The sequence below is a fragment of the Jatropha curcas genome, chromosome 3, assembly GCF_041381405.1.
Source record: "Jatropha curcas cultivar XTBG-Jc1 chromosome 3, XTBG_Jcur_1.0, whole genome shotgun sequence".
Classification (NCBI taxonomy): domain Eukaryota; kingdom Viridiplantae; phylum Streptophyta; class Magnoliopsida; order Malpighiales; family Euphorbiaceae; genus Jatropha; species Jatropha curcas.
This window is the reverse complement of record NC_143153.1, coordinates 27,652,886-27,764,901: the sequence shown is the minus strand read 5'-3', so window position 1 is coordinate 27,764,901 and position 112,016 is coordinate 27,652,886. Positions and strand designations below refer to the sequence as shown.

General features: G+C 29.0%; 11 protein-coding genes and 1 pseudogene across 12 annotated transcripts; 4 read left to right on the top strand and 8 right to left on the bottom strand.

Moving 5' to 3' along the window:
* Window positions 1-5,254: 5,254 nt before the first annotated feature.
* On the bottom strand, window positions 5,255-7,953 carry LOC105641730 (linamarin synthase 2-like). Its single transcript, XM_089719695.1, has 2 exons — window positions 7,299-7,953; window positions 5,255-6,280 (listed from the first exon to the last, which is right to left on the bottom strand). The coding sequence occupies exons 1-2, from the start codon at window positions 7,807-7,809 to the stop codon at window positions 5,346-5,348; spliced, it is 1,446 nt and encodes a 481-aa protein (XP_089575821.1). The 5' UTR covers window positions 7,810-7,953; the 3' UTR covers window positions 5,255-5,345.
* A 6,925-nt stretch (window positions 7,954-14,878) lies between these two features.
* Window positions 14,879-17,768, top strand: LOC105641627 (linamarin synthase 2). The gene is made up of 2 exons (XM_012226212.4): window positions 14,879-15,559; window positions 16,509-17,768. The coding sequence occupies exons 1-2, from the start codon at window positions 15,031-15,033 to the stop codon at window positions 17,444-17,446; spliced, it is 1,467 nt and encodes a 488-aa protein (XP_012081602.3). The 5' UTR covers window positions 14,879-15,030; the 3' UTR covers window positions 17,447-17,768.
* Window positions 17,769-18,365: 597 nt separating this feature from the next.
* CYN (cyanase) lies at window positions 18,366-20,720 on the bottom strand. Its single transcript, XM_012226211.4, has 4 exons — window positions 20,385-20,720; window positions 19,951-20,022; window positions 19,363-19,471; window positions 18,366-18,640 (listed from the first exon to the last, which is right to left on the bottom strand). The coding sequence occupies exons 1-4, from the start codon at window positions 20,651-20,653 to the stop codon at window positions 18,596-18,598; spliced, it is 495 nt and encodes a 164-aa protein (XP_012081601.1). The 5' UTR covers window positions 20,654-20,720; the 3' UTR covers window positions 18,366-18,595.
* A 1,030-nt stretch (window positions 20,721-21,750) lies between these two features.
* LOC105641624 (plastid developmental protein DAG) lies at window positions 21,751-24,397 on the top strand. The gene is made up of 4 exons (XM_012226210.4): window positions 21,751-22,203; window positions 22,294-22,391; window positions 22,499-22,564; window positions 24,081-24,397. The coding sequence occupies exons 1-4, from the start codon at window positions 21,785-21,787 to the stop codon at window positions 24,221-24,223; spliced, it is 726 nt and encodes a 241-aa protein (XP_012081600.1). The 5' UTR covers window positions 21,751-21,784; the 3' UTR covers window positions 24,224-24,397.
* Window positions 24,398-26,207: 1,810 nt separating this feature from the next.
* LOC105641728 (linamarin synthase 2 pseudogene) lies at window positions 26,208-27,910 on the bottom strand (annotated as a pseudogene).
* A 9,799-nt stretch (window positions 27,911-37,709) lies between these two features.
* Window positions 37,710-45,677, bottom strand: LOC105641727 (linamarin synthase 2). Its single transcript, XM_089718762.1, has 2 exons — window positions 45,107-45,677; window positions 37,710-38,850 (listed from the first exon to the last, which is right to left on the bottom strand). Exons 1-2 carry the CDS (start codon window positions 45,615-45,617, stop codon window positions 37,916-37,918), a joined length of 1,446 nt encoding a protein of 481 aa, XP_089574888.1. The 5' UTR covers window positions 45,618-45,677; the 3' UTR covers window positions 37,710-37,915.
* Window positions 45,678-50,238: 4,561 nt separating this feature from the next.
* On the top strand, window positions 50,239-52,330 carry LOC105641623 (uncharacterized). The gene is made up of 2 exons (XM_012226209.4): window positions 50,239-51,245; window positions 52,092-52,330. The coding sequence occupies exons 1-2, from the start codon at window positions 50,384-50,386 to the stop codon at window positions 52,142-52,144; spliced, it is 915 nt and encodes a 304-aa protein (XP_012081599.1). The 5' UTR covers window positions 50,239-50,383; the 3' UTR covers window positions 52,145-52,330.
* A 766-nt stretch (window positions 52,331-53,096) lies between these two features.
* On the bottom strand, window positions 53,097-55,321 carry LOC105641622 (alpha/beta-Hydrolases superfamily protein). Its single transcript, XM_012226208.4, has 4 exons — window positions 54,632-55,321; window positions 54,062-54,154; window positions 53,902-53,969; window positions 53,097-53,645 (listed from the first exon to the last, which is right to left on the bottom strand). The coding sequence occupies exons 1-4, from the start codon at window positions 55,256-55,258 to the stop codon at window positions 53,483-53,485; spliced, it is 951 nt and encodes a 316-aa protein (XP_012081598.1). The 5' UTR covers window positions 55,259-55,321; the 3' UTR covers window positions 53,097-53,482.
* Window positions 55,322-72,863: 17,542 nt separating this feature from the next.
* LOC105641726 (uncharacterized) lies at window positions 72,864-74,097 on the bottom strand. Its single transcript, XM_012226326.3, has one exon. The coding sequence runs from the start codon at window positions 74,070-74,072 to the stop codon at window positions 72,960-72,962; it is 1,113 nt and encodes a 370-aa protein (XP_012081716.1). The 5' UTR covers window positions 74,073-74,097; the 3' UTR covers window positions 72,864-72,959.
* A 10,601-nt stretch (window positions 74,098-84,698) lies between these two features.
* On the top strand, window positions 84,699-94,332 carry LOC105641621 (leucine-rich repeat transmembrane protein kinase family protein). Of its 2 annotated transcripts, none has more exons than XM_089719506.1 (12): window positions 84,699-85,085; window positions 86,467-86,607; window positions 89,087-89,219; window positions 89,362-89,433; window positions 89,793-89,936; window positions 90,033-90,104; window positions 90,326-90,391; window positions 90,558-90,628; window positions 90,715-90,858; window positions 91,410-91,751; window positions 93,274-93,668; window positions 93,756-93,951. In XM_089719506.1, the coding sequence occupies exons 2-12, from the start codon at window positions 86,508-86,510 to the stop codon at window positions 93,771-93,773; spliced, it is 1,557 nt and encodes a 518-aa protein (XP_089575632.1). In that variant the 5' UTR covers window positions 84,699-85,085; window positions 86,467-86,507; the 3' UTR covers window positions 93,774-93,951. The 2 variants fall into 2 exon arrangements, with proteins under 2 accessions (XP_089575632.1, XP_089575631.1); XM_089719505.1 differs by having other exon boundaries at window positions 84,702-85,085; window positions 93,776-94,332.
* A 3,009-nt stretch (window positions 94,333-97,341) lies between these two features.
* On the bottom strand, window positions 97,342-99,210 carry LOC149497830 (valine N-monooxygenase 1-like). Its single transcript, XM_089719510.1, has 2 exons — window positions 98,212-99,210; window positions 97,342-97,971 (listed from the first exon to the last, which is right to left on the bottom strand). Exons 1-2 carry the CDS (start codon window positions 99,208-99,210, stop codon window positions 97,342-97,344), a joined length of 1,629 nt encoding a protein of 542 aa, XP_089575636.1.
* A 5,370-nt stretch (window positions 99,211-104,580) lies between these two features.
* LOC149497829 (valine N-monooxygenase 1-like) lies at window positions 104,581-106,450 on the bottom strand. The gene is made up of 2 exons (XM_089719508.1): window positions 105,452-106,450; window positions 104,581-105,210 (listed from the first exon to the last, which is right to left on the bottom strand). The coding sequence occupies exons 1-2, from the start codon at window positions 106,448-106,450 to the stop codon at window positions 104,581-104,583; spliced, it is 1,629 nt and encodes a 542-aa protein (XP_089575634.1).
* Window positions 106,451-112,016: the final 5,566 nt, after the last annotated feature.

Genomic DNA, 112,016 nt, shown 5'->3' with positions numbered 1-112,016 from the left:
TCTTTTTTCACATAAAAAAACTTTACAAAAGAGTGATAACATCTTGATAATTTTGTAAAAATTACAAAAAAAAATGTATTTTTTATCAATATCCTATGAAAATTGTCATTACTATTTTGAAAAAAGTGATTAATACCCCATTAACGGGAAAAAGGCTTGTGTATGTCGATCATGATTTTATTTTCGTCTCACAATGATTGTTTTCAACGGGGACGAAGAAACAATTACCATTAATTGAAAGGTGCATGGCTAAATGGTAAATAGCATACGAGGGATTAAAGGATTCATTACATCCTCAGTTCGAACACTTTCAATATAAAATTCTCATGAGTCATCTTCCATGCCCCTCAAAGCAAACAAACTAATCAAATTAAATAAAGAGTTAAACGGACATAGTCCTAAATACCTCATGTTTAAAAAAAAATCATCCATATCATGATCTTATACCTAACTATAAATATGATCCTTTAGAAAAAAAAAAAAAAAAACTATAAATATGATCAATCACTTACATTGATGTGTTTTTCCATAGCAATGGAACATACATATAATTAAAAGGTGTAATTCCACTCATAGAATATAAAAAGTTTTTAGCTTTCTCAATAAAATATATTTCTTAAAAATTAAACCTGTATTTGCACGCTTGAGATTACTTTCGACCCCAAACTTCCAACATATTGATAGTTGGGATTCTTTAGCAACACGTGAAAAGGAATTAAAAGCAACTAAGTAGCTCTATTTGTGTCTGTGTATCATTTGAGGGAGAACTTGAAACCTATACTTCTTATTACTATGATATATTGTGATTTTATGAACAAGAAGTCAATTATTTTAAAGAATATGTAATGTGGAGGTGTAAATAATAAGGCATATAATGGTCTTGTATATGTAGGGCCTGTTCGGCAATATTAACTGTTTTAGTACCTGTTAGCTGTTTTGATAATTGTTAGCAGTTAAATATTAACTGGTAGCTCTTAACTGTTTATGCAATTATTTAAAGCAGGAGTGTCCAATAAAAATAGCTTTTTGATTAGACGTTGAATTTAAAATGATAAAAAAATACATTTGAATATTGCATTAGAATTTTAATTTATGACTATAGGGAACTCATTATATATAAAAAAGAGATGATTTATATAGTTATTATTTTTTTGTCAATCTATAGTGTGTAGTTTGACTGTATAAATTGAAATCACTATCAATTTCTAAAATGATAATAGGATTTCTTCACATGTCGCTCTATTAAGTTGTTATTAAATTAATTTGTTTTTTTTTTTTTTTTTGTGTAATATAACGTAACTTTTTAACATCATGCAAACTTGCAGTACCATAACAACAATTGGAAAGAAAGATTTTAAACTCGTGTTAAATTGTTAATATAAGTTAATTAAGGGTAAGACTGTAAAAAAATTTTCAATCAAAGAATAGAAACGCTAAAAATTAGTTGGCTTAACGTTTTAATAAAAGTTATCTTATCTATTAAAAACTATTTTTTATACTACCTCACCCAATGACATAATATATAAAAAGAGTATTTTGACGCAGTCAAAACTCTAAACACTTTCTTAAAAGCTCTGGCCACAGAGTCATAATACTATTAGACAAAACATATCGATTATAGTTTCTCACAACCTATGGGTTGTGGCTCAGTTGGCAACGCATGCTGGGCATGTGGCGGTTCGATTCTCATTAAACGCACCTGTAGGAAGGGGTGAAGAGTCTTAACTGTGATTAAGTTCCGAACTAAATTAGACAATTCCTGATAATAGAATTCGAATACCGGGTATTTCTCACAATAGTAGTGGCATAACCTCATAATTGCTGAGAACATCAATGTATGCATATTCATTATATGTAATGTTATTATTTATTTTATTTGATAAATGTGGAATTTGTCAAACAAATTTGGGCATCATAGAAATGGACATGTTTTACCCATTTTCCCCACTCTCTCTCTTAATGGGCAGTTTGGCATTTTGCATTATACACATTGGTGTTTGTATGTGCACGTTTCAAATCTATAAGGAGCTGTTGCTTAATTAGTGGAATCTCAAAAATATTATTATATAACAGGTTAGGCCACTCGCAGTGATGTGAATAGCATATGCATATTATCAGTTACAGAAGCATTATAATGTGGTAGTTGGGGGTTCTTTAGCAGCACGTGAAAAAGGGAAAGCAATTTGGTAGAAACTATTCATATACACGCCGCACGTGTATATTATGTAATTTTGCATTTTTTTCATCATCTTAGACGCAAAATTTTTCAAAAACTCCGGTTAAAAATGACAAACTTTAAAAACATATAAAACACAAAAATTATGAAATATATTGGAGCAATAAAATATTCATAATATTGATATTTTAAATTAATTTCAGAAAAAATAATATCAAGAATCACGGTTAGTGAATAAATTAATATCCAAATATAAGTTAAATTTATAAAGGAAATGAAAAATGTGCACAAATGGTCGAACATCATTTGAAATGGTCAATACTCATGTGTTATAAGTTAAATATTAAAACACATCTAGAGTCCTTTTCGAACAAATGAATTCCATAAAATTTTATGAAATTCATTTGAAAATCTAAAATATTGTGTTTGGAATGAAAAAAAATACAGATTTCCATAAATTGAATTCTATAGAATTGGGTATGCCTAACTTAAATTCTACTAAAATTGATGGAATTATAAATAAATTTCACAAAATTGACCATGTTTAAATGTTTATTGACAAAATTACCATCCACTATAAACTCAACTATTTTTGTTTTTTTCATTTTTATTTATTTTCTTTGAAAAATTCCAAACTATATCAACGTTATTTTTTTTAATCCAATAATGATGTTAGTTTTTTTTTTGTTTTTGAAAATTTCAAACTAGTAATAATGTTTTTTTTTTTTCTTTTTGAACTCTAGTAATAACGTTAGTTATTATTACTGTGAAACTATAAAAATTGAGTATCAACAATTATTTTCAAATACAATTAAAAACAATAATAACATTCTTAATATTATTTTTAGTTTTCAAATTAATTACTTAAATCAACAAAAAATTTTACATCAGCTAAAAATAATTACTATGATGAATGTCACTGCTTACATAATTAATTAATTAGTGTGGAATATTAATGTACTTATTTATATGAAATTTATTATTTATATTTTAATAAAAAATGACAAGTTATTATATTCTACATAATAGATATAATTGGTATTTGTTATTTATTTTTATTAAATTATTATGTCAAAGGTGTTATAAGAAATAAAAATAAATAAATTTTCATTTAAGAATTGATTCCAAACATAATTTTATAGCATTCAATTGAATTCCTTATTTTAAATTGTAGTATACTAAACATGACAAATTCATTTGTAAATAAAATTCTACTAGGCATTCATTTATTTATTAAATGCAAAACATATTAATCAACATACTAATCAATAAAATTCTAATAAAATAATTTGTAAATAAAATTCATTTATTTCAAACGGGCTGCTAATAAAGATTTAATAAAAGTATTGGCAAAACGATGAAGCAAGAAAGTGAAAATAAGACATTCTTTTCTGGGTTTGTTCTTTTTATTTGGAGTGAACAACATCAAATACCCATTTTGACTATAATCTTTCTTGAAAGAATTTGTGTATAAATATAAATTTATATCAATCTTCATCATTGAAATCTATTGTATTTTAATTTTAAAGTTTAGTATCTTCATCATTGAAATCTTCATCATTTAAATATATATATTTAAATGGTGGTAGAAAAATATTATTATATATGTTGCTAATTCTCTTTCTTATTTTTCCTTTTGAATTGTTCATAAATCTTCTAACTTCCCGTATTAATGCTTAATTTGGCTAGAGATCTCATCATTTGGCCCGTTGTTGAGGAATTATTTGCTAGAATTATGATTACGTATTTATATTCAGAATATGCATAAAAGTTTTTTTTGAATGGAAATGTTTTATCCATATCTCTCTATATCTTTATATATATTTTATAGATAAATATAGATAATTAGGTATATTTTAAATAAAAATTTAAAATAATTAGTATATATGCATAAATAATTATTTTAAAAAATTATATATTTTTTAATAAAAGTTTATATATCTATATATATCATTATCAAGTCATACATATATAGAAATTTTATATATATATATTGATTAGATCACTTTTGATAGTTTTCAAAATATAATGTTGGTCTCAAATAATTATTAAGAGAATGCATAAGAATTTTTTTATGATTTTTAAAATATCAAATTAAAAATAAATCTTTGTTTAAATAATAATATCAGTGGATCAATTAGATTAAAAATTAGAAAAAAAATTAAATAAATATCTCAAAATAATGTAAAACTTCAAATAATTGTTTTAAATATTAAAAATTACATATAGACAAATATTAATATACAATAGTACAGTAATTATAAATGTTTATTGCTGTTTGTATTTTTTGTATCATATTTAAAATACATTTATAAATTATAAACTATAAATACATCAACTGGGCAACCCACACAATGCGCGGGTGTAAACCTAATTTATTAAAATTTAAAAAACAACCAATGTTACTTTCTTTCATTTCTTAGAATGCCAAATTTACTTTCGATTCATGAAAATTTATATAATTCTAAAATTTCAATTAACTTTGTAAATCTATCTTTAAATATGCATATTTCTTTTTCTATTTTATTTAATCTATATGTTTTACAAAGTCTCAAGCCTCTACGATATTTACATCGAATTTTTTTAATCATCATCCTTTAAAAGTGAAATTGATTATACATATTTTCATATGAGATTATATAATTACAGAATATTTAAGGATCTTATTTTTAATATTTATACAAACCGCAATGGTATTTAGTATATACATCTTTCGTCTTATTTTGTTTGCATAGTTTGACAAAACTTAAGAATGTAGTCAACCAAAATCATTTTACTTTATTTTTTATCTTAATATTTTAAAATATTGATAAAAGTCATTCATTTAATAAATAATCATAAAGGTTATCATGAAAAGAACAATTGTTTACATATATAAATTTAAAAAACTTGTAAAATTTTTGGGACATCAAAAAACGGAATAACAAGCAAACAAAATGAGACAGAGAGAGTATAATTTATTTTTTCCAATGAAGGATAAATTTAGCGTTGTATGTGTGCTTTCAAAGATAAATAAAAGTTACTTTAAAAAAAATGTAAAAGAAAAAATTAATCTAATAAAAGACTATTTAACAGGTAACTAGTTTTATAGCAAATTGAAATATTGAGGTGTCACTTCTTCATGATTCTTGCTAGAATGAGGTGATAATACCACACAATTTCAGACTGATCACTTGCCGTAGCATAGAACATCTTCCATAAACTTATTAAAATTTCCATAAGAAGAACCTCCAATTTTAGTAGTTTCTTCTGCCATTTGCTTCCATTCCATAGCCTTTCCTTTCATTTTCTTCCCATTCTCATTTTCCATCATTTGTTTCACAAGAAAACTAATTTCCTCGCGCTTCACATCAGGATTCATTTCCAAACCAATCTTCCAAACATTACATGCAAATAAACAATTCGTCGGCTGCTCGGCCAAATAATAACAACAAATCATAGGCATACCACTACAAATACCTTCGATAATAGAATTCCATCCGCAATGTGTTAAAAAAACCCTAGTCGACGGATGAGACAATACTTTTTCTTGTTCGCACCAACTTGCTAACACTGCCCTTTCCTTAATCTCCTCAAAAAATTGTTCCTCAAGTAATTCAGACATATTCTTAACAATATCAGGCCTAATTATCCACAAAAATGGATGTTTACTATTTGCAAGTCCCCATGCAAACTCTTTAAGGTGCTTGTTTGAAATTTTTGCTATACTACCACAATTAACATATATAACTGAATTAGGGTTTCTTTTATCAAGCCACTCTAGGCATTTACTGTCATCCTCCCATAAGTTTGTTCTAAATGACGCTATTGGACTTAATTTAGGCACTTGATTTTCTAGGAGGGATAAAGGGCCAATTGTGTAAATATGAGAATATATGGGATTGAATTTTTCTACGATGTCACGTTCAAGCTTGTCGAATGTATTTAAGATGATTGCAGGAGCTTGTAAATTGGCAGGTACTAGATATTGCAAACAATTCAAAAATGGGGAGTTTGGATCAGTGGTTCTGGTGGCAAATGGCATGTACCTGCGCGTAGCATTTTCAATACCTGGTATACAATCTACTGGTGTTTCAAGACTGCCATCAGTATCAAAGTTTTCACCTGAAACACATCAAATTAGAAATTAATTGCTTGATCTCTAGATAAGGGTAAAACAAAAAAGGAAAAAAAATTGCAATAGTTCCATTTGTATTTGAGATGATTATATGGATCAACTTTTAGCTCTCAGAACAATAACATCACTTCCGGAAGCATCAAGCACTATTATCCATTAGCCAATAAATTAAATTTATTAAACACAAAAGCTCAAGCTTAATGGTTTGTGGGACCAAACACTACCTGAAACTTCTATGGCCAGCAACAGTTATAAAGTAGTATTCAATGTTTTCACTAAATTTCTATTATTTATACTATTTAGTAGCATAGCGTCTATATGAGTGTTCAGAGAGAGATTGTAAGAGTAGATTATAAAACTTTACCCTCCTTAATATTTAATAACTAGGAGCTAGTAAGTGATAACCATTATAAGATCTCACAACTAGTATAATAACTAATGAATATATGATAGATTTAATTATCTAGGCCAGTCTGCGGCCCAACCTATGGACCAAATCAATTAAAATAATAATTTTATTGAAACGAAGTATTTTTTTACCGTACACTAGGCAAAAATGATTAAATAAAAATAATTTTTAAAAAAATTTTTATTTTCATTATTTTAGGTCCATAGATGGATCATAAACCTGATCTAGATAAATATTTTCCAATTAATATTGCTGAACAAAGCTTATATCTTAGTTGTTTTTTAAGCACATTATTGTTTGAATGTTCATCAATAACTCAGAGTTAATCCACATGGCAACTAATTAATATATATATATATATATATATATACTTCTAAAAAAAATACAGAGTTCATGAACAATATGACAAATTATTTTCTTTTTCTAACCTAAAGTGTATCTCCTATGAGATTTTTATATATAAAATTCAAAAAGAAGTTCTAGCGTCCATTAAACTTTAGCAATGTATTTGTTAACTATTCAAATGAAACCAAGTAAAAAACAACATAAACATTAAACACACATATATGAAAGGAGATAAACGAGAAAATATATACTTTTATACGGAACGAGGCCTCTCTTGACAAGCTCCCCAAGATGCAAATAAGCCATGAAGCCACAAGCAGAATTAGTCCAAAATGGGACTCCAGGAACCCCTAATTCTTCGGCTGCTAAAAGAGCAAACGACATGATTGCATCAGAAATAATGCAAGTTACCTTAGGCACTTGATCAGACGACAAGGAATTGATTTTAGCCAGTAGTTCTCTGAACGGACCCAACATGTAGTTCCGGGCTGAGTCACAAAGAGAAGGGATGTCTTGCGTGGCATCAGGGTTAGACGGAGGCAGCCCGTCAGGAATAGCATCAAATCTGAAATCTGCAGGTAAGCCCTGCATCAACTCTGGCCCTTTTGACCTTAGCAATCGTTTCTGGTTAAACTCATTGTTTACAAAGGTTATATGATAGCCTCTTGAATGCAAAAGCTTAGCAAGTTGCATAAATGGATTTATGTGACCTTGTGCTGGAAATGGGATCAACACTGCATGAGGTTTGCTAAGGGAACCCATATTCTCTTTTCCTAATGCCTATGAAAATGCAATGAAAAATTGATATATTTACACACAGGGCGGAGCTAGACTCCAAAATTAAAAGGGGGCTAAAGAAAAATTTTCCAATATTGGAGACCCAAAATCAAAGAAAAATTTTGGTTTTTTTTTTTTTTGGGGGGGGGGGGGGGTGTTCCAGGATTCTTCAGTCGTCCTTTTATATATATAACTTCATATCTTAATATCTTATTGCTAATTACTTCATAAGGTTAGATGTTGTTAAATTATTCAATCCTTCATCTAAAAAGTGGTATTTTTACCATTAAATAAGGACTAAATTGTAATTTAAATATCTTAATAGGACTAATCAACATATTAATAAAATAAGAGCAATGAAATCGTGATTATAACTAAATATTAAGGTCTAAACAATTATTTACGTGTATACAATTTGTCTTTTTTGTGTACATTGGAAAATTTTCAGATTATGTTTAAAATTCTGACATGGACTAATTAGTAACAATAATAATAACAACAATGACTGATAAGTTTTGTTGAATAATAATTAATTACTGATTAAATGTATAAAAAATAAATTAAAATGAGTTGGAGTAATTGATATATAAACATGCTCGTCCGTTGTCTTGGATTACATTGGAAATTTTTAAATGGAGTGATTTTGTCATTTACTGTAAAACATATATATATATATATATATATATATAAGATTCGAATTAAACTAGCGAATATTTCGGTACTGATTTTGTTGGAGTTATTTGGTATCGGGTAGTGTATTAATATGGATGTAAAAAATTAAATTAGTTGGGAATTGGTCTAATTTAGGTCATTACGATATTTTAATTTAAAAAAAAAAAAACACCTTTCCACCTTAAATATAAATATTTTATTATTTTAAAATTATTAAATGTAAGTTTAATTTTTCATGTGTTTCCTTCAAAACAATTTTGGTTTGAATTTATAAACCTAACTCAGAATACTCCGAACTTTGTGGCCTTTTATAATTTAATCCTGTTTTAACATTTCTATCGATTTTACTCTAATTTCGACTTTTTACAGCAATATTATTCTCAATGGCAATTAAAGATAAAATTGTAAATAAAAAAAATTTTCCTTTAGTTTAAAAAAAACTAATGATAAAGTAAATTCTAAACGTATTTTGAATATCAAATTATATTCACATCCAGTGGGTGACACATTTATAAATTTAGAAATATGATATTTGAGACATATGCAATTATTTTATTGGGAAGTTATTTATTTACTTTTTTAAATGAATAATAATTTTGTTTACCACAATTAAGATTTTTTTAATCCTTAAAAATATAGACAATATAAAAGGGTAATTAAAATTATATTTATTAATTTTATTTTATTGCAATGCTTGGGATTTTTTAGTCTGTAACAAAAATTTTATGTTACTAAATTATTAATTAGCATATTTATCTCAAAACTAAAACTTAGCGTGGAATTTTTTTTTTCAAATTTTTATTCTTTAACATAATGATTTAAAAAATAATGAAAATATTTTTTATTTGCAATTTTACCTTTAATTACAATTAAGGGGTGATATTGCTTTAAAAGATCGAAATTATGATAAAATTGACAAAAAATTTAAGATATTCTAACATATTAAACCGAATTTATATGTGAAATAAATTATTTTATGAAATAGTAGCAATTTTATATTTTCAAGATTTGACTGAAATTTTTCCGTGTATGGCTAATTTTATATTCCGTGATATATAAGAGCTTAATATGGGCAATTAAACCTTTAACATATATATATATATATATGTATAAAAAATGAACTCAAACATAATAGGCAGGGTCGGAATTAGAAAAGAAATTCAAGAGAGTGAAACAAAATTTTTAAAATTTGCAGGAGTAAAGTATATATATTTTTTTATTTGAAATTTTTTTACTCATACCACGTAAGGCAAATAAAACATGTCACTGGACTTTCTTGATTTTGATACTCATACATATATAATCTACTCCTACCAGGCTACCAAACTGGCTCCTTCAAGTAAAAGATTGTCCTATCAACTTAAGGGAGGAGAAGAAACTCCCAGAGAAGCAGGCCATTTCGTCCTTTATAACAGTCGGTCTCTTGCTTGTTTGAGAAAATAAGTTTTCGATGTTTAGTAGCTACTGAAATTCTATAATTCTTAAATACGTAGATTCATCTATACTTTGATTTGTTTGTATATTTGGAGATTTTTCGTCTTTTCTTTCATGGGATTTCGATTCATTCTTTTGCAAGGATTTGTTATTAATCTTAGGTGTGAAATTTGATATTATTTGATTAGAGAATTTAGATCTTACTCGTATATGTGAATCTTTGATTAATAGAGTTTGAAAATATAACATGCTCATCCATTAATCTTATTGACATATGGTGGCGGAACTCATTTATGATGTCATATGCAACAAAGTATTAGAAAAATAATTAAGATATAAAAGATTTAGAGAAATTATTTCGTTGTCTAGATTAATCAAAGGATATGTTACTACTACGAAGATTTACATTTTTTATCAAAATCATTTCAACTAGAAAGATGTAATATCATATCTTTTAATTTTAATTTTATATTTAAAAGAATATAAATAATTCTTTTAATTTATTAAAAGATCAACAAACTCTAGCTAGTAGCTACAATAATAAAGTTTTCTTCCATAAGGAATTTAGAACACGATGAAAACATCCAGATGATATATTTTACAAATTCAGGTGGTTGAGGTTTCACGATGAGAGTAGTCTTCCCTTTGTATATTGAATGGCTCGCGAAAATCTTAGACGGAAATTCATCTCTCTATATCTTTTGCTTGTTTATTTTTATTGCTTTATCATAAATAAAGCGAAGAGCTTGTTGTCGTTTTAGTTTTTATTATTGAAATTATTTTATGAAACATCAATTTTGTAATTTCAAGATTTGACTAAAATTTCATTACGACTAATTCTATATTCGGTGGACAAAACGTCTAATCTTCTTTAACAAACTCAATTAAGTAACCCTAATTTTTCCATCTGTTTTTTCTAAAGTGAAAACGACTGAATATTGTCATAAACTTAGCATCTAGCAGAGAACATAACAAAACGACAATCGTTAAATCCATTGAAGGATCTTTCCGTATACTTATTAAAATGGTTGGATCTTTTCATTGTCTTTCACACATCATTGAGACTAAGAAGCCAATTTAGCACGCAACCGAGATAGCTCTTGGCACATAAAAATAAAAAACCTCTGCTATATTTAGACAAGTCAAATTATTTTTTTTTTATCAACAAAGTAGATTATTATTCAATTGTAATATTCAGAAAAAATTTAATTTATTCAAATACTAACCCAAATCAATAGATTTTTTATTTACATCCAACCTAATCTGGACAAATTAAGTATTAAAAATCAATCAAGACATTGTAAACACCAAACTAAAAGACATTGCAGTATCCAAAAAAAAAAAAATCAAAAAATCCAATTAACTAAGTCGAACGACAAAGCCCAAATGAAGATAGGCCCGCAAAATCATCAACATTTCTTGAGAAAAGAAATGGTAATGATTTAAAGCCACTGCAACAAACACGAACACGCAGACCTTAACAGGCATAAAGAACAAGCTGCAGCAAACTTAAAAACATAAGGAGTGGACAGCAAAAAAACTCATTTAGAACCAAGCCAAATGAGGATTCTCAGCATCAACAACTTTCTTAGCCATGATACAGAACAAGCTGCAACAAATTTAACACTGTAAAGACTAGACTATTGCCACTTGCTCTACATACTTCCAAGGAAGACAAGTACTAATCATTGATATTTAGCTTTTAACGGCTAAAACATCTAGCCGTTAACCATTTCGATAACTTCTTATGGATTCCTTGTGTCTGTCATTAAAAGCATTTTTGTTTCTAGCTAATGACAAGGACCACATCGTCACAAACAATAAAGACTTCCAGATTGCAGGAAAACCTTTGGATTCTTTGTGTCATTATTAAAAAGCATTTTTGTTTCTTGCTAACCACAAGGACCTCATTGTTACAAACAATAAAGACTTTCAGATTGCAGGAAAACCTTTTATCTTAATAATGCTTTGCCATTGCCGACTGAGATCAAGGCTCTCCAAGTCAAAAAAGGAGACTTATAGCCGGCGGTAAAGGTGATCAAATTTGTTTAAAATTGAAAGAGACACTTGTCTCATCCATCCCATTTTCCTCTAATAAAGATAATAAGCTTTTTACCCAAAAATTGTGTTATTTGCTGAAAGATCTAACAATTCTATCTTCAACTCTGGAAGAACATATATCTCCTCCAATCTCAATAGCTTGACTTTTCATTATATGACATTTTCCTTTTATATATATTAACAAATTAGCTCAAATATAATGAGTTAGATAATATCATATAAGAAGATACTTTATTTATTCCATAGTAATAGGGAGAGGCAAAATTAGAAAACATCAATATACATTTTGGTAGCGCAAAATGAAATTTATGAATTCTTAGGAGTCAAATATAATCTTTTTATTAGATTTTTTGTCTTTGAATTTTGGAAGGCTAACCACCCACTGGATTTGATAATACATCTATCGTTTTCATACTTATTAAGAAAATATAATTAATATGATTTTTTTAAAAAAATTTAATAATTCATTAATAATGAATATAAGTCGAGTACATCATAATATTGCTCTAGAAATAAAAAATATAAATATAGAAAACTGAAACCTTTCGTCTGGAGATGTTCTTGATCTGAACAGAAGAGAATAATCTTTTGGATAAAAACTGGTCTATTTTCAAATAAGACGACAAAAGAAACCTTCCACAATATTACTCTAAATATTGTTTTTTCCGGAAATTTATTACAATTGACATTTACAGAAAAGTTTAATATAACAAACTTTAATGGATGAATAAGTCGCACTATCAAGCTCCATTGATAAAAGAAACTTATCTAAACTTGAAGTAATGAAGTCTTCAACCACCCACTGGATTTGATAATACATCTATCGTTTTCATACTTATTAAGAAAATATAATTAATATGATTTTTTTAAAAAAATTTAATAATTCATTAATAATGAATATAAGTTGAGTACATCATAATATTGCTCTAGAAATAAAAAATATAAATATAGAAAACTGAAACCTTTCGTCCGGAGATGTTCTTGATATGAACAGAAGAGATTAATCTTTTGGATAAAAACTGGTCTATTTTCAAATAAGACGACAAAAAAAACCTTCCACAATATTACTCTAAATATTATTTTTTCCGGAAATTTATTACAATTGACATTTACAGAAAAGTTTAATATAACAAGCTTTAATGGATGAATAAGTCGCACTATCAAGCTCCATTGATAAAAGAAACTTATCTAAACTTGAAGTAATGAAGTCTTCAACCACAAGCAACTAACAATCCATCTCGTATTTCGAATTACTAAAGAAATAAAATATCTAAATAAAAACTCTTCAATGACGAGGAACAACTCCATGAACTAAGAGAAATTAATAATACAATAAGAAAATGTCAAAAACACTCGATCTAAGACTAAATCTAAATTTTATTCAAAATGATAATATATTTAAAATTTATTAGAAAGAAAACTAAATATAATTAATATGATTAAATCATATTCTTTAGTTAATTTTTTTTTTCCTAATAAAACACCGTACTTAAAATGATCCGTGTTATGTCATTAAGGTTCCCCATGGCTTTCCTCCAAAATATTGTTTCTTAGAGGAGAATAAAAACCATATCTCATTTAAATCTTTATTCCCATTTTAACCATCTCAATTTAATAATCAAATTAATAATAATCTCGCTTTGTTTAGAATTTTAAATATAGAATTAGTAATAATAATCTATGATTAGATGAGACAAAAAGAAAAAAAAAATTTCTGTCAAATCAAAACTGATCATATTTAAAGATTATTTTATTTATGGATTCTATCTATATGATTCTTATTGGACCGATATTTGTTGTACTGACATTGCTGCTGAGCCGCAGCAAGTGGAGCATTTATTGATTCATAACTAAAAGGAGTAACTACTCCTAGGCTCTTGAATGTCGTGCACTCCAGTTAAGATACGGCTCCACACTGCACGGTTCAGCAACAAAATAGTTTATTATTTATAGTATTCATTTATTCTAATATTTAGTGATTAAAAAAAATAAATTATAAATTTATTCTCTTTAAAATTTAATAAACACTAGGGAGAGGTAATGCTTGTTGGATATTTTGATTTGACACTGTTTCACATCCAAAAAGAAGGAAGCTACATATAAGTTAAACTTGTCGCCGGAAGTCTTCTTTCTCGATGGTGAAGTAAGACCAAGCTCATGATAGGATCCCCTTTTTACGTCTCTATATCCCTCCCACGTGGTGACATGGGGGCGAAAAAAAGAAAGAGAGGGATGAGGTTTCTCTCATACTAAATATGACTTTAAAATAAAAATATATTTAATTAATCTCAATTAATTTTTTATTAGGCCATTTTAAATCACACGCTTTTGACTATTATATTTGATCTGAATATTTTATAAAAAATAATTATTTTATCCTTATATTTTATCAAAATGCAAGGATTTTGCTCATGCATTATTAGAAATATATAATTTTGTTCCTATCTTTTTCCGCCGTTGTACTTTTATATCCTTCTATTATTTTTATACATTTTCCATATTATTAGAAATATATAATTTTGTTCCTATCTTTTTCCGCCGTTGTACTTTTATATCCTTCTATTATTTTTATACATTTTCCATTAAATCGAGGAAGAGATTAGTTAATTAAGAAAAATATAAGGATAAGATAGTTAATAAATACATTAATTAATTTTTAAAATAAAATAATAATTTATTGATAAAAAATTATAAAAGAATTGGCAAAAGGTTGAGACAAAATTATATATTTCTAAAAAAATGCAGAGGCAATATTACGTGTTCTGACAAATTGCAGAGGTAAAATCATAATTTTATTTTTATAAAACCAAATAAAATACAATCAATAGATCCGATAAAACTAAAGTTTCGGACATATTACTCTATAAATACGTTAAAATTGTTGGGAAGAAAATATGAAACTCACACTACACCCAACACAAAAACCTGAGTGCTTTCAACTGCGACACCACTTCATCAGTTCAGGCAAAGATCTTGCCTGAACTAGGAAAGCTTTTCCAATCCATTACAAAAGAAGAAACAAAAAGGAAAAATTAAGAAATGGGTACAGTTAAAGTTATCAAAAAACCTCACATTGTATGTGTCCCATATCCATCACAAGGCCATGTAACCCCAATGATGCAACTGGCCAAGCTTTTACACTCAAATGGCGTTTACATAACTTTTGTTAACACAGAGTTCAACCACAGACGTCTAATCCGGTCTAGAGGACCGGATTCCGTTAAGGGTTTGCCGGATTTTCGATTTGAGACTATACCGGACGGTCTGCCGGTGCCACCAGATGATTATGATGCCACACAAGATGTTCCTTCCTTGTGCGATGCAACTAGAAAGAATTGTTTAGCTCCATTTAAAGAGTTAATCAACAAGTTAAATTTATTATCTCATAATAGTGATGATGTGCCTCATGTTAGTTGTATAATTTCAGATGGTGTTATGAGTTTTGGAATCAAAGCTGGAGAGGAGTTAAATATACCTCAGGTTCAGTTTTGGACTGCCTCAGCTTGCAGTTTCATGGGTTATTTACACTATAGTGAACTAAAAAGAAGAGGCCTCGTCCCACATCAAGGTATATCTTTCTCGGCTTCTGTATATTGAGTCAGCTATTTTAAAATTGGAATATAGAAAAATTTGATAGCTGAATATTTAATAAGATGAAAAATGTCAGGTCAAATTTAAACTTTGAAATTGTTCAGTTTAAAATTATCGAAAATTCATATTTATAACGTTTTGAGTTAATTTAGCCACTGAATTTATTTAAAATGTTTAAAAATATCATATTTAACATTTTGAGTCAATTTAGTCGTTGATTCTTCACAGTATTTACATGGATTTAAGACTATCATTGGGATCAAATTGTACAATTTGTTTAAAGTAATTAATTAAATATGAAATAGATGAAAACGATATATGGAATGTATTATATTCCTCTTTATGTTGACTAATAGTATTTTTATCTTGACTAATAATTTTGAGTCCATAAGTATGTATTAATTTGAATATTTTAGAATTAACATTTATCACTAGGTTATTACATATGAAATCCATTAATTTCTCATGTTAAACAAATTAAAGTTACATTACATGTGTTAAATTAAATCAATTTATTAATTTATAAAACTTTAAAACAAATTCAAGGGCTAAATTGGTCTAAAAAGTCAAAACTGACATTTTTAATCATTTTCAACAAGTTCAAAGATTAAATTGATCTGAAAGAGCAAATATGACCTTTTTTTATCCTACTATATAAGTTCAGCTACATAAATAAAAAGAAAATTAACCTCTAAGGAGTGAGATGGGATAATAGGGATTCCTTCTCTCTTAACTAAAGGTCTCAAGTTTGAGCCTGGATATGGAGTTTACCCTCTTTGTGGGCTGTTCGATGCGAATCCGAATTAGTCGGGCCAATGGGATTCATACACCGGATGGTTAAAACCAATAAAAAAAAAAAAGAAAATCAAATTTAGTTTTTAAACAATACTTTGAATGAGCATAATTTTTATTCTTGATTGTTTCAGTTGAGAATTTCCTCTGCAATGACATTAGTAAAACCCCCATTGATTGGATTCCTGGGATGACTAACATCCAGTTAAAGGACATGCCAACATTTATCAGAAGCACAAATGATGAACTAATGTTTGATTTCTTGGGATCAGAGGCAGAAAACTGCTTGAACTCTTCTGCAATTATCTTCAACACATTCCACGAATTCGAAAATGAAGTTTTACAAGCTATAATTGATCACAAGTTCCCTAACATTTATACTATAGGTCCTCTCCCTTTGCTTGAAAAGCAAATCCAAGAAAATGAACTCAACTCCGTAAAATCAAGTTTGTGGAAAGAAGATTCGAATTGCCTAAAATGGTTAGATAAAAGAGAAGCTAAATCTGTTGTGTATGTAAATTATGGTAGTGTGGCTATGATGACAGATAGAGACTTAAAAGAGTTTGCTTGGGGTCTTGCAAATAGCAGACACCCATTTTTATGGATTATTAGGCAAGATGTAGTTATGGGAGATTCTGCAATTTTGCCTGAAGAATTTGTTGAGGAAACTAAAGAAAGAGGATTGTTAACCAGTTGGTGCGAACAAAATCAAGTGCTTGCACATCCAGCAGTTGGTGTTTTTATCACACACTGTGGTTGGAATTCTATGATGGAAAGTGTTTGTCATGGCGTTCCAGTAATATGCTGGCCTTTTTTCGCTGATCAGCAAACTAACTGTCGATATGCATGCGAAAAATGGGGGAATGGGATGGAGGTTAATCATGATGTGAAGAGAAATGAAATTGAAAGTCTTATTCAGGAAATGATGGAAGGGGAAAATGGGAAGAAGGAAAAGGCATTAGAGTGGAAAAAGAAAGCAGAAGCAGCTACAAAAGTTGGAGGATCATCTTACAATAACTTTAGCAGATTTATTATGGAAGCTATCTATCGTGGTGATCAAGTCATAGACTGATGCAATGATCGAAAATGCAGAAGTGTAAAAGCCTCCAGTACAAGGTGGAGAATATGCCATTGCATAATCTTGGAAAAACTTGCTGAACTTGGTCTATGATGGACCAAGAGACATGGGGTGAATCCCATTTCCATATGCGACTCGCCCCATGCGTGTATTGGTTCATGAAGGCATAGTTCAGGCAAGTATTACCCATGTAGAATCATAGTAATAATGAAACTTTTGAAGTTGTATCAATAGCCTTGTGATATTGTTATATAAAATTTGATTTCTAAAAATCCTATAAAGTGGTAGCATTTTCACATGCTTATATTTTGGAGAACTTGGTCAAGTAATTGTTCAGATATGTAAAGTGCCTGATCATATTTCGACATATTTTATCCTCTGGTTCTGATTGTTGAGGATAGAACAATAAGTAATAATAGCTAATCTATTTCCTTCATTCAGTGATCTTAAAGTATATAAGATTCAAACAGTTAGAGCATTCCAATTCAATAGAAGGGATTTGCATGTGAACTCGTTGCCAAAATAGTTGTGATACGATGGCATGAATATGATAACGGAGTTGGTAACCACTGTACAATTAATGGTATCAATTTCCACAACACAGCCATGATAATACAATGATGAAATGAAAAATAACATAGGCAACTGGGGCTTTGAATCATAATAACATTAACCATGACATTGATGAGGTTGTGATGATGAATGTAGTGAGGCTGATGGGGAGAAATGGCAAATGTAGAAATCACTATAAAATGAATTTCATGTAAAGGAAAGAACGGTGTGATAGAATATAGTGACGTCAAAGAAATGAGATCCCTACATTTCATTTCATGTAAGAAAATCCGGCCATCAACTCCATGATAAATTTCAGAATCTGTTTTAATCAGGCAATACCAGTTGAATTTATTACAAGTTTTTAAAACTGCAACCTTCTATTCATTTCCAATCCATAACATGTAAAGTGAGCAAACAATTTTATATTGGTACTTGTAGCCCTATAAGATCCGAGTACGACAACAAGGGTACTTATTTTATTCATCATCTGACAAATTAAGCCCATAAGAATATAAGACTAACTCCAATGACTCAATTTACACAGTAGCAAATATGCTCACATAGCATCTGCATCAACATCAGAATTGATCAATTTCCATTAAGCCTCAGTCTTGAAACCATGTGCTCTGACTTCTGCAAGGAAAAAGGGAGAATTTCAAACAGATTTGTCAATCAACTTCCTAGGCATTTGAGATCCGGAAACAGGGAAAGAAGCGAACGAAGGAGGAAGACTAGGTAACATGCTAAGTTTCATTTGATAAATGATTACACATTTTAGTTTATACAATGAAATATCCTGCAGGAGAATTCCAGAGAGCATTAGATATAACGCGTGTGCACTACAATCAAGAATTTGTTCAATATCTTGAATAATTGAGGAAAACCCATCCCATTTAGTTTTCTACTTTCTCTTCTTTATCTTTATCTAATCAGGATCAGATGCAATGTTTTTTTATGATGATATAAGGAATTTAACTCCCACCCAGTTTACACATACAAAAACATGTGAACATATATATATATATATATATATATCTTCTATATGTATTTTCACAAAAGGTAGGGCAACCTATCACCAACTGTATGAGCAATACTTGAAATTGGTTGTTGAATGTATGATTTTGATGAAGACACTTTAATAGGAACAACTGCAAAAAGATATTCGAAGCATTCGTAGTGTTCACCCACTTTTCTTCTTAATGTTTACTCTACATCAGCAAAATCAATGACAAGCATGATTAAACAACCGTACAGGCATTTTTTGTGCATTCATGCGGCTCCACAATAGAATTCGCCTTCTTTCTCGACAGTTTACATGTTTCCTAGGTAATCATACAACATTAAAGTCAACAAACCTGCTCAGTATGAGGCAAATACTTCCCATCAAATGTCACAACTACACGATCTTTTCCATCCACACCTTTGACTTTGTCGACAGAGCAAAAGAAGTCTATGGCTGACATGCTGAAAAAAACAAATGACATTGAATTGAGTGATTTAAGTTGATAACATATAAAAACATTGCAGAAAATAAATATGGGGATAACTGCTATATTGCATATAGTCAATGGGCTCATGAATAATCAAACAAGACATTGAAAATTTACATGCAGAATATTTAACACAAAAGAGGATAAGAAAAAGGCAATCTTGGAAAGTGGTTCTGGCTTCAAATGGGAAGGCAATCACAAAGAAGTCACTTAGCCTGCCTTAACTATACGAAAAGGCAAAATATGTAAAATCCTGTCTTCTAAATCATATTTTGCTAGTGAGAGCTTGAATTTCAATGAGAAAGGCCAAACAAACAAGAACCAATCATATAGCTCCTCTAAAATCTAAATAAGGAATCTTAAGACTTCCAACTACTAGTATTTTGAATCAAAGTTAGGATCCAAAAATCTAAGAAGCAATGAGTAATAAATTGATGACAAGAAAAAACTTACATGCCATCACCAAACTCTTCATTGATAATTTCCTTTATGCTTTCACCAAAATGCATAACTGCTTCATTCAACCTACAATAATTTTAGCAAGAAATTAGATAACAGCCCACTGTATTAAAAAGAGAAAAAGAATGTCCCAGTATCAAGATTTATGAAACACAGGGTCACTCACAGCAGACAATATGAACCAAAATCACAAATCCCTTCACCACCATTAGTACAACACATGACCTTGCATTCTTAGAAATTAGCAATACAATGTTTATAAGCAGATTCTACGTATAAATATTTAAAAGAACGGCAAAAATTAAAAGGGAAAAAAAAAAAAAAGAAACTTGAAGCCAAAATTCGAAGTCATAAAGAAATAACTAGAAGTAGCACATTAAGTAAAAGATGAGAAGTTATAAAATACTAAGGGAATATCGAAAACCCACCTGTAAACAGTGGGTTCTTGAATCAAATTGGGGTCATAAGACCTCATGGGTGGTCTCATCATCTCCTGAAGCATCTCATCAGATAGTTCAGGCAGAGCTGCTCGAAGCTTTGGGGCGGTTTCGGGCTTCAGTTGGGCCTGACGTTTCAGCAACTGGGCTACATAGACATTGGTGAGCCCAGTCTCCTCCGCGATCTGACTGTAGTTCTTGCCGGAGTTGCGTTTCACGGCCAATAGATGGTTGGCCATGGTCGCTTTGGTCTCTCCCATTTTTCAGATGGAAGTAAACAAATTTGCTTTTCCTCTGTGTCTTTGGTCCTACTAGGCAGAGGGAACTGAGTGATTTTTAATTGATGTGGTTACTATTTCACACGTGGCTTTTCGTAAAAGGACCTTTCCCAACTTTTTTTCTTATTTCTTATTTATTTAAAGGAATTGCTTTGATATATTTTTAAAAAATCCTTTCAAAAAAAAAAAAAGATATATTTTTAAAAAAGCTTTTTTTCCTCAAGGAGTTGTGAGTATAAAATTTATAAAATAAAATTTATGTTTTTCTTATTACATTATTTAAAAAAAATGCATTCTAATCTGTAAAAAAATAAAATAAAATAAAATTACCAGATTATAATTTAATAAAATTAAAGATTTAAAGATAACTTATAAAAAAATTAAAAGAATACGTTAATATGTTATAAAAAGGAAGATTTGACTTTAGGTTCATCTTGAAAATAGAGAACAAAAATACTTAAAATTTAATTATATATTAGGAAAATTAAACAATGGAAGAAAAATTTGTTTGATATCAACGAGCTATACAATTTATATTTTTATATTTGGTATTAAGAAAATAAAATAAACGACTAATATTTAATCGTTGATGTTTCATCTTAATTATTATTTAGTCTCTATATTTTTAAATAATAAATTAAATAATAATAATTTATTAAACGTAAAGAGTTAAATAGTAATATTATTTGAAGAATTAAATAATCAAATCTTATATGATATTTAATAGAAAAGAAAAAACAGTTTATGAACAAAAAGATTCTATACAGTTACAAATGTTGTCTTCATCATAATTTTTTCAAATAATAAGGACCAACTAATAATTTCGACTAACTTAAAGATTTTATAATAATTTATCCAAAAAAAATATTATATCACTTTTAAAATTTAATATAACTAAATCAAATTTCATTATAAAAAAATTTTATATTTCAACCTAAGAAACATTGATGGCCTATATCTAAATTGAGAAGGCTCAGCCCAAGCCTGAAAAGAACTCAAGTCCTAGGGAGTCGGGACCAGCCCATCAGAAGCTGTCTTATCCAGAGAGTCTGAAGAAGATAAATACCCCCTATATCCTCCAAAAACCCTCGTTCGTTCCTTGTTTCAACAACAATGGCTCAAACCCTAGCTCGCCCTTTCACTCGCTCCCTCTCTCTTTCTCTCTTCCTCCCCAAGCGCCTCTTCTCCCACGCCGCATCTACCATAACTCGTACTCCTCCTCCCCCTACTGTACTTCCCTGCCGCCGTTCGTTACTCCCTCTTTCTCATGCCGTTCCGTCAATTAGAAGTGCTGATCCGACTCGATTTACTGCGATTCGATGCCGGGTTAACCGGGCTGGTAATTCAGCCTACTCACCATTGAACTCCGGCTCTAACTTCAGTGACCGGCCGCCCAATGAGATGGCCCCGCTTTTCCCTGGATGCGATTATGAGCATTGGCTTATTGTTATGGACAAGCCTGGCGGAGAAGGAGCTACTAAGGAGCAAATGATTGAGTGTTATGTTCAAACCCTAGCCAAAGTTCTTGGAAGGTAAATGTTTTTAAACGATGACAAGTTTTGGATATTTGGGTTTTATGTAGATTTGATTATGCATGACATCTGTTTGTTGCTTTATCTCAGTGAAGAGGAAGCCAAAAAGAAGATTTACAATGTTTCGTGTGAGAGGTATTTTGGATTTGGCTGTGAGATTGATGAGGAGACCTCAAACAAATTAGAAGGTATATATTTAGGGTTTTAGTTTCTCCAATTCTTTTTTTTTTTTTTGTTCTGTTATTGTTTGTTGGATTAAATGAATTTAATTTTTTTTTGTTTTGTTGGTTAACAGGCTTGCCTGGTGTTTTGTTTGTCCTGCCTGATTCTTATGTTGACCCTGAAAACAAGGACTATGGCGGTAAGCTTTTGCGCTTGTAGCTTAAGATTGCAAGCAATTTATCTTCTCCACATCCTTTTTTTTTTTTGTGCTTATATATTATAATTCAATGGTTAAACTCATCCTAGGTGTATGTCAGGAATTTATGATAAAATTTGGTAAGGAAAAAACTATTGCAGTTCTATTTTTGACTGAAGGAGAGAATTCATTCTGACTTTCGAGAAATATGAATTATGATGTGATTGTATAAATGGATTATAGTTTCTTTACAGTCCATCTTGGCAAAGCTATGAGTCTGTTAGGCAATGTTTAGCTTTGAATGCTAATGGACTTATATCAAATTGTTCGCTCTAAACCATTCTGTGCTTCTTATATTCTGTGGAGATGCAGATCAGTGGAGATGGAACATTATTATTACTCTATTTGTTTCTTTCTATATATAAATAATATGTTTATTTCTTTTTCTCAAAGCATGGTTAACTGTGTTAGTGACAACCTATACTTTGTTGTGGTCACTAACTATATATCCTCTCTTGTTATATATGATTAATAGGATTTTGACATTCCCCTTATCTTAATATGGCTTTGAATGCCAATGAACAACTGGCTTCAAAATTGTTGGAGTGTTCTCTGTATTTCTTTCAACTTAACTACAAATGCACTCAGAGCGCCACAATATTCTCTTAGGTTATTTATGTTCACATATAATAAAAAGCAGCCAGACATATTTGTTTGCTTTCAATTTGCATTTTTTCTCAGCAAACAGCCTTGGAAGGGACATGTCTTCCTTGTTGGTTTGCAAATTATTCTCATTGCCAATCTTGTCCTTGCGTTTTGTAAAATTAACTGTTTTGACCTAAAGGTTCTCTGATCTTGTGTTGTTACATCTTTCATGGCAGTAAAAATCATTTTTCTCCTTTCATTTTTATCCTTTTACACTCACGTATTGTATATTAGTCCATCTTGGCAAAGCTAATAACCTCATGTGGGTAATGTCTAGTTTTGAATGCTAATGGACTTAGATTAAAGTTCTTTCCTTTCCTGTTCTGTTCTTCAAGCACACCATGGAGTTGCAGAATCATTGGAAACGATACATAAGTTTTTAATGCTTTTTGTGAATTTAATTCTTGTGTAGTTTATATATCTATCTATATTGCATAAGCAACTTATTGTAATTACTTTGAACTTTGGTGTAGGCTTCGTTTTTCCATTTTTCTCATACAAAACAATATATTTTTATTTATGGGGTGTCAAGAGGAGAAAGCTTCTTATGACGTGATTTGTTGTTTGTGCTAGTAGAAATTTCACAGTTATGCCTGTCTAATAGACACATTTTCACCTTTTCATTATCTATTATGTGCTTTGGTGAATTTCTTAATTAAATTCTTTATGGATAGTTGCAAAAATGTTAATCTCAACTTCTTTCCTTTCTCCATGGCAACTTTGTGCACTTTGCCCACTGTGAATATGAATTTTAGGGATCCTTTTATCGTACGATTATAAAGACTAGTTATAAAAACTTTTTCTAATTTTGCAGCTGAGCTGTATGTGAATGGAGAGATAGTTCAAAGATCACCCGAAAGACAGAGAAGGGTGGAGCCACAACCCCAAAGAGCAAATGACAGACCCAGATACAATGACAGAACTCGATACGTTCGCCGCAGAGAAAATATGAGGTGAAAGGCTGATTGGGGAAAAGTAGCTGTGTATAAATGTTGCAATGGAAGCCACATTCCTTCCTGGTTATGCATCGCGTTTAACTGGTGTCTAAGAATAGTTCTATGATAATTGTATGTGAGAATTTTCTAGATATTTTATAAGGGGCGGTGATTAAAAAGACTTTCTTGACTCGTATATTTTCTATAATTCCTAAACAGTTATTAAATGTCAAAATCCATATTTTCCATACGAAAAAATATTTTGAATATCTTTATTAAGCTATATTTTATATAAGTACATATATTTTTTCTATTAACAAATTTTTGTTGCTTTAAACATTGTATAAATAAAATTTGGTTTTAATTTTTTTTTTTAAAGAAAAGACTTCAGCTATTAAAATTTTAAAAAGCAATTTTGATCACTTTTATAACTTGAATAATCTTGAATAATTTTTGTAATTAGATGAATTAAATTATATGTATGAAATAAATTTCATTGTCTGTATGAAATAAATTATATGTATGAAATAAATTATATGTATAGTCATTAAAACATAATGTAGGACTTAAATTTTTTAAACAAACTGTACATAATATTTTTAACAACTATAATTTGCAAATCTCTAACTACTTAACAATCCATATTTAGCATTTATAACAATCCATAGTTAACATTGATTTCACATTTTTAGATATTATAAAAATAATATGAAAATATTTTTCAACATTAATTAAAACGAAACTTATTCGTAACAGATTTATTTGACAAGTGTAAGTAAGTTAGAGGTTCCTGTTTAAAATAAATTAATTGCCAAAAAATTCTCATTTAGGTTTTCTTTTTTTTTTTTTTTTTTTTTAGGGTCTTTGCCATCAGTTACTATTTACAAGCAGGGATATTACTATCTGGTCATTGGAGGTGAATTAATAGATCATGGGACCTCCACCTTTTATATGTAGTATAGATAAAAGAGAACTTGGGGAAGAAAAATTTCATCATTCACTTTTTTTACTTTTAAATTTAGTATAAAATTATTACTTCATACCTAAAGAGAGTAGCATGTTTCCATTTACTCTTTCAACCTTGAAGATTAATGTTTTAACTATATAAATAATACTAACACTTTATAAATAATATTCATTCCCTCTCATAATTTTATCCTACTCCCCTTTTTTTTTTCTTTTCATCCGTCCAAAACTGTTTGTTCTCTTTTTTTTGAAAGTAAAAAATATTTGAAATTTACTATTTGACCTTTATTTAATTTTTATTTGTCAACAAATATAATTGTTAAATTAATGAATTGCCTCAATATACATAAAATTAACATATCAATTAAGGTTATATTAGGAAAAAAATGAAGCAAAAATTAATATTTCTTCAATATAAGGGTGTACCAAAAGAAAAAAAGTTGAAAATTTACCACATTTTGATTTAATCAAATCTTAGTGGGTCAAATGCAAATTTTAAACATTGGAATATAAAAATAAACATATTATGATTTTGGTTCAGGGAAATCAATATTTCTTCATCATATTTTTTTAGGGTAAATTAATTATTGAAACCTTCTTAGATTTTTAATACAATTTTTTCTATGAATCATCATTTCTCATATGATCTCACATTATCACAGGAGGAATATCTAATTCCAATAACCTAGACATTCTTTTTATTAAGTAAATTACTCATACGTTAACTGAATTTTCTTAATCTACGTGACAGTCAAATTAGGATACAAATTATAAGAGGGAGGAAGTAATAACGGTTTTGAAAAAGCTATTGTCAAATAGTCAATTTTTCTTTTACAATTTTTTTTGTTTACATATACACGTATATTTATTTACAAATTCTTTTAAAAAATGACAGAATTAGAATATTAAAGCTAGAGTCACAGCGAGCACTATAGAACAATGTTAAATATACAATTATTCATTGAAGTTCCACACTGATGTGAATTCCATCTATCAGTGCACAGTCTTCATTAATAGATGATAATGAGGATGTACAATTCTTATTTACTTGATAAAAGTTGAGTGATAAATCTATTAAAGTTGTTATAGGATGTTCCTTCCAGGCTCGTAGCTTCCTCTGCTTTCTTCTTCCATTGTAAAGAATTCTTTTTCATTTCCTTTCCTTTCTCTCCTTCCATTATTTCCTTGACAAGAGTTTGAATTTCAGTACGTACGCTTACCGTCATGGCTAATCTCCATGCCAATGCCCCATTTAGAGCAAGAATATAAACAATTCATGGGTTGCTCATCAAAGAAAGGCCAACAGAGCATAGGCACACCATTACATATACCTTCCAAGGTAGAATTCCATCCACTGTGAGTTAAAAATGCACCAACTGATGAGTGAGACAGTACTTGTTCTTGCCAACACCAGGGCGCTATAAACCCTCTATTCTTAATCTCTTGATAATATTCTTCCGGCAAAATCCTGGAATTTCCAATCACGACGTCCCGTCTGACCACCCACAAAAATGGATGCTTGCTATTGGCCAGCCCCCATGCAAATTCTTCAAATTGTTGCTCTGTCATTACAGTTATGCTTCCATAATTCACGTAAAGAACTGATTCTGGATTTTGTTTATCTAGCCATTCAAAACATTTTGAGTCTTCTTTCCATAGATTTGATCTAAGTGACTTTGCTAGGGTAACTGGAAACTGCCTTTCGAGTAAGGAAAGTGGACCTATTGAATATATATTAGGGCATCTGGACTTAATTTCATTCAGTGCTTGGTGTTCAAGCTCATCAAATGTGTTGAAGATGATTGCACAAGATTTTAAACAATTTTTTGCTTCTTTGCTCATAAAATTTAACATTATATCTTCAGGATCTGTCGTTCTGATCAAAGTTGGCATGTCTTTAAGTCGAATGTTTTCAACGCCCGTCATCCAATCAAGTGCTAAATCAAGACTGCCATCGTTCATGAAGTTGTCATCTGAAACGCATTTTCGACTTATATTTTATTTGAAGATGGTGATGGTGAGAAAGTACTGCTCAAATTTTTGCTTGAAATTAATAAATAAAAAATAAATTTTATCTTTTGATTTTCCATATGAAAAAGAAGAAAAAGTCATTTTGTGGTTAAAAAAAGCCAGAAAACATTTCAAGAACCTAAGGCCAAGGTGTGCTCTTTTCCAATTGGAACTAATACAACCATTTAAAAAAAAAAAAAAAAAAAAATCAAAGACAAGAAAATGTACCTTTAAAGGGAACAATGCCTCTCTTTATAAGTTCATCAAAACGCAAAAATCCAATAAGACCAATAGCTGAGGCAGTCCAAAATTGAACTTCTGGAATGCCAAATTCTTGGGTAGCTTCAATTGCAAAGGTCATCAAGCCATCAGATATAATGCAACTAACTGGAGGTAATTCTGGCAATGAATTTAACTTTGCTAGTAGCCCTTTAAATGGATTCAGACAATTCTTTTGAATCGAATCACTAAGGGCCCAAATATCTTGGGTTGCATCCCGGTCCGAAGGTGGCAACCCATCAGGTATCGTTTCGAACCTAAAATCTAAAAGGCCTTTAACAAAGTCCGGCCCATTAGACCGGATTAAACGTCTATGATTAAATTCAGTATTGACAAAAGTTATGTAAAAACCATTGGAATGCAAAAGCTTGGCCAGCTGCATTAGAGGATTGACATGGCCTTGTGCTGGATATGGAAGAAGAAGTACATGAGGTTTGATGTTAAGTGAACCCATTGCCAGAAAGGAGATAATAGTGATGCTCAAATGATTCATTTTGCTCTTTTTATAGAAGGTGCTATGAGATACGAGATATTTGTGCCGGCCATTTCATTTTACATACACAAACGTACACACATTACTGCTAATTTTACAAAATTTCAAATGATTTGAGTATCATTAACTCCAAATTTCTTAAAATTATAATTAAACAATTTGATATATAATAGAATATTCTTTTGATTATACTTTTTTTTGTATTAAGTTATTTGTCTAATAATTGAATGTTTGTTTATGTTACTCCCGTACACAAATCTAAATCGTTTTTTTTTTTTTTTGCATGGCGATTAATAAAATAATTAATTCTACTAGATTATAACAAATAATTCATTATTTCAAAACGACTTATATTTGTAGATAAAAAAAAACTATTTAAAACGCTTAGATTTGTAAGCTGAGAATTGTATTTAAGTCTCTTCAAAATTTTATTGAATAAGTTAATGCTCAATTAATAACTTATGCAAACAGAACTTTTTTTTTTCTTTTTTTCCAAAATGTGTAGTTTTCTTAATCATAAAAGATAATGGAAAAATTAAATTGGATCAAATAAAACTTGTGCTTTAAAGTATCAGTTGTTTCTTCTTTTCCTAGGTTCAACTGCTGCTACCTGTTGCGTTTGTTTGGAGTGGCTGTTTGCAGCCCTGCAGTTAAATACACATTGTACAGGTTCAATATTCTAATGCCAACCACTGGACAATGAAAGTGACTATTATTGTTTTCATTTTTTAATTACTCTCGATGTTCCGTTTAATATGATATTTTTTTTCAAAAAAAATTTTAATTCAATTTTTCCATTTGTTTAATAGTATTATTTCTTATGCTTTGTATGCAGATTTTTTTATATATATAGAAAAAATCGAAGTAGAATTTCATTAAGAGGAAACTGTATACAAGTATGAGATATATATCAATATATTTATATATTTTTGTTTAGTAATAATAAATCACTTATACAAAGAATAAAAAAATACAATATTAATTTGAAATATCTGATTGAGTTGATATAGCATAATATTTGTATCATTGGAGACCGTTTGCTTCACTTGGTGGCTATTTATGGCGACTATTCGACTCCATGATCTTTTTACAAGTCAGATCTGCACTTCTTTCTATATAACTATCCAAATAACGAAAGCTGCTAGACAAAATCACCATAATGGTAATAATAATAACTCAAAACTAGATCTGAAACCAAAATCTCAATATATGGAAAATAATAAATTCTAATATTTAGGTGACAAATAACGTAAATATGTATACTGAGAATTTTTTTCAAAAAAATAAATAAAAAAAGAAAAGAGATGACCATCGGTGAGAGCTCACCTGTGGCTACCCGTGGAAGAAAAAAAAAACAGAGAATTTTTAGGTTTTAAATTATAAGAGAGGGATAGAATTGTATGCAAACATTCCATTTAAAAAAAAAGGTTTTGATATCTCCATCAAATATTAATTATTTGAATAATTCATAAAAGAGTTATTTAATTAATTACCATTAATTTTTCTTAGAATTGAGGCGGTTGAATTATTTTCTAATTCTTATCCAAATTGAAAAAGTATCAAATTTAAAGTAATAGAACATAGAAGTAGTATTAGATAATAACATTGCGAAACACATACACCAATTTTATAAATCATATTGCAAAATAATTTTAAAATTGGCAAGATTTGAAAATCATAACAATTTCGTAAGGTTTGAAATTTAAACCGCGTGTCAAATATTCCAATAGAGAGATATTCTAATATGTTGCGAGGTCAATAGTAGGATGGTCATGGATTGGTTGTAATCGGATTATACAAAAATTATATAAAATCTATATCCTGAGTCGCAAAGATTTTTATATATTCATATTCATATCCGCTTCACTCGGATTTAGACGGATAGAATGTTGAATCGGATCAGATATTATTTATTTATTATTATTATGTTTAAAAGAAAAAAACAGAACAATGATTTAATAAATATTTATATTATTTATTATGCTTTGAAAATACAAAAATCCTAACAATAATTGTAAATATTATGTACTTTGACAACTATAAGAGAATTTAATAATTGTTAAGCGCAAAAAATCGTGGCTATAATGCTCCACTCATATTCTTTTATTTGATGTAGAGGTTAAAAACAATAGGAAAAGGATGAAAGAATTTGAGATAATGGTTTAAAATTTAAATGGAAAAAAAGAAGGCCTAATGATAAAAAAAAAAAAAAAAAAAAGCCTGAATTTTAACATTTTTATTAATTCTGGCAAGTTCTTTTAATTTTATCAATCAATACCGTACTAGAATTACAATCAACAATTTAAAAATATAAATATATGTATCCGTATCCGATCCATATTCGCGTCGGATTTTATTTTAAAAAATTGATATCCAATCTACCACTAAATATAAATATATATATATATATATATATATATATATATATATATATATATATATATATATATATTTTGTCTTTGTTCGATTGTACTTCTGAGTTTTATTTTCTTATGCATTTCCAACATTATAAAATAATTTCTTTTATCATTTTCCAAAAAAAAAGAAGTTCTTTTATTTATTGAAGACAGCTAAATGAACTAAAATGATGTCTGGACTACTCTGGCGGGAGAACAATTTTCTTCTTTTAATAATTTTTATTAAATTGAAAAAATTAAAGAGATTCGAATTCTATACATCTTTACCTTTCACATTTATTAAATGTAAAAAACTAATCATAATTAAAAATAATTTAATTAGCGCTAAACAGTCAAGAGTCAAACTAAGATGTGCGGTTGTTTTCTTCTAAATTTATATTTATGATTAGCGAGCATAGACATAGTGTGTATTTCTTAATTTAAGATATAATCCCAAACAAGAGTAGTCTTTTCCTTAGGATTTATTAATTAACTCAAACTAACCTCGACTCATATAATTGATATTTTGGTAATTAATTATAATTTAATTATAATTCAAAATGAAAATTAAGAATATTCATTGTAATTACCAATTAAAAATATTTCAGCTTGTATTCTTAGAAAAAGGAAAAAGAACATTCGTCCTTGCTAAGATGCTATTGTTATACAAGTGATAAGCATATCCAATATGATTCTTGTAACTTAAAATATAAATAATTGTGTCCTAAGAGGCTACGGATAATACTAAAATGTATCGAGTCATATAGCAACTGCAAATGTCATTAGGATAATAGTTTAATAAAAATTTATTGTTTTTCAAATAAAATAAAAATAAAAATAAAAATATATTGCTGATTAGTGGATTTGGTAATATTATGATAGAAAATGACAACAAACCCAAAAACAAAGCAAATACACAACCACCAAGAAGAGCCAAAGCTAAAGAAACTATAGCCTGAGAGTACAAACACAAGAAAATTTCTATAATCAATTTATTTCGACTATTTTTGAGTTAAATTGCAAGTATTATACTCCTCCAAAGTTTCAAAATAGATGAGTTCGTGAATGAGGATTTTTTTTTTTTTTATTAACCACAAGTAATATTAACCCATGAGTCAGGATTAAATCTCACGCTAGTTCGGTTCATTAAGGGATAAAGCGCTCCAGGCTAATATATGCTTCATTCAAAAAGGATTTAATCCTTAATCTTATTTAAGAGATAAGAGTATCAAACCACTTATCCCAAGTTTCCAACACTTATGGATTAAATAGTGAGTTTAGTATAGTTAATAAAATTCAAAAGTCTTTTTTTTCTCAGTAACTAAGGTTTAATTTCATTGAAGAATATTTTAAAAATAAAATTTCTGAACTTATTAGATTGAAAGATTGGAGTGAAGGCAAGGAGTACACCTTTAAAATTATCTGAAGAGGTTGATTTATGCATGAAGCTTTGGCCTATTTATAATTTCATGTCGTGTGGATTGTTGGTTACAAAAATTAATCAAATTGTGTTTAAAAATGAGTTGCGGGCAATGGCATGCCAAACTTTGAAACATGCCAATTCAGAAAATTTTCATTGAATTATTATTTTTATCGGATAAATACACTTGGATCCTAAATTATACTCTAATTAATACTTTTATCGCTCTATTTTCAAAAATTATTATAACGTCTTTAATTTGTGCTATATATTCACTATCATGTCCTTTCGAAATAGGCATTTTTCATAAAAAAAAAAAAAAAGTGAGTATATTTCATCCAAAAAGTGAGTGTGACTAATGGAAAATAGATGACTTCTTTTACAGAAGAATTTGATAGTTTGTTTGAAGCAAAAGTAAAAAACATCATAGTAATTTCTCAAAAATAGAAAAATAAAAGGGTTAATTATGACATAATTTAGGGACACAAATATATATTTTTTTCTTTTTTCACATAAAAAAACTTTACAAAAGAGTGATAACATCTTGATTATTTTGTAAAAATTACAAAAAAAAAAAATTGTATTTTTTATCAATATCCTATGAAAATTGTCATTATTGTTTTGAAAAAAGTGATTAATACCCCATTAACGGGAAAAAGGCTTGTGTATGTCGATCATGATTTTATTTTCGTCTCACAATTATTGTTTTCAACGGGGACGAAGAATCAATGACTACTAATTGAAAGGGGCGTGGCTAAATGGTAAATAGCATACGAGGGATTAAAGGATTCATGACATCCTGATTTCGCACTCTTTCAATATAAAATTCTCATGAGTCATCTTCCATGCCTCTCAAAGCAAACAAACTAATCAAATTAAATAAAGAGTTAAACGTACATAGGCCTAAATAGCTCATGCTTAAAAAAAAAAAATCATCCATATCATGATCTTATACCTAACTATAAATATGATCCTTTTGAAAAAAAAAAAATTATAAATATGATCAACCACTTACATACATTGATGTGTTTTTCTATAGCAATGTAATATGCATATAATCAAAAGGTGTAATTCCACTCGGACCGTAAAGTATAAAAAGTTTTTTAACTTTCTCAATAAAATATATTTCCTAAAAATTAAACCTGTATTTTCACGCTTGAGATTACTTTTGACCCCAAACTTCCAACATGTTGATAGTTGGGATTCTTTAGCAACACGTGAAAAGGAATTAAAAGCAATTAGGTAGCTCTATTTGTGTATGTGCATCATTTGAGGGGGAACTTGAAACCTACACTTCTTATTGCTATGATATATTGTAATTTTATGAACAAGAAGTCAATTATTTTTTCAAAAATATGTAATGTGGAGGTATGCTATGATATATTGTGATTTTATGAACAAAAAGTCAATTATTTTAAAGAATATGTAATGTGGAGGTGTAAATAATAAGGCATATAATGGTTTTGAATATGTAGGGCATGTTCGGTAATATTAGTTGTTTTAGTAGTTGTTAGTTATTTTGATAGTTGTTAGCAGTTAGATATTAACTGATAGCTCTTAACTGTTTATGCAACTATTTAAAGCAGGAGTGTCCAATAAAAATAGCTTTTTGATTAGATGTTGAATTTAAAATGATAAAAAAATACATTTGAATATTGTATTAGAATTTTAATTTATGACTATAGAGACCTCATTATAAAAAAAAAAAAGAGATGATTTATATAATATGTTATTATTTTTCTGTCAATCTATAGTGTGTAGTCCGGCTATATAAATTGAAATCACTATCAATTTCTAAAATGATAATAGGATTTCTTCACATGTCCCTCTATTAATTCGTTATTAAATTAATTTGTTTAATTTTTTTTTGTGTAAAATAACGTAACTTTTTAATATCATGCAGACTTGCTGTACCATAACAACAATTGAAAAAAAAGGCTTTAAGCTCGTGTTAAATTGTTAATATAAGTTAATTAAGGGTAAGACTGTAAAAAAATTTTCAATCAAAGAATATAAATGCTAAAAGTTAATTGGTTAACGTTTTAATAAAAGTTATTTTATCCACTAAAAACTATTTTTTATACTACCTCACCGAATGACATAATATATAAAAACAGTATTTTGACACAATAAAAACTTTAAATACTTTCTCAAACGCTCTTGCCACAGAGTCATAATTCTATTAGACAAAGCATATCGATTATAGTTTCTCAGAACCTGTGGGTTGTGGCTCAGTTGGCAACGCATGCTGGGCATGTTGAAAGAGCTCTCGGTTCAATTCTCATTAAACGCACCTGTAGGAAGAGGTGAAGAGTCTTAATTGTGATTAAGCCCCGAACTGAATTAGACACCCCCTGGTAATAGAATTTGAATACCGGGTGTTTCTCACAATAATTGTAACAGCTCAGCCCATGGTAGATATTGTCCGCTTTGGGCCACACAAGCCCGCACGGTTTAGTTTCTGGGCCAGGGAAACCTCCACTCTGCCAGCCCAAAACGCGTATACCATGTTCAAGGTTGCCACCCTTTATGTATAGGACTTCCGCCTTGTGCGTAGCCGATGTGGGATTCGCCTAAGGTGTTGTGCCCCAAACCTGGGATGTCACAATAATAGTGGCATAACCTCATAATTGCTGAGAACATCAATATATGCATATTCATTATATGTAATGTTATTATTTATTTTATTTGATAAATGAGGAATTTGTCAAATAAATTTGGGCATCATAGAGATGGACATGTTTTGCCCATTTTCCCCACTCTCTCTCTCTTAATGGGCAGTTTGGCATTTTGCATTATACACATTGGTGTTTGTATGTGCACGTTTCAAATCTATAGGGAGCTGTTGCTTAATTAGTGGAATCTCAAAAATATTATTATATAACAGGTTAGGCCACTCGCAGTGTTGTGAATGGCATATGCATATTATCAGTTACAGAATAATTATAATGTGGTAGTTGGGGGTTCTTTAGCAGCACGTGAAAAAAGGAAAGCAATTTGGTAGAAACTAGTCATATACCCGCCGCATGTGCATATTATGAAATTTTGCATTTTTTTATCATCTTAGACGCAAAATTTTTCAAAAAATCTGGTTAAAAATGACAAACTTCAAAAAAACATATAAAACACAAAAATTATGAAATATATTGGAGCAATAAAATATTCATAATATTGACATTTTAAATTAATTTCAGAAAAAATAATATCAAGAATCACGGTTAGTAAATAAATTAATATTCAAATATGAGTTAAATTTATAAAGGAAAAGAGAAATGTGCACAAATGGTCGAGCATTATTTGAAATTGTCAATACTCATGTGTTATAAGTTAAATAATAAAACACATCTAGAGTCCTTTTGGAACAAATGAATTCTACAAAATTTTATGGAATTCATTTAAAAATTCAAAATATTGTGTTTAGAATGAAAAAAAATACACATTTCTACAAATTGAATTCTATGGAATTGGGTATGCCTAATTCAAATTCTACTAAAATTGATGGAATTTATAAATAAATTTCACAAAATTGACCATGTTGAAATGTTTATTGACAAAATTACCCTCCACTATAAACTTAACTATTTTTTATTTTTTCATTTTTATTTATTTTCTTTGAAAAATTCCAAACTATAACAACGTTATTTTTTTTAATCCAATAATGACGTTAATTTATATTTTTATATTTTTCCTCTTTTTGGAAAATTTCAAACCAGTAATGATGTTTTTTTTTTTTTTGCTTTTTGAAGTCTAGTAATAATGTTAATTATTATTACTGTGAAACTATAAAAACTGAGTATCAACAATTATTTTCAAATACAATTAAAAACAATAATAACATTCTTAATATTATTTGTAGCTTTCAAATTAATTACTTAAATCAACAAAATTTTGTACATCAATTAAAATAATTACTATGATGAATGTCACTGCTTATATAATTAATTAATTAGTGTGGAATATTAATGTACTTATTTATATGAAATTTATTATTTATATTTTAATAAAAAATGACAAGTTATTATATTGTATGTAATAAATATAATTGGTATTTGTTATTTATTTTTATTAAATTATTATGACAAAAGTGTTATAAGAAATAAAAATAAATAAATGTTTATTTAAGAATTTATTCCAAATATAATTTTATGGAATTCAATTGAATTCTTTATTTTAAATTGCAGCATACTAAATATGAGAAATTCATTTGTAAATAAAATTCTACTTAGCATTCATTTATAAATGAATTCTATAACCGTGATTCATTTATTTCAAACGGACTGTTAATAAAGATTTAATAAAATTATTGGCAAAAAGATGAAGCAAGAAAGTGAAAATAAGACACCGTATATAGTAAATCCATTTTAACTCCAATAGTCATGGTATATCGGGAAGAAGTCTTTTCCATAACATTATCATCTTTTCTGGGTTTGTTCTTCAATTTGGAATGAACAACATCAAATACCCATTTTGACTATAATCTTTCTTGAAAGAATTTGTGTATAAATATAAATTTTTATCAATCTTCATCGTTGAAATCTATTGTATTTTAATTTTAAAGTATAGTATCTTTATATATATATTTTAAATGGTGGTAGAAAAATATTATTATATATGTTTCTAATTCTCTTTCTTATTTTTCCTTTTGAATTGTTCATAAATCTTCTAACTTCTCGTATTCATGCTTAATTTGGTTAGAGATCTCATCATTTGGCCCGTTGTTGAGGAATTATTTGTTAGAATTATGATTATGTATTTATATTCAGAATATGCATAAAAATTTTTTTGGATGGAAATGTTTTATCCATATCTATCTATATCTTTATATATATTATAGATAAATATAGATAATTAGGTATATTTTAAATAAAAATTTAAAATAATTAATAGATATGCATAAACAATTATTTTAAAAAATTATATATTTTTTAATAAAAGTTTATATATCTATATATATCATTATCAAGTCATACATATATAGAAATTTTTTTATATATATAATGATTAGATCACTTTCGATAGTTTTCAAAATATGTAATGTTGGTCTCAAATAATTATTAAGAGAATGCATAAGAATTTTTTTAGGATTTTCAAAATATTAAATTAAAAATAAATCTTTGTTTAAATAATAATATCAGTGGATCAATTAGATTAAAAATTAGAAAAAAGAATTAAATAAATATCTCAAAATAATGTAACACTTCAAATAATTGTTTTAAATATTAAAAATTACATATAGAAAAATATTAATAGACAATAGTACAGTAATATAAAAGTTTATTGCTATTTGTATTCTTGGTATCATATTTAAAATATATTTATAAATTATAAACTATAAATACATCAATTAGATAACTAGCACAATGTGCGGATTAAAAAACAACCAATGTACTTTCTTTTGTTTCTTAGAATGCCAAATTTACTTTCGATTCATGAAAAATTATATAATTCTAAAATTTCAATTGACTTTGTAAATCTATCTTTAAATATGCATATTTCTTTTTCTATTTTATTTAATCTATATGTTTTGCTCAAATTCCCAAACCACTATGATATTTACATCGAATTTTTTTAATCATCATCCTTTAAAGTGAAATTGATTATGCATAGTTTCATATGAGATTATATAATTACAGGGTATTTAATGATCTTGTTGTTAATATTTATATAAACCGCAATGGTATATAGTATATACTCCCTCCGTTTTATTTTATTTGCATAGTTTGACAAAACTTAAGAATTTAGTCAACCAAAACTATTTTGCCCTTTTTTCACCCTTAACATTTTAAGATATTGATAAAAGTAATTTATTTAATAAACAATCATAAAAGTTATTATGAAAAAAATAATTATTTACATATATAAATTTGGAAACCTTGTAAACATTTTAGAATATCCAAAAACTAAATAACAAGCAAACAAAATGAGACGAATGGAGGTAATTTATTTTTCCCAATGAAGGATAAATTTAGAGTTGTATGCATGCTTTCAAAGATAAACAAAATTTATTTTAAAAAAAATATAAAAAAAAATTAATCTAATAAAAGACTGTTTAACAGGTAACCAGTTTTATAGCAAATTGAAATATTGAGGTGTCACTTCTTCATGATTCTTGCTAGAATGAGGTGATAATACCACACAATTTCAGACTGATCACTTGCCGTAGCATAGAACATCTTCCATAAACTTATTAAAATTTTCATAAGAAGAACCTCCAATTTTAGTAGTTTCTTCTGCCATTTGCTTCCATTCCATAGCCTTTCCTTTCATTTTCTTCCCATTCTCATTTTCCATCATTTCTTTCACAAGAAAACTAATTTCCTCGCGCTTCACATCAGGATTCATTTCCAAACCAATCTTCCAAACATTACATGCAAATAAACAATTCGTCGGCTGCTCGGCCAAATAATAACAACAAATCATAGGCATACCACTACAAATACCTTCGATAATAGAATTCCATCCGCAATGTGTTAAAAAAACCCTAGTCGACGGATGAGACAATACTTTTTCTTGTTCGCACCAACTTGCTAACAATGCCCTTTCCTTAATCTCCTCAAAAAATTGTTCCTCAAGTAATTCAGACATATTCTTAACAATATCAGGCCTAATTATCCACAAAAATGGATGTTTACTATTTGCAAGTCCCCATGCAAACTCTTTAAGGTGCTTGTTTGAAATTTTTGCTATACTACCCCAATTAACATATATAACTGAATTAGGGTTTCTTTTATCAAGCCACTCTAGGCATTTACTGTCATCCTCCCATAAGTTGGTTCTAAATGACGCTATTGGACTTAATTTAGGCACTTGATTTTCTAGGAGGGATAAAGGGCCAATTGTGTAAATATGAGGATATATGGGATTGAATTTTTGTAAGATGTCACGTTCAAGCTTGTCGAATGTATTTAAGATGATTGCAGGAGCTTGTAAATTGGCAGGTACTAGATATTGCAAACAATTCAAAAATGGGGAGTTTGGATCAGTGGTTCTGGTGGCAAATGGCATGTACCTGAGCGTAGCATTTTCAATACCTGGTATACAATCTACTGGTGTTTCAAGACTGCCATCAATATCAAAGTTTTCACCTGAAACACATCAAATTAGAAATTAATTGCAAACTGGAGAAGAAGAAGAAGAAATTAATTGCTTGATCTCTAGATAAGGGTAAAACAAAAAAGGAAAAAAAAATGCAATATTTCTATTTGTATTTGTCATGATTATATGGATCAACTTTTAGCTCTTATATCAATAACATCACTTCCGCAAGCATCAAGCACTATTATCCATTAGCCAATAAATTAAATTTATGAAACACAAAAGCTCAAGCTTAATGGTTTGTGGTGTTGTGGAAATTGGGCTTTTTCCACCAAAAGCAATTTGTGAATTACTGTACTTACTAACTACACTAAGTAAATTCCCAGGTAAGTGGAGGAGTCACAAATGGTCTCACTTAAAACCCACTCGCCTAGACAGAATTTACCTAGAAGTAATTAATTAGACAATAACCACCAAAAATACTTTTACCCAACAATAGCTATTAAATAAATAAAGACAAAAGCAATAAATAAAAGAGAATACCAAAATTTAACGAGGTTCGGCCAATTTTGCCTACGTTCTCGGACACTACTAAATTTATATTTCACTAAAGAAATATACAAATTGAGAGAGGAGAGAAACTTGTCTAACCCACTTAAGAATTGGAAGACAAGTTTTGGAATGAATAAAACTTAAGGAGCTAAGCTCCTTTTATAGCCAAACAACTCCCTATTCCCTTCCCTTTCTTTCGATGTGGGATTTGCAAGCCACCTAACCAATAATCTCCACCTTGGCGAAAATCCCACCAATGAAAGCTTCTGCTCTTTCTCTCACAAAGTTGTAATGTCTTCAAATGTGCTTGGCAATGCCAAGCTTCAATTTTTAACAATATTGATCAAGTCCAAACAATGTTTGAACTTGACAGCTGTCACCACTTTTGTCAACATATCAGCAGGATTTTCAGCAGTCTGAATCTTCTGGAGTTGAACCTGTCTTTCCTCCAGAATTTCTCTGACAAAATGAAATCGAACATCGATATGCTTCGTCCTTGCATGATAAACTTGGTTCTTTGCCAAGTGAATAGCACTTTGACTATCGCAATGTACAACAATGTTGTTTTGCCTAATTCCCAATTCATCAAGCAATCCTTGAAGCCAAATTGCCTCCTTAACAGCCTCTGTAACTGCCATGTACTCTGCCTCTATTGTAGACAAAGCCACTGTTGACTGTAAAGTAGACTTCCAACTAACTGGTGCTTTTGCAAGAGTAAACACATAACCAGTAGTTGATCGACGTTTATCCAAATCACCGGCATAATCAGAATCACAGTATCCGACTATGCGTTGACCACTATTCTTATCCTGCTCAAAAATCAATCCAACATCCACGGTGTTCTGAAGGTACCGCAGAATCCATTTCACAGCTTGCCAATGCTCCTTGCCAGGATCATGCATGTATCTGCTCACAACTCCAACTGCCTGTGAAATGTCAGGTCTTGTACACACCATAGCATACATCAAGCTACCTACAACATTTGCATAGGGAACTCTTGACATGTATTCCCGTTCTGCATCATTTTTTGGCGACTGAGCTGCACTGAGTTTGAAATGAGGAGCAAGAGGTGTACTAACAGGTTTGGTTTTGTCATCCATACCAAAACGCTTTAGTATTTTTCTCAGATATTGCTTCTGATTCAGACAAAGTCTCCCCAATTTCCTATCTCTGGTTATCTCCATGCCGAGAATCCTTTTTGCTTCACCTAGATCTTTCATTTCAAATTCTTGATTCAACTGATTCTTCAAATTCTCAATTTCTTGTTTATTCTTTGAAGCTATTAGCATATCATCAACATACAAAAGTAGATAAATGAAAGAGCCATCTTGTAGCTTGCGCAAATACACACAATGATCGTATTTGCTTCTTGTGTACTTCTGCCTTTGCATAAACTTATCAAATCGCTTGTACCACTGCCTTGGAGATTGCTTCAATCCATAAAGCGATTTTTCAAGTTTGCATACCATATTTTCCTTTCCAACAACCTTGAATCCTTCTGGCTGAGTCATATAGATTTCCTCTTCCAGATCTCCATGTAAAAATGCAGTTTTTACATCCAATTGAACTAGTTCCAAATCAAACTGTGCTACCAAGGCTAACAAAATCCGAATGGAGGAATGTTTTACAACTGGAGAAAATACTTCATTATAATCAATTCCCTCCGTCTGAGCGTAGCCTTTAGCTACCAACCTTGCCTTATAGTGAACACTGTCTCTGTCAGGAAATCCATCTTTCTTTGCATATACCCATTTGCATCCAATTGCCTTCTTTCCCTTTGGTGGATCAACTAAGTTCCACGTCTGATTCTTATAAAGGGACTTCATTTCATCTTCCATAGCTTTTCTCCACTTTACTTCTTCTGAACTTTTGACAGCTTCATTGAAAGTGGATGGAATGCTATCATCTGCAATTGGAGATGCATAGGCCACCATATCATCAAAACGAGCAGGCTTTCTTATAACTCTCCTTGGCCTATCAAGTGCAATTGACTCAAGTTGCTGTGGAGGTTCTTGGAGTTGAACCTCTTCTTCATCTGAACCTCCTTCTACCTCAGGAGTTTCTGCAGGTTCAGTACTTGCCACTGGGATTTTTCTATCAAACTCCACCTGTTTGGGAGTATCCTCCACCTGTTGTGGAGTACCATCTGGCTTCTCTACTGTCACCTTTTTTAACATGGTAGATTCATCAAAAGTGACATCTCTGCTAAAGATTATTTTCTTTGATTCTGTACACCATAGTCGATAGCCTTTAACACCGGTGCTTATCCCCATGAAAATGGCTTTCTTAGCTCTTGGATCCAGCTTCGATTCCTTAACATGATAATATGCAGTGGAACCAAATACACGTAAGGAATCATAATCATTAGCAGGTTCTCCACACCATACCTCTATAGGTGTTTTGCCACCAATAGCAGTTGATGGTAATCGATTAATGAGATGGCACGCATATGACAAAGCCTCAGCCCAAAATTTCTTGTCTAACCCAGCATTAGACAACATACACTGAACTTTCTCCAGCAACGTTCGGTTCATACGTTCTGCCACCCCATTCTGCTGCGGTGTATTTCTAACTGTGAAGTGTCGAACAATGCCTTCATCTGCACAGATTTTATCAAAAGCATCATTTTTGTATTCTCCTCCATTGTCTGTTCGGAGACATTTGATGCGTCTGCCAGTCTGAGTTTCCACTAATTTTTTCCATTTAAGGAAAACTTTAAGCACTTCATCTTTTGACTTCAAGGTATACACCCAAACCCTTCGAGAGAAATCATCAACAAAGGTCACATAATAGTGTTTACCACTCAAAGAAGCTGTTGTAGAGGGTCCCCATACATCAGAGTGAACATAGTCCAAAATACCCTTGGTATTATGGATTCCGGTGCCAAATTTCACTCTTGTCTGCTTTCCTTTGGTGCAATGCTCACAGAAGTCCAACTTGCAGGTTTTGACATTTTTCAATAATCCCTGATCTGACAATCTTTTCAAGGATTTTTCACTTGCATGTCCCAAACGCCTATGCCACAATCTAGTTGTTTCCAACTCTTTGTCATCACTAGAAACAACTGTTGCTGTCGATCCAATAATTGTATTACCCTGATAGTAATACAAATTATTCCTTCTCCGAACTCCTTTCATCACCACAAGTGCACCTGAGATGACTTTCATCACTCCATTTTTTGCAATTACAGTGAGTCCTTTTGATTCTAAGACTCCCACTGAAATGAGATTCTTTGTCAAACTCGGTACATATCGAACATCAGTCAGGATCCTGATTGACCCATCATGATTCTTCAAACGGACTGAACCAATCCCTTCTGTGAAGCAAGGAACATTATTTGCAGTATAGACAACTTCATTTTCAAGTTCTTTAAAGTCAAAAAACCAGTCCCGGTGGGGACTCATATGATGACTGCATGCAGAGTCTAGCAGCCATACCTCACTAGAACTTGACAAATTTGCTGATGAATTGTCTATAGATGTCATGATAACTAATGAGAAGTCTGAGTCTTCATCATCACACTCAGCTATGTTTGAATTAATAACAGCTTTGCCTTTGGCTTTCAGCTTTGGGCAATTTTTCTTCCAGTGACCTTTCTCACGACAAAAGGCACACTCATCTTTTTCAACTCTGGATCTTGAACGGGATCTACTTTTCTTTCCCTCTTTCTTTTGGCTTCGTGAACGACCTCCAACCACCAGAGCTTCTGCTTCAGTTGCCTTTTCCTTCTTTTCTATCTTTCTCAGTTCATGGCTGTAAAGATCAGCACAAACTTCACTGAAAGTCACATCTTTATTCCCATAGATTAGAGTCGTTGTAAGATGTTCAAATTCATCAGGAAGAGATGCTAGCAACAACACTGCCAAATCTTCGTCTCCAAATATCACATCCAAATTAAACAAATCACCCACCAACTGATTAAATTTTGTGATGTGTTCATTCATAGTGGTACCAGGAACATAATCGAAGCGATACAATTTCTTCTTCATGAAGAGTTTATTCTGATTGTTTTTCTTCAAAAATTTCTCCTCCAATGCCTTCCAAAATTTGTTCGCAGAAGTTTCTTTCGAGAAAGCATATTTTTGCTCTCTAGAAAGACATGACCGAATTGTACCACATGCCAGACGATTGATGGTCTTCCATTCACTTTCCTCCATCTCGTTTGGTTTCTCTTTTTCAATAGCAACATCTAGACCTTGCTGAAAGAGAGCGTCTAGAACTTCACTTTGCCACATGCCGAAATGACCGGTCCCATCGAAAATCTCCACTGTAAATCTTGCATTTGATACAGCATTTCTTACGAAGGTTGATGCTGTAACAGGTGTGGTATTTTTCTTTCCGTCTGTCATTTCTGCTTTAAATATCTAATAGCTATAAAATCAATTTTCAAAATGCGGAACACAACCAACGAACCTTTTTTATGTGGCAGATCAGACCATGCTGCAACCACAGTGAATACTTAGTAACCTTGGCTCTGATACCAATTGTTGTGGAAATTGGGCTTTTTCCACCAAAAGCAATTTGTGAATTACTGTACTTACTAACTACACTAAGTAAATTCCCAGGTAAGTGGAGGAGTCACAAATGGTCTCACTTAAAACCCACTTGCCTAGACAGAATTTACCTAGAAGTAATTAATTAAAAAATAACCACCAAAAATATTTTTACCCAACAATAGCTATTAAATAAATAAAGACAAAAGCAATAAATAAAAGAGAATACCAAAATTTAACGAGGTTCGGCCAATTTTGCCTACGTCCTCGGACACTACTAAATTTATATTTCACTAAAGAAATATACAAATTGAGAGAGGAGAGAAACTTGTCTAACCCACTTAAGAATTGGAAGACAAGTTTTGGAATGAATAAAACTTAAGGAGCTAAGCTCCTTTTATAGCCAAACAACTCCCTATTTCCTTCCCTTTCTTTCGATGTGGGATTTGCAAGCCACCTAACCAATATGTGGGACCAAACACTACCTGAAACTTCTATGGCCAGCAACAGTTATAAAGTAGTATTTAGTGGTTTCACCAAATTTCTATTATTTATACTATTTAGTGGCATAGCATCTATATGAGTGTTCAGAGGTTGTAAGAGTAGATTATAAAACTTTACCCTCCTTAATATTAAATAACTAGGAGCTAGTAAGTGATAACTATTAAAAGAGTTCACAACTAGTATAATAACTAATGAATATAGGATAGACTTAATTATCTAGGCCAGTCTACGGCTCAATCTATAGACCAAATCAATTAAAATAATAATTTTATTGAAACGAAATATTTTTTTTACCTTACACTAGGAAAAATGATTAAATAAAAATAATTTTGAAAAAATTCTTATTTTCATTAGTTTAGGTCGATAGATGGGTCATAAACTTGGTCTAGATAAATATTTTCCAATTAATATTGCTGAACAAAGCTTATATCTTAGTTGTTTTTTAAGCACATTTTTGTTTGAATGTTCATCAATAACTCAGAGTTAATCCACATGGCAACTAATTAATATATATATATATATATATATATACTTCTAAAAAAAATACAGAGTTCATGAACAATATGACAAATTATTTTCTTTTTCTAACCTAAAGTGTATCTCCTATGAGATTTTTATATATAAAATTCAAAAAGAAGTCCTAGCATCCATTGAACTTTAGCACTGTATTTGTTAACTATTCAAATGAAACGAAGTAAAAAACAACATAAACATTAAACACACATATATGAAAGGAGATAAACGAGAAAATATATACTTTTATACGGAACCAGGCCTCTCTTGACAAGCTCCCCAAGATGCAAATAAGCCAAGAAGCCACAAGCAGAATTAGTCCAAAATGGGACTCCAGGAACCCCTAATTCTTCGGCTGCTAAAAGAGCAAACGACATGATTGCATCAGAAATAATGCAAGTTACCTTAGGCACTTGATCAGACGACAAGGAATTGATTTTAGCCAGTAGTTCTCTGAAAGGACCCAACATGTAGTTCCGGGCTGAGTCACAAAGAGAAGGGATGTCTTGGGTGGCATCAGGGTTAGACGGAGGCAGCCCGTCAGGAATAGCTTCAAATCTGAAATCTGCAGGTAAGCCTTGCATCAACTCTGGGCCTTTTGACCTTAGCAATCGTTTCTGGTTAAACTCATTGTTTACAAAGGTTATATGATAGCCTCTTGAATGCAAAAGCTTAGCAAGTTGCATAAATGGATTTATGTGACCTTGTGCTGGAAATGGGATCAACACTGCATGAGGTTTGCTAAGGGAACCCATATTCTCTTTTCCTAATGCCTATGAAAAATGCAATGAAAAAAATTGATATATTTACACACAGGGCGGAGCTAGACTCAAAATTAAAAGGGGGCTAAAGAAAAATTTTCCAATATGGGAGACCCAAAATCAAAGAAAAAAGTTTTTTTATACTAATGGGAAATTTAGAAAAAAATTTGGATTTTGGGGGGGTCCAGGGTTCTTCAGCCGTCCTTTTATATATATAACTTTATATCTTCATATCTTATTGTCAATTACTTCATAAGGTTAAATGTTGTTAAATTATTCAGTCCTTCTAAAAAGTGGTATTTTTACCATTAAATTAGGACTAAATTGTAATTTAATATCTTAATAGGACTAATCAACATATTAATAAAATAAGAGCAATGAAATCGTGATTATGACTAAATATTAAGGTCTAAATAATTATTTACCTGTATACAATTTGTCTTTTTTGTGTACATTGGAAAATTTTCAGATTATGTTTAAAATTCTGACATGGACTAATTAGTAATAATAATAACAATAATGACTGATAAGTTTTGTTGAATAATAATTAATTACTGATTAAATGTATAAAAAAAAATTAAAATGAGTTGGACTAATTGATATATAAACATGCTTGTTCGTTGTCTTGGATTACATTGGAAATTTTTAAATGGAGTGATTTTGTCATTTACTGTATAATATATATATATATATATATATATATATATATATATATAAGATTCGAATTAAACTAGCGAATATTTCGGTACTGATTTTGTTGGAGTTATTTGGCATCGGGTAGTGTATTAATATGGATGTAAAAAATTAAATTAGTTGGGAATTGGTCTAATTTAGGTCATTATGATATTTTAATTTCAAAAAAAAAAAATCCCCCTTAAATATAAAGTTAAATATTTTATTATTTTAAATTATTTTGATTTGTTTTAATTGATTCAACTTTGCTGAATCAGTCTTTTTTTTTTAATTAAAAAAATAAAGGTAAATACGTACAATCATTAAACATTATAAAAGTATTGGTGAAATATTAATTTATGCCTCATCATCTCAACCACTGCCTAATTCATTTCTGGCGATTACAGGGCATATCCTATTTTAAGATTCAATTATTATCCAAAACAATTAATGTATTGCTTTGCACCGAATCTTTACTCTCAAATTTATGAAATAATAAATCTTTCCTCTAACAACCTTAATGTATCTTTAATATTTCCTATCTAAATATTTCCATTTGTTATTTTTTTTAATTAGTGTAGTAATGCACTTTTTTAAATTTAAAATTATTTACCCTCAAGAAACACTTTAGCTTTTTTTAAAAAATATTATATATAAGTTGTATCACTATATTCTTGTATATTTTTGACAAAGATATATTGATCTCTACTTTTAAATATATTATTCTTTTTTTTTTTAATTCAGAATTTTTTACATTTCAATTATTTTCACTAGTAGGGTTAGTAGTTTTATTTCAAACTTTTCTTTTTCTCCTTTTTTAAAGATTATTTATCATATTTTTATAGCTGTAAACTATCAAATCAATATATTTATATATAAAGCAGGCAAAAGTTTTCATGGTATTGCCACGTAGAATTCTAAATTAATGACATGTGTATGACTTAATTGTTACCATCTTAAATATAATTGATTAATATAACGTTAGAGAAGTAACAGTGTGTTAATTAACAATTTACACAACTTTTAATGATATGAATAAATTACATAATTTATAAATTTTAGTGATACGAACAGTTATTATTTTATATTAAAAAATTAAAATTTTTTTATTAAATTAAATCATGTTAAATATAATTAATGTATTGCTTTGCACCGAATCTTTACTCTCAAATTTGTGAAATAATAAATGTTTCCTCTAACAACCGTTAATGTATCTTTAATGTTTCATATCTAAATGTTTTCATTTATTATTTTTTTAATTAGTGTAGTAATGCACTTTTTTAAATTTAAAATTATTTACTCTTAAGAAACACTTTAGCTTTTTTTTTTTAAATATTATATATAAGTTGTATCACTGTATTCTTGTATATTTTTGGCAAAGATATATTGGTCCCTACTTTTAAATATATTATTCATTTTTTTTTAAAGTTCAGAATTTTCTATATTTCAATTATTTTCACTAAGGGGGTTAGTAGTTCTAACTCAAACTTTTCTTTTTCTCATTTTTTAAAGATTATTTAACATGTTTTTGTAGCTGTAAATTATCAAATCAATATATGTATATATAAAGAAGGCAAAAATTTTCATGGTATTGCCACGTAGGATTCTAAATTAATGAAATGTATATGACTTAATTGTTACTATCTTAAATATAATTAATTAATATGACGTTAGAGAATTAACAGTGTGTTAATTAACAATTTATACAACTTTTAATGATATAAATAAATTAAATAATTTATAAATTTTAGTGATATGGGCAGTTGTTATTTTATGTTAAAAAATTAAAAATTTTGTATTAAATTAAATCATGTTAAATATAATTAATTAATTATAGTATTAATAATAATATGACAAGTTGAAGATTTATACAACTCTTAATTATTTAAAATAAATTATTTATTCATGGATTTTAATAAAATAACGAGTTAATTATTTTTACATTAATTTTAAAATAAATTTTAAAATAAATCAAATTAATGAACCACCTTTCATTTTACTTTTTTTTATTTATCTCTATAAATTTCAATATTTTAATCCATATTCCTAAACATATGCTTATCTACTAATTTTAACTTTAATAATCAAAAATCATGCTATATTATTTTTTTACTATTGATATATCTTTATAATATTTTTTAATAGCATACTAAAAAAAATTTCATTCAAAAATCTATAAATTATATATATATATATATTGTCTTAATTTTACTTTTTTTTTTAACGTGCATAGCAAGGGTATATTGTTAGTATTCATATAAAACCTACGGGTTGTAGCTTAGTTGACAACGCAGGCTGAATATGTGGAAAGAGTCTCTTGGATTTTGATCCCCACTAAACACACTTACAGAGAGGGGTGAAGAGTCTTATCTGTGACTAAGACCCGAATTGCATTTAGTCGATCCTGGATAATAATGTCCAGGCACCGGTAGTTTAAAAAAATATATATTCATATAAAACGGCATGAGTGACTCGACTTCAAGTCTCATTCTTTTGGTTATTTATTTTTAGATATTTATTATTCATTGAATTGAATTTTCAATTTGTATGAAACACGATATGTTCAAAACTCAATTGAGTTTTACGTAAAAGATAGGATTGCATTTTGAGATGAATTCCATATTTTTAATGAATGACTATCAAAGGGAATCTTAAACTCTAATTCAATGTTGCAAGTTGAAAAAGAACACGTAAACCCTACATCAACAAGAAAATTCTAATAATTTTTGTTTGTAAATTAGATGCGCTACATTCATTTATGTTTGTATTCTTTATTATTATGACTTATGAGAATGCAAATAATATAACAATTCTTAAAATTTACATGATAACTGTTTACTAAATGAAATATATAATTTTCTTATTTAATTACTCAATTATATTTAGTTCAAAATATTAATTGGATAGAACATCAGCTTGATGGTAAATGTAAATATGATTTGGCAACTGATATAAGTTCAAATCTCCCTTCCGTAATACTAAGAAAAATAAATTACATATATAATTTTATGAGAGATGCCATGCATACTATCAAACGCGCAATATGTACTTGCTAATTTTAAGCAATATCCAAATTAATTCAAAATTTTAATATTTATATCATGTTTGATCGGATATAATGTTCTATAATATAATTAAAAAGATGTAATACAATGAAAAATATAATAAAATCTAATAAAATGAAATTAACGTTCCATTACTATATTTAATCATGTAATTGAAAAAATTTATAGAATACAATCACCATTTCAATTTCATATTTGCTTGTAAATATAAAATGTAATCAGAACATCACCGCTACAAACAATCACACCACCACAATCTCCAGTCACCGACATCACCTCAGCCACCGGTCCATCACTACCACCACATCGATATTGGTTGCATGGTACCATCTTTGCGGATGAAAATAAGTGTCGTACCAAAAAAAGTCCGATTTCCATATCTACTATAATATGCAATCAGGCTAATAATCAATATACGATCGCTAAAAAAGTAATCTTAATGTGAGAATAAAATAATAAATTTACCTCCAAAACAATCTCAAAAAAAAAAAGATTAAATTTATCAAAGTTAAATATTTCTTGAATCACTCATGAATTTTCTAAATTTTCTCCATATATTAGATCCTGTTAAGTAAGAAGATTTATGTATTCTATTATAAAATAATAGCAAACGTTAAGTGCAATATAAATGGATAGAATGCAAAATTGATTTTGACTGAATTGTTGAAGGATATTTGTTGAAGAAATTAAAAGAATTTAATTTCTCCTTTCATTGAAAAAAAAAAAAAGAGAAATAACTGGTAACCATAATATTTTTTTTTTTTTTTAAATTTTCTACACGCATAAGGGCTTGTGCAATTCACTTTTTGCTGACCCGGCTAAAAACAATATTGCGACATATGGCACCAAAAAAAAAAAAAAAAAAGCTCTCTCTAGCTAAGTGGTCCGGTCCACAAATTAATCGATCCCTTCGGCCAGTCTTATGGGATTTTTTAAAAAACAGGAGATTTTCCACTATCCTCTTTCCTATTATATGTCTCTTGATTCTCTTCATAAGAATTTCATATCAAACTTTACCAATTAATGGAAAATCCACTGTTCTTGAGAACCATCTCCTTCTCTATTTTCCTACTCAGACTGTTAGGGCAAACATTAGCCTTAGACACACCATGCAAGACCACATGTGGCTCTATACAAGTTAAGTACCCTTTCGGCACTGGGACCGGCTGCGGTTCACCGCGGTTCTATCCCTACGTAGCTTGTTCAGCCGCCGGAGACCAGTTCCTCCTCACCACCCATACAGGTTCTTATCCTATCACCTCCATTTCCTACACTACCTCCACCATAACCATAACCCCACCTACCATGTCTACATGCAATTCCATGCGACAATCACCCAATTTCGGCCTTGATTGGGCCAGCCCATTTCAAATAGGCCCATCAACTTTCCTCCTCCTCTCTTGCCCACCACCGACCTCCTCCCTTACCATGAAAGGCTCACCTGTCTGTGACACATCCTCATCCTACCTTTGTGCTTCTATTTACACATGTCCAGCAGTTATCGGACTCGGCTTACCGCTTTTCGCACCCACAAATACATGCTGTGTTTATTCTCCGGCTAACTTCAATGGAAAAGGTGAACTTGATCTTCACTTGCTAAAGTGTTTAGGGTATACTTCAATAGCAGGTTTTCATGACTATCCAACTGACCCGACCCGGTGGGAATATGGGGTGGTGTTGAATTACAAAAGTGGAGCTTATGATGATTTTTACATCGATAACAAATGTAATACTTGTGAGATAAGTGGTGGCATATGTGGTTACGGTCCTCCTGGTGACTCCTTTCTGTGTTTGTGCAATGGTGGAATTAATACTACGACAGATTGTAATGGGCATAGCCAAGATTTGTGGTTTAATACATGGAGCTCCAATTCAAGACCATCATGTAAGTTCCTCTCTCTCTCTCTCTCTCTCTCTCTCTCTCTGTGTGTGTTTGAAATTATCTATATGGAAACTCCTGAAGTTTAAAGAAAATAGAAACTACTAACAGGGTAAAGCCAGGATTTGAAACTAAGGAGGACAAATGGTTAAAAGAATGGTTGAATTCTCTGTTAGTTGTGAGTTTAATCCCTAGATTTGTTAAAGGAATTCAATTTTAAAAAAAAAAAAAAAGGCCAAAGCCTTAGCTATAAATTTGAATTTTATTTTTCATCTGTGAGGCCCTTGAATTTTTATTTTGAATTAGTTCAAACCAATTTGTCTAAAATCAACTTGGAGGTTAAATAGTTTATTATAAATGAATGAACATAATAAAAGACTAAAAAATAAAGGATATATTTGAATCCTAGACTTCGACACCGTATGGCTTAAGCAATTTTGATTGTTTCACCTTTCTCGTTAAGTCATTCATTGCCTTTATATTTAACCAATGTCGTATTATCCACATGCTTCTAACAAGGCCTTAAAGTTTGTTTCTTCGAAGTTAAGATTTCTTTAGATAATGTGCAGGAGTACAAAGCAAACTAATAATTTTTTTTTTTTTTCCTTTTGAATATATTCTAGCATATGATAAAGTGAACATGCTGAATGGATAAGCACCGGATGCTTATTTGGTTTGCAACCAACAGTAAATATTGGGGCATAGAATCAAATTCTTTTGGGTAGGAAAAGGAAAACATTACTAAAGTAAAAGTGGAAAGGCATAATAATACAATCAAATTAAAGATAGCTAGGTATGATTTGGATTTTTCTAATGGATTTATATTTAATTTGTTGCTCAATGATATTGCAGGGAAGATTTGGTTGGGAATTTTCAGTGGTCTTGTTCTCATTGGAACAGCCTGATATATTTCTAGCATCAGACCCTTGTATTGGTATGGGAAAAGCTGCAAGGGATCAAAGTTAGGTCATATTTCTCATTTATGGGGCTAAAAAGTGTAAAGGAGGAATAAAGGTTGAAAAGCACCAACACCTTGTGCATGTATAGCAACGATGCCAATTGCCAGAGAATCAAATTATTCAGTGCATCCATCCAAATGGGTTAATGCAATTAGATTAATTTTTATCTAGATTATAATCCATCACCGAATAATTTAAATTTTATTTTTCGAACTAAAAATCCATATTTAATTCATTGAGCTAAATTGATCGAATTAATCGAATTAACCAATAACCAAACCATCCGCACACCCTTAGCCAAGAAAATCAGGTGAATAGCTGTAGCACTCTCCCCAAGTCCATTAAGTCCCTGATTAAGCAAAATTGGGAAATCCGTGTCCCTCATATACTAGATAAGCCAACTTCAGTAGTGTTTGAGACTTATTTTACAATATTTCTGAAATTTCTTAATCACATTGGTACTTAAAGTTTGTTCGGCAAAATATTATGCTATTATTTAGAGTCTATTTGATAAAATTAGTTATTTTTGCACTATTATTTAGAGTCTGTTCAGCAAAATTAATTTTTTTAGTAATTATTAATTGTTTTAGTAGCTATTCTTGAATACAGTCTTATCCAACAATTGAATAATATAACTATAGGTCCATACAGTGGAATTAAATATTTTATGACACCTAGCACATACGAGTGGAACTAGAAAGTGCTATGTACTTTAATTTTTATTTTTAAAAAGAAAATATTACAAACAATCATGTGAATGCCATTTAACAGCCATTAAGTCTTCTTTCCTTTATTTATAAATACATAAGAGATGTACTTCTCATCCTAATTTTCTGAACTAGTCAGTAAACATGTTTTAAACATGTGATTCTTACTGTATCAAGCTTAAAACCAAACATGAAAACATCACATACTATATTATATACGTTATTACATTATCACACACATTCAATATACAGAACACATACAACAACAGGGGTTCAACAATACTAGATTCTGACTTCTTTTAAGTGACCAGTTACCAACAAAGAACACCTAGCACCGGCCAGTAATGGCTCATCCCGTATCAGCCTTCTGGAATCAAAATCACAAGTATAACTTAATCTCCCAAGAACAGGGGAATCCTAGCTGACTCTTTCATATCCTTTGCATTAATTTAATTCTTGTGTTTTCTAAATCTACTAAAATGTATCATCATCAATCAATATGGTCTATGCTGTTCACAACGCACATCAGATAAGAGATGCTCATTCCCAAAAAGATCATCCACAGCTTGTAGATATTTCAATCTACTTTGCTACCATTTGTGTGGCTTCCTTGCTTAGTAGGAAAGGGAGTATCGATGAGGAAAGACTTCATGTGCTTGAACACTTCTTTAGACCTCTCTGCATTAAGAGCATGCCCAGCGTTTTTTATTATCACTAACTCGGAATTCTCACCAATATGCCTACAGGTCAAAGAGGATAAATCACAATCATAAAGATAAACTAATATATCATCACAAAAAGTTTGCCTATACAGCGTAAAGCAGATTACAAGTTTAGAACATTTCAAACAGTGCATTACTAGGAAGAAGACTATATCTAGGAGTAAAACAGAGGTAAGAAGTTCTTCGGTCAGTATCAGAATTAAAAATGCTCTTCTTGTTTTCCTAAATTAGAAAGAATAGGAATATTGAAAATGCTACTAAGCTCCAAGTTAACCTTTTTAATCTATGTGCCAATTCCAGTGGGAAGATCTGGTCGTATTCACCCCAAATTATAAGGGTAGGCTGCATAAAAAGAGACAAATCACTCCTTTAGAAGGTCAAAATTGAACCAGTATACAAGCGATGAAGATAAAAAGACGGGCACATTGTAACACCTGGGTTATCTTGGGAAGATTAGACAACTTCCTATCCTTGTGTAATGCCTGGATCAATTCTTTCTTCTCTTGAAGATATTCCGTGCACATCACCTGCCCATATAACCAAATTAACAACATACTTTCATAATAAACAATATAGTACATTCCAATTCCTCACACTAAAAAAGAAATCCACTTTGTGCATCAAAAACAATGAAGGAGCAATAAATTTGTGCAATATTGGGAGGAGTTATCTGAAAGCTTTCTTGCAAGAATGGTAAAAATGGCAAGAAACAAAAATCTGAAATGAATTCAGCTCAAGAAATTTTGGTTTGAGGAAACCATCAAGATACTATGACACACTTGAAATACAATATCTTGTTAATCAAATTCAGGGTCTTTAATGTTTCTTAAAAATACTATAATACAGTAATTGCGATTCAATTCAAGATACTTAACAGAATTGAATTAAATAAGCATAAAATTGGTTATCTCCTCAAACAAGAAATCAAGAAAATAATATACAAACAAACAATAGACTAAAGAGTCAAATCAAGAAATTTTAACTGAGAACTGAATCTGACTGACCTCAATAAAATCATTCAGAAAACAAGAAGGAGCATTTGGTGGAGGCTTGTAAAACGACAGTCGCACCAACTCTCTAACTTTCTCCGGACTTTGCGGCAACAGAAGAGTAACAGCTTCATCAACACTCTTCACTTTAAACATCCCTTCCTCCACATCTTTCTCTTCCAAACAAACTCCAGCGCAACCTAACACCACGCGTCTCACGCGCTCCTGGAACTGCGCAGCCATACTATACGCCACGAATCCGCCGTAACTAAGCCCCATAATATCCATTTTACTAACATTAGCAATAGCATCCATTAAAGCCATCACGCACTGGGCCTGGAAACTCTCGGATCTCTCGGGTCGGGTCGTGTAAGAATCGCCGAAGAAGAGAAGATCGGGGATGTAGATATTGAAGTTGGATTTTAATGGAGGAATGAAGCTGTTGAATTGCCACATTGCGTTGGCGCCAAACCCGTGAATTAAGAGGAGAGCAGGCTTGGATTGGATGTGAGTTTTGGGGACCCAGCAGTGCATGACGGTGCCGTCGCCTAGATCGGTGGTGCATGATTTGAATCCGGCTTTAGTGAAGGAGTAGCGGTAGCAAGAGTCACGCGATGCAGTGAAACTAAAACACTTTGCCATTGTTTTTTCTATGTGTGGTCTTGTCTCCTTCTCCTCCTCCTGTAAACAATTTCGTACCTTATTCTGTTAAATTTCTTTTTTTTATTTTTTGGTAATAATTCTGTTAAATTATAATTGAAGCACTTTTTGTTAATCATAAATCCTTTAATTTTAGGGTAAATAAACTATTTTTAATTAGATTAAAGAAAGAAATTCATGATAACAAATACAAATTAAAATATCATGTAAAAATTCATAAATATTAATTTAGGCAATGGATTTAGTGATAATTATAACTCTCTTTTATTTAAATATCTAAAATTTTTAACTTGGGATGTAGTCTTTTCTTCGTTAATATTATAACAACAAGCAATCCACACTGTATTTATTCCATCGGATAATAATTTTACTAATCATATCTATTTCAAATTAATTTATAATTATTTGTATCTATTAAGTATTCCAAAATGCTCTTCTATTTCCCATGAGTGGTATGTCTAAAAGTGTAATTTTGAGGTCCAAATATTCTTTTTTTTTTAATTCATTGGAGGATTTTATATATCAAAATAATATTATGATCTACAAAACAAGAACAGTCCTCCCTTTAGTGAAAACAACTGCAGTCGAGAAGATTCAAACTCAAGACTAGGAATGGAAGCGAGGTGAATACCCACGAATTTTAAACTATGTCTATCTGAATCTGTTTAAAATTATAATAACTATACTTGTTCAAAATCCATTTAAATATCTGTTTAATTATTCGTATCCGAATCCGTTAATAAATTTTATTATCCATATCCATTTAAAACTCGTTTAAATCGAGTAGGGTTCCCGCAATTAATAATCCGAACCCGAATCCGTTTAAACATCATTTAAATTAAAAACTCAAATCAGTAGTATTTAAAAAAAAAAAAAAAAAAAACAAATGATCATTAACATCAGAATCTTAAGTAAAACCTGTAGAATGATAAGTGAAACTATTAAAACTTATAGAATCTTAAATAAAAAAAAAAGAAAAAGAAAGTTAAGGTTCTTCCAAGAAACATTTGCATATGGATAAAAATTTATTAAACTAATAGCAATATATATAAACTAAAAATTCATCCAAATACACAATCACTATTTAAATATCCTTGTTTTTTTAAAAAAAGGTTAGAGGTTCAAATTTCTAAACCAATATTTATATCATAAATATATTATTATAGATAAAGGGGTAGGGTATCCACAAAACCCGCAAGGCTGTCTGTTTAACCTAATAGGTAGCAGGTAACGGATACCCATTGATCGAAATCTTTACCTACCCGAACCATTACGGGCAGTAATTTTACTATTCATGTCTTTTTGAAACCCGTTTAACTATCCAAATCCGTAATAACTGGATCGAGTACTTTTAAATACTTATTCCGCTTTCATCCCTACTCAAGACCTCTCGTCCATCATATAATGAGAAGACCAACCGGACCACCACTTGATTTGCGAGGTTCAAATATCTTGTAATATTGATTATTTAGATTCTTCATATTTTCCCGCCATCCCATTTTGTTTGTATAGTTTGATAAAATACGTATATTAAAAATTTAGTCAATAAAAGTTATTTTACTCTTTTTACCCTTAACTTATTGAAGATATTAATAAAAATTCCTCATTTAATGAAGAATTATAAAAGTTTTTATGGAAAAAATAATTATTTACATGTCTAAATTTAGAAATCTCGCAAATATTTTAGGACATCCAAAAAAGAAATAACAAGCAAATAAAATGAGACGGAGGGAATATAATATTAGTGTCTAGTTTTTTCACTTAACTGTAAAAATATAACACGCTTTGAACGACTAAGTAATTTAATAAAATTAAATTTCAAATACTAATCCATATACTTAATTAAAAATTATGAAAAATATACCAATTATTATCAAATTTGACTATCTACTTCCAGGGACTAAATTGTTATTGCACTTATATTAATGATAAATAAATTGGATTTTAAACTTTTTTTTTTACTATTAATTTTTTGTCAATGAAAAAGACATTTCTATTAATTTTTATTTTATATATATATATATATGGAATAATTTTTTTTTAATTAATTAGAGGCCTTTATGAACCGAAATAACACTAGTCTTCTCCTTAACTCATTAAATTAATGAAAACAACTGTGATCGAGATGCTTCGAACTCGATACCTCTCACTCAATCAGATCACCACCTCATTGATTTAGAGAATAAATATTAATTTTTATTTTATATGTTATTCACATAATTGTTGTCAAAAACAATGAAATTAAAAAAATATAAACATTTATTTAATCCTTTTGGGTTGTTGTAGGTCGTAGTCATTGCAATACTTATACACTTTCGTTGTTATTTTTATTTTTTTATTGAATCGTTATTTGTTTTTTCTTTCCTGGGTTGGGTTGGCTTGTGACAGCTTACCAATGCTATTCCATTTTCGTACTTGTTTTTCAGATGACGGCCAGAAATATTGCATTTCTGAATGTACTTAAATATAGATTCGTTGATTTTTCAGTGTTCTTATATGCATCCATAGCGAGTAGGCCGGCTGGGACCAAACAAGAGTTGAATTTTTGTGCAGGGACATTGGATTGTTCATTATTCGTTCGGCCTACTATCTCTAGAAAGAGTGCGAGATCGACGATTCAACTCCAACGTAAGAGTCTGGAGGCCCATTATCCACCCCACGTAAGAACTCCGCTTACCTATCCCACACCAAAAAAACAAAAAAAGTCGATGATTTTCTTCCAGTAATTCTACCCTTACCTAAACGTGTTAAAATTGATCGTGATATAGAAATGCGATTCGCTTAATCAAGGTTAAGTTTAAATGAATTCGTATTATAAATGAGAAATTCATATATGATATAAGTTTAAACAAGTCGTATAACATGTCTATTCGTCTAATCCGTTTAACTGATTTATTTAAAAACAAGTCGTATAATATGGTTTGATAAAAACACGCATATTAAGAATTTAGTCAACAAAAGTTATTTTGTCTTTTTTTAATTCATTAAGATATTAATAAAAGTCTTTTATTTAATGAATAATCATAAAAGTTATTATAGAAAAAATAATTTTTACATGTATAAATTTAGAAAACTTATAAATATTTTGAGACATCCAAAAAATAAATAACAAGCAAACAAAATGGGATAGAAGGAGTATATATTAAGTGGGTTATAGGTATTTCGATTTTTGTATTAGTATACGGGTTATTTAATTAAATTGGTTGAATTTTTTTACTCATTTATTATCCATTTAATTAAATGGATTGCACCTATTATATTCGTGTCACTCCTTTAATTTTTATATCGTGTTCATATTAATCTTAATTGTGGCGCGTGTTAAATAAATTCTACAATACTCTAAAACGTGAATCCATTTTGAAACCCTACTTAATCTACATTGAATTTATGACAAGAAGCATTTGGGACAAGAAATAAAAGGCCTTTTTCCATTATAACAGGCCCAAGATTGGTTTTCCTCTGGGAGCTTCTTCAGACCTCTTTAGTATTTTTTTTTTTTTTTTTTTTCCAATTTCTTACTCCCCATTTCTTTTAAGAAAAATGTGCAATCATAGTGTTTGCTTCACATGTCATTCCTTTTTCTTTTTTAATATTTAATTGATTCTTACTTGATTTTTCTGCTTGTGAAAATTCACCAACCTAACATTATATTATATATACTAAAATGAAAGTTAAAATCACCGTTCGTAGAAGAGTGAATTGGCAATTATAACCCTCTTTTTAAGCTGATTCAGCTGTAAATGTAGGTCCCACAAATATTAAGTGAGTTGGCAGCTTTTTTTTTATTTTTACACATGTATTACAAAGGCAGTTGCAAAAGAGTATAGAATTTATATGTTTTTTTAGTTTTTTTTCGGTAACAGTAAATTAATAATTTATACAAAAAAAATATAGTTATTAAAATTAAAATATACCAAGACTTCCTTTACAATTATCTACCAAAATATGTACCGGTTAATTGTTGTTCCGTATAAATGTATATTTATAATCAATACCTTTGTCCAAATTTCTACATCATTTGACTTTTTTTCCATTTTTAATTAAAATTTAAGTACGATTAATTTAACTTATAATACATGTACTTATGATTTTAATAAAATTATATGCTAAGGCATGAAGTTAAATTAAGCAACGTCAGGCATAAAAACGAGAGGGGCTGAAGAAAGAGTTTGACTTTTCCTATTCCTATGAGAATACGGCCTGTTGTGTATGATATTATGGAAAAATGTTATGGAAAAAAATTGCGTCCAATAGGATTTGAATAGAAATTTAGATGAATGATACAAAATCATATATTTACATTTCCAAATATTATTAATTTGAAAAAATAAAATAAATGATAAAATTAAGGATTTTTAATTATGTGTTTTAAAACTCACATTTAATTTTTTTTACTCATATATTTATACATAAAATATCTATCTTAATTTTTATGTATGAAAAATATAAAATTATTCACATATACTTATCATTCTTTTTATATATATAATGGAAAAAGCATTCAATTAATCTTAATAGAATTATAAAATTTAATCCATCACATTTAAGAATAAAGAGAGTCTTTACAATATAGAAAAGACATTTCAATTTATTTATTAAATTTTTATCTTCATTAAAAATAATTTTAATTAAAAAAATTCAATCATAGATCCGTATATAATAATGGTTTACTAATTTTTTAAAGACAAAGTTTTATCAACTCTATTTTAATTCTTTTTAATTTTTTTATTAAATTGATTTTCATCGTGTGTCCAATTTTTTGCAATTACTCTTTTATCATATATATCTTTTTTTTTTTTTTTTTTTTGCTTTTAAGGTTCGAATGATTAACTAATTTTATGAAAAGTCCTCTCCAATTTTAATTTTACAAATTGGAGAAAATAAATGTATAATACAATTTATATAGTCTATCGTTTAGACATTAAACCAACAAGTTATGTGAATATAAATTTTATTTATTTAGTTAGTTATTTCCATTCACCTGCTATTGTTAAATTTGATTCATCCTAAAAACATTTCAATTATTTATCATAACTTTAATTTTTTTAACTATTAATAAGTTAAATTATTTTTTCAATTAATTTTTTTAATTAAAAATAATTTGCCGCAGCATCGCGAGTCAATCCACTTGCATGTACTAAAACAAAAACCAGAATCATTATTCAAGAACAGTGTCTTTCCATTGAAACTATTCAGTTTTGTCCTATTTCCAATTTGCCATTTTTGTTTTTTCATGATGTTTTTGTCCGTGATCTTACCCACTCCACGTTAATTATCTTCGGTGTCTCTTTTTTTTTTCACTCGAAATTTCTCTAGCAAACTCCAATATTATTTGAATCACCATCATATACCTCTCTCCCCATCGAGTCAGTATCAAGTGTCTTTCCATTTACACCCAACACTGAAATAATTGAAAGATGGAAGGTACACATCGTGTCTCTGTCTTGTCTCCTTGGACTTGGACTCAACTCTTTTAGAAAGCCATCGCCCATTAATTTTTGACACCTCTCTCTTAGTCATTTCGACGGGTCATTTTGAACCAGAATCGAACCGAATTATACTGTATATAAATTAGAATCGGATCAGAATCGTTGTTTTTAAATTTTAAACCGAAATCGGTGGTTTAAGGGCTGGTTAAAGTTTATGTGAATGTTAAAATTTGAATCTGAACCCGCTCGAAATCGACAGTTATTTAGCGATTTCGGTCCGATTCGAACCAAAGTGGAAATGAAGGGGAATAATAGGATTACCTATATCACCCTTAATGAAATTTAAAATGTTCCAAAAAATACTCTTAATGATGGCCAATTAAAAAACTACAGTTTATTAACTGATTAGATATAATTTATTTTTTAACAAATATATATGATAATGAGACATTTGAAAACTTTTATATTTTATTTTTTGAATTTATTATTTATTTGATTTCATTTTGATTATAATTGAAACTATTTTATTTAGGAGGGAGATAAAAATAAAATTTTTTTTTATTAATGCTCTTTTTTTATGTTTGTATAATTTGATTAGATATATTTTTTAAAAATAAATTTTCAAATAGAATAAAATTTTAAATATAAAATTTTGAAATTATATTGCATATAAATATTTTGATATTTAATTTTTTTTTAGTTCTTTTTATGGAAAAAAAATAATATAATTTCACGATAAAGGAATGTACATGAAAATATTTAATTAATTTCTTTTTTACTTTCTTCCACTTTCTTTTTCTTGTAGACGATTATCTAAAATAAAAATAGTTACCAAATAGCTTTTTTCTTTATTGTAGAAAATAATATGTGATATTTTTTCTTTTATAATACTCTTAGAAATAATCAAATTATGACAATAAAGGTGAAAAAATTTTATACAATAATAAGATTAATAATTATTTAATTGATATAATAGTTTACGTGAAATTTGATATTTCTTTTAATCTTCTCTTGAATATTTTATATTTTATTTTTAAAATTTATTATTTATTTAATTTTATTTTGATTATAATTTAAAGTATTTTATTTAGGAGGGAGATAAAAATAGAAAAAATATAATATTTTTTATATTTGTATGATTTGATTGAATATATTTTTTAAAATAAATTTTCAAATAGAATAAACTTTTAAAATAAGTTTTTAAAATTATATTACATATAAATATTCTGTTATTTAATTTTTTTTACTTCTTTCTATGAAAAAATAATAAATGATAAAGTTGTGTACATGAGAATATTTAATCAATTTTTTTCTTTACTTTCTTTTTCTTATAGAGGATTATCTAAGATAAAAAATAGTTATCTAATATTTTTCTTTTTTATTATAGAAAAGAATATATGATATTTTTCTTTTATAATACTCTTAGAAATAATTGGATTATGGCAATAACGGTAACAAAATCTAATACAATAATAAGAATAATAAATATTTAATTGATGTAATAGTTTACATGAAATTTTATATATTTTTTTAATCTTCTCTTGAATATATTTGTGTGAAATATATATACACACGTTTAAACCATTTATCTCATATCGGATAATTAAGAATAGAGCGAGAAAAAGAATGATAAATAGTAAGTAGAAATAAATTATATAATATATTTTGTCAATTTTGCACTTAGTTGGAGTTATTCAATACGTTAAAAAATATTATTATTTGATTAATTAATTAAATATTATATTAATTAATGGTCTAAGATTTCTCCAAAAAAAAGAGAAATTATATCCTTTGCAATTTTAGGGATTTTTTCTAATTTTAAGGATATTAAAACGTTTGATTTAGGTTGGTTTTTAGTTTGCATAGATAAACTGAATTTTTTTTTAGTCGGTTTTTGTTTTTTGTGAAAGGCTTAAATTGATCAACCTAAATGTGCATGTAAAACCGATTGAACTAATTATATTTTGAACTATATTTAATTTGAGGCTGTTTTCATTTTGAAATTCACTTTAATTTAATTTAATTCGGTGTGATTTCAAATTAAGGTGATCGTGTATGTTCAACTATCTAAAATTAGTTTCAAAAGTTATCCCTGATTTTACTAAGTAAAATCACTTGATTAAAGACTGTAAAGTAAAATTTATTTACAATATCATATATAATAATTTTCTTATTTGGCCAAACGTGTAAAAAATTAAATTTTTTATAAATATTCATAAGCTATGAAATATTAACAATTTTATTTGAATCTTATTTGGTCTAAATGAATTCTATATAATTTAAATATAAATTTATAAATTTTTTATATTTAGTATAAGTGAAAATTCAGTTCAGATTTTTTTATTTATTTAGTATAAATTTTTTTATATTTATTTTTAAACTTAAAAGGTGTACAAATTATTAAAATCAATGATTTTAAATATAAAATACCTTTCCTTAAAAAAAAAATTACCTAAACTCAGTTAGATTTAACTTGATTCAAATATTTAGCTTATTTTTAATTATTTATGCACCTACAATAAAAAGATGAAGTTTTAACATTAAAAAGATATACACAATATAAGAGAGAAATTATAATCAATAGTTAACAATGTGTATGAAAATAAATAAATATAAACTACGAGTATTAAACGAGCAACAGAAACGTGCAATGCACGTCATAAAACAAACTAAAATATATAGTTAAATATTTAATTATATTTTTATTATAATTTACAAAAACATTCTATTTAGAAGATAATTAAAAAAGAAAAAAAGTAAATTTTATTATAATATTATTTTTTTCTTTATGTTTGTATAAGTTGATTGGATATATTTTTTAAAAAATAAATTTTCAAATAGAATATATATAATTAAACATTTCAAATTTTAAATTTTTACTTTTTACAATTTATTTTTCAATAAATTGAACATATGTGTCTGTGAGATAACAAACAGTGAAAAATTTTAATTTTAAAAATATATATAATATTTTATTATTATATCTATGTATCTATCTATAATATATAAAAATGAGAATGAGGGGGGAGAAAATAACGAAATTTCATATATTGTCTTTGTAAATTTTAAGATAATCTAAAATAACCTTAGTCATAGCCAATTAAAAAATTTTAACATAAAAATATATATAATATCTCTATAATTTGATTGGATGTTTTTTTAATTTTTTTAATATATACATATAGATAATTAACATTTGAAAATTTAAAATTTCACTATTATTATCTTATTATGTCTAATTATATTTTATTTCATTATATTATTATATAAATTATTAATAATATTTTAATAATTTTAATAATTTATTATTATTATTATTATTTTTTTTTTATTTACTATCATTGTAATTTATCTTTAACATTATTATTTTAAATGAATATGTGTAAATATGAAGTATTTCAAAATTTTTATTTTTTTGAATTTTTTAAAATAAATATATCTAAATAATTAAGATTTTAATTTATAAAATGGTATGGTTAAATTTCTTTAATTACAAATTGCACACTAATTTGGTTGGCCAAAAAATAAGATAAAAAATTATTATTTTTAAACATCTCGAATTTGATTAATTATATTGATATCTTATTAATTCAAATTCTGTTCTTTCAATTAAGGAATATGATTTTATTAATAAGTTTTTTAAATGATCTCATGATTTTGATTGGATAAAAAAATAAAAATTATTATTATTTATAAATATTAATTTGATTTATTATAATAGTTTCTTATTTTATTGTTAAAGTATATTTATTTACTAAAATAGATTATAGTAAAAATTATTGACAAAATACGTAAGTTAATTATAAAATATAAAATAAAAGTTATATGATGATTTTTATAATTCAATTTGGTAGTTAAATGAAAAAAATAAAAGTAACTAGCGTATAATAAAAACTATATGAATCAGTATGTTGAAGGGAATATAAATGAAATATTTCTTATTTAAATTGATATTTTAATGTCAAAAACAAATATATTAACTTTTTTAATGAGATATTACAGTTCAAGACATATATATATATATATATATATATATATATATATATATATATAAACCACTATATTTATTGTAATCTAAATAATAATTTATATTTTAATTCTATAAATAGAAAAGCTAAACTAGTGTAAAAATCAGCATATAATTACTAGCACAATCAACGTGCATCGCACATCATAAAAAGAACTAGTATATCTCTAAAAATCTCAATAGTATTTTACTATATGATATACTTTACTTAAAATTTTTTTTAAATGCCCTTTACTTTAAAAGTTCAAGATCTGCAAAGTAAAAAGGTAAAAAAAGAGAGAAACATTTAGTCTAAACTTATATTGTTTTTGAATTGTTTACTAAGTTTAAAATTATATTCTTTTGAAGCATTTTCCAAAATTTTCTTAAATTTATTTAATTAATAATATTTAAACAAAATAAAGCGATAATTTATTTGATTATTTTGTAAAATTAATTAATTTTATTATTTTGTGAGGATGAGCATTCTAAAATTTATTTAAAATAAAATTTATTAATATTTTTAAACTCATATTAATATTTTCAAAAGAAATATGTAACACTAGAACCAATTTTTCTTTTAAAAAAAACATATATCACCATAAACGGTGATCAGAACCGTCGTTTTATCGACACCACACCGGAATTAGACCGAAACTAATAGTTCAAAGTCCAATTTAAGTTCAATATTTTAAAAATTTTTAACCCGCCGTACTTTCTAATTTATGGGGTGCTATACAATCCCGGTACAATTTGTCAAGGTGTTAGAAAAATCTTCTTTGCTCTATCATTATGTAGCTATAGGTGGCCAACCCTAGTTAGAAAATCGAAATAAAATAAATTGACTCCTAAATTATAGTCAAATTTGCACAAGATTATCTTTGTTTTTAAAAACTAATTATGAGATTTTTAAATTATAATTTTATTAATATTTTGATCATTTCAAGAATTAGAATATTAATTTAAATAATAAATTAGAGATCTCATAGTTTGTTTAGCTAGAACTTAAGGACTAATTTTTTAGTCAATTGATAATCAAAAGATACCATTTTAGAGAAAATTACCAAAATGTTAACAGAACCATTTAAAATTAAAACACGATATTTTAAAAAAAAAAATTAAAACACCATGCAAATTTTTTCTTTAAAAAAAAAATTTAAAATTAGTTCATTGAACTGACTTTCAGTTGACTCTTAACTTTAGGGGTCAATCAAAGTTAGAATTATTTCATACGACAAATGGTCACCACACCAATAATTCAATTCAATTTACTTTATTTTCCTTCTATAAAAATAATCCTATTTTAACTTTTATACAAATTAGAAAAAAAAATAGTTAATATGATTTAATTTATCCTTTTCTAACGTATCATTGTATTAACATTAAATAATCCATATTGTTCTATTACAATTAAATTACTCATATAGCACTAAATTATTTTTAAAACTAATAAAAGAGAATAATTGTTTAATATAAGAATCAAGACAATTAAAATAATAATGTGTCTAATTAGTTATTTATTTATAGATCCAATTAATATTGATATAGTATTTCGTTGATAAAAATGTACATTAAATAGGAGAAAAATAGAACACTAGCGAATATTATTCTCTTCTAAAAAAAGAAATATGATTGTCGTAAAAAACAATTAAAAAAAACTATTTTTATAGAAGGGAGCCTAATTTTTTGTTTTCACACAGAGATGAGTTAGGTAGGTGGTGGCCTGTGATTTTATAATGATCTCAGAATTATACTTTAGATTTTAATATTTTTTTTAATATATATAGGAAATTCTAATATAGGTAAGACTTTCCATTTCTTCTCATTCTTATAAGTCACGACATAATATTAGCAAGCACACCAAAACGGAACTTAATGGTAAGTGTGCAACGATCCAGCAATAAATCTGAATTTAAATTTTCTCTTCCACCATATTCAAATAAAAAAAATATATATATATAATACTAGCAAGGGTTCCTTTCTAAAGATTCACTACAGTATTTGACCAACTTACAGATTCAGATCAATTTTATTGTGCCAATTGAAAGATATTTTGTAAATAAAATAGTAATTAATTTCTCTAAATTAATGATTAAGTCATTATCTGCTTTAATGTGCTTTAGAAAAAACCACTCCTTGTTTTCCACATGTCACATTTTAATTGATTGCGCCCACGGTTTAATATCTTCAAATGATGGAGACAACAATATATTATATGAATACTTCTAACAGCACTCCTTTAATTTCTTCTTTTTTTTTTTTTTAATTAATATACAATTGATCAGGGATAACATTGATATAATATCTTTAACTGTGCAATATCAAATTTCAAACTCCTAATTTCATAAGTAAAATTTATTTAAAAATACAATCTATTTTCACTTATCAAACTGTTATCCATAGAATGCTCCCTACATTAATATAACAACTATTATTTTATTTTTATTATTATTTTTTTTTTTTGTAAAGAATTGCATTGACTAAAAATATATGCCAATCAAATAAGCGAGGAGTGAGAAATTTCGAGTTTAAGTCCTGTCAACTATAAATGTTTTCACCAATTTTGCGAGTTCAAAAGAGAATTATCCCATGTTGTAGCTCAATATTATTTCAGTCCGCTGGACCTCCAAATAAATAAATAAATAAATAAATAATATGTGCCCAAAAAGTAATTGACTACAACACAATTCATACTCTCAAAAGAAATTATTTACTAAAAAAAAATCCCCAAGCTCTAGACATTGAGTGGCCAAAGATAGCTCAAGATTTGATAACATCATCGGCTGCCCCTAAATTTGTGTTGTTGTGGTCTAGTTGCTCGTTTTGCTGTCAAAGAATAAACAATTTATGGGCCCATCCATTAGAAAATTTGACAAGAGAATTGTACTAATTGATGTTGCTATGTTGGAGTTGGACCATCTTTTATAGTGGTCTAGTTAAATAAATGTTATTGGATTTTCTTTTTATTTATATAATCAAGTGCTTATTTGTTTAATTTATCTTCATTCATGATAATCACAAAAGCTTGTCAATAGTAAAAATAGTACTCATTTCATTTTTGTTGAATGTGATGCTAGACAAAGCTTATCCAAAGGAGAAGTCTAAAGGCATAAAATTTAAATTTTTATTTTTACTTTTAAAGTGCATCTTAACAATTTTATATTAAAAATTATTATAGTAAAAGCGTGACATTTCATGTTAGAATATTTTGAATTGTAGGATTCATGAGGCAAATGCCGGGTTGAAGGTTAAAGAACTAAAATAATTTGGTGTTTTATTCAACGTGAAATTATAACTCTCCCTTAAACCCTAAACCTGAAGTGTAATCCGGAGCCAATTAATATTTTTGGAACTTAAAATCCTCCTTCTGTAATTGATCAAGTCACACTAGGAGTCCACTTATGCAATAATTAGGATTCGGTTAATATTTTGAAACTTAAAATGCTCCTCCTGTTATTTTTTTGACTAATTATTCTTTGGAATACTTCTAAACCCTAGCCCTCTCTCTTTCTCTGGCTCTTTCTTTTTTGTGTTCTTCTAGATTTTGTTTATAAATCACAGACGATCATCTTTTTTGGTTGGCGGTAGTTTATTTTCATCCCTTTCTCATTTTATTTTATTTTGTTTATTTTTTTTTAATAATTTTTAAATATACGATCGTTTGGAACAAAATTTTGATTTAGTTTCTTAGATGATAGATCTTGAGTATTTTTGGTACCTTCTTAGTGGAGTTATTAGTTTCTCTCATTTCATGGGTTTGTTCCTCTATATTGAAGAGTTTTCGTGTGAATATTTTATTTCTCGGGCAATTCAAAAGACAGGATAGATTGTTGATTGCTTGTAGTTAGAGACTTCAGATCTTCAAATTTGGGTAAGTTTCTTTTACCAATGGAACCTAGTAGTGCGGTTGTTCCTCCATTAAAGTTTGATGTATTAAACTCTCCTGCAAGTGTCAGTTATAATAAATTTCCAGAAAAAACAATGTTCGAGACAATATTGTGAAATATTTCTTTTGTCATCCTATTTGAAAATGAATCGGTTTTTACTCGGAATATTAACTTCTTCTGCTAAGATCAAGAACATCTCCAAATAGAAAATTTCAATTTTCTATATTTGTATTTCATATTCCTATATGAATATTATGACGTATTTAACTTATATTCATTATTAATGAATCATTAAGTTTTGAAAAAAAAATCCTCCCCCTTGTAATTGAATCAGGTCTCCCTGATAGCCCATATGTACAATGGTATTGGACCGACTAACTTTGATACCATATTAGAATATTAAGGTGTACATATAGAGGGGTGTGATTAGTTGAAAGGTTAAAATCCACTGAAAAGAGATTTACACTTACTTGGACTTTAAGTAACCATTATTAAAAGGATAGGACCAACCTATTACATTTTTGGTTTTTGATTTGATTACAGGAAATAAGTTAAATTTATCCAAACACTGAACAAAGCTGATGAAACTGAGCTGTTCAGTTTGATTTTGTAAATAGTTCGATTTAAATTTGGTTTAAAAAAATATGATTTGGTTTCGGTTTTTGCTTTTTCTGGTTGAGTTCGTTTTATAACTGAAACTAACTGCACGCGCAACTAGTAGCTAGCAAGCCCCCAATAACTCTGAAACCCAATTTTATAATGTCTATTCATTTTGAGTGGTTGACACATATCCTTAGGTATTTATAAGGTTAACAGAGCTTAAAAAATTATTTAAAATTTGCTATTAAATCCCTAATTCAGGTCCAGCCTATCAATTAGTTAAATAACAATGTCATTTACTTTTCTCTTCCAAAATAAACCCAATCCATTTCACCCCCTGATAAATTTGAATTTGTTCCCCAGATAAATGTACCTTACTAAATAACCTTAGATAATTTTTTTTAGTACGGGGAAGAGGGGAGAGATGATTCGAGTGGATCTATTACCAAGTCGTACATGCACTTATTAATAGGCTATGCATAGGTGCGCAATAACCTTAGATAATTAATTAATCTTGGTTGATGCAAGAAGTTGATAATATACATGTAAATTTGCATTTCTAACTAAAGTAATTAATTTCTTTTAATTCTTGTAAAATAAAGTGTGCCTCTCGATTGGGCATGGAGGAAGTATAATTTATATTTAAAATACTCCACTACTGAATGATCTGAAAATAATTATTTTCACATCTAAAACATAAAAATCACACCCAAATAATATTCCAACTTGCCAAGTTACCAAAATACTCTTAGAAACAGGTTAAGCCAAGTTTATAGTCAATTAGCTTCGGAATGAATTACAACCTCCACATTGATATTTAAATCACAAAAATTATACCAAACTAGGCGGTCCTCCGTGTTTCGCACAACTCGATAATACTTGTATTTCTCATTTCACTTGTAAAATATATATGTTGAGTAAATTATAAGACTTCTTTTTTTTAAGAAAAAAAGTGTCTGGAATTATTATTATTATTATTATTATAAAGTCTTGTAGGTGATTTAAAATGATTTAAATGCTTAATTTCTATTTTTTTTAGCGATTTATCTAACCATGAGTGTATAATAATAAAAAATATATTAAAACATAATATATAATTAATTCATCATTGCATAAAATATATTTAAATTATTTTGAATTGGACATACTTAAATCTCTGTAGAAATAAAAAAAATTAAACTAAATTAATGAAAATAAAAAAACAAAACCAATTACACAACTCAAAAACAATGAAATGCCACAACGTTCTTCTTTCAACCGACAATAAACTGAAGAAATCAAACTAAAGAACTACGTTAAGCTTTCAATTATAGAAAGAAATTTAAAAAATTTATAAAAATACGAAAAATAGAATAGTGAACAAAGAAAGAATCTTGAACTTGTTGCTTATACATGATTATAAGTAAATATTTGAATTCTCAATCAGCAAAAAAACATATATATAATCTTTAAAAGCTTAAACCATTAATTTCACATCAACCAATTCTTTGAATTTTACATCAAAATTATAAAAACCATATATGTAGCATTTTTCATGACAAATTCAATGTAGTCATACAAACCATAAGTTGAATTTAAAGATCTCAAATGTTATTGATTTGAAAATATTCAATTTATGAGAAGGAAAACTAAACTTGTATCAATATAATTTATTTAAAAATTGAAAATCATAATCAAACAAATCAAAAGAGAGAAAAAGAGGAATAATATTACTCATTATCTTATCTTCTTGTTTTTAAACTGTATAAGATTATTCTCGAACGTTGATCGGTTAATTATCATGAGAAGGAAAATAAAATTTGTACCTAATAATTTACTCAAAAGATAAATATCATTACCAAACAAACCAAAAGAGAAAAAAAAGAAGAAGAAATAAAACTATTCACCATCTTCTCTTTTGGTTTTTCAAACTATATGAGATCAATCTTGAACTTGCTGAGAGATGAAAATTTTACCATCTCATTGGAAGAAATTCTCATGTGGATTAGGAAGGAGAATAATTTGGCAACAATAGAAATATAAGTTTTGTTTTAGTATTTTAATAACAATTTCAAATTGTAATGTTGATTATTAAATTTAGGTTGAAACATTTAAGGGAGGTAGGAAGGTGAAGAATTGAAATTTGAATTTGAATTTAAAATTTTTAGAAGGCTTCATTCTACATGGAATTAAAATTACATTAAAATTATGATTAGGCGATATTATATTAAGTTATGATTAGGCAATATTATATTCATGAAATTAAATTATGATTCTTTAAAGGGAAGTTACATTAAAAAGACAGTTTTAAATGAATTAAATTTTCATTCATTGAATGGACGTTAAATAGAGCCACAATTTTAGGAAGATGTATTTTTGAAAAACATGATTTTTTTTAATATTTTTTAAATTATTAAAATTTTAAAATACTATATTTCATTTATACTAAAAAAACAAATAGTATATTTAATTTGAATTTTAAAACTAATAACATATATATATAATGAAAATCTAAAAAATTAACTAAAATATTTAAATTTCTTACGTGCCATAATTGAATGAATTTAAAACTCATAAAAATGAAAAGAAATTTATTATTGAAAAGTAAATGATGGAAGAAAAAAAGTTGATAAAAAAAGAAAAAATGCTCAAAAATTTCTCAGAAAAAATAATGAAATGCTAAAATATTATGAGTCTCACTTTTTAAGAAGACATATGGAATCCATAATCTGCCTATTAAAAAATATATACTATAGTCTATGTTGTTTTTTATATATATACACTCCTCGAACCATAATTTTTATTCTAATTTAACATGCACATGAATTAAGAAAATTTAGTTAGTATAATTAAACTCTAATTTTTACTTTTATCATAAAAACTATAATTTTTACTTTGTTTTTTTCTAATATACCTTGATACTTGTATTCAATTAAAATTAAATTATCCATAATAAATTATTTTTAAAAGTAATTAAACATTTGATTAAAATAGAGTTTTCTTAAAAGATTAAAGGATGATATTTTAATTTTATTTATATCAAGATTTAATTAAATATAATGTTGTAGTATAACTATTGTATTTATTGACAAACAATCATATAAATAAGGCCTAAATAGTAAATTTCAAATATTATTTACTTCTAAGAGAGAAAACAAGAAAAATAATTCAGGTCGGGTCAAAAAAAGAAAATAGAACAAGAATTATGGGATTAATGAAGTATCTTTGAAGAAATAATATTAGAGAGAGACCTAAGAATAATGTCAATATAATTGTACTTGCAAACATACACTAATCTATTCATGTCTAGAGATAATCGAATAAGATTAGCATATGGCGCTTAATTAATATTTTAGTTTATGACCCAAGATTGATTGGTCTAGTTGTTGAAACGTACTAGATCCCATCATGGTGATTATAGGATCGAGTCGTGAAATCAGCATTTTGGGAAGGCTTTTAAACATAATAGTTCCTTAGCCCCATAGGGCTTAGTTTCTCATCTAATCTAAATAGGAGGTCAAAAAAGGAGAGAAAGAATTCAATTTAAAATTAGTATGCTAACCCAAAGTTTAGTATCTTCGTTGGTTTATTTTCTTGGAAAGAGCTAACCAAATAAGATAAACAAAAGAAACATAATATTTTATTAACCAAAATAACAAAATCAGATTAACATATGAATCATTCCAAGATGATTTAATTTGAAGGAAACAGAGATTAAACAAAGACTCACAAAATAAAAGACAAATATAAAATTGAAATTGAGAAAGGCTCAACAATAATATTCAATGGGAGAAATTATGATGCCAAGGTTTAGTAACATCATATAGCGTTCCTGTGTCATTTCCACCAGCAAAATGTTCATGCATCCCTGGGTCACCGGCTTCGATTCCAGTAGTTGGAGAAGGCATCCCTAGTCCCATACCGTTTCCACCACTATAATTATCAATGTTACCCTGATAAGGTTGCAACCCTAACCCAAACGAGTGTCCACTTGTAGAGTTGATATTGCCATGAATAGATAGTTGTCCCATCTCAAAATGATTTCCACCACCACTCATATTGATATTACTCAAGGGGAGACCCAGGCTGAAAGTATTACCAGTGGACCCAGTAGGAAACCCCGTATCACCACCATTGTGGGTGATATTATAGCCATAGGGGTGGTGGTTCATCATATCATTCTTAGCACCACTACTACTAGCAAGATTATCATTGTTATTGCTAATAATATTAAGATACCATTGATCCGATATCATAGTATTTCCAGAATTACTATTCCTGATATCTCCAACCCCACCACCATCACCACCAGCATTAGCACCAGTAGTAGCGGTTAATTGGTGGCCCATTTCTTGCACAGTAGGGTCCTCATTAGGAGATGGAAGAGGAGGAAGAAAAGAGGTTGCAGGTGGAAGAGGAGGAACTTGTTGGAAATAATCAACTCTTTTTCTTAAATCTTTCATTTTCTCTCCTAATAACCAAATCAAAACATGCAACTCATTAGACTCAAAATCATCAGCTCCATTACCTTTATGAAGTTTATCCATCAGATAACTCATCTCAATCTCTAAATTCTTTCTTTGGTTCTTCCTTAATTGTTCTTGCACTTTGACCGCTCTTTCTTTTAGGTAGCTTTCCTGATTCATCATCTTTTTGGTCCGTTCAATTTCCGGTATGTTTTGATACCTCATCAGTAGTTGTTCCACCAATGGTCGTGATGGCCAAAACATTGGTTCAGTCTCATCTGGACTGTAGATGATAGCAAATGCACTAACATCACATAAGGTTGTTAGTTCACTCACTTTCTTCAATAATCCTGTTCTCCTTTTTTTGAGACTTGCTTTTCTTGCTGCATCATTCACTATCCAAACTAGCTTAACCTTCTTTCTTGTCATTTTTGCTTTTGCTTGCTATAGCTAGCAAGTCGTTCTCTTTTGCTCTACACTCAACTAGATTGAGGAATATATAGCAAGAAGGTGTGATATATATGGAAATAATTATACATAAAAGGGATAATGCTTTTCTATATATGGTAAGATATTTCATTATTATCTAATGATACTATTCTAACAATTTAGGGTGGATCAATATGAAATATGCCACTAATTATTGGGTAAATTTGTGAATTTGAATTTATATTTGTATATGCATATATAATATAAAAAATAAAAAGTGATCCTCAAGGCTAAAGCCAAAACTAATACTCCCTCCGTCCCATTTTGTTTGTATGGTTTGATAAAATACGCATATTAAAATTTTAGTCAATAAAAATTATGTTCACCTTTTTTATCATTAACTTATTAAGATATTAATAAAAGTCATTCATTTAATGAACAATTATAAATGTTATTATGAGAAAAATAATTGTTTAAATATACAAATTTAGAAACTTTGCAAACATTTTGGAACATCGCAAAAAGGAATAACAAGCAAATAAAATGGTATGGAGGGAGTATGAAAAGATTTATTGTTGCTTATATCTTTAGATTTTATTTTCATATCTAATTCTGAGTTATTATTGTCAACCTTATGGTGATTTTATCTATGATAATATTACACACCTTTCAACACTAATATAGATAATATTTGGATTATTTATCTTTTATTTGCAAAATATCAACTTGATATGTAGTTAGCATAATTTTTTGGAATACTAATTTTCACAAATTTTAACTTTTTAATGAGTATTTAATTGATCTAATTTTGCAAGTTGAAGTGGTCAATAAAATAATTTGAAAATTGAAGTGTTTAGTAGGTGTAATTTATAAGTTGAAGTCTTTGACGGTCAAAGTAAAAGTTGAGGATGCAACAAGATTAAAGTAACAAAGTCAGGGGCGTTATTATATATTCGACCTACTTCTTATCTATAAAAAGTGTATATTATACTCAAATTATGTGAGGACATTTTAATTATTATTATTATTATTAGCGTAAAAATGGGAAAGTACTAATGATATTTGTAATTAGATGTTTAATAGCGTTATGCACTTAGATTAACAAATCTAATAAAAAAAATCTACTCAATTAGGGTTAGCCGTCTCTCTCTCGCTCTCTCTCTCTCTCTTTTGGTATATTCTTTTAGATTTTGTATTCTGAACCATCGTCGACCGTCTTCTTTGGCCGACGATGGTTTCTTTTCGTCCCTTTCTATCATCTTTCTTTATTTCTTTCTAATTATATCCAAACCTATGATCATTTCGAATAAAAATTTAATTTGTCTCTCAGATTTGTAATAGTTGATAGATATTGAGTGTTTTCGATACTCTCTTAGTGGGTTATTAATTTCTCCCCTTTCATGGGGTTATTCCTCGTTATTGAGGAGTTTTTACGTGGATCTTTTATTTCTCCCGCAGTTCGAAATACAAGATAGATTCATGGTTGCTTGTGATTAAAGACTTCAGATCTTTAACTTCGAGTAAGTTTTCTTTTGTCAATTGAGCATGGTAGTGCGACATGTTACTCAATTATTGCTTGTGGTATATTAAACTCTTCTGAGTGTGTCAATTGTAACAAGTTTTCGAAAAACAATGTTCAGGACAATATTGTAGAAAGTTTCTTTTGTCATCCTATTTGAAAATAGACTAGTGTTTACCCCGGAAAATTAACCTCTTCTACCAAGATCATCTCTAAACAGAAAATTTCGATTTTTTATATTTTTATTTCTTATTTTTATGAAAATATTATGATGTGCTCAACTTATATTCATTATTAATGAATTATCAAGTTTTTTTTTTTTTTAAAAAAAAAACATATCTAATTGTTTAGAAGTTTTTTTTAAAAAAAATTAACATATCTAATTGTTTAGATTGGAAGCTAATATTTTGATAAGTGAGGTATAGTTCTTTACTATATAAGGTAACATATTTAATTATTAATGAATGATATTATTGTAACAATTTGGGTTGTACCACTGTGGTATATGCCACTTGTTATTTAAGGTGTGAATTTGTGCCATGTGTGAATTTATTTATATATGTAAATGTGATTTAAGAAAAAAAAAATTGTCCTCAAGAAGCTAAATCTTAAACCATATTAAAAAGTTTAGTATTATATATATATATATATGAAAATTATATTATTATAATTCTACAGTTTAAGCAGATTTATAACTATAAACTATAAGCCCATATGGGCAATCTGTAATGAGGAATAATTATATATAAAAAGGAAAGAGTTACCTATGTTCATTATGTAGGGCCATACACTAAGTAAATTAAAAAATAGTTTGTTGGTTCAAATGAAAATATTTTTGACCATTCATTGAAAAAAAAAAAGATAAAATAGTAATAAAAAAATATTTACAAATTTACTTGGTGCATGGATGGGCCCATAGATCTAGTATAGGCAATTTTTATATGCAATAAATAGTATACATTATACTTAAATTTATGTGAGGCCACTAAAAAATATATTATTATTATTAGGGTAAAAATAGAAAAAGAAAAATTATATTTTGAAAACCATGTTGGATTTTTATTAGCCTTTTGCATTTTAGTTAACATTTGTACTACTTTAAATGTAAATGTAATGATATTTTGGCAAGTGAATTCTAATTCTTTGTTGTATACAATAAGATTTTTAATTATTGTTTAATGATATTATTTTAGCAATTAAGGGAGGATCAATATGATATTTACCACTTGAAAGTGAATTTGTGCCATACATAAATTTATTTATATACATAATGTAAAAATAATATAGTCCTTAATGAGCCAAAACCTCACCAAATATTAAAAAGTTTATTATTTCTTTTAGAAATTTTAAATTCCTTCATTTTTAGGTTTTTTTTCAGAGAATGATATTATTATAATGCTATAATTTAAGTTGTCAAACCATTAAGAAACAATTTTTATCTATGAAAGTCTATGTTATACTCAAATTTATTGAGGATCACTAAAAAATATAATTGTTATTATTGGGGTAAAATAGTAAAGGATAAATGATATTTTCAAAACCAAGTTGGTTTTTAATAGTCTCTTGCATTTATGTTAATAAATCTACTTGTTTAGATTTGAAGGTAATGATACTTTAGCAAGTGAGTTATAGTTCTTTACTATACATGGTAAGATATATAATCTTTATTTAATAATAATATGCTAATAATTTAGGGTGGACCAATATGATATATGACACTTGTTATTCAAAGTATGAATTTATACTTATATATGTAACTTTAATGTAAAAAAATAAAAATCAAGTTGGATTTTTAATAGTCTCTTGCATTTATGTTAATAAATCTACTTGTTTAGATTCGAAGGTAATGATATTTTAGAAAGTGAGTTATAGGACTTTACTATACATGGTAAGATATATAATCTTTATTTAATAATATTATTCTAATAATTTAGGGTGGACCAATATGATATATGACACATGGTATTCGAAGTATGAATTTATGCCATAAATGAATTTATACTTATATATGTAAATTTAATGTAAAAAAATAAAAATCAAGTTGGATTTTTAATAGTCTTTCGCATTTATGTTAATAAATCTACTTGTCTAGATTGGAAGGTAATGATATTTTAGCAAGTGAGTTATAGTTCTTTACTATACATGGCAAGGTATATAACCTTTATTTAATAATATTATTCTAATAATTTAGATTCGAAGGTAATGATATTTTAGCAAGTGAGTTATAGTTCTTTACTATACATGGTAAGATATATAACCTTTATTTAATAATATTATTCTAATAATTTAGGGTGGACCAATATGATACATGACACTTGTAATTCAAAGTATGAATTTATACTTATATATATAAATTTAATGTAAAAAAATAAAAATTAAGTTGGATTTTTAATAGTATCTTGCATTTATGTTAATAAATCTACTTGTTTAGATTCAAAGATAATGATGTTTTAGCAAGTGAGTTATAGTTGTTTACTATACATGGTAAGATATATAATCTTTATTTAATAATATTATTCTAACAATTTAAGGTGGACCAATATAATATATGATAGTTGTTATTCAAAGTGTGAACTTATGCCACAAATGAATTTATACTTGTATATGCAAATGTAATATAAAAAAAATAAAAATTGGTCTTTGCTTAGGTATGTCGCAATCCCACATTGATTAGACATACATTAACTAAATGACGTATATATAATAAGGATGGTTAGAAGTAAGCCCAACTCATTATAAATTCAAATATTAATATATTAATCTATTTACTATGATTAATTTGCTCCTAGAGCCCATATTCTTAACAGTCCTCAAGGAGCTAAAGCCTAAACCAATATTAAAAAGTTTAGCATTTCCTTTAGAAGTCTTAAATTCTTAAAATGTATATCTATATAAATATATAATTTCTAAAGCATAAGTGTCTATGCCGCAATTTATTAGAATTTGGGAGTGATGATGCAGTATTTTATTTTCATGATAATTAATCTTTTTTATTAAATAATGGAGTTACAAACTAATAAATCTAATGGATAATTTCACTATAATCAAAATATTTTTTCAGTTAATAAATATTAAATTTTTTATTAAATATTCTTTTCTATCAAAAAAACTAATGGGGTTATAATAGAGTCATAGTTAATAAAAATTAATTAAATAATGTAATTGCATTAACAAATAGAATTAGAATATTAATTTCAATTCATTAAAATTTTCATTAAAATTAAATATTCTTGTACCTTATTTAATATATTCACCTTATTTAATTTGAATATATGAGAATTTCAAACAGAAAAAAATAATTAATTAATTTATCAGTTAAATTATAATAATTCACTTAAAATAATTAATTGTGCTAATTAGTATTTTAGTTCATTACTTGAGAATTTCAAAAGAAGTTTATTTAGTTAAAAAAAGAACGTAAGCAAGTTATTTAATTAAAGCAACATAAATATAAATTACAATAATTTTTTTGAAAATTATATTCAATTTAATTAAAAAAATAGAAAATTATATAATCTACGCATCGCGCAGGTAAATAACTAGTATATATATAATTTGAGTAATAATTGTATCTAACTATTAATAATTTATTGCTTTTGACTATCTAAAATTATTATATCAAAATCCGAAAGATTCTCAATTGTTGAGAATTGAATTAAATGAAATCGTCAATAGAACATTTCAAGCAAGTATTTTAGATAAAAATAATTAAATTTATATATCTCTAATTAATAAATTGTAGATAAATTCTATGGTTTTAGTTAAAAGTTTTTAAAATTAGCTATTATTTACCATAACATTCACTTAATATATGGGGATTAAAGGCGTTTTTTGAGAGAGAAATAACTAATACTAAAAATAGAAAATCTCTTTGACATCAGTCTTGCAATAAATGCAACAAAAAAAGTTTATCTTAAAGGCAATGGTAAAATATGATGCTACGCATGTGGTGATGTTAAAAATGTTGAGACTATTAACAAGTATGAATACGATTTATTTCAAATATTTTTTATAATATTAAATGTCAAATAATTTTAATTATATATATAATGTCTATGAATAGTTTTATAATATCTTGTAAATATATTTATTTTAATTATTTTAATAGGCACCTAAGAAAAAAGTGCATATTATAGGAGGTTAATTAGGTTCATCAACAGAAAATGCAAATTCTTTTTCAAATTAAAGAAGAAAAAAGATTCTAATAAATTTAAAAATGATAAAAGCATTCTATCCTAATAAATTTAAAATAATAAATTCACCTTCATAACAAAACTAAAAACAATAAACATGAATATTACTTTTGCAAAACGACATAATCTATAGACCATAAAATTACCCGAATGGAAAAAAAGAAAGAAACTCCATAAATCAGTGACCATTAAATGTCTTCTACTCAAAATAATAATTTTTATCACTATCCAAAAAAATTTTGAATTTAAAAAAAATAAAAAATTTGAATAAAAAATATAGTATACATAGTACTCAAAAGGAATAAAAATTTATAAAAAAAAATTAAAGGATAAGGAATAAAAATTTATAAAAAAATTAAAGGATAATTAAATTATAAAATAACTAAATATTAGATAAAGTGTGGTTAGTAGTTATTGAAAAAATAATGATATTCTATTATTAATTTAAAAAAATTATTATTTGAATTATAAATTATAAAAAAAGAAATCAAAGAGCTTTTTATTAATAAAATAAAATTATTATATGGTTAGTAATTATTCAATAAAGAAAATAAAAAATATTATAATATGTTTTTTTAATTAGATAATTAAATGAAAAATATAAAAAATTTAATAAATGATACAATTTCACATCAAACTAACTAAATTTCATAATATCATGCCTCATAAGTTAATTTGGTTGAACTTTTACATATGTATATAGATATAGATATATAATGATGTGAATTTTAGATTATAATTGTTTTAAAATGACCAAAATGCTTTTAATGTCATTATAAAGTAAGTTTAATGAATAAAATTTTTAATTCTTTGGCTAATATTCAATATTGTAATGAAACAATTAAAAAACGACTTATTTATAAAATAGTATCCAATAAGAACATTTGTTTAAAAATATGTAAAAATTATTTTTCAGAAAAAACCATTTTTTCCCTTTTTTGCCCTTTTAATTCGAATTCTTTAAACTTTTAATCCCATTTTTAACATTATTTATATTATCTAACCAACGTTAATTTCCTTTTTCACTTTTAAAATTAGAAAAATAAAAGTCAAAGTGGAGCCTAACTTATTTACGAACTTTTCCTATAAGTATAAAAAAGTAAAAAAAAGAAAATAGTGCAATTTGGACGGACTCTACAAGTCGTCCATTTTGCTCCAAAGGCTAGTTAGGTACGAACAGCTATTTTATTTTTATTATTTTATTTATTTTTTTAGCAAAACACTTGATTTCTTGTGCACTCGATTTTCTAACCTCCACTTGTCCAAATGTTTAATAGTATTATTTTCTATTTTCAACTCGAGTATCAACACACGTGTAACGGAAAAAAAATTTTAATTTATAATAATTTTAAATTTTCTTTAATTTCCTTATAATCAATTAAATTTTCTAACCTTATCACCTATGTTTGAGCAGTAACCTACGGATTCTTGCACCATTATATTCAAGCACAAAATAAAAAAATAATAATAATTAATCTTATGAAAGTGGTCCATATAGAAAATTAGTACTTGATTAAATTTTATTAATTTTTTTTATCACTTTCGGGTTTATGACTTGAAAGTATGATTTTGAAATGAATTTTATAATTTCCTGCTGACATGACATGCGACTGATAAATGGAGCTCAACCTTACATTATGCCGCTATCTTTCTCTTCTCTACCTAAATATACCTTGAAAGTTAGAAATATTTTTCAACGGATTTATTTATTTAATATAATTTTTCAGTGGACTTAATTAAATTAAAATTTTAAAAATTTTCATATAATATATAATTTTAAAATTTTTTTATCAATTTAAGTCTATATTATACATATATGTTTTACATTTGAATGGAGTCAATTAACCTCACTAAATTGCTATAGTGTGCTCATACTTGGCCCTATAATTAAATTAAATCATATAAATTGTTTTTTTTTTTTTTTTAAAGATGAAATAATATCATTAGCTCAAGGAAAAATAATGCAATAAACGTGGAGAATATAATTCTAAATCTGAAAGCGAGCATGGCAGTATTTTTTATTTAAACTTATTAGGTACTTCTTAAATTATAATATAAACATAGTTATTAATTATTTTTCCTAAAAATCCTAATAATAATATATTAGGATTCACAATTGAACTAAAATTACAAATTTTATTATTTATCATCATAGTAACCATATTTAATATATATATATATATATATATATATATAAAATTTAAAAACTATTAAAATTTTTAATTGAGTTAATTTTATAATTAAGTTAAAGTAAAACTTTTAATAGATTATTTTTCCTCGTTTGGATTCAAATAGAAAACTAATAAAATTAAAATAAAATTAATATTTATTTTATTTTAATTAAAAAAATTAAAATCCTTTAAGATATGATAAGCTTATCATATTTACTATATAAACTATTTATTTTTTCAACTAATAAAATTAAAATCTTTAAAAATATTATATAATATATACCTTATTTAATATATAATATAATTTTTTATTTTATCCAACATAAAAATAATACAACTAATCAAGATTAAATATTTTTATTTCCTCGACCTATAAAATTAAAATCTTTAACAATATTTTTATCAATCTATAAACTTAGTGTAGGGCTTTTTTAGCAATCACAATCTTCTTCCCACCCATTTCCACTTTTTTGGATACATAAGAAACCCAATGGATTGAAATAATATTGTAAGATATATAATAAGAGGTAGCTCTCCCGTTATATATATATATATATATATATATAACTTTTTTTATTTATTGAGAGGTCCGATGCACTGAAATAACACTGTAGCCCTCACCTAGACTCACCAAATTAGTAAAAACACTTGTGGTCAAGAGGACTCGAACACTCCTCACGTAAGTAAGAAGACCAACCACACCATAGGATATTATTAGAAGTTGAAAAGGTAGAGGAAATTTTTCGGAATTCAATTTACAATCATATGTATGAAGTAGTAATTAGAAATATTATTAAAAGTTAAAAGGGTAGAGGTAAATTGAGTAAAAAGTTAGAACTTATGAAGTGAACATTTGTAGTGTCGGCTTACTGGGCTTTGACCAACCAATGATAAAAGGTTAGTCCTAAACAATTAGGATGCTAGCTTGCCATCCTTATAGTTATATGCCATTTGTGGACTTGCTCTGATACCATATTAAAAGTTGAAAGGGTAAAGATTGAAAGGGTAAAGATGAATTAGGTAAGAGATGAGCTGAAAATTTGTAATGTGGGTTATTTGGGCTTGGGCGAACCAATGCTAAAAATTTAATACTAATCAATTAATTAGCTTGTTATCCTTATATGTCATTTGTAAAATTAATATTTAGTCGATGTGAGATTCTTAATAAATATATACTTTTTTTTTTTTTTTATGGATTAACATAATCCTATTAATGCTTATAAATCACTATTTCTAAAATTTTGACTTGCGAATTTTAATTATGTGTATGTCTAGCTTACTTATGAGTAATGTCAACAAATATCAATAAAATCTTTTTATCAAGAAAAAATTAAATTTTATTAACCTTACAGTATTTAGGACAATTTTATTTTATCTAAGTACTAAACTAAGTTAATAGGTTCCTCACATGCACACAATTTAATTGGAATAACTTAAATAAAAAATCTAATCAAAACACCAATATTCATCAAAATAAAATAAAAAAAAATCAAAATTATTAACTAATATCCCATAAAATTATACATCCAAAACAACATGTGGAACAATTGTAGGGTTGTTCATGGGTCGATTTGATTCGGTTCGAATACAATAATCAAATCAAACCTCACATCAAAATCAAAATCAAACTAAATATAAAAAATTTCAAACTAAATCAAATCTTTGGTGGTGGTTTAGTTTGGTTTGATTTAGTCTGATGGTTTGGAATGTTTAAAAGAAGAGAAATTAAACTTTCTCATTTATCTAGTTAATAATAAAAAAATATTAATATTATACTAAATATTAAAAATTAATTAGTACAAAATATACCATAAATACATATGATTTTAAGTAGCTATTGAAAGTTTTTAAATTAATTTTTTATATGTTTATACTTAGCATGGTTTAAAAAAATTATATATTCAACAAGACGTCAATTAAGCAATTTATAAATGTAGAATTTATATTTTGATTTATTTTTATATTTTATTACTAAAAAAATTACAAAAAACTTATATTTTTTTTATATATCATTTTTTCTATTCATTAGGATACGTGATAGATTGAAATGATATTGCGGACTATGCAAAAGAGGTAACCCCGGGACTCATCGAATTAAGAAAACACTTGTGGTCTAGAAAATTCGAACTCGAGAGCTCCCACTTTTTATATAAGTGAGGATCAATCAGACCATACCTAATTGATTTTTTTCACATATCATTTGTACACACACATATTTATATTAATATAATTTTTTATGAATCTTTAATATTTGATTTTTTATAAAATAGTTATGTAATTTATCTAATTAATATGAAATTATTGTTGAATTGGTATTCAATATAAACTAATCTCATAATTTACTATTCAATATAAATTAATCAATGCAAAGAAATTCAAAAAAATTAAATTGAATTTTAAAAGTTCGAACATATATTATTAACTAATTTATATTTTGTCTTTCCATCAAAAGCAGAAAAATTAAAATGTTAGTAGATTAATTTTTTAAAATAAACATTTTTATGTATTAATTTAACTATAATTTCAAGACTAATTTATATTTTTTTCACTTAAAATTTTTTTATATAAAGCAATTTTCTATTTTCTCAATTAAGACTAATGTATATTTTTTTCACTTTTAAAATTCTTTTATATAAAGCAATTTCCTATTTTCTCAATCAATACACAGTTACACACGCAGTCAAAGGAGTTACTTTGAATGGAAGTAGAATTATAATTTAGCAACTTCATAATTTAAGACCACGCCGTTCTCCATTTCTCTGTCCACGGAAAGGAAGTAATAATTGCAAAAGTTCCCTTCAAATTTACATTAACACTATGCTCATAAATTAATTATAGACAGCAAAAATGAGATCAAAGAAACGGAAGCAAAACAGAAAGCAAGAGAAAGAGAAAAAGAGAGACAAAAACATTCTGTTTCAGATTTTGAACTGTTAAAATCATAAAGCACAGAAGGAGACTCACAGTATACACAGACCCGGTGAAGCAAAGAAGCCTTTTTTACTTACCTAGACTAGACAGCTCAATCTCTCAAAAAACCCCAGCTTTGATTCAATCCAAGTTATTCAACACTTTTGCCATATGGGTATTCCTTCTCTTTCTTCTCCAGATTAATTCTTCTCCAAAAAAGGTACCTTTTTGATTCTTCAGATTCTTCTTTATTCGTCTATTAAATATTTTTACATTTATTTATTTATTTATTTTTATTTTGGGTTTCTGGATTTGGTTTGTTTTGTTTCGATTTCAATTTTGATACTTGCAGCAGTATTTGGTTCCTGAGAAAATGTGGAGAATAGGGAAAGAATTTTGTTCAATTACCGAGTAGAAGGATTGGGATTACTCAAAATTGCCCATTAAAGCTTTATTTCTTTTGCTCCTTTTTACTGTTTCTTTCTAAAGTCTTTTCCCGTTGTGAGTTCTGTGTTTCTTTAGTTTGTGCAGTGGCGATGTTGATTTGTGTATATATATATATATATATATATATATATATATATTGATATTAAGTGCTAATTTAAACTAAGGGGTGCTTTAGAGTTGTTCTGGGACGAGGCTTTGCGTTTTCCGCAGAACGTAGAGGAAGATTTGATTCTAACTATAGTTTACTTGGATTTCCTATGAAAGTTGTTGAATTCCATCAGTACTAACCATGTCATTAGAGTATACTCATTGACTTACATGCAACTTTCTTGGTCAACTCCTCTTGAAAGCACAAGGATCCATATCTTATCATTGTATTGACTGAATCACACATTTTGTCCCTTAAATTCAGAATTTTCAACTGTCCACATTTGATGTTAGCCTGCTTGTTAGCAAGAAAAGAATGATTGCTTGGTGAAACTGAGTTAGAGAAACATGGAATAGCATCCAGGATTTATATGCAATACATTTGCAAACTAACCAGTACTTTGATAGGGAAATAGCCTAAAAATGAAATGATGGCAATGGAATTTTTTTTTTTTTAATTTAAAAATTTTGAGATGGGAAATGAGAGTATTTGGGTTGGGTATTTTAGTTTACATTGCTTGAATGAGATTGTTTATGCATAAATTTTGCAATTTTCTTTGATTGTCCAGATCCATGATGGGAAATTAGGTTTGTAAATTTGTTTGATGATGAGTTTGAAATACCTAATGCGAAAGGTGTAGTTTCAAGCGTGTTCTACAAAATTTGGCTAAAACATTTTTCTTTCCTCTTTCCCTACAAGTTAAAATCTTTACTTATACAATTGGAACTAGAAACTCAAATTCAAATCCATGGATTTAACAATCCATATGGAAGTAGCTAAAAAGGTTTTATATCGTTTTGTTTGTCACTTTGAAGCAAATAATGGCTCTAGAGAATGCTATCAGCAAACATGCATGTGCATGCAGCAACCACTAACATGTTTACTGCCATTTGTTTGTCTTGCAACTAGGTCTTTTTACCATTTATGTGTCTATATTATTTTGTTCCAATTTATCAATGGATATTTATAAGTCAAAGTGGGTCTTTTTTTTCCCTTCTTTTCACAGATGGACTTCACTCATATCTTCATTCGGGCTCATGTGTTTCCATGCTTTGGTCACTTGAGTTGATGTCATTGAAGATGGAGCTGGTTTTTGGAGCTTTTCTGCTAGCATGCTTGCATTCTTTTGTGTTGTCTGATTTGCAAGGTATAATGGTCCATATCTGATAGGTTTGTAGTAGTGACTGTTCTCACTTTTAATGTTGTTTCATGTTCACTTGACATATAATATTGACATTGCTAGGAAATTAATAGAGAAAATGAATCATAATCTGGTAAATCTCAATCTATTTCACTTTTTGAAATTATTTTGACATAATTACTGAGCCATTTGACTTGGTAATGCTTATTTTAGGTGAGAGATTTCCTTAGACACAAAAGTGCTAGACATGAAACATAAAAATAAATTGAAGATCAAGTTGCTATTCTCTTGATTCAATTCCTTTCTTTCTAGTTCATACACGTTTCGACGCTTGGGGCGAGGGAGTATTAAGATAAACCCTCCCAACAGTGGTGACTCTAAGTTTCAAACCCTGACCTTATAGGTAAAGTTCGCCTAAGGATGCAATTGGCTTGGTTCAATTGCACTGTTGTAATAATCAAGGTCTAGTGTTTTGAAGTATAGAGATAGAGGGGCTTTTGCACAATTGAGAAAAGAAGCTTTACCGAGGATAATTCATCATTTGCACACAATGATTATATAGATGAGAGTTCTTTCTTTCTTCTATTTTGAGTTAAACCTCCCACCTTTTTCATCCTTGTCTACTGTTTCTCCTTTTCTTTTCAATTCCCACGATGATATCCAACTTAAACCCACTCCTCTATATAGGAAAATCCAGTAATAAGTAAAATTTATTACTGATATTGTTCCATGTCACTTTTCTCTACCAAACACCGAAATTATTAGGAATATGAGTTTTATTCCCATTCCAACTCTTTGATTCCTTATAACCAATGAGACCTTGGGGTAGCTGGGGACAATATGATTGGCTAAAGTATTATACAGGATGATTGGCTAAACTACAAACAAGAAGATGATTGGTAACTGGAGAAAGAGCATTCTTGTTCTTATCTATGAGAATAAAGATTATGTGCAAAGAGGTTACCAATCTTTGAGGCATACCATATAGCTTGGAAAAGAGTGATTGAGCATAGTTTAAGCTATGATGTAATGAAACCTAAAACTCAGTTTGATTTGAGCCTGGGAGATTGATTATGGAGGCTCTGTTTCTCACAAGGGGGATCATGGAGAATATAAAGGGAAGAAATAGGTTTTAAATTTGTGGTTACAGCTATGGATATGGTTTTTCTATATCAAAGTGTTGTGGCTAAAGTTTAACAATTGCTATTGGTGCTAGGTTTTGCTATGTTCATTTTTTTTTATTTTTTTATTTTTTTATTTTTTATCTTTATGGAATAAGAATATTAAAAATTTTCTAGGTAACTAAAACATCGTACCTCGACAAGAGAAGAATGCCTTTTTGTCTCAAAACATGTAGTAAAACTACTTGCTACTTTTGTTACAGTTTTGGAAAAGTAGTGTTATGGGTCAGAATATTCCTTGTTAATAGCAATACATTTTAAAGTGCTCCAAGTGTTGTCAATAAAACAAGTCGTGAGAAGATTTGTGTTTCTGGTGAAGTATGTTAATTTTTTATGTTCTTTTCAATGGTTATATAGCTAAAGTTTAGATTGATAATTTAAAGATTTTTTTAAGTGTTGTTAATTTGGTGGGATAGTGGTAATATATAGATCTGTTATCTTTGGTCTTGGTTTGAATATTTCGTGCAAAGTTTACTCCTGTTTTTTTTTGGGTACCAAATGTCTCTCATGCCTGGGCATTGCACTTTAGCAACTACATGGTGGGTATTGGGCAGGACATTCTCAGGAAATGAACATCTTTGAAATGAGTATGTTAAAAAAGTTATCTGCAGAAGTATAAGCACAGTCTGGATATGAGGTGCTGAGACAGCTATATTTGGTGGAAGCTTAAGCACTCATCAAAGACAAGTAGAATTAAGATGGTATGGTCAGTATGGAACTAGAGATGAATTGGTATAAGGATGCATGTGGACTTGAGTGGTTAGGTGGAAAAGGGAAAGTTAGATTGATGTGGTAAAAAAATATGGCCTCAAATTCAGTTGAATGCATAAGGTTTTTATTTTTATACTGGACTCTTTACAAGTTTGCAATGTGTGTCATGGACATTGCTATGGCCTTAAATAAGGTTGAACAGAGGAAAAAGATCTGTGGATCCTAACTAAAATTGAATCGGTGCTTAGTTGAGTTGAATATGGTGGATAAATTAAACTATTTTCTGTCATACCAATAATATTGGTGTTTGGTTCTCTGTTTGACCATCTCTAATGTGTTTGGTCTATTCTTTCTCCTCCCGTTCTTCCTCTATTGATGTCAAGTTAATGATTAGATGGATCTGACGAACATATAATGAGAATAGAATTAATAAAATATATTAATCAATATGCTCTTTTTTTTTTCTTTTTAAATGTCTTATTGTTTTCTGCACAGCCCTTTCAAGAGATGAAGTTTACATTTCCAGTTCTTATTGAATAATTCTGGGATGGTTGCTTTGATTCGATGGTGAATATTCATCTTTGTGGTTTCAGGAGATGCTCTATTTGCATTGAAGACTTCGATTGATCCTCCAGCCAATCTATTGACAGATTGGAATCCAAATCAAGTTAACCCATGCACCTGGTCAAATGTCATCTGTGATCCTAATTATCACGTCACTTCTGTGTGAGTGTTGAATTAGTTTTACCTTTTCCGACTTTGCTGCATGATCTGATAACATGATTCGTCATTGATGCAGTATGTTGTATTTTAGTTGCATAACTAGTTATGTACATGGGATTTGCTTATACGTTCCACTTTCTTGCAGGACGTTGTCTGGCATGAACTGTTCTGGATCCTTGTCTCCTAAAATTGGGGTTCTGACAAATCTTACTACTCTGTATGTATACGGTTTCCTGTAACAATCAGCAAATAGTCTTAGTTTTTGCTCTTATATACTTGGCACATTTGATTTTACAAGACTAATATTAAAGATCTGGTAACTTTTTTCTGCAGTTGTACATACTCTGGTCATATTGCAACTTGAAGTTTATCTTAGTTTCATAATTTTTTTTTTTTTTTTTGAAATATTTTCTTACAAATATTCTGTGGTCATTGCATGGGTGACCAGCTATTTTGTTCACAATTCATAGTGCTTTTAGTTAGTTGCCTTTGGTTGGGTCTCATAATTGGAAAAGCTATTCAAGCAAGTTGTTTCACAAGTACAATGCTAACTTATATTGGGTGCACTAATCACAGAACATTGAAAGGAAATGGCATAACTGGTGAGATACCGAAGGAGTTTGGGAATTTGTCAAAATTATCCAGTTTAGATTTGGGAAATAATCGTTTAAGTGGTGAAATACCATCTTCCCTTGGCAATCTTAAAAGGCTTCAATTTTTGTAAGTGACATAATCAACTTTTTACCTAAATCTTGAGCTTTATGGTATTCTCTGTACATTCTTCATTATAAGTTTGATTTTCTTATATACAAACAGGACTTTGAGTCAAAACAATCTCACTGGAGCTATCCCCGAATCACTTTCTGGTCTTCCAAATTTGATCAATATGTAAGGGATAAATTTACATAATTTCTATGATATTTAAATGATTCTACTTGTGGTCACTTGGTTTGCTTTCACATTGAATTATGGACAACTTGTCCCAGCATTTTTATTAGTGGCAGCTTTACAAGATCTTACATTTTCTATAGGATTGAATGCAAGAGAATATGTTTATGTTCTTCGGAAGCTTTAAAGTTTCTGATGGCATGGTTGAATTTTTTTTGCAGTCTTCTTGATTCAAATAATCTCAGCGGTCAAATTCCTGAGCATCTATTCCAAATTCAAACATACAAGTATGAACAGCAGTAAAGATATTAATTACTGCCTTTTCTTGTAGGCATGCACAGTGTGACCACCAGTGAATTGTTATTTTCTTTTATGTTCTTTTTGTGCTTATGTAATCTGTGTTTGTTTGTGAATATGGCATTGCTTACAAAATTTTGCTCTCACTTATTTCAGTTTCACTGGAAATCACTTGAATTGCGGTGCAACTTCTCAACGACCCTGTGAATCTAATAATAGTGATTCAGGTATTAGATTTTAGCAAATTTTGATTTCTCAGGGAGTAATTGAACTACAATGAGATACTTATGCTCATCCTTCTCTTTATTGACAGGTTCTTCAAATAAGCCAAAGATTGGTATTATAGTGGGAATCGTTGGAGGAATTGTAATTATTCTTCTTTTCGGAGGCTTGCTGTTTTTCATTTGCAAGGGTAGACACAAAGGTTACAAACGTGAAGTATATGTAGATGTTCCAGGTTTGAGCTACTTCCCAGTATATAGAAACTAATGGCTATCTGTTGATACTGTCATTTCATTGGAAAAGCATTCTAAGCCCCTTAATTTTTATTTTAACCTATTCAGCTCCTCAAATCTTAACTTTTAGACAAGTAAAGCCAATTTTGGTGCCCTGGTTAGGACCACCACCTCCTATACCTGCATGGTCTTTCTTTTTGTCGCAAACTAAAGTTCTTCCTATTCTTCACTCTCCATCTTAATTATCTCTCACAAACTAAGCTTAAGGGTACTTTTCCAAGCCATTATGATGTGCTGATAGTATGGCATCACTAATCACCTACATGTAATTGGATTCAGCTTTTTTAGGACATTAATGGATTGTATAAATTCCTAACCTAATTATTTTTGCTGGATTTTGTTTGAATTTCCTTATAATTAGCTTTCTCTAGACATGGCATGTAACCCTCTAGGAGAATTTAAAAAATATAAAACTGAACCACATGTTCACTGAACAGTAACCATATGATCAAATTAATACACACTTTTTGTTTGAAACCTTTCTTGTGCTCAGGTGAAGTTGACAGAAGAATAGCTTTTGGTCAATTGAAAAGGTTTGCATATCGGGAATTACAGTTGGCGACGGACAACTTCAACGAGAAAAACATACTTGGACAGGGAGGTTTTGGAAAAGTTTATAAAGGAGTGCTTCAAGATAACACAAAAGTAGCTGTTAAGCGTTTAACTGATTTTGAAAGTCCTGGAGGAGATGCAGCTTTCCAACGTGAGGTTGAGATGATAAGCGTAGCTGTTCACAGGAATCTACTACGGCTGATAGGTTTTTGCACAACACCATCAGAACGCCTTTTAGTTTATCCATTTATGCCGAATTTAAGTGTGGCATATCGTCTAAGAGGTATTACCTGTTCGCCTTATATTTAAATGGAAGCAACTAACAATTTCCTTTTTCATTCATTGGCATTTTCTGCATTGTTGATGTTGCTAATTTTATATATTCCTGAAAGTATGCGCCAAACATATTGCTCAATGATCATGTAAAAGCTGGTCAAAGGAGGGCTGGAATCTACACATTGATTCTTTTTTCGTTTTTGCAATTTGTGTTGAACTGTATTCATCAAAAGGCGCATGTACGGTTTCTAGAGGATAGAATTTTATCCTAATCACCTGATTATCGAGAAAGATTATTTTTTTTAGTTCGAGATGTAATGCATACCTAAGGTTATATATGCTTAGAGGGGTAGGTAGATTTTCTGTATCGAGCAAACTAAGAACAACTGATTGCATACCATTTGACATGCCTGTTTAGGTCTATTCCAGAGTGGATAAAAGAATACTTCAGTTAGATTGCTGTTATTAAAATTCAGAATGATTCAAATTTGATAAAATACTTATCAAAGGTGCACAGGAGAGGCTTTACTAAATTGGCATTAGAAAGTCGTCTGCCATCACTATGCTTTGTACTACACTCCATAACTTCAAAAAGTGTCTGGCTGCTGAATAGATAATTTTGGAGTAGGCCATATATTCCCTATCAACTTAGTATGTCGTTCTAGATTTCTGTTATTACAGAGATTAGGCAAGGATAAATCCATATTATTAGGGACATGGTGGAGAACAAGAGGAAGTTGGATGTTCGAATGAGAAAAATTTATTTAGACTGTCAACCATGGAAGCTGTATGCTAAACCTAATAAATTAGATAGTTATTGAAAGATGGTGAATTTTAAACACTTATCGGTGCTGAACTTGTGAATTTACCATTCAGATGAATGTTAATATTTGATTTTTAATTATCATTTAACAACACTGTGTCATTTGGAAAGGCTTTGTCTGCAATTGACATGGTACACTATGTTTACTAAGAATTTTCTATTTGAATAGGAATTATAAACTATGTTCCGATCATGAAAATAGTTATAGCACTGATCTATATTGGCAAGGATTAGGAAACCCCAGTATACATAGTATTATCGAATTCTTAAGGAATATGATTCCTATGAACCTTGTGCACCTCTTTCACATGTAATTTAAAATAGGACATTGAATTCAATAATATATATATAACCTCCGTCCGAAGTGTTGTTTGAGATAAGTGCACAAGGATTCAGAAAATCATTAAATAACCTTAGTTTCAGCGAAAAATAGTTGTAATTGAATACATACTCTTGTATCAACTCTATAAATAATTAATGCTTATTTAGGGGAAATACCAAACATCAAGGGTAAAGGTTGAAACAAGTAATTAATGCTTCCTTGATTTTCTAAATTGACAAATGAAGTGGGATATTAAAAAAAAAAAAAAAAATCTTAAACAACACTTGTAGTGGGATAGAGGTTATACATCTTGTACAATTCTTGTCCGGTTAAAAAGATAACAGCCGTTGGTGTTAGGTTGACTTGTTTTAATCTTGGGTGCAGAACGTAAGCCTGAGGAGCCTGTTTTAGTTTGGGCAACAAGAAAAAGGGTGGCCTTAGGTGCAGCACGTGGGCTTGAATACCTTCATGAACATTGCAATCCTAAGATTATTCATCGGGATGTGAAGGCTGCCAACGTACTATTGGATGAAGATTTTGAAGCAGTTGTTGGTGACTTTGGCCTGGCGAAGTTGGTGGATGTGAGAAAGACTAATGTGACAACTCAAGTTCGTGGGACGATGGGCCACATTGCTCCAGAGTATTTATCTACTGGGAAATCATCTGAGAGAACAGATGTCTTTGGTTATGGTATTATGCTTCTAGAGCTTGTAACGGGTCAACGAGCAATTGACTTTTCGCGCTTGGAAGAGGAGGACGATGTCCTATTGCTTGACCATGTGAGATAACTGAGCATGAGAATTCATTATTATTTTGCTTGTATTTTCTCTGCTTCCTGCCTACACTTACAAAGTTATTTATACTAGTCTAAAATTTGCATCTGAAGGTCAAGAAGCTGGAGAGGGAAAAAAGACTGGATGCCATTGTAGACCGCAACCTTAATAAAAATTACAATATTCAGGAGGTGGAGATGATGATCCAGGTTGCTTTACTCTGTACCCAAGCGTCGCCGGAGGATCGTCCAGCAATGTCAGAGGTGGTACGGATGTTAGAAGGAGAGGGTCTGGCTGAGAGATGGGAAGAGTGGCAGCATATTGAGGTTTCGCGCAGGCAAGAATATGAAAGGCTGCAAAGAAGATTTGACTGGGGAGAAGATTCATTATATAACCAGGATGCTATCGAGCTATCTGGCGGAAGATGATGTTGCAGAATTATCTACAGCATTTGTTGAAGCACGTAGTACCTTTTTTTGGGTCAGCTTTGATATTTCCTTTCCTTTTTATGTAGCGATCATGTATTTAAAAACAGAAAAAAAAGAAAATGCTCCATGATCTCATACAAGTTTGACTGCTCAAGTGAGATTTTCTCCATTGTTTTTTCTTTTTCATGTTAAATTTGTGTAGTTACAGTTTGTATAATGAAACCATTTCTTGGTGTTTTGTATATTTCTCTTCTTTACATACAAAAAGAAGTAGAAAGAACGATTCTAATTTGTCCTCAACAATGCTAAAATCTGGTAAGGCAGCCTTATATCACTGCAATTTCATAGCTTTTGAATAGAGAATAATTAAATAAAAATAACTATCTTGAATCAATCAATTTAAATAGATATTAATTAATTAACACAAACTTGTTTTTTTAACTTAATAATAAGAATTATGCTCCAAGGAAGTACACTAAAATCTCAATCACTAATGGAATCTATGAAAATTAAAATGAGTAAATTTTCATTTTACCAAACATAAGAATATGAAATTTCAAATAAAATTTCATAAAAAAAGAAACTTTTTGTTTCTGTTAATACCCAATTAGTTCTCCCTCAAAAAACAACTGCAACAGTGAATTAAATTTTCCTAAAAGGAAGAATACAATTTCTGACGTATGGTTAATTGGAAATATGCCATAACAAGTAACTGCCAAATCAAAGCAGAGACAAACCAATGCGAATTCCTGATAGAAAACAAGAACAATGGCGATAAAGTGGCAAAGAAAGTACCATTGGAAGAAGATAAGCATTGCACGATCAACACCAACGTAATTGGCGTGACAGGAAGCATCCATTTACTAATAATGCCACGTTTTGTGGGTTTAACCCTTGACAAACCAACACAGGAATAACATTGGGGTCGTGACATGAGAAGGAAGATTAAAATGGCTAAAAGAATTAGAAATACTTTGAATGGTAAAGGATCTATGCAAAGTAATTCTAAGGCATAGGAGATTCTATTGCTAGCCATGAAAATCATATAAGAAGAAGGATTGGTAATTAGGGATTGATCTCTCTTTATACGCTAACAAGCGGTTGTTTACCAATTTATATGAAAACTTTGCCCAGTAAGATATTTGAAAAAGGACAGAAACAGTAGCATTCAAATTCTTGACTTGCTAGTTAATATAAATACTTAAAGGTCTTTTTTGGTAAAAGTTTTTCAAGTGGAATTTAGTTTTTTTTTATTATTATAAAATAAACATACTAAAATAATTAATTTTGCCGAACAATGTCTGCATATTACTAATTTAAGAAGTATGACTAATTTTCCTAATTGTGTAACCAGTATAACAGAAGAAATACAAACCGATATAAAGTTAGAGACAAACCAACACAGGAATAACATTGGGGTGGTGACGTGAGTAACATTGTGGGTTTAATGGAATTTTGCTGTTATATATGTATTTCGAGAATCAACAATATACGACAAATGGTTGAGCAGTGTATGTAGCTGGGTTAGCCTATTGGTTTTGTATTAACTTTGTATGGCTTCCAATGAGGATACAAAAGAAAAATGGAGAAGAGATGAGCTTACAATAACAGAGACAACTGAAGCATTAAATATTTAAAGAAAGTTTTTTATTTTTTATCTTCATTTGTAAATCATGTACATCTGAAAAAGATATAGTGTATAATCAATATGCAGTTGGGTTGAAGTTCACTCCATTTACCAACTTGGTCTAGTTTGATTGGCCTTTTCATTAGTATAAAAAGTGAGAGATGTTCACTAATTTGACGAGTCAATTAAAGAGATGTCCAATCCATTGGATCCCCTAATTTTACTTACTGGATGAAGGATTCAAAATTGGTGTGCTTGCTATTTGAAGGACTTTACTCAATGGAAATAACTTATCTACTCCTCGTATATGATGGGCTAAACCAATCAGAAAATAACTTTTTAATTCAAACCAGAGTATTTCTCTAAGTTATCATTTACTTATATAAAAAGGATAAAAAAAGTAATAATTTAAATAGATTGACTTGATGTATAAAAAGTAACAATTTTCCTATATTTTAATGTTTTTTTTTATTAATTTTACTTCAATTTGAACCATTTACTTCAATTTTACTCCACGGCAATTAATGCTAGAATTACAAATATAAAAAAAGTATTTCCAACATTTCTAAATCATCATGTTACAATTTGAAAATTTTAAAAATAAAAATATAAAAACATTCCATTACTCTATCCAATTAATCTTACATAAATTAAATTTTAATTTTAAAATAAATGGGTTATCTAATAATTTAATATTAGAAATTTATATTACTAAACAAAAAATCCTGAAACATGACATAAAAATAAATCTAAAGAAATAAAAATAGGAACCTTATTTTCATATTATCTGCATTTAAGGATGAAAAAAAAAAACCTAATTGTTATAATTTTTGGATTGGTAATATACTTAAATAATTATTCATTTAATTAAAAAATATAACTAACTCCTTAATTATTTTATTTTCATGACTATCAACCATATGTCAATATAATTAGATATTCAAGGAACATAAAATATTATTTTTATTATTAATTTAAAAAATAATGAAAATATTTTTTTATTTGTAATTTCATCCTTAATTGCAATTGAGGATGTAATTGTTATAAAGATAGATATTAAGGAAAAATTGATAAAAATAATATCAAAATAAAGTCAAATTATAAAACTTGCACAGTTGGACGTATTTTGACACATAAAATCAAGTTTTTATGAATGAATTTCAATGAAGAAATCAAAATTTACTTTCCCTTCCCATTTTATAATAGCTCACGACTTATATTAGATATTTATAACAAAATTCAAAAAAGAGCTGCTCATGTTATCTAATCTATATTCAATGTAACGCCTTCTCTTATATACATTGCATAGATATAGACATGGGAAATGAGACATAATATGACACGTAAAATAGTCACTTAAATTATTATTCAATGGACATGACAATTTTTTAAAAAATATGCCACAATATATTAAAATTTAATTAAAATTTTGAATAAATAATTAATCATTCATAATAATATATAAACATAAACTTAAAAATGACTAAATACATAATTTCATCTTGAACTTTATTACATTAACCTAATTACATAATAACCATGCAAGTCGGATTTTATTTATTTATTTCAGATTTCAAAGTATTCTGAATTAATTAAATATCTTAAAATCCTTCCATTCATTCATTCATGGCGAAGTAGGATAAAGATGAGGAGCCAAACGTGGCTTCGGAAAAGCCACCACGGGATTGGCCGGAAAAAGCTCGTCGACGCCTTCGGAAAGATCAATCTTTTCGACATAATCCGGCAGACTCCAAGTAAAGCATTGAAGCAATCGTGCCAATAACATAGTAGTCATGCAAGTTCCGAGTAAAGCCGCGACGCAACCACGCCTTCCCGTGCTAAATGATATGAATCTCAAGTCATGTTCGGTCAAAACCACTTCTCCTTCATTCAAATGGCGTTCTGGGTCGTACTTGAGTGGGTTAGGCCAGGTCTTTGGGTTTCGGCCCAGACCATATCGGCTGAGCATGACCCAACTACCTTCAGGGATCAAATAACCGCAAATTTCAGCGTCTTGCGCAGCAACGTGAGGTGGGTTGAAGTAGGCTACAGGATGGAGCCTAAAAGCTTCTCTTGCACATGCCTTGACATAGTTAAGATCAGGGATGTCTGATTCTTGGACAAATCTGTCTTTTCCGACCACCCTGTCTATTTCTTCTGTTGCTTTCTTGAGAATTTCTGGTTGGTTTAGCAATTCTCCCATGGTCCATTCCACTGCGTTTGAAGGGTTATCTATTGTTGCTATCATAACTTCCTGAAAAATTTTTGTAATACAGGATTTTGTAAGAATCTATACATGTATTTATTTATTTTTTTTCAGATAAAAATATCATATTTATTATTTCTTGAATTTGTAAGATTTATGTTCTATATTGAAATTCTTATTTTATATTGAAATTCTTGAAAAAGGAAAAAAGCAACAAATGGAAAAATCAAAATATCTTGAATCAGGAAAATATTTAAGCTTGTAAATATATAGGTTTTAAGTTCTTACAGCTACTTGATTCTTGATCTCGTCAGATGTCAGGAATGGCTTTCCATCAGAATCTTGAAGAGTAATAAAAACATCAAGCAAATCTTGCATTTCCTTCCTTTGACCACTCCTCCACAGTTCAATCCTTTCATCTATAAGAGGATTATGAAAAGCCCTTAAAGTCTTATTAGCTTCAAGAACAAATTTTTCCTGTCCATCAAGATCAAGCCCTAGCAAGAAAGGCATGAAATCAGAAATACAAAATGCGTATATGTATTTCAAAACAGCAAAAACTGAGTCCACGTGTTCTATCTCCACGCATCCCGGTCCGCCATTTGGCGTTGCTTCACCAAAGTATCTTTTACTGAACACCATTTTTCTTATCACATTTCCGCAATAATGCCTTGCAACAAGTCGCAGATTGACATTATTGTTGGCCTTGTACTGGTTATGGATATAAAATACAAGATTATCAGCTTCTTCTGCTCTTTTGTCGTGCAGCCACTTATGTCTAGCAGGTGAAATAATTTCTGAAGTTAATATTTTTCTCATTTTCTTCCACTGATCATTGTTAGGGACGACAATGGTAGTTTGATAACCACCACTTATTTCTTTAGCAGAAAGAATCATTGGCCTGTTAGAGAAAATGGCGTCGTTTTTCTTGAGCAGTTCACGTGCAATAATCGGACAATTGACAGGAATAACATTAGTTCTCCCGAAACGAAAAAGACATATATCGGTATTCATTTCTTTCATGAGTTGATCAACCCACCGGAAAGTCGGTCTATACCGGATCATTTCCGGTATGTTTCCGACGAATGGCCAGGGTTTTGGGCCGGGAGGTAGTGGGAGAATTTTGGTGGTTTTTTTGAGAGCAGCTCTCCTTTGAAATTTTATAACTGTACTAACAATGGAGATAAATAGGGTGACGAGTAGAGCTTTGATGGTGTTGGTAGTGGAGGTTGAGGTGGCTGCGGCGGCTGAGGTAAGGAAAGCTGTGGAGGAGACGTTCGTGGCCATATTGGTTTTTCCCTAAAGGATTTCAAGTCCAGAGCTACGGCGAATGAGCGTGTGAAAGAGGAAAGAGAAGAGACTTGCTTTTGCTGGATAACATGCACGTAGCTTTTGACGGGTATTCATAGGGGTTTATTATTAGTGTGTTAAATCTTGATTTGAAAAATGAAAAATGATCAAATCATGGCCATATTATAAAATAAATCTTGATTTATTTTATAATGAAAAATGATCAAACTAAAAGCTAACACGCATATCTGGGGCCCATTAAGTAAATCAAACAAGTAATAAAAACTAGAATAACTTGTACGATCTTCTTTGATAATACCATACACAATTTAACAATAAAGAAAAGCAATTTTAATGCTATCATACCATGCACAATTTAAATCAAAAATTTACTTTGCCCTCCCATTTTAATAATGGCTGACCATTTATTATTTTATTATTTTTTGTTTACATATTTTTTATACTTAAATCGCAAGTGGTATTTAAATAAAATCCTCTCTTATATTGCATAGATATAAATATAGAACAAGAAATTTAATATAATACAGACACGAAACATGAAATACTAGAATTTTAAAAAAAAGTAAGTCATACTATATTAAAAATATAATTTATTATTAGGAATCACGTGTGATTTGTGTCATCTCACTTATATTAGGAATGGAGAGTGAGAGGCTTGAGATTCAAGTCCTCTCGACCACAAGAATTTTCACTATTTTAGTGAATAAAATTACTTTTTTTTATTATATAGTCCGAAATGTTGAGTCTCTCAATAAATAAAAAGATATAATTTATTAAAATTTAAATTAAAAAAATAATCATTCACAATCACACATAAATATAAACTAAACAACAGTAACTTTCGGCCCCAACATGATTAGTTAATTCTTTAATATCAATATCTTTGTTAAAAATTATGGTCTTCATCTAGGAGTTATTTATATAAATTGCACTCATTTTCAATATCATATTTTAGTTCGCTCAATACAATATTGTGGGCTTTTACTTGATAGAAGCCCAAAATTTTTATAACTAAAATCATGTGAGTTCTTGAATTTCAAATTATTATTCTTAAATTTGACAATAATAAATATATATCCAATAAACTTACAAATTGTAAATAATGATTTGCGTCTTTTCTCTCCTTCTTTTACATATCTTTTAATTTTTTTTTATTTGAACTGCAGATAATTATTTAATTTATATTTAATACCACAATCCAAAATTTTTTATTAATAAATTTATATAAAAGTTTTATAAACTTTTTAAATGTTTTAGAAGTGTCAACATTAATCAAATTAAATTAATAAACTGAAAGGATACATTGTTTGGAGTATCTGGAAGTGTATAAGAAATATCAGTGGGCATGGGTAGAATAGGATCTGCAAGCAAGCTCTATCAATCGTAGCGGCTCCAAATTTTGAACGGTTGATCTTGCTAATAAAATTAACTCTCCTGAAGATGTAATTAACTTTCACTAAAATCATCAGTAGGTAATAAAATTCTCCCGAGCATGTAGTTAATGAGTGCATTTTTTGACTATTCACAAGGAAGAAATAAAATAGAAATAGAAATAATTTTTTAAAAAATTAGTTTTTAATTGATTTGATTCATAAATAGGGTCATAGACCTGATCTAAACAACTTTTATTTTTTTAAAAAAAATTCAGTTGCATCTTACTAGAATCTAACATTATAAGTGGATGATAATATTGAGAAAGACTTATTCTATATCCTATATCCGTATGTAGATATCAAAACCAATTTTTTCATTAAGATAGATAGTATTTTTAATTATTCAAAATACTGAAATAGTATTATTTTTTTAAAAAAATTCTTCATGAATTAATTTAATATATAGATGAGTTAGATAAATCTTATACCAACAATGTCTTTGGGCTCTGGCACATAGGCATGGCCGGTTCAGTGAACCGCCGGTTTCGGTTCACTGAACCGCCGGTTCGAGATGTTTAAAATTTTGAACCGGAACCGACCCTTGAACCTCCGGTTCCGGTTCCGGCACGGTTCAGCACGGTTCCGGTGAACCGACGGTTCAAATTAGGGTTCCGATTAGGTTCCGGCATTACGCAAATTTTTAAAAAAATAATAAAATTTTTGATTCCGTATTCATGAATAAATAATAATTTTAAAATGTTTAAATTTTATTAACTAAATGAATTATTATAAATTTTAAAAGAAAAACATCTATTAACTAACTTAGAACTATTATTATATTAAATTTTCAAATTTTGCTAATTTACTAATATAAAAAACTATAAATGGAATATAAAATTAATGGAATGAGTTGACAATTATTATTTTCAAATACTAAGAAAAATATTTAAAAAATAAAATGAAGTAAATTTATGAATGGAAAAATTTGAGATTAGAGAAAGAATTTGGAATTGGACGTGAGAAAATAAAAAATAAACAATAGATAATTCCAACATTAGGGAAAATAAAGCAATAGAAAAAATAATGAACTATGGAAATTTGAGAGAATTTTGATTTAGAATAAGAGAAGAGTTAGGATATAATTGATTGTGAAATAAAAAAATCATCAACTCATCATATTTATACATGTGTCTCATTTATTAGTTTTCCAAATTGTCCCTTATATAATTTAGTAAATTACAGTAAATAAATAAATAAATGATTAAAATGAATAAAATTTATTTACCAAAAAATAAATAAAAAACACCTATCATATCAAAAACTATCCGTTACACTCTTTTTTTGTATACTTGAAAGTATTTTTTTTATATAAATCAACTATTCATGTACCATTTTTTATATAAATTAAGTCAAAAAATGTGTATTTTTTTCACAATTTTTTATAACTCATATACCATTTTACTTCTCTTCACCATAAATCAAATCAACTATAATCAAATCAATTGATATAAATTTTTTTTATAAAAATTTTAAGCTATAATTTTTTGTGTATCCGGTTCGAACCGGACCGGAACCGCCGGTTCACCGCCGGTTCCGGGCCGGTTCCGGTTCATATTTTAACATCCACATGAACCTTAACCAGCCCTTGAACCGCCGGTTCCGGTTCAAAATTATGAACCGCCGGTTCCGGTTCAAAATTATGAACCGCCGGTTTCGGTCCGGTTCCGGTTCGTCTACAGTACGGTTCGGTTCCGGTTCGGTTCCGGTTAGAACCGAACCGGTGGCCATGCCTACTGGCACATAGTATTTGACGCGCAAATTACCCAAATGATCTTTCAAAAAACCACCACCACAAAGCACGATTATTATTATTATTTTCTTTTTTTTTTTTTTTTGGATTTGGAATCTATTATCAGGAACCGTCTAATCTGGCTCGAGACTCAGTCACAATTAAGTCTCTTTAGTCCTTTTTACATATGTGTTTAATGGAATTGAACCTGAAAGCTTTTCCCGCCTGTTAATGAGTGTATTTTTTGACTATTCACTAGGAAGAAAATAAAGTAAAATGGAAATAATTTTTTAAAAATTTATATTTTGATTGATTTGATTTATAAATAGGGTCATAGATCTGATCTAAATAAATTTTCTCTAAGAAAAAAAAAAAAAATTCAATTGCATTGTACTAGAATCTAACATTATAAGTGGATGATAATATTGAGAAAGACTTGTTCTATATTCTATATCCTATATCCGTATATTGATATCAAAACCAATTTTTTCATTATGATAGGAAGTATTTTTAATTATTCAAAATACTGAAATAGTGACAATTTTTTTTAAAAATTATTCATGAATTAATTTAATATAGAGATGAGTTAGATAAATCTTATACCGACAATGTCTTTGAGTTCTGGCTATTATTATTATTTCATTCGAAAACTTATTATCAAGGACTGTTTAATTTGGCTTGAGGTTCAGTCACAATAAAAGAATCCAACATCTGAACCGAAATCTGAAGTCTTATACATTAAAAAAAAAAAAAACCTTTATCAGGAGTGTTACTGCCTCTTATCTCAAGAATATTTACCTTCTAATTTAGCAGGTTGGGTGTTCAAAACATTTGAGTTTTATTAGGGTCAAATTATTGAATTGTTGAAAGAAAGAGTTAAATAGTAGAATTCTCGTCCTGAGAGGAGTCTCGTAAAAAATAATAAATATTAAGGTTTTAGCTATTATTTTTTTAGAATATAAAATTTGCTTAGATTCAATCTATGTTTGCATTTATGACTAAATTAATAAATTAGAAATTTTTTAAAAAAAATTATTCTCATTATATATTTATTCCCAAGTGAATGGTCAAAAATATATTTATTTTACTAATAAGATTTTGGTTGACGTAGTTAGCAGCTCTATCGTAAAGGCGAGGATACAAGCTCGATATCAGAGAAGCGCGACTTAAAGGAGAAAATTTTCAAAAATGTTGGGCTAATGATGTAGTCTTTTAAAATATGCATGGTGTTCTCCATGGCCAACCCATAGACGGAGCAAACCGGATCAATATGCATACCTTTGTGTACAAGTGCATCAGCAACAGGAATCTGATTTATACAAGCTCTTAGCAAAAATACTTGACCTTAGGGGGAATATTCTGCTTCCACACCTGCTTCCATAGAGTTGAACGCACCAGATTAAAAGAGAAGCTGTACAAACCAAACAATTTTTCCTGATGCAGCATATGATACTTACTGCCTACTGCATATCAGCATCGCAACTCTGAACTCTCTTGCACTCCTTCCTTCTCTCTTCTATATATGTACTGCTCATCTACTCTATTGATATTTTCCATATTAATACGAGAATAAAATCTAAGTGATCCAAGTTTATATGAATTTGATCTTAATGTATCTAATTTTGATCTTAGTGTATCCTATTATGATCATTTTTTTTTCTTTTTGTGCATATCTTGTACACCTATATAAAGGGTGTCGTATAATGTAAATCGTACAACAATACAATACAAATTCTTTCACATTCAACTATCGAAACTTTACAACTATGAGCTTGCATGGGTCTTCTTCTATCTCCCTTCTTCTTTTTACAATTGATTTTGAAATCCTTTGGATCTATATACATTTATTGGGATTCTGGCGGATTGTTTATGAGTCTATTTCCATCGATGCTAATACTGGTTCAAGATTATAAAGTTGCAAGCCTACATTAATTAAAAGAAATGAAAGAAAGGCTTTTTTTAATTAATAGCAAATTTACTTAATGAAACAGTTGCAACCCATTGATGAAATACAGAAGCGTTGTAAAGATACTCTCAATAAAGCCACCAACACATGCAACTTCTACTCATAAATTTCACCTCCTAATTACATAATAACCATGCAAGTCGGATTTTATTTATTTATTTCAGATTTCAAAGTATTCTGAATTAATTACATATCTTTAAATCCTTCCATTCATTCATTCATGGCGAAGTAGGATAAAGATGAGGAGCCAAACGTGGCTTTGGAAAAGCCACCACGGGATTGGCCGGAAAAAGCTCGTCGACCCCTTCGGAAAGATCAATCTTTTCGACATTATCCGGCAGACTCCAGGTAAAGCATTGAAGCATTCTTGCCAATAACATAGTAGTCATGCAAGTTCCGAGTAAAGCCGCGATGCAACCGCGCCTTCCCGTGCTAAATGATATGAATCTCAAACCATGTTCGGTCAAAACCACTTCTCCTTCATTCAAATGGCGTTCAGGGTCGTACTTGAGTGGGTTAGGCCAGGTCTTTGTGTTTCGGCCCAGACCATATCGGCTGAGCATGACCCAACTACCTTCAGGGATCAAATAACCGCAAATTTCAGCGTCTTGCGCAGCAACGTGAGGTGGGTTGAAGTAGGCTACAGGATGGAGCCTAAAAGCTTCTCTTGCACATGCCTTGACATAGTTAAGATCAGGGATGTCTGATTCTTGGACAAGTCTGTCTTTTCCGACCACCCTGTCTATTTCTTCTGTTGCTTTCTTGAGAATTTCTGGTTGGTTTAGCATTTCTCCCATGGCCCATTCCACTGCGTTTGAAGGGTTATCTATTGTTGCTATCATAACTTCCTGCAAAATTTTTGTAATACAGGATTTTGTAAGAATCTACACATGTATTTATTTATTTTTTTTTCAGATAAAAATATCATATTTATTATTTCTTGAATTTGTAAGATTTATGTTCTATATTGAAATTCTTATTTTATATTGAAATTCTTGAAAAAGGAAAAAAGCAACAAATGGAAAAATCAAAATATCTTGAATCAGGAAAATATTTAAGCTTGTAAATATATAGGTTTTAAGGTCTTACAGCGACTTGACTCTTGATCTCGTCAGGTGTCAGCAATGGCTTTCCATCAGAATCCTGAAGAGTAATAAAAACATCAAGCAAATCTTTCATTTCCTTCCTTTGACCACTCCTCCACAGTTCAATCCTTTCATCTATAATAGGATTATGAAAAGCCCTTAAAGTCTTATTAGCTTCAAGAACAAATTTTTCCTGTCCATCAAGATCAAGCCCTAGCAAGAAAGGCATGAAATCAGAAATACAAAATGAGTATAAGTATTTCAAAACAGCAAAAACTGAGTCCACGTGTTCTATCTCCACGCGTCCCGGTGCGCCATCTGGCGTTGCTTCACCAAAGTATCTTTTACTGAACATCATTTTTCTTATCACATTTCCACAATAATGCCTTGCAGCAAGTCGCAGATTGACATTATTGTTGGCCTTGTACTGGTTATGGATATAAAATACAAGATTATCAGCTTCTTCTGTTCTTTTGTCGTGCAGCCACTTATGTTTAGCAGGTGAAATAATTTCTGAAGTTAATATTTTTCTCATTTTCTTCCACTGATCATTGTTAGGGACAACAATAGTAGTTTGATAACCACCACTCATTTCTTTAGCAGAAAGAATCATTGGCCTGTTGGAGAAAATGGCGTCGTTTTTCTTGAGCAGTTCACGTGCAATAATCGGACAATTGACAGAAATAACATTAGTTTTCCAGAAACGAATAAGACAAATATCGGTATTCATTTCTTTCATGAGTGGATCAACCCACCGGAAAGTCGGTCTATACCGGATCATTTCCGGTATGTTTCCGACGAATGGCCAGGGTTTTGGGCCGGGAGGTAGTGGGAGAATTTTGCTGGTTTTTTTGAGAGCAGCTCTCCTTTGAAGTTTTATAACTGTACTAACAATGGAGATAAATAGGGTGACGAGTAGAGCTTTGATGGTGTTGGTAGTGGAGGTTGAGGTGGCTGCGGCGGCTGGGGTAAGGAAAGCTGTGGAGGAGACGTTCGTGGCCATATTGGTTTTTCCCTAAAGGATTTCAAGTCCAGAGCTACGGCGAATGAGCGTGTGAAAGAGGAAAGAGAAGAGACTTGCTTTTGCTGGATAACATGCACGTAGCTTTCGATGGGTATTTATATGGGTTTATTATTAGTGAGTTAAATCTTGATTTGATGTTTATTGTAAATAATTTATTTTATAATGTAAAATGATCAAACTAAAAGCTAACACGCATATCTGCGGCCCATTAAGTAAATCTAACGAGTAATAATTAAAAACTGGAATGAACAGGAGTAAGTGTTATTCGACATGAGAATAACGTTGTGCGATCTTCTTTGATTATGGTAAGTTTTTGTGGATAAGTTTAACAATAAAAAAAAGCAATTTTAATGTTATTATACCATACACAATTTAAATCAAAAATTTACTTTGCCCTCCCATTTAATAATAGCTCACCATTTATTATTTTATTATTTTTTTATTTACACATTTTTTTTATACTTAAATAGTAAGTGGTATTTGAATAAAGTCACACGAAACACTAAATACTAGAATTTAAACAAAAAAAAAAAAGCAAGTCATACTATATTAAAAAAATATAATTTATTATTAGTAATAATGTCTGGTTTGTTTCATCTTTTCACTTATATTAGAAGTGGAGAGTGAAAGGCTTGAGGTTCTAGTCCTCTGACCACAAGAGTTTTTTCAATTTTAGTGATCAAAATTACCTTTATTATATAGCTAAAATGTTGTTTCAACTTGTTGAGCCTCTTAATAAATAAAAAAGATATAATTTGTTAAAATTTAAATAAAAAAATAATCAATCACAATTGCACATTAATATAAACTAAACAACAGTAACTTGGCTCCAACATGATTAGTTAATTCTTTAATATCAATGTCTTTGTTAAAAATTATGGCCTTCATCTAGGGGTTATTTATATAAATTGCCCTCAAAAGTTTCAATATTTTCAAAAGAATCAAATCCAATTATAGAACACCCCATATTTTAGTTCGCTTAATATAATATTGTAGGCTTTTACTTGATAGAAGCCCAAAATTTTTATAATTAAAATCATGTGAGTTCTTGAATTTCAAATTATTATTCTTAAATTTGACAATAATAAATATATATCCAATAAACTTACAAATTGTAAATAATGATTTGCGTATTTTCTCTCCTTCTTTTACATATCCTTTAATTTTTTTTTTATTTGAACTGCAGATAATTATTTAATTTATATTTAATACCACAATCCAAAATTTTTTATTAATAAATTTATATAAAAGTTTTATAAAATTTTTAAATGTTTTAGAAGTGTCAAAATTAATAAAATTAAATTAATAAACTGAAAGGATACATTGTTTGGAGTATCTGGAAGTGTATAAGAAATATCAGTGGGCATGGGTAGAATAGGATCTTGTATAAAAAAAATTCAATTGCATCGTACTAGAATCTAACATTATAAGTGGATGATAATATTGAGAAAGACTTATTCTACATTCTATATTATATATTCTATATCCGTATATAGATATCAAAACCAATTTTTTCATTAAGATAGAAAGTATTTTTAATTATTCAAAATACTGAAATAGTATTATTTTTTTAAAAAAATTCTTCATGAATTAATTTAATATATAGATGAGTTAGATAAATCTTATACCAACAATGTCTTTGGGTCCTGGCACATAGTATTTGACGCGCAAATTACCCAAATGATCTCTCAAAAAACCACCACCACAGAGCATGATTATTATTATTATTTTCTTTTTTTTTTTTTTTTGAATTTGAAATCTATTATCAATAACCGTCTAATCTGGCTCGAGGCTCAGTCACAATTAAATCTTTTTGGTCCTTCCTACAAATATATTTAACGAAATTGAACCTAAAAACTCTTTCCGCAAGTTTAGTCTTTGTTATCAATTGAACCATAATTCATAGATAACTTGATTATTACTTATTCAACTTGAGAAAAGCAGCCATAGGTGGAACCCAGCAAACGCAACGTTCTACACGATTTAATAAATCCTGAGAAGAAATATATCTAATTAATTGTTTGATAGGTTATACAATTGTTTATTAAAGTTAATAATAAAATATCTGAAAACGACGTTCATTAGTTAAAAAAAAAAACGTTTTTAGCATGTCTTTTTTTTAATATTTACTAATAACATTTTAACAGACATAAATATCAGTTATATGAGGAGTGATGAATGATAAATCAGTTAAAAAAGAATCCTTTATAATATCTGGAATGAAAGAATCCAACATCTGAACCAAAATCTGAAGTCTTATACATTTCAAAAAGAAAAAAAAAAATCTGAAGTCTTATTGTTTGGTCATGCTCCATGCTCCAAGTATTGTAAATAAATAATTTTTTTAGATAAATTATTCTCTCTCTATATATATTTTTTTCAAGTTATAAATGCTCAAAGATATATTCATTTTACTAATATAAGATTTTAGTTGACTAGTTAGCAGCCACACTGTAAAAGCAAGGATACAAGTTCGACATGGGAGAAGCAGCGGCGTCGGTGGAAGGGTAAAAATTATGCTCTATGGTTATATTCATTTTTTTTTTTTTAATTATGATCTCTTATGCCATGTGTACCGGTGTCTAATAAACACATGTTTCTCACTTAATTGGAAAATGCCTCAATTTTTACAGATGAAGAGGCAGTGAATTGTCAAAAAATAATGTGAGTGCCACCAACTTTGCATCAAAATCTCATTGGTTAATTAAAAAACAGGTAACGGTCACTCAGAGAAATGATTTCATCAAGAATAACAAAGTTCACCAAATAAATGACAGTTTGTTTAGTTATTAAAAGATAATTTTATTTGCTTATTTAGCCGTATATTTAGTTAAAATTTGTTTTTTTTTTTTTTTTTTTTGGTTACATGGGGAAAAATATAAAAGGCTAAATTAAAGAATGCATATTATTATTTGATTATCTAAAAGAATAGAGATAATTATATATGGTAAAAGGCTAGATGAAAAAGAATTTTTTTTTTTATTTATAATTTCGGTTAATTTTGTATCAATTCATGTTTTCTACTTTATTTTACATAACAATTGTTACTTCCATATGATTGCTGTTCAAATTTAGTTGATGCTGATAGTATGAACTCTCACACACATAGTGTTAGCATTGATTGGAAAATATATCTACTAACAAATTAGTTAAGAAATTCAGTCAATTTAATTAGATGGACTAACCTTGTGACGCTGAGTTTTAAAATTTAGTTAGAAAAAAGCGAATTTCTTGTAATATCATTATTTCATTATTTATAACAAATCTAAAATTTTAACTATTTCATTTGATTGAAAAAAAAAATGTAATGTAAGGTTTATCTTATATAAAAAGAAGTAAATAAAATTATTTTATTTATTTAGGGTATGTTTAGGAATACTAACTATTTTATGTAGTAGTTGTTCACTATTTTTTTATTTTTATTTTTTTGGAGAAAATCAAGTTGGAATATTACAAATTCAGAAAAGGATTGTCAACAAAAACAAAATTCTCAATAGAGGTGAGGCCTCCTCCACCCAAATAACGTCCTCTAAAGACCCTAGTACTAACATGAACATATTTGAATTGCCAAAATTCGCAGCTAACATATCTGTGTTTAAGACGCTAGTACCAAAGTCAGAGAGAGGAAACTGTTGAGCATTCATGTGGTGAGCTAGCATAAGAGAGTTCGTTTCCAGAATTATTGAAGTAAAGCCCAACTCCATCGCCATAAAAAGACCAAAGCTAGCAGCATCAGCTTCTGCTTCCTCAGGAGGAATGACTACATAAGAACATTGAGTGCCAAATCCCATAATATTTACATTCCCCTCCTCGTCACGGATAATGAAACCGTACCCACAGCCCACCACCTCCTTAATCGATGCATCGGCATTCAGCTTAAACCAACCATGCGAAGGAGGCTGTCATTTCTGTTCTGTAGTAACATCTTGGGAATCTACCTCCATCTCGTTCGCCTGCTGAAAATCTGTTGAGCAGACAATAGCCATCTGGGTAATCTCCTCAAATGTCAATCGCTTTTGCTGAAACTTGAGCAAGTTGCGAGAATGCCATATTGCCATGCAGTCATCGAAAAAAGCTCAATATGCTCCTGCTGAAACTTACTGACAATAATCTCAAATCATTCCTGGAAACTCAGAGACTCGATAATCAAACGTTATGAGCCTTAAAGGAGAAAATTTCCAAGAATGTTGGGCTATGATGTAGACTTTTAAAATATGCATGGTGTTCTCCATGGCCAACCCATAGACGGAGCAAACTGGATCAATATGCATACCTTTGTGTACAAGTGCATCAGCAACAGGAATGTGATTTATACAAGCTCTTAGCAAAAATGCTTGACCTTAGGGGGAATATTCTGCTTCCACTGAGTTGAACGCACCAGATTAGAAGAGAAGCTGTACAAACCAGACAATTTTGCCTCAGGCAGCATATGATACCTACTGCGTACTGTATATAAACCCTACTTTGAAAGAGGCCAGGCCAAAACGTCCTTAGTACGTCGCATGGTGAGAGGGATAGACATAATGCTCCTAGCTTCCAACGGATCAAAAATAGATGAGATTAAATCCACATTCCAATGCTTTGGGTCTTGGAGAATAAGCCGGTTCACAGTCGCATTCTCATCTAAAATCATAGGAGGAGATATAATTCAGGAATGATTCGGGTCCGTAAGTCAGCGATCTTTCCAGATTTTTTCGTTGGTTCCCCCTTAATAAGCAAAGAATATGAAACAGTAGAAACACAATTCATGATCAAGTCCGTCCGTTTCACATCCAAACCAAATCTAAGCAAAACATTTCTTAAAAAATGTCATTTCACTTGGTCATATGTTTTACTCATATCTAATTTCAAAGTACCCTCGGCCTTTATATTTATTCTTTAAGAAATGAAATAAGGGCATTGTCCAAGATTCAACAGTGCTTCCCTTTCCCTTACGTGCCTTTCTTTTCTAAGAGGAAAGAGAATTTGAATTTTGTTGTTTATTCACTGGGTGCAAACGTGGGTCAGGTTCAGGCTCAAGGATGGGAGAAGGTGAACTAGACAATAAAGTTTGGTGACTATGTATAAGGTCTGTGAAGCAAGAAAAGGAGGGTAAAGGGTCAGTCACGACTGGGTTTGGGACAGTAAGAACAGGAGCTGAAGTAGTAGCATATGGGTCAGCAGGAGCCGGACTTGGAACATCATGGCTTATACGGCTTTGTTCATGGCTTGATGGAGCCATATTCTTTTTTGTACCATTAACCACCAAATCTTGTAACCAATTAAGGATGTTAGTAGCTTGGGACATAGAGGTGTGTTGAATAGACTTCTTCTCTCCCTTCCTAACAATTCACAAGTTCCTCGCTTCCATTATCTTCTTGATTACTAGTGCCACACTTGTATTATCCTGGGAACTCATTTTCCTAACCACAGGTTCCCCCCTACCCTTAGTACGATCCGAAGCACTAATCTTTCTCCGTTTCCTTAAAGGCGAGGCTTTCAACGAATCCCCATTTAACATATTCTCCAATTGTAAGGTTCCCCAAAATCATAATCATCACAACTT

Coding starts and splice junctions, on each gene's coding strand:
- CYN (XM_012226211.4), bottom strand. CDS start 20,653: ATGGGAGAGACCAAAGCGACCATGGCCAACCATCTATTGGCCGTGAAA. Junction 20,023..20,384: donor CAAGAACCCACTGTTTACAG/GTGGGTTTTCGA, acceptor AAATTATTGTAG/GTTGAATGAAGCAGTTATGC. Junction 19,472..19,950: donor GAAGAGTTTGGTGATGGCAT/GTAAGTTTTTTC, acceptor TGTTTTTTTCAG/CATGTCAGCCATAGACTTCT.
- LOC105641621 (XM_089719505.1), top strand. CDS start 86,508: ATGCTTTGGTCACTTGAGTTGATGTCATTGAAGATGGAGCTGGTTTTT. Junction 90,105..90,325: donor CTTCCAAATTTGATCAATAT/GTAAGGGATAAA, acceptor TTTTTTTTGCAG/TCTTCTTGATTCAAATAATC. Junction 91,752..93,273: donor TGTGGCATATCGTCTAAGAG/GTATTACCTGTT, acceptor TCTTGGGTGCAG/AACGTAAGCCTGAGGAGCCT.
- LOC105641730 (XM_089719695.1), bottom strand. CDS start 7,809: ATGGGTTCCCTTAGCAAACCTCATGCAGTGTTGATCCCATTTCCAGCA. Junction 6,281..7,298: donor AGGCCTCGTTCCGTATAAAA/GTATATATTTTC, acceptor GATGTGTTTCAG/GTGAAAACTTTGATACTGAT.
- LOC105641622 (XM_012226208.4), bottom strand. CDS start 55,258: ATGGCAAAGTGTTTTAGTTTCACTGCATCGCGTGACTCTTGCTACCGC. Junction 54,155..54,631: donor TTCTGAATGATTTTATTGAG/GTCAGTCAGATT, acceptor TTATATGGGCAG/GTGATGTGCACGGAATATCT. Junction 53,970..54,061: donor ATCTTCCCAAGATAACCCAG/GTGTTACAATGT, acceptor CTTTTTATGCAG/CCTACCCTTATAATTTGGGG.
- LOC105641627 (XM_012226212.4), top strand. CDS start 15,031: ATGGGTACAGTTAAAGTTATCAAAAAACCTCACATTGTATGTGTCCCA. Junction 15,560..16,508: donor AGGCCTCGTCCCACATCAAG/GTATATCTTTCT, acceptor TGATTGTTTCAG/TTGAGAATTTCCTCTGCAAT.
- LOC149497830 (XM_089719510.1), bottom strand. CDS start 99,210: ATGGCCACGAACGTCTCCTCCACAGCTTTCCTTACCTCAGCCGCCGCA. Junction 97,972..98,211: donor AGATCAAGAATCAAGTAGCT/GTAAGAACTTAA, acceptor AAAATTTTTCAG/GAAGTTATGATAGCAACAAT.
- LOC149497829 (XM_089719508.1), bottom strand. CDS start 106,450: ATGGCCACGAACGTCTCCTCCACAGCTTTCCTTACCCCAGCCGCCGCA. Junction 105,211..105,451: donor AGATCAAGAGTCAAGTCGCT/GTAAGACCTTAA, acceptor AAAATTTTGCAG/GAAGTTATGATAGCAACAAT.
- LOC105641726 (XM_012226326.3), bottom strand. CDS start 74,072: ATGACAAGAAAGAAGGTTAAGCTAGTTTGGATAGTGAATGATGCAGCA.
- LOC105641623 (XM_012226209.4), top strand. CDS start 50,384: ATGGAAAATCCACTGTTCTTGAGAACCATCTCCTTCTCTATTTTCCTA. Junction 51,246..52,091: donor CTCCAATTCAAGACCATCAT/GTAAGTTCCTCT, acceptor ATGATATTGCAG/GGAAGATTTGGTTGGGAATT.
- LOC105641727 (XM_089718762.1), bottom strand. CDS start 45,617: ATGGGTTCCCTTAGCAAACCTCATGCAGTGTTGATCCCATTTCCAGCA. Junction 38,851..45,106: donor AGGCCTGGTTCCGTATAAAA/GTATATATTTTC, acceptor GATGTGTTTCAG/GTGAAAACTTTGATATTGAT.
- LOC105641624 (XM_012226210.4), top strand. CDS start 21,785: ATGGCTCAAACCCTAGCTCGCCCTTTCACTCGCTCCCTCTCTCTTTCT. Junction 22,204..22,293: donor CTAGCCAAAGTTCTTGGAAG/GTAAATGTTTTT, acceptor GCTTTATCTCAG/TGAAGAGGAAGCCAAAAAGA. Junction 22,565..24,080: donor TGAAAACAAGGACTATGGCG/GTAAGCTTTTGC, acceptor CTAATTTTGCAG/CTGAGCTGTATGTGAATGGA.